Source organism: Amphiura filiformis, chromosome 1 (assembly GCF_039555335.1).
Source record: "Amphiura filiformis chromosome 1, Afil_fr2py, whole genome shotgun sequence".
NCBI classification, from domain to species: Eukaryota; Metazoa; Echinodermata; class Ophiuroidea; order Amphilepidida; family Amphiuridae; genus Amphiura; species Amphiura filiformis.
In genome coordinates, this window is record NC_092628.1 from 63,763,265 (window position 1) to 63,907,443 (window position 144,179).

A 144,179-nucleotide genomic window follows, 5' to 3' on the forward strand; every position below is an offset into this window, starting at 1 on the left:
AATAAGTACGTGATTAATATTATGTGATGAGACGCTTTTGTGATGCTTTATATGGTGAGCTCAAAACGCATTTTTCCGCTTTCTGCGCTCAACATCTATAATACCGCGTGTATGTTTGTAGGATTGAGTGGGTGTGTGGGGGTTGTGTAAGGCGGATGGGTGTGTATTTTGTATTGTAGTTTTGATATGATAAGCCTTGGAATTTGGTGGTAGGGCCTATATGCAATGTCAGAAAGAACCATTTATAGACATGAAAAAGATTTTGCAAAGGCCAAAGAACCATTTGGGGGTTCTTGCAATTTCTCATAAAACACACACTATTCTCTTTTAGCTGTGCTGTAATACCCTTTTCTGATATAGTTTAAAAGGGGAAATGATGTGCACGAAAAAAGATTGAAATACAGAAATAGAAATCAAAGCACCTATATCACTTAACACATTATTGCCATCACTTTTAAATGCTAAACATGTTAGTATGATAACCGGTAGTTTTTAGTCATATGCATGTATATTGTTATTATCATCATATACTGTACATGTACAATGCGTCTGCGTGAATAAAATATTTAACGAGAACAAGAGAAAGAAGTCATACATTTTCGAGTTCAAACATTCCGCCTTGAAGAGTCAGAGGATTTGAACTTTTCACCAAATGACCCTATACTATATACCGGTACCATCGAGCTGTAACCCATGCCTGGGGGAACCCATGCACAATTTATTATGATCAACTGCCAGATTGTGCTCAATTGAAAAAAAAAAGATTTTTTAAAGTCTAATATGAAAATATTTTTGTTTATTGTAGAGAGTTGTAACGCGCATATCAAGCTATATGAGGATGAATAATTATCTGAGACTAATATTTAAAAATTGTTATAAGATTAATATCTTTGATTATTTTAGAACATCAGTTTAGAATCCTGACAGTTGTTACTAAAATAATATTTGGCAAAGAATAACCAAATTAAAATTTTACCGAAATCGTACTGTAGGCCTATGGGTTTTAACCAGTTTTGCAAACAAAATCATTGCATTTTTCTTTTTCGCGGCACTGCCTCCCGATACACCTCCGTCGCAAACACAAACACGGCCCGTAATCCCCCGGGGTCATAAATCAAATTGAGAGCATACGGTACTAGGCCTACTTATCAAGCAATCGATCGTACATCAGTGTGTAAGGCACACGGCCGCGGGCCCGGGGACTTGTCTAGCAAGGTACGCCGTCCATGTGTTCTGGGACTTTTGCGTGCTTTGGTCCCGGTACCATTGATTGAACACATATCACACCCGGCGTTTTCGTGTAAGTGGCAGGAAGTATCCGCCGCTAACACGCGGTGCAAAAAGGGGGCGAAAGTCAGTGCACAGCACGGAACCCACAAGACATCTTTAAAAAAATGGCCAAATATTTTTTCAGTCCATTTAATAGTTTCATTATGTCAAAGAAGATCTTCTCTGATTTAATATGTTTATAGGACTGAAAGTTTTGAACATCTCAAACTTATTTTAACTGAGTTTGAGTTGGTAAAATAAAAATACACAAAACTCGCAGGAGTTTTTTGTTGTTTTTATTTTCTTTTATATAATTTACATGTTTAACACTACTAAGTAAATTGTAAAAAGTTAACATAATTTGTAAAATAAGAACACCTGAGACGAATATACCTATATTCGTCTCAGGTGAAAACATACGGTAGGCCTACCTGTTATTTAAAATAATGTATATTTAAAATAAAGTAAGGATTTAACATAAAAAATACATATATCAAGACCTACATTTCAGACATACACATGTATTAAATTAATTATTGTTAATGAAAATATAGACCTAAGCTAATAGTAGTGACATCAGAAATTTATTTTGTAACACGGGCGTATCATCATGTATTAATGTTTTGTTATGAGTACCAATCTTCAGTCCGTCAGCATACCATTTGCTTATACTAGTCCTACATTAAATTTAATAATACACGCCGGGCTTCAAGCAATCGATCAGGAAACACAGTCAATAACGGGAGTGTAGGCTGATTGCACGTATGTGTAATTGAATGGGCGGAAGTGAAGAGGTCGGGAAGAGGTGCAAGTAGCCTATTTCCGGCACAGCATTAGATTTCCGTGGGTAGAAAATTAGCGAGAAAAGCACTAAAAAACGAGTTTCACGACGAGGAATTGCGTATTCTAAGGCCTACAATGATCCCGGGCAATGATCTCTTGACGTAACTGTTATGATTGATCGTATTGATTGGCATTGGTCGCATGCACACTACGGCAACGTTACACAGTGAGTCAATTGGGGCGAACTGGTCGTGGTATGTACGTGTATTGGGGCGAACTGGTCGTGGTATGTATTGTGTATTGGGTGAACCTTTTTGGGGCGAATGTGTTTCGGGGTGAGACGTCTCGCATTCCTCAAGGCATACTGCATGGTGGGAGGGTGGGAAATTGTGCAAAAAAAAGGCCATTGCAGGTGTTCATGCACACCGAGTCAAATAGTTTAGTTCAGGTATAAACAAAATAATCTTTGTTTTATATTTGTGACACGATCTGGTCCACAGAACCAAAGGAGGCATTTTTGAAATTTTAGTTAATAATTAGCTGATACAAACATTAGGCTATCATATACTGAAAACACAAAAGGTCATGAAGTTATGAAGTTTTGTGATGTTTATTTTCTTATGTATTTTATTGTTTTTTTTACTCCATATTTTTGCCTTATCTCAATTTCAAATATGCCTTTTTTGGCCTCCATGGACCAGATCATGTCACATTTTGTTTCAATAGTATACACAACTTATTGAATCATGGAAACCACAATTTCAATTTTTATGCAAGTTTTTGAGGCAAGTAATGAGTAAGAAAGAAGAAAGTTATTTTTAGTTTAATCACAACTAACATTAGACCTGGGGTTGTTTCACAAAGTTTTGAAGACATCAAGTGGTAAGAACTTCATCTGTAATCATATCAGCTTTTTGTTCTAAGTCCTCTTTACTCATTATGCATAAAATGGTAAATTATGTTTTTGATGCATCATGATACATCATATTGCTATGCTGAATCAAAGTAGAAAAGATGTTGAGAATGTGATGGTTTACTTATTAGGTTATAATAAGGCCTTTTTACAACTCGCTGTCATCTGAAGCAACCCATAATGATTATCATACTTTGGCCGTACACAGAACGGGTTCTGGAAGCATGACCTAACATGTTCTTTTTGTTCTTGTTCTGAGATTAAACATTTTTATACAAATTTTGTCAGCTAACATAAATAATTTTTCCTTTCACTTTTCATATGTTTTGTTATTGTCTTGTCTTGTTCTTTTTTCTAATGTGCAATTATTTTTGAAACAATTGATAAGAGATTTAAGAGATGGGCACCCAAAGTATTACCACACTTTTGCACCTTTCTGTTAAACTGAAGAAAAGTATTATGTACTGTATTCAACTTCATAAGTACCCCTCTGCTAATAAGTGCCCCCTACTTACAAGTGACAACTGTCTAAGCACCCCTTTTCAGTGCACCTGAACAACTAAATTCCAAAAAATGTCGGAATAAAATTACCTTCTAAACCCATTTTTGCAATTTAGCATTTACCCATTATAATGATTTGGCTTCCAATTTTATTGTATTTTTAATTTAATGTGTGTAAATCCCAATTTTAACTTTTATTTCAAAATTTTGTTTGCTGCAACTCACTCTGAAAATGACCGACTTAAGTGCCAGGGATCTAATCAGGTCGAATATGTTACGTGTCAAAGATTCTTGACTAGGAGATATCAAGACTGTGTATAGTCTTGTGTGTATTAAGACTATGGGAAATCCATGATATTGGATTGTTATGCATGAGGTACAAAATAGTGTATTTTCAGTATTTCTCAAGTAAACACATTACTTATTAAAGTTCACAACAATATCACTTGGCATGTGTAATAAGCAAAATGTATGCATTTCATGCCGATTGCAAATTACACACACACTAGTTAGAAATCAAAGTTTGCTGTGTAAATGGAAAAATGGTTTTAAATACACACAATGGTAATTTTGGTAATGTCTGATCTCTCCTAGTCTTAACCTCTTTGATAAGTATATAAATGAGCTATTCTCATTTAAATCCATACACCCCCTATGGAAGACATCCTTAATTTGCCACAGATGGAGTTAAATTTTAAATGGGGTTACCTGAATGTGTGACATTTGAAATTTACACCCCCTGTGTAGGAGATTAAGGTCATGACTTCCATGGGGTGTATGGCTTTCAACTGGAATAGCCCATTAGGATAATGGAGAATGTTGTCAACCTCTAGAAAGATCAATTGACAATTGTGTCCTCTCCATTCAAAGTAATTTATCTGTAAGGGATGAAATCAAAACTTAACCTCCGGTTCCACCAAGTTCTGTCTAGTTTCCATTGTTAAGAACAATAGAAACCGGATGGAACCTGTGTTCAACCGCTGGTTGAGTTTTGATTTCCTTCCTAACAAATCTTGCATCACACACCTATTATCTATTCATCCGTGTGAAGATCAAAACAAAAACAACCAGAAAAAAGACGTTATGCTTGTCAAAAATTATACTCTTATGAGATGCTTCAAAAAACACTAATAAAGTTATATGAATACAATTGTATGTAGATATTATGAAAGCTTGAATTCCATAAAACATAAGTCGACATTTAAGTACATGTATATTTCTGTGTTCTTTTCTATTTTTGAGTGTCAATTTGTGTGGTGTTCCTAGCTGCAAAACTTTGGAAAGTGACCAAACAGGGAAAATGATACCCTATCGGAGACTTCCTGTCACTGAAAATATGTGACCTGCTCCCATGAAATGAGCATAAAGTCGCAATTTGGTAGTATCCGAGATGTTCCAACTGTTGAGTTATGTTCTTTGCTTGAAGACACTTATTGGCAGTGGTATGTCCTTTGTGAATGGGGACAAAATTTCATACAGAGTAAAGCATATGTCCCCATTCACAAAGGACATACTACTGATACAGGTGTCATCAAACAATTGGAAGGTCTCGAAACCACTAACTTGAGACTTTACCCTCATCTTGTGGGAACAGGTCACATACACCCTATTTGCAAGACTGCACATTCCTGTATTTTTGTCTCACCTGAACTTGTCCAGAGACTACGCAGTCACTATTCAGAGAAAATAATGCATTTTCTTTTTCAATTCAGGCAAGGATAGTGCACCATTGATGGTGCTCTTGTATAAAATATAAAACCAAACAAATTTAAATAAACAAACTGGCTAGAGTCCAATTTATTATAAGTTGGTATGGCATAACCTTTAACTAATATATATCCTAATCTAATACCGTTTGACTTAAGTCCTGCTAGGACACAGCAGATAGGCCGCCCCTCTTCATAATACCATTAAAACTTTACAGCCAAATTTTGTTGCTTGTGAACTTGCTTCATCCGATGCTTATATGTGACATGATCAAAGGGAGTGAGTCACATGTCAGCAATTTTCAATAAGAAGTTTTTTACATCATTTTCTGGCAGTTCACAAATGCTACATTTTGATGCAAACCCCATCAAAATTGGACATCTGGTTACAGAGTTATGAGCAATTTATCAATGGTTGAAAACAATATAAAAAAAAGAATTTGAACACTGTTTTTGCCAATATCTCAAACAATATTAGCGACGTCCGACTCATTCCCCTTGATCATGTCACATATTGTAATAATAATAAAGTTGGATTTATATATCGCCTTTTTCTAGAGCATTCAAAATGCTCTTAATTTCGCTGCCATGGTGAATCATCAGAATCAGATCACATCCATGCCGGTTGCAACCAAACCTGGTGCATACCTATCTGCACTTCTAACACCCACCAAGTATCTGTGCAGCTCCCCAAATTCCATTGGGTAAAGGAAGTTCCTGCATCTTAAGAATGGATGTGCAACTGTTCACAATACTATTGTGCTCTTAAGACAACACAAATAACTTGACAAAGGTAACAACCAAGTTGGTAGCACTTGGACACAATATTCAAATGACAACAATAGTGAGACAAGTTTGATTGTCTAAATGTTCATTTATTTTAGTACAAAGAGATCTACATAAAGATAACTATGATTCTGATATACATATACTTCTCTACCCCTGTCATCCCAGTGTTTTAAAAATAATTCCCACAAAAATGGCGACAATATAAAGGCAGTATCAAGTTATGTATCAGGAACATTGGGTTATTCCAGTTGAAATCCATACACCCCTATGAAAGACAATACCTTAATCTCCCACAAAGAGTGTGTAGATTTCAAATGGAGTCACCCATTCAGGTAACCCTATGTGAAATTCATATTTCATACAGATTAGGGTTATGTCTTCCATAGGGGTGTAAGGATTTCAACTGGAATAGCCCATTGCTGGATACCCTGACTAGGAGGATAACTTGTAAAATACATTTTATTTCATACTTTACTGACTAATCTTTCAGATAGTCAATTCAACTATTTCACCGAAGACAATATTTTGCTACATATCGGAGGGTTTCTATGTATTGGCTCTAAAAATGAAGTAGATTATTTCATTTGTAAACTAACAATGGGTTGGTTCAAGTGTTTTATTTCCATTTTGTTTACTTTTTGTAATTGCAAATCTTTCTGTAATTCCATTCAAAGTGCTAGAGTTACAATCAAATTCAAATAAAAGATTTCAACCAGGTTTTGTTCAACTTAGAATGAGAAAGATTATAATTATATGAAAAATGTATCATGCCCATAGACAAAACAATTAAAACTGATTTATTACATACTATATTTGTGGCATTATAGTCTGGGTTTCCCTTGTGATTTGGTTTGAGTTGATCTGGGTATAAATTCTACGATATCAAATAAACAAAAGTACAACTGATCTAATAATAAAGATTTATAATTCCCTTTTTCATGAGCTTAAAATGATTCTCTGTTACTAATAAACTTTTACATAAACAATATATCTGTATCACATTTCACTATTAACTACTTTTCACTTTAAAGTCACAACACATACACTCACACCTTCACCCCACATACACATAAAAATTAAATTTATAGTTGTAACAAATTACAACAAATAACACCTCGGTTTACAACTGAAAAGTGTCAGGGTGTATACTAATACTTTTCCCAAGAAACTAATAAAAATCACCATTTTTTTATTCTGCGTAATTTCCAGTTTTGTCTGTTACACAACTGCATTAGGGCTCATATTGAAATTCCCTTATACAGGAAGGTGTGCGCCATCCTGCAGCTTTCCTGTGCTAGCCTTCTTTTGTTAAAATCCTGGGCAGGGTGTATCACTGATGCATATAATCCATCCGTTTTATGACCGAGCTTTCCTGAGGTGCGCGCTTAGCGAGGGAATCCTGCCTTCTTTCTGTGTGAAAGCGTGGTAGGGTATTTCAATATGAGCCCTTACAATATATAAATAATATTGAACAGGATTGTTTGTTTTATTTCTTCTTTAACGTGGGACACTCAATCAGTTGAAAACACAATCATCTGTACTTCCTTGAGGCCCAGGGAAATGAACATGTAAGAACACCACAACATCATTTTAATACCACATCATTTTCATACGTAACTTCCTCAATCTTATACCTTCTAAAGACATGATACAACTTTGGCAATTGCAAGCCTGGATTTACTTGCTGTTTATAAATTGTAACCATGTATGAAATAAGTAGATAGGCTGTGTATGTTTTGTAAAAAATTTAGTATGTGCCATTATTCATTGCACACCTTAAGGGGGTACTACACCCCTGCTCAATTTTGTGCCTATTTTTGCACATTCCTCAAAAATTATAGCGCATTGGTGACAAGTAAGACATGTATATATTATAGGGGCAATGACTACAACTACTGCACTGGAAATTTTATTTCAACACAGACAACAGTTGTGAAGTTACAGTCAAAAATGAGGGAAAACCAATATTTGATCAATAAATCAATAACTGCTTGCCTTGAGTTGCTGAATTTTCAGTGCAGTAGTTGTAGTCCTTGCCCCTATAATATACATACCTTAATTGTCACCGATGCGTTATAATTTTTGAGAAAAATGAAAAATAGACACAAAATTGGCCAGGGGTGTAGTACCCCCTTAAGGTTTACATCATATGAGGTACAATTTGGACATTCAACTTCTGAATCAAGAATACTGAATTTTTTAAACATAAACATATTTAACGCCTTCACCGGACCATATGTAATTAGGTAAAATACCTTATTATCACAAAAAAAAATACTTCTCTTCCAAGTTCTGCAATTGCAATACTTATGTTGTGACCTCTGTACTCAGTTTACTTCTAGAATTCTGAACTGCAGACTTGTTTCACATTGAAAAGTGTCCAGTTTGATTTTCATTACAAAATGATAATCGTAATCGAGCCACTAATTTAGTTGAATACGACGAGTATGGCTAGCAGTAAGTTTGGGTTAAGCTTACTGTTTCTTTAATGTAAGCTGTTATGGCTATAAACGCTAAGCGGTTACATATAACTTAAGATATATGTGACTCCTCGCCACAACTGAGCCCGGATGTCGCCAATCATCATTTTTGAGATATTCAACCAAAATATTCTGCTTGAAATTAGCTTTAAAATGATGTATATCATGTCTATAGAACTTTACATTTAAGTAGTGAAAAATCAATAAAACAGTCAATAAATCCTTTCTTTCCTATTGTTTATTGTTAAGTTCGATGGAGCATATCTCAATAGTGGCACTGGCGACATCCGGGCTCAGTTGTGGCGAGGAGTCACATATTTGATGAAAATATGTCATATTACACTTTCTCACACTTGAATCAAATCAAACGTTTAAGTTTTAATTTAAATGTCATCAGGACAGAATATAAAAAGTGTGTCCAATACCCTGCTACTCACTATATGTCCACATAAAACCTACATATCAGGTGGTTCTATAAAGATTGAAGAGGTAGTTCTAAGGATAGCAATATTGTCATTATTACTAATAAGGTGGATGTATAAATCAGCCATATTTGTATCAGCCATAGCAAGGTTTCTTCCCAAAGTAAAAGAAACGGTAGAAAAGTCTTCTAATGGTCTATTATGGCTACCATAAGTGTAAGGAACTATTGTCAATTTTGTATATCAGAGATGCCACTTGCTTGTTGAGAAAAATCAGGAAGTTGCAAAGCGTAGCCACTCATTCATTGCCAAAAAGAAATCCTGAATTTGTGTCTAAAAATGGCAAAAATCAGGAATTCCTAATAAATCAGGAAAAGTGGCATCTCTGGTATTTCCTCAAGTCACCATGATCCGATTTCTCGAAGATGGGCTAGTGGTCAGGCTTTCTTAGCCAGCAGGCTAGCCCTAAAAATGTGGATTCATTTGATTGATTTAATACTGGTATATAGGACTAATTTTGACCATCACATGCATAGACAGTTAATATTTGTTTTCCATCACCCTTACATTTGATTCCATTACACAGTTCATTTGCATTTTTTCCACATTACCATACTAACAAAACTGATATATAATGAGTTATTCCCGTTGAAATCCATTCACACCCAATGGAAGACATGACCTTATTCTACCACACAGGGAGTGAGAAATTTAAAAAGGGGTTACCTGAAGGTGTAGCTCCATTTGAAATCTACACCCCCTTTGTGGGCAATTAAGGTCATGTCTTTTAACAGGGTTGTATGGATTTCAACTGGAATAGCCCAACAGGGAAGCATAGCAGTCCCAGTAGGTGTACTTTGAAATGTACCAATTAAAGCTTACTCATGGCCAATGCACCCATAGGGTCCCATGCTGGTAGTACAACAGGTGCTTGTTTCATGACATCCTGCACCTCCTGAGGCACATATTTCTTGTCGATAACTACTTCATAAACAAACTCTGAGAACCAATCATCTGTCATCATAAAATAACCTGTGAAAATGAGAGAATAAAATATCAACATTTAACTGTATCATTGTACTGAGTAAAATTTGCTTTGATTTGCTAGCATCCCAGCTTCTTTTATGCCTCTACTATATAGCGAGGCATAAAGGTAGCCATCTGGGAGCGTATTGAGCAACCATCACTAAAGAAGAGAGAGGGACTTAAACTTATCTCATGCATGGGACCAGGCATCAAGATGATACATAGCAGTCTATCACGTGACCAGTCTAGTGGGCCAGTCTAGTGGTTCCAGGCACAACATAGCAAAGTTACAAAGAGTTAGTTCCAGTATTAGATTTATTTCTAAAACTTGGCATTCTTATCTGAGCAGGCCTACCTTTCTCTCCTCTGTCTTCACCCCATGAATTCTCTACTCTCCATTTGGTGGTCTTCATATCGCTGCCTTCTGCTGCTTCTACTTGTTCTGCCTCATCCACAGATACACCTGTTAACACCATGGCATGTGTCATCAGTGATTCACCATAGATTAACCTATTGGCTTTGTCTAAACCCAGAGTAGAAAATCCAAATACTAAGTCGTAATTCACTCTGAAAATAAAATACAAATTGCATGTGAATATTGTGCTAGAGGTATGCTCCTGGACATGATAACATACGAGTTTTATCTCACTGGCTAAAGGCCACTATTCGCCCTTTGCACGGATCCACCATCATGCTACCAAAACAAGGTTTTTCCTGCAAACGTATGCACAATATGTGCATTTTTGTTTCTCACACTTTTCTAGCAACACATCGGAAGGGGGTCGGGGGACTGGGGACTAGACTTGCCTATGTGCTTGACATGGTGATGCCGTCAGGGTTTCAACCCTAAATCGCAATTCACCTTGTGTATGAATTCTGTATTGCTTTAAATGAACAGTGTATGAACCTACAATTATTTTAAGCCTGCAAACTTCCTTAAACCTATGATTGACATATGTGACCATCCACTACAAACTAGGTGTAAAGTCGCCAGGGCCTATTTAGAGATGTGGCTCAATAAATTCAACAAAATTGAATACAAAACAAAGACATTCCAAGGATTATTGATTATTTACCAAGCAATTATCAAATGTAAAACATCATTTAAAGCTTATTTTGTGTACATTGTAACCAATTCAAAATCTAAATATTTAAAAATTTCAACTTTACACCTGGTTCGTTATACAACTTGTTGCAAATTTACATTTTCTACCTATTACCAAAACCCATCTTTGGTATTTTTTTCAACTTACATAGTAAGGTCCATAATGCCAGTTTTACCACTGTTGTGCTTGCCTACATCACAGCCAAACCATACAGCTTCTCCACTTTTAATGCTTTCTGCTGCTAGTTTCTTGAGTACACTTATAGGTTGGTTATTGTACAGTGTCTGCCTGCCTCCTACCATGTTACCAAGGAATTCTACAGTGTAGACTTTGTTGTAAGTATTGCTAGGTCTGGGGTCATTCACAAGGCAAATCTGTGTGCAAACAAACAAACAAGATCAGCAAATGCTAACAATTACTTAATTGTCACAGTAAAAGAAATCAAACATTTTGTCAAAGCCAGGTTGAGTTTCAGCACCAATCACAGAGTTAAACCAAAAAAGAAACTGGACTTGACCGTCATCTTGATACACACATGGAGCAAAAATTGGGGTATTTGGTTTCACTCAGAATGTGTTCAAGGCAATCATTGTTTGAGAGCACAACATTGCATACTAGGTGTAATCGAGAGATGTACTTGGTGCGATCTACAGGAGATACATTAAGTTTCAGATGAGATGCAGAAATGCTTACACTCATTTCCGCACAGTCGGTAAGGACCTGAATACCTCCCAATTTTCCCATTTTAGTTGACGACGCCTTTGTACGTGGCGGTATAAGGAATCCTGGTTCTTATTATTATTTTATTTCTGTGGCACCGACTCAACTCATTTTTGTGAGTAAACTAGAAGTAAACCAAACACATTTGAGGCAGCTTTTTAATCAGTCCATTTCCACAGCACAAATATAATACAAACAAGTAAATAACATAGCAGATATTTTGTTTCTTTGGGAGACAGATATTCATAAATTGTGTTTTTTTAAGCAGTCTGTTCCCATTTAGTCAAACACAGTAGCTGATGGTTGTTAACCAATCAGTTTGGCATATCAGGTACTGCATTTTATACATACTCGATCAGCTCATAATAGGCGGGACTCATTACATTGCGGATTGCTATAGAATTGTACACACATTTGAGCGCAGCACCTACCCGAACAGCGCTTTGCGTATTGCGTGACTGACACCGCTTTTGTGAATTTACGCGAGCGTTAGTTGGGAATATATTGACTTGTGCAGTTACAAATAACCAAATAATTCTTGCCAATTATGAGCTGATCATAGTATAGGTGGGTAGAACTAAGTCAAAAAGTGGTTGATGGTTAATGGCAATGTTAATCAATATCAACATGTAACATTCTTGATCCCAAGTTTCTACTGAATAAGTCATCAATACCTCCATTCCCATCACAACCTGAAATCTGGTATCCAGATCATAAATAGAAACTTGCTCTTGTGACTGAACAACACAGATATCTTGTCAATGTTGTGAAGTGAATACAAACCTTATCATCTACATTGAAGACTGGTTTCACATGTTCATCATAGAATTGCTTTGGTGTGATGGGTCCTAGCTTGTGGAATTGTTTGGTTTTATCATGGTACTCCCAAGTAAAGGTGGTTGGTGGTACTCCTAAACAGATGGCACATATTCTATAAATCTGAAATGATATCGAAAAGAAGTAATACTGGTGTCATGGGTCATATCATGTGTTACATCTTAAGTTACATTTTGACCTTCCTGTCTCATTTCTCATCAAGTGCTCATATGAAGTTTCTACACACAAAAAATGCATATTGCTAGAGATTCCAAACAATTTACAAATGTTAACCAGTTGAATGTCACATGAATGTCTTTGTGCTATTCCAGTTGACATCCATACACCCCCTATGGAAGACATGACATTAATCTCTCACACAGGGGGTGTAGATTTCAAATGGAGTCACCCATATGAGGTCTATGAATTTCAAGTGGAATAGCAACCCCTACCTCTTCCATCATGTCTGCTAATGCTTTCTGAATGTCTTCATCGCTTGTTTTACTATCCACTAGTTTCTTCAGTTGAAATGCATATTCACGAATCTGAGGAAGAAAATCAGTATGATGATCTGGTCACATTTTGACATACTCTACTCAGGAGATTTTTAAATATATAATAGCAAACTTAGCACATCTCAAAATTTGGCATCACTTTCAACATCAAACTGCCTGAAATTCAATATATAGCCCTCCTACCCTAAAAAGGTTGATCACCCATGTATTATTGAATTTGTATCAACTATAAGTGACCACACCAGAGCAACTTCCAAAAAAGTTAGAGTTAAAATACATCTGGTAATCTTAATGTATGTAATTCAAAGTTGATAAATACAATGTGCCAATCAAAATGACACATATTACAGATCTGACACAAAGACAAGCTATGATTGAACTTAATGTTTAGTTGAATAATAATGCTAGTTTGCCTGGAGGGCAGCGAATACTTAATGGTATTTACATGATAAGTTTAGTCACATGAAATTATTACCTTAACCCTAACAGGACCAGGTACTACAAAATACTACTTGATATATGCGCTGTTCGTGTGTGCATCCCACATGGTGTGATAACACAATCGCCCTAAGTGATATATTGGCACGGTTTCGCTGGCCAGCAAAGTTCAAATCCCACCATGGGCCAACAACTTCTTTCTTTGTTTTCTCTCTTAATTCCTTTCTTCTTTCCCTTCCCGTCGCCAAAAATCCCTTAGACAGTTAGGGTTAAAAACATTGCTATTGCTTCTAATTATGCATTCAAATGGTTTCTGCACAAGTGTTTGTAAATAAAAAAAAAATAGCTTTATAGTATTTGCATACATGTGGCTGCATTTCTCTGTCTATTGACATCTAAAGTTGTTTTTTTAAAACTTCCGTGGTCGTGCCTGTGCGTAGCGCGTACACGAGCGTAAACACAAAAGCAATAAACAATCACGCTGATTGGCTGATCAATGCACTTGACAACAAGCCGGCTGACCCATTGGTCTTCGGCGCGGGCGCGTAGTAGGCTAACCTTGTCACTTCTACGATATCGCAATTCACCAGCGCGTACACGGACCACGGAAATTTAAAAAAAAAAAACTTTATAATACCTTGCACTTAAGGATGGTACACATGCGTCTAGTGGCCCCTGCTGAGTGAGAATCTGGGAAACATTTCTTGGGCATCACACCATATTTGTTGATAAGGTTAACCAACATATCCCACTGACCACCATCATTGATTGGATCCATAAGTAGGAAGCTAACCAGACGTCCATCAACTGCTTCTCCCTTACGGAATACATCCACCAGTGAATTCAAGAAGAAATTGACTCTTTCAACCTGTTACATGAAAGGAATGGAGAGTAAAAAAGGTATTATGTACATAATTGAAAAACTTTCTAAATGACATGACAACAATATCCATCCAGATAAATGTGCAAGGATGGTGACAAATCTATTCACTGATTAGTTAATTCAAAACATTTTCTTAAATATTGTAGTGTAGTTGTACAGCATGTTATTTTAGCAGTATTAATTGCAATTCACACCATTTATAAAAGCTACACATTAAAAGCCTATTTTTCAATTGCGGTTATGAAATTAAATGCCAAAAAGGCCGATAATAACACAGTATCCAAAATAGTTATATCTTGAAGTTCTTGCCTGAACTTCATCCCAATTATATTAATATGCCATCTTCATGGCAATGTTTAAATAATATTTACTCTCTACTTCAAAAGCACTACACCATGTATGATGGTAGTAACATAAAATGTTGGCAACAACAGTATAAGCAACACCACCAAAATAAACACAGCACTCTTATGTTTACCTTGTCCCAGAAGAAGAGATGAGTCTGGCTGAATTCAAAGTCTTCCAGGTTAATTGTCTTCATGTATGGAATACGCATTGTATTGAGGCAGGAGAAGATCCAGCAACGACCAGAGCTGCGCTGGTTGGTCATTGGTTTTACTTCAGGTACCTACACAAAACATGAGAAGGGTAAAATTACTAGGGTAAAATTAGGCTGCAAAGGTAACTGCCCTAGTGATCTACCAATGAAGACATTCTTTTTCACTGCAGAATTATATGAAATATCTAAGAACATATTTTCTGGAATCTGCCGTCAATGTTATGTGACCTGCTCCCACAAAATGAGCATTAAGTCAACAGGGCACTATAGAACATAACATTAACAGTCGATTAAACATGACAAATTCCATAGAAAACAAGATATTCTGGTGGAAATATTGATTTTTGAAGACCATGAGCCATTCTAACATATCATGTTTGGTATGATTCTAAATGGTATAAAATAAGGATTTCAAATCTGGAATATCTTAGAAAGTTATTTTGTCAAATTTATGCTCATTTTGTGTCTTTGTGACAGGTCACAGATCATGTTATTATTGTTGGTATATTTAATTCTTATTTGTGCCTGGCAATGCATCAATGCATGTGCGTACTTTGCAAAAGCTCCAACCTTAGCGACCGGTTACTATTAACAACGTTGTGTAACATGATTGGTTTGATTTGTTTAAATTGTGCATAGTTTGCAATATCATACCTTTGTGGGACGCACACATTGCTTTCAAATGTGCATGTCGTATACAAGAATTAAATATAGGAACTATAGGTATATTGCACGAAAGATCATTAGTTCAATCGTCTTCCAGAAGACATGCAAATGCACAGAGTACAAAAAAATCAATACCACTTTAACAGGTGATTGGTATAATTGTACTCCATGGATTTGCATGTCTTCTGGAGGACAATTTGAACTAATGACCTTCCGTGTAACTGCTCTATACATCCACTTACCCAGTGATGCCAACACCGCGCCTTAGGCGCACAATTGGGCTACTTGGCGATCACTTGCTGCTACTCAAAAAAGCATGCCGCTACTTGCCTAAAATTGGGCTACTTTTGCCAGCGTCAGGGCGCGGCAGTAATTTGATGTATTTTCCTTTCTATTTAGCCGATTTATAAAGGTTTTGAGTCTCCAAATTGCAATTACAATGGGTTTTGTGACCATTTATTGATCGGTCAGTAACTTCCCAGTAAGTACCGGAAGTTTTAAAGTCAAGTGCTTTTCCGCCCAATTGGGTGATTGCGTTCTAAATTGGGTAAATCCACCCAAATATCCGGTATTGGGCACTTTTTTTGGAAGCTTAAAAATTGGGCTACTTGAGAATCTTTTACCGCGGCCTGGCGAGTCAATGCTTTGTGCTGAAAAGTTTTGGCAACACTGCCACTTACCCTGTGTGTAAAGGCCTGGTGAGTATCATGGAGTACTGATCTGTCTACACATACTTCCAACAGATCATATTTGCATACCACATTCTGGGCAAGCTTATTCTTTGAATCAGCTTCAAACTTCTCCTTGTATCTTTGCAATTGTTGCTCAGAAATTCCTGTATAACAATGAAAAAAGAAATGCAATGCAAAAGTAATGAAGGATAGAAAAACATCATAACAGTTAAAATGCCCTAATGGGTTTCTTGTGATTTTTAAATTAAAATTCAGAGTTTTGATCTGTTGACACGACATGTGCAGTGAAAAGGGAGTCTGTACTTTTTTCAGGTTATCTCAAGTCAATTGGTGAATTTACCATACTGGAATAGCATTACGTATGGTGCAATAAAATAATTTGGTGGTCTTTGGGTATATATTGTATAATTAATACATGTTGTTTCTTTGGTCAAGATCCATTCAGTGAATATGACACTTGGTATCATACACTTTTGCTTACCTTTCCTATTTTTTCTTTCTGTGAGGATGTGCCTGGTACAAACAGTTAAAGGCAAAGTCTGCCTTTTCAGGGTTGCTACATTATTATACACCAATAAGGAGTTAAGTCGTCTCCACAAGGAGCCTGAAATTTAACGTTTTGGAAATTTAAGGTTTCACTCTGGTTCTGACCACTTGGAGTTACATCCCATGGTGAAAAAAAATTGTGTCAGCACTCAGCGGACAAAGACTCTCCTACAAAAATTGGTGAAACTCTACCTTTTACATGTGGACAAAGTTCTATTTCCACTTCAATTGGGCACAGTGACAGACAATATTCATGCTATAGGTATGCCAGGTGAATTCAAATTTGCCATCAAACTGCATCATTTTATATATCAAATTAAAGCCCTTGAGTAAAGAAAGCCAACACTGAAAACCTTTTTGTCATCGCACTTTTCGTTACATCTACTGTAGTCAAAGATTGACTTTCATCAAAAATATTCAGCTAGCAAAATTCCCCAAAAAAGCATTTCGGGGGTGTTTCTTAGATCTTAGTCTCATGACGATAGCAGCTTTTTTTAATGGAACTGCTATCAAAATGCCTCTGAAATTCCATGTGCGAGTCTCTCATCACCAAAAAAAATCATATATTTGGGTCAAGTGAAGTAATAAAAGTATAGACAACATATTTATGTACATGTAGGTTTCCTTGAGCAAGCGGTTCTTTTAAATTTCAATGTAAATTTGTATTGCCGGTTTAGGCCATTTTGGCTGACTAGCAAATGTGTTAACTGACGTTTCCCTCTCATACCTACATGCTATTGCAACACTTGAGCACTGGGAACCAATCGTAATGAGTTTCGGCGTGATTTTAAGCTATCTATTGACTTTTTTCAGCATTTTAAAATCTCATTACGAGTTTGGACAAGTGTCGATTGTTGTATTTTTTTCCCTGACAAAGTGTTGACTTCATAATTCATGATGTGTCGATCATAAAAGGCCTACCCTAGGCACCGGAGTTTCGCGCGATCGCGCAAAAAGCGCAAAAAATCACGATTTTGGGGGTCCATCGCGATTTTGGTGGTCCATCGTGAATTTTGAGAATTTTGCCAAACACACTACTTTTCAATGTAAATTCACCAATAATAACTTTTTTACAACAAAACATGCTTCCTGTTAGTGTGCGTCATTGCGTCCAGATAATAAAAGCCCCAAAATTTTGACCCACCTGCTGAGAATTGAAGTAAATTCTGCAATATTTGTAAATGCAACGTCAGGAAATCGTGCACTTTTTGCATGCTTTCCGAACGATCGCTGGCCTGATGGTGGCTTGGTGGGGAAGTCCCGATTGATTTGTTTACAACCAAGCATGTGCCGCTAACGTGCTGTTAATGTTTATTTAATTATTTATCACAACCTGACAATATTCAATTTTTAATATTTTAAGTTTATTTTCTCATAAATAATCTAGGTTTCCTTTATTACCGGTAGTATTATTGTTACGATGAATAAAAGCAATTTTAAAGACAAAATCCAAATGATAACCCCTTTTTTGTATTATTTGTGGTAGCGTGTGTTTTAGTTTTTATAGCATCAACAACACGTTAATTTAAAAAAAGAAATGCGGAAGTGAAGTACGAACGAAAATTGCTCAAGATTGACAGACTTTGCTCATGTTTTTGCACCTGTTTTTGACCACGTTGCGGACCAAAGCTGACACAGAAATGAGAAAAATTATCATGGAGATGGAATATCACGGCGAAAATGCACTTTTATTTTTTTTTAACAATCAACATTTGACATGTTTGATGAGGTGTAGACCCGGGGTACGTGTGTATCGTCATAATCGTGAATTTAAATACTGGAAGTGGAAAACGCATTTTCGCGCTTTTTGACTTGAATTTTCGCGCTTTATTAAAAACCGGCCGCGCGTTTTGCCGTTTTAAATCGCGCGAAACTCCGGTGCCTAGCCTACCCGCGTACCCGTACATCGCGCAGGATGCAAAGTTGATCATGCGCGCCGGCACTACCCGGCAGGGTATTTGCGTTTGGGTGTGGATGACTCGAACGCTGGACCCAATATCGATTGATTGGTGACGTCTTGGAAAAAGGTCTATATTTCTTTATTTTTTAATTTATTTTAATTTCATAATTTAAGCTTACCTGCGCCTGCCATTTTGTATTGATTATCTCAGCTCAATCACACTAGAATCACGACACAGTTAACAATGAAATAAAGTACACCTCAAGGGTCAGATCTCTAAGATTTTCACTTCCTGTAAGTCTCAAAATTTCAAGGATTTTATTTTATAGAATCAGAATCAGAATCAGAATCAGAATCAATTTCGATCCGGAAGCAGCAGCAGCAGGTTCAATCTTGACCTTTTAATCTGAATTTATACTGTATCGCTGAGCGATAGTGATTGGCTTTTAGCCAATGATGTAGAGCAAATTTCGTTGTATTGGGAAACGCGCGCACATAATTGGTCGAATACCTATCGCTTCTCGCTCAGCGATGGAATAATATAAGCTTAGCTTTAGCGAGGTCATACAATCTTGTTCATGCTATCTTTTTTTTGTGGTTAAATTGTTTTATATAAATATTGATACTTACATGATTTTCATAGGTAATATTCATCGAATATATCTTAATATATTGAAAATATTTTTTAAATTGAAAATAAACCTTAATTTATTTACAATATTAAAAGTATCATAACCAATCAAAAAAGAGTGGTGACCAAAAGTGGGTGAATTGACCTTTTCGGTGTTTTGTTGACCTCACGGAGGACTTCCAGGATTGACATTCATGACATTTTGTTCTATCATTTGCATGACTTTGTAATCGTTTTTACAGATTATTTGTAAGATCTGGCAAGGGAGGTACGTATTGTAATGTAGCGAAAAGATTCATCAAACCTATGACTTAGTAATTATATTTAAAGTATAAAAATAAAGCTTGATCAAGCTTGTCACGTAAGTAAGGTAAGCTTAGAATTAGATTTAATAAAAAATTCTGCATGGGGTGCTGTGCAATAATTTTTAATGACTGTTTGTAAAATAATGTGAAACATCCCACCGTCACGTCCTTTATCATACATGCATATTGGGTGTCTATCGTGCTACGGTGAGAATTTATTGTGTACATTTCACAATTGGCCAGTACAGTCCACTCATCAAATTCAATGCAATGGACCCCGAACAAAAAATTTTGCATGCACAGGCAACATTCTACATGCACAGAGCCAAAGTTACATGCATCTGTGCATGTAAAACCCCTCTAAATCGAACCCTGGCTCCAGTCCATAGTCATAGCATGCTGTGCGGATAAACTTACTGGGACCATTACGATCTTATGCTATGTGTTTCAGGACTACTTATTGTCTAAATTAGTGAAGAGCGGTATTCCGAAAAAAATGTCGGTATGATAACAGTCAATAAAGAATTATTTGTCTAAAATAGAAAAGTTCGGTCGGTCTGTCGATTATCTTTTTTTTTTCTTTTTTAACCTCTTTAGTTTTTTTTAATTCCCACTAAATATTAAATAATGCTTCTTCCATTAGAGGCATTTGTCAATTTTGACTACTGGATAATAGATAATCATTTTAACACTAGTCTTTCAAATCAATAAAATATTACAGTATTGGTCCAGTATAGTCCCACCCGCTTTTTAGGTGAACATTTTTTCACAATTGGGGGTGGGATTATACTCAATTTCAAAAAAAAAAAAAAAAATTTAAAAAAAATTTCAAGATATTTTGTATTTTAAATATGAAAATTGATAATTTGTATTCATGTCATATTCTATTAATGATTTCAAAATGCATTGAATTTGAAGGCATTTTGATATCATTAATAGAGTATGACATGAAAACAAAGTATCAATTTTCATATTAAAAATACAAAATATCTTGACATTTTTTTTTTTTACAATTTCTGGAATTTTTCGAAAATTGGGGGTGGGACTATACTCGAACGTGGGACTATACTCGGACGAATACGGTAATATGAAGTGAAAAACATTGATTTTTTGAACATCTGTAAAAAAAAATTGACCCTGATTTTTCAGGATTTATGGTCGGTCGCTTGAGGGCAACACAACAATTATTTTTGGGCCTAATCACAAGCCTACATGTATGTAGGATTGCCCTCACAGTATACCAAGGATTCTCGAGTACTAATATACTATAAGATAAGCCACTCGTTTGCGCAAATGAAGTCAGTCATTCAGCCTATGCGCCTTCATGCATGTGATGGCACCTGGCTGTGTAGGAGTGTATTACCTGTGGAAGAGATGATGGAATGTTTACGTCATCGTTTCCAAAAAAATTAAATGGCTAAAAAGCGGCGAACATTTGGTGAATCTTTCTATTACTATCATATCGTGAAAAACCAAATAGCTGAGGAGTTAGCTCAATATGCTAGGAAAATATTATAACCGAGGACCCCATGACGAGACTGGCTAAATAAGCTGTATTTTTGCGGAAAGGGTCCGAATAATTGGCAGTCGATGGGCGCCATCTTGGAAAAATTTGGTGTACTGAAAATGCCCAGCAACTGTCAATCAAATACGAACTTGTCAATTGAATATGGGATAAGTCTGCTCCACTATGGCATAAATACGCTAGCGTTGTTGTGCTTAACGTCTTGTAAATTTTAGGCTAATGTGCCTGAGCGTTACCAGGGCGTTACTAGGTGTACTGAAAAAGCCTAGCAACTGTCACTCAAACTGCCGATATGTCAATTAAACTGCCGTAAAGTGACTTCACTTTTTATACAGGGTTTGAATACAAGTGTCACGGCCCTGAGTATACATGCAGAAATGATGTTAACTGTTACCTAGTACAGCACATGTGTGGCAATCCCGATTTTGTATTCAGTGCTTTTTTAAGCCACACATCCCATGACCTCTTTCATTGAGAATCAATCATGCATGATGCCATAATTTGTTTAAAGGGCTAAACTATTGCAAAAACAAGTTTAACTCCATTTGAAGAGAATTGTATTAGGCCTACATTAGAAGTTGACACTCATTTCAAGCTCTGGCACACTTCATTTCATGACATTGCAGTTTTTCTAGGTCAAATCTGTCTTGTTCGAACGAACTCACTGCTTGCAGTTGGTTTTTGCGGATTATCAATTTTAAATAACTTATTTTCTCAAAAAAGGAGTCATTTTCCTCATAATATAATAGCTTGCCAATGATATGATATTTATGTCCTTTCCAATGAACATAATGTAGGCCACAGTTACACAGTGCACACACTGCATTGTTGAGCTTTATTATCGTGAATCGTGATAGGTCAAATTAGTATAAATGTTGTAAAATATTTTGATCATGATTTATAGTGATTTGTTTTTATGTTATATCTATGTTTTTATTTTTTGCTTTTGGTTTTTTGACAGGCTTGATGAATTGGTATCGTCCAGCCAGCTAGCCTACCAGTTTACATTGCAGTTTGATAAACACTGACAAAAAAAAGTGACTGAAAAACACTGAACTACAGAAAACAGTGAACCACCAGGAAAATCACTCTAATAAAGAGTGAAGAATGAATGAGCCTCCATAAAGCTGTGATGAAGAACCTCATGTATATTATTTTGCAATTTTCTCACCACCATGCCCATTAAGTTGGGCATTGGGTGATAAAGAAGAAAAGTTGTTTTTGAACAATTAAGATATTAATGTTCATTTGACTGTACATTATAAAGTGACTGTTATCAAGATGACGATTGGAAGTGATGAGCCTGATATTGATTTGGTTGCCCAGTATGGAGATGTATTCTCAACTAAGTATCTATCCCAGGAGATGCTTGGACGGTAAGTACTCAATTGTTTACAGTTAACTCGCTCTATGTCAACTGCAAATGACAGGTTTCAATTTTTTTTATTAATTCCAAAATTTCAGAATTGAAAATTTTAATGATCTTATTCGGAATCAACATGAAAAATGCCTTATAATGAGTACAAACAAGCCTAGTATTGGTTCAGTGGTGCTTAAGATAGCTGTTGATATTTTGAGAAAATCTCTCAAAATTGGGGCTTTTTACGTTGAAGTCTATGGCTAGCACGCAGGGCATTATTTGTTACTGTCTCATAGCAAGTATTTTTGGGACTGGAAATTTTGTTCAGTAAAATTAGTTAAGAAAAAGGCATGCATTGAATTTAGATTTGTATGTATAATGTAGTAATAAATCATAAAACCAAGAACTACCGGTACCCAATAAATTTACATACAGTCCGACCTTGGTTATCCGGACACGTCGGGACCAGCTACAGCCCGGATATGCGAAATATCCGGATATGCGAGGGAAGCTTAAAAGTCCGAAAACAGTCAATATTGTATGAGGTACTATGCGAATTACAACATGTTTATGAGTTTAATTGCTTTGTTGAACTTACTAGAAGAAAAATATATATGGTCGCATGTCATAAGTTGGGTATGCAAAAAGGGTGGAGGGATTACACTTTTCTGAAAATTGTGATACAAATTTGATTGGCTTTTCGTAACCCCATATCCTACAGCAGTGGTTGATACCTCATTTTAAGCCAATTTTATACTCTTTCAATCTACTGAAGCATATAATTATACATTATTCAGTAAAAAAATCACATCAGTTGAAATGAAAAATGCCAGGGGTGGAGGAGCAGGCGGATGTGGAGCAGGCGGATGCGGGAGTGTGCAATAGGGCCTATGTGAAATTTCACATGTCAGCATGTCATAACTACTGGTTATTTTTTCAAATCTAGTGAGGGTTTGATGTATTGACAGCTTTGAATGTTGAATTTGTACAACTAAAACAATTACTGACTACTTAAGGTGGTACTACACCCCTGATAAATTTTGTGACTAATTTTGCATTTTTCTCAAAAAGTAACTACAAAATTACTTCATTTTGTGTACACACTGGTAACAAAAGTTATGTATATTATTGGGGTAAGGAATCCAATATACTTCACTGAAATTTCAGTGATTCAAGACAAAGGGTTCATTATATAAGTTAAAAAATGAGGTACATTCTAGTGGTACCTCTTTTATCATAAATAAAGTATACCGCTTGTCTCGAGTCACTGAAATTCCAGTGTAGTAACTTGATTCCTAATATTCCTATAATTTACATAACTTTTGTTACCAATGTGTTATTATTTTTTGAGAGAATGAGAGAAATAGTCACAAATTCATCAAGGGTGTAGTACCACCTTAAATGGTTATAATGTTCCATTTTTTAAATTTTTTAATGAAATCCTAGTTGAATTTCAGTATTTTTAGCAACATGCTAATGTACATTTCTCTTCTTGATATTCATTTCCTTAATAATAGAATAACCGTCTCGCTAATTACTCGTAAAAAGGTCATTGACCTTCACAATGTAATTAACATACGTACAATTATTTTAAATAGTTCATTTGAAGCATTAATGTATTGAGACCATATCCTCCAAATCTGATGACATTCTTGCATAAAATAAAAATTTTACAGTCATTTTTGTAATTGAGGTCCGATTTGAGAAAAAGCATTTGAAAATTGAGATTTACATAGACACCTGTGTATTAATTAATTGGTAATTAAGCATTATCTCAAAAATTAAGCATGTGATAAGGTTAAAAATTGTGTTAATTATTAGATGTTGTCAATATATACAACATATCCAAAAATACATTTTTTGTCATTTTTGACCATGTAATGGAAATTGTACCCAACTTATGACATGCGACCATATTTCTTTAAACAATAATTTGTGTGTAGATTGTCATTCTTTGGTACCGGTACTTAAAAAAGCACTGAAAATATCACGGCCCCACGTAGCATGCCGAGCCATTCCATAGGATGGATATGAATCGATTGCTTGAGTCATATTAAATTTGATCTTTTACATTCTGTAAACTCCAATATTTTAGATTTCAACTACTGAATTTATTTTTAAGACCAGCTTTCTCATCACCGCATTTGACAAATAAATTGACCCTAATCCTACACAGGTTCCCCTCATCAATCGGCTGAAAGATCTTTTATTTGCCCAGGCCATCATCATCAGTACTGCAAAATAAATGCAGCAAGGTAGAGGTCGTAACATCATGCACATTTCTTCCTTTACCTTGCTGCGAATAATGATCAGATCACGTGTCACGCTGCAAAATAAACATGATAAATGCAGCAAGGTAGCAGCTGTAATATTGTGCACATAGCGACCTATACCATGCTGTGAATAATGTGTATTTACCCACTGGCTTTGGCTCTCGATTGTAAACAAATTGAAGATGTCAATATTAATGGGAGGTAATCTGTAATGAATGGATCATTTCCAAAATTTGTTTATGTTGTGGTGAATTTTGGAGGTCAACATGGGTGACGATGGAGAGTATAATAGGCCTACAGGGGTTTTAACAACATGGTTTATCGCTAAAACTTGGTCAATTGCATATGGTCATTTTCACGGTAAAGGGTGTAACTTTTGATTTTTAGGGTCAAAATTTCAAACCACTTAAATATGTTTCTGTTGACTGTAATCATGCATAGAAGCAACTTAAATTCCAGTAAAATAGTGTTTCAAGGCTTAAACCTTTTGATTTCTGATAAAAATTTGACATTTCCATAACATTTTGGTTAAAATCTAAGAAAAAATGTATTTTACATAAGCTCAGAAAATTATGACATGAAAGCTGGAATACATGTGAAATCCCATTCCAAAGTAAGTCAACAGATATAAGTTAAATTTTATACCATGTTTTGCTATGTTTGTAATTGCAATTTTGAAAATTTTTAACATCAAGGGTCATTTGCAATGGAAATTTCCCAACCTTAAACATATTTTTTAAGTTTTAATTGGGTTCCTAAAATAATTTAAATGTCTAACTTCATGTACAAATACTACTTGATGAAAGGAACCTCCCAGCCAAGTTTCACAGAAATTGGAGTTATTTTTTAGAATTGGCAATTCAAGCGATTTGTGTTTCGGAGGCTTCAGTTAACAACACAGGTGATCATAAAAGTAAAATATTTGGCTAACTACTACAAGTTGACATGAAAAAATAGGTAAAAAATATCACAATTACCAATTTTCATGCTTTGCTTCTAAGTATTGAATTTCAGTTGTGACAAAAATTAAATTATCACAGCAAGTCATTTTTTTTGTTTCGGAGGCTTCATGTTTACAATGGTTAAACATGGCAGAAGTAGTTTTTTGATATCAACACTGTTGGGATCATCTAAGCTGTTATTTTCTTGTGTGTATTGAATCAATGATTCTATGCGGCAGATATTGCAGATTTATAACATGATAATTTTTTCACCCATTTGTTAAGTATGGTGTTATTTGCATGTGAAGCCTCCGAAACGGGCTTTCTTGGATATCAGTATATTTTTCAAGCATTAACCATAATATCAATTTTTTTTAAATTTATGACATTCTGCACATATCATGCAACAATTACAATGCAGATATCAATATGGAACATACCAATTTAGATATGCATAGATGATAATTAAGTTTACTGTTGTTTCGGAGGCTTCATTTGTTTCGGAGGCTTCAATTGTTAACGGAAAGTTTGTATTGGGTCCCATTTTCAAACGGTGATATATATCTCCATGATTTAAAAACAAGTGACTTGAGGATCTACTTTGCTACATTTTGATAAATAGATTGGATGAGCTCTTTTATTTATATTTGCCCAAGCTTGCTGAACATTTTGTTTAAAAAAAAAAAAAAAAGTTAACGGAAAATCGGCTCTTTGAAGTCAAGATTTTATAAAAATTTTAAAAGCTTGCAAATCAACTAATTTTTGTTACCCATTTCAAGTTAAGATATCAACTGTTATGAATCAAGAAGAAGTGAAGAAATAACCAAGAATTATGAACCAAAGCTATACCCACAAAGTTTGTTAACAATTGTTAACGGAAAATGAAGCCTCGAAACGACAAATATCGAAGTCCGGTTCTCAAAAATACAGGGCTGTTCACAATTAAATCTAATGTGGCAGTGTTTACTGAACATATGACCGTACTTTCAGGATAAGAAAAATTATCCATGAACTAACTGAAGAAAACACAGGGTTTTACAAAAATGTTACTGTTTTTACAGTTTTTCAAAATGGCAATATTAGGTACATTTAAGCCTGCTAAAACTGAACGCAGTAACTCCCGAAGATGATTATGCTACCCAAGGTAGCTGCTAACTAGATGACTTATGTGGCCAAAAATCATGGAATTCTGTGGCTTTATTAGAAAACTACGGATCAAAATGTTAAAAATCCAAAGTTACACCCTTTACCGTGAAAATGACCATATTGCAGTTGACGTCCTTACAAAGTAACCTTACTCGGTTTTGACAATGAAGATGGAATTTATTAAACACCTATCAACACTATATTATTCAGCTTGCAAAATGCGTCCGGATAACAGAGGTATCCGGATAATTGAGGGCCGGATAATCGAGGTCGGACTGTACATGTATTAGGAGCAATTCCATCATCGACCTTATTAATGCCCAAGATAAGGCCAAAGGGTGTGCAATATCTCACTGCTTCATCGATGACCCTGTGTACCTCCATAAAGTATACTGGATACTCAATTAAAACAAGGAAGTTGTTATTCTGAATTTGGGGAGCTGCATAGATAATTGTTGGATGTTACAATCTAAGTGCGGATAGGTTTGCGCCAAGTTCGGCTGCAACCAGCCTAGTTGATGCGATCTGATTGTGATGATCCACCATGGCAGCAAAATTACAGCGCTTTGATCCCTCTAAGATCCAGAAAAGGCGCTATATAAAACACCGAAATTTGTTATTCTGGATCAGGAGGAACAGTGGCATAATAAAATTTAGCCATCTGGGAGCTATTGAGGAACCATCACTAGACAAGAGAGGGGGACTCTGCTTTAAAACTATAAATCTCATGCATGAGACCAGGCCATATAGATGACCTAGACATCTTTCACATGACCAGTCCAGCTGGTTAGTTACATTGTACCTGATGAATTCTGGTGGTTCCAGACCAACATTTTTCATAAAAAAATAATTGCCTTTCTCAGGTCAACGTACTTTTCATGTCAGGGCAGCCTATGCATGGAATTCTTTGCCACCGACAGTAAGAGCTCAGATGGAAAATATGACTTTAGGCCAATTTCAGTCAAAAATTAAAGAAATTTAGGCCTGTCTTTATCTATATTTTATTCATTTACTTGCTTGATTTTTGTATATAAATATAATTATTGTATTTCTGTATTTTGAATCATGGTATTTATAATTATCTTGTAGTTGATGATACCATTATACTTATTTGTAATATATTGTAAATACATTGTAAATACTGTATGATACTTTGTAAATATTGTGTATCGTAATATATTTTGTTGCTATGTATCAATGAGGGCCTGCTTGAAAAGCAGTGCTTGTCACTGAAGCAGTATAACCCTCAATAAAGAAAGAATAAATAATAATAATAATAATATTGTATAATTGTGACACAATCTGGTCCATGGGGGCCAAAGGAAGCATTTTTGAAAATTAGGTTACTGTAATTATTACATTATACCTAAGATAGGCTATCATTTACTGAAAACACCAAAGGTCTAGCATACTTGGAGCTAAAGTTATGAAGTTTTTTGATATCTATTTTCTTATGTATTTTATTGTTTTTTACTCCATATTTTTGCCTTTATCTCAGTTTCAAATTTGCCGCCTTTTGCCCCCCATGGACCAGATCATGTCACGTATAAAATAATTTTTATCATTACTTTTTTCATTGTAATTCATTGTATATTATTGCATGATGAATGGATAAAATAAATTTGATTTGGGGGGAATAAGGTTGCAAAAGTGGGTGAGTCTGTATCTTTTCTGTAATGGAATTGCAACAATTTACTAACTTTCTTTCATATTATAGCCTTTATTGAAATATGACCTTTTATTGGAATAAACATTGCACTCACAATCAACAATGATACAAACAGTTTTTTGGTTTTCAAATTCAAATGTCCACAGAGGCATCAGCAGTACTGTTAGGAAGTGCACTAACCGTAAGACCGGCATCAAGTTTGCTGTGAAGATTATTGATCTTGAAACAGGACTAAGTACTGATGATGAAGCAGCAACCAGAGAAGAGTATCTTAATGAGGTTGCCATCATTAAGAAATTGTCTACTCCACCGGGCCATCCTAATATTAGTAAGTAAATGCGCATTATGGTGATGAACGGTTTCATTAAATAAGTATGTTGATGGTATCATTTTAACTCTGTAATTTACCAAATCTAAAAAGAAAAGAAAAATGTTTTGTTTTGTTTTTCAAATCTGAAATTATTATCTAAAACTTAATATATCTGCAGTCCATTCAACAGACTCAAATATGATATACTGAAATGTCTATTGAAATATTGGACAAATACTAGTATTAATTACCAGGGGCAGGTGCAGGTTCAAATCAGGCCCTTGCAACTTCTATACCAGCGCAATACAAGAATGTGGGGACAGCGATGATACCATATAAAAATATGGCAGACCTCATGATAATTAATAGCAGAACAATGACGCTGTCACCAGCAATAACAGCGTATTGATCAAGACATATGTTCAAAAATATGTGATCCTCTCACAAACAGTAATTCTACAAAGAAATCAAAAGTACTATTTTTTTTAATAACACAGGTGACAATTAATATTTTCTTTTTGCAGTTCAACTCCATGACTTTATAGAAACACCAACCTATTTCTTTTTAGTATTTGAATTGTAAGTATAGCAGCAGTAATTATTCATTCTCATTTTAAATTCTAATTTATTAGTGTAGGTTATGAAAGTCTGAACTCTGAATGATTAATAATAATTAAAAATATCCATCAAATAATTTTGAGAAGGTTAATATCTCATTTCTAAATGTGTGCTAAATCAACTTTACCAGAATTTGGAATTGTAACAGTGTAGTGTACGATACCTGTTTATAACCATTACTCTTACAGATGAACTTATTAGATTTTGAAAACAAAAGTGTTAATAACAAGACATTTATTTCTTACATGTGAAATTGAATTCATACAAGTCAAATCAAGTTGTTTGACATAATTGTTCAACAGGTGTACTGGAGGTGAACTCTTTGATCATCTAACAGAAGTTGTAACCCTCTCAGAAAGAAAAACTAGGTAAGTGTATTATTGGTACCTATGGTTATTCATTAAAATTAACTAAAATAAGAGTTAAATAAGGCTAAAAAAGGATTGTCTCTAAAACGTTTTGCAAAAAGGCTATGTGCTATGTTTTTTTTGTAAGTAAAAAAGTGAAGTGCTGCACAGGATTTTTTCCTTTTTTTTCAATTGTGTTTTTAGCCCATTGTTTTGTTGTTGTTGTGTGTGTGTGTTGTGCTAAATTGTAATAACTAAAAAATAGAAAAGCCTGTCAAAAAGGCCAAAACTTGAGCACATAAGGATATGTTCGGGGATGGCTTTCACATACATTGTCCCTGTATGTGCAGGTTTGAGAGACAAACCTTTTTGGAGGACCTTACAATGCTTGCATTGAATTGTACTGTGATTTAAGTCCAAAATTGTACATTTGTGGCTTGAAAACATATTTTTGGGGTGGATTCTGCTGGTGCAATGTAAATTGAAACTTAATCTTGTGAAAATATTTTTACGGTAACACATATATATACACTATTATTTTCAGCCCAGACATGTACACCGATACTACACATACATCATGAGTAACATCAACCATAATGAATTTGCAAGAAAACATATTAGATGGCAGCAAACTTTTCAACTTTATAACAAAATGTTATTTTTATTCCTCAGGCATATAATGAAGAGTATCCTTGAAGCTGTGGAATATATCCATAGTAATAACATAGCACATAGAGATCTCAAGGTCAGTCACTTCCCAGTGTTGTCACTTACCATTCAAAGGTGTAACACATATAAACCATTCCTAAAGTAAAAAATAACCCCCTATTTTGCTGAGACGAATTTCACCTATTTTGCACACTTTCAAGGACATTTACAGCAGTTGCACAAATTAGCTGTAAAAATATCCCTTGTTTTGATTTCCAGGACACTTTTACTGAAGCACCCCTTTTTTCAACATTTCAAGGACACACTTCATTTGGATTAATTTTTTTGTTTTTGTTTAAGGAGAACTCTGTTGTCTCATGGTTGTCCTATTAATAGGCCTAGATGAGTTAAACAAATAAGCGAACAGTACATGTATAGCCTATGTACACTGACACTCAAATGAATAATATACCCTATTTTCAAATTTTGAGGACACCATCATCAAAAACCCACTATTTTTGAAATATCGGGAACATTTATGTGTGCGGACATACTTTTGAGATGTTTGAGACATTTTCTCCCTGAATGCCCCATAAATTAGGTCCAGAAGTCCATATCTCATTCAAAGCTCTGGCACCCCCTATTAAAAATATATTATATTTTTCTCACACCAAAAGAATCTCACTCAGCCTTGCATATTGAATTCCCTCCCCTGGCTTTTGTGTTATTGATAACTGATCAATAATAAATGTATGCAACCAAAGTGTGTAATTGTTTACTTTAAATACTCCTATGGCCTCCTTTAGAGTGACCTTGTGTATGGTTGATTGAGATAATAATGTTACGTAATGCATCAATACATTCAGCTATTCCAAAGAATGTCAACCCTCCACCCTTGTAAAGAAAACAATGTCTAGGCCTTTTTATTTACAGTAGAATGTAGCAAATAGGCTATGTGAGTCACTAAAAGATAACATTTCTACCATGTCTTCATATTTGGACATGATTCTCCAGAAATATATTATTTTCCTACTTCATACAAAATTGTATCATTGTAGGGGTTGTAAGTGATTTCTGGAATAGCCTGCTTACTAAAGGAGCATAATAATAACATCTATCAGTCTAGAGAATGAGTTCCGTTACACAACTACTGTCAAACTGCCTCACGTGCCATACAGCGTGTTAACTCAAGGTTGCCAAATGTGTGATTTTGTAGCCCAATCGGGCAATTAAAAATATTCCACCACAATTATTTGTACTTATTTTCCATCAAATAGACAGGAAATTGCTAAGAGAAAATTAGGGAACAATTTTAGTGTTTCTTACTTTCTTATTTGATGACTACTTGTTACATAAAGCAATGGTCAAGATAAATTGGGTGACTTTTTGCTGATTTTCCCATAAATATTTGGCAATCCTGTATGAACATTCAATCAGGTGGTATACCATGTGCATGATGTAGCAAGCCTGGTAGCAGGAGGAAAAGTCAAATAAACCAGAGAAGATGTATTAATAATGTCTCAGTTTTCTGAATGAAAATAGTGAGCCATCCTAATTTGGAACGAAATGCATAGAATTTGAGGAAGTTACAGAAACTTTTTAGTTGTCAACCATCTTCATGTGAGAACATTGGATTGTTTATTTTCTCTGATTTTATTAATAATGCTGAAAACCTTGAAAATTGGAGCTACACCAATGGTTGACTTCTCCTGATTTTGTTTGCTGATGGTTCAGAACCAGAACTATACAAGTTACGCTTTTCAAGACAGGAATTAGTTTTGAATGTTGTGTCTAATATGAGCTGCGATAAAAATATTGAGATGCTAATTTTGAGCGTTGGCTATAGTATTGCTCAGTTTGAACTCAGTAATGAAATGTTCCACAACATCATTGGAGTTCTCAAAAAAGCAAGTACATCAACCAAAAAGAAGAAGGTATGTTTTACACATGTCCAGTCAGACAAATGTCTCATCTTACAGCATATAGAAGAGTGTCATTTGTGATACTCATTTTTTGCCTGCAAATTATAACTTGTTCAGAGTTCTATATTGTATTGAGCTGTATTGATGCTTTTATTAATTGACCTGCCCATTCTTCACCTTTATTGTGCCTAATGATTTGAAGGATTTAGCATAGTTGGCAGTGGTGATACAAACTCACACTTTTTATTTCAAACCCACCCTTTTTATTTTATACCCTTTATACCAAAACTCAGAAACCCACCCATTAAGCGTGGTTACTAATCATAGATAAGTGGTTATGGTGGTCCAGGAGGTGCAGATTTGCATCCAAAGAGAATAACATATTGAAGTTTTAGATGACCAAACACTACAGAATGGGATTTCAATGTTTTTTTTGTTTCATTTATTGTCATTCAGTCGGAAATTAATGTAAGCTTTGAGATTGCAATTGTTGACTTCTAAACCCACCCTTTTTATCAGTGACCACCCTTTATATTTAGACACACATTTTAACCAGAAATTTTTCAAACCCACCCTTTTAAGCATTTTGTGGATCTCTCAAACCCACCCTTTCTAAAGTGTGGGTTACCAACAATGTTTAGGTTTAGGGTATAAATGACCATAAGGCTGCGATCACATAGAAGTATACGGTATTCGCTATACGAAATACGCTCATATACTTAACATTAGGGTCACAATATTCATTCCCTCAAATTGACCAAGAAATTACAAACTAATTTCCCAGGGGTAATTCATTTATTGAGATTGGAACCCATGATCTCATGTCTAGACAACATATATAGCTAAAACGTACACAAAATGTATCAAAGCATATAAATAGATTCAAAAGGTTCAAAATAAACTGCCTTTGCTCCGCATGGGACCAGTATTGGGAAGAAAGAATATTAAATGTCCTAATTCCAGAGAATTAATGAATTTTAAATGTTTTGTTTGCAGCCTGAAAATATTCTACTAGATGAGAACTTAAATGTGAAGATATCAGATTTTGGTATGGCTAGGGTATTGCAAGATGGAGAGCTTCTAACAGGTAAGAATAGCAAGTACAAACATGCAAATTGGGATAGCCTGCAATGGGGGAGTACTGCCGTACCGGCTACGCTTTCTGTGCCCATATATGTGTGTTCGCATGATGACATAATCAGGGGTCCATTTCACTAAACTTTATGAAGCTTCGTAAGCCTCAAAACTTACGTTGAGTCGTTAAATTCCATTTCACTTACTTACGAACGGTATCCTTCGTAAGTAATAGGGATTTGATACATTAACCCTTTGTAAAGTTACGTCTAGTATTCGGTATTCATAACTTTACAAACTGTTACTTGAGTTACGAAGGGTTCAAGTTTAGTGCAATGGACCCCAGGTCACGTAGGATACTTTAGCTTGCAGTTGTCCTACTGTAGATTATTGTAGCTGTAGCCTGCCTTTGTTGTTGAGCGATGCACTTCTCTGGTGATGTTATTTATCTAATTGAGCTGATTGGATGTTCACCATATAGACCTGTGTGTGACAGTGTGAATGAGACAGATGTTTTTGTGATAACACTCTCAGTATACTTGTACTTTGTAGCATTGCAGAAAAGTATGTGTAGTTATACCATGGTTTGGCATTTGTAGAACAAACAGTTCGTCTACAATTTATCTATGCTATCTATCCCTCTTTCTTTCCACCTCCTTTCTTTCTCTTAAAATTCAAAAAGTTTGGGAGTTATTTGTATTACACTTCCTTTTGCTGTTAGACCAAATTCTTGAAACCAATGAACATAATGTTTTGTTTCTTTCTCAGAGTTGTGTGGTACACCAGGGTATCTCTCCCCTGAAGCATTGAAGTGTAACATGGAGATTGACAATGTGGCAGGCTATTCCAAGGAAGTAGATCTATGGGCACTTGGAGTTATCATGTTCACACTGTGAGTAGTAATAGGAACATACAGTCCAACCTCTTTTATCCAGCCTTGATAGGTCCAAGCATTGGCCGGATATGTGATCAATCTGTATAAATGAATTACTGATAATTCTCTATTGAATGACCCAAGTGCCAAAATTGGAACAACAAGAGATTCTCAACATGGGGTAATAACACTAAACACTAAAAGATGGTATAGTTGAGGCCCTTAAATGCGAATTAAGGGTACTTTTCAGAGAATGGGCGTGAATCCTGTTTAGGAGGTCAAAAATGCCTGTTTTCAAAAAAGGGTTGTTTTTAAACTTCTAGTTGGTGCGTTTAGGGGGTCATTTTAATGATCCCGCTATTTTGCAAAGTGTGTTTCCCTGGCCGTGTTTCCTCGAATTGACTGTTTTAGAGGATTCCCTGACAATTATAAACAAAAACATGTACTACTAGGGTTTATTTTATTAAAAACCTGTAAAGGTGGTACCTTTCAGAAAAAATCCTGCTTTCAGGTACAATCCTGTTTGGTGGGTAAAAGTTGTTGGAAAACTGCATTAAATTCCTGTTTAAGGGGTGTCTTTTGCTCACAAGGGCAAATCCTGTTTAGGGTATGTTTTGAAAATCTCTGGTCACGCATGTGTACACTGTGAACCTTGGGTGACCCCCCCCCCTCCCGGATTTGGGAATAGAGGCCGTCAGCCTTTCGCCATCTTGTGGGTACAAATGATCTGTGTGTTCATGCGTCGGACACTACGCGCAAGGCGCAGCGTGCCACGCATCTGTTATCGCGCCTCAACGCGGTGATTTTGCTGCTCACGCATGGAGATCGAACGACCATCACAGCGTGTACCCACAAGATGGCGGCATATGACGTCACGCTGACGGCCTCTATTGAGGGACATTTTATGCAACATATTCTGGAAGCTTCAAGACATGAAATTAAGGTGTCAAAGCATTAAAAACATGTTAATTCACACATCAATATAACAGAGAGATCCGTATAAAAGAGGTCCGGATATTTGAGGTTGGATTTTTTAATATTTTTTTTATGTTGGGCATATCTAGGCATTAACAGCTGAAATCTAGGAGATAACACTGACGAAACTTCGGCCAGATACAAGTGACCTGGTGAACGAAGGGGGTCGCCGTAAATAGCTGGTCGGGGTATTTTTACAGGACAGGCAAGTGTAACCGACAATTGGGCGTTACCCTGATCGGAACCGCCTGTAAACAAGGTCTTTTTATCATGGATCATCTGCCCCGCCATTACCAGATGAACCACAGGGAGAGCGGAGATTATTTTTTTTAGGTCCTGCGGGGAATCGAACCCGGGACCTCTCGCACTAAATGCAAAGACCTTAACCAGAGTGCCCCGCTGCTCCGTGATTGTAGATAAGAACCACTGAAATGAAGTTTGTATGTTAGTGGCAGGATGCTGTATTGAGCCACCAACGTTGAACGTTTATTTAGCTGTTGGATCAGACCAGGATAGGTGATGTTTCCATGGTCAGAGGGGGAAGGCCAGATTGCAGGGATGTTTAAGTAAAAGGGTCTACTAAATTAGACTATGAACAACCTTATGGAGATGATTGTGGAGACACTAAACCAATCCACAGGGTTTTAGAAATTGCTGTTGGAAAAAGACTCCAGTTATGTGCGTGTGTAATGCTGCATGCATGGTTGGGTGGGTTTTTGTGAAAAAAACATGTTATACCCTGGCTTTAGCCATAAAGCGGGGGGTAAAGTGGTGTATATCCAGATGTATGTGTGTTCCATTTTGGGTAGGTTTTGCTTTTTCCCAAAATCTGGAGATCCATATGGGGTATAGCGATGTAACTTGTTATTGAATAGCAGGGCCAGAGGTTCTCAACCAGAATAGATTTTCAGGACGAAATATGATAATTAAGTAGCTGAATTACATTTTGACAAAGGACTCAATAGGCTTGATTGCATCAATAAGGCCCATGTTTGTTGGGATGTCTATGTATGTGTGTGTCATAATCCAGTGTACAGTAGGTGATAATTAGAATTGGTTTAGATTATGCCTTATCTCTGATACTCGGTAAGGCCATGACCTGAAACCCATTTAAATGAATACATTCTGTGATTAATATAATTAGTTGTGAATTTGGTCAATAATGACATCACTGATTATCATATGTCTGGCATGACTAGGTCAGGAAATTTATTCAGAATATAGGATGCGTTATGCGAAGTAAGATACCATCATAACAAGGCAACAGGATTAATATATAGCATAATATGGAGGGAACTATGTGCAGGTAAATTAGTAGATTAAGATGACATTTATTAGACAATGTTGTACATATGTATAGTCTGTTCATCCCACAAAGGAATGTTCTTAGTTTATTATCATACATCATCCATATTTGGCCCCACAACAACATATGTTGTGTGGAGGAAACTATAGAACTAGAATTTTGTGGTTCTCGATTCGCACGGTTCTTGACGCAAAGCTTTGGCCGCAATGCCTCCACCTTGCCATACATCATTTTAACCAGAGTGATTTCACCAGCAGCTGTAGAATTTGTGGCCCCACACATGTGTGGGGCTTATGTTATCATCCAGATGGTTGTTTCTTTCTTTGTTTCCTTGTTTGTTTGTTTGGCTGTCCGGGCGGAAACAAATTCCTTAATCCACTGTGCAGCTTAAAGCAATAACCGATCAACTTCATATTTGGTTTGGTGATTGGATATGTTAGCCTGATGTGTTGTATAGTTTTGTGTCATGTTATTTGCATATTAATGTATATTAATGAGCTTATTTGCATAATTATTTTGCCTATATTAATCCACTCTGCAGCTTAAACCCAATAACCGATCAACTTCATATTTGGTTTGGTGATTGGATATGTTAGCCTGATATAGCCTGTATAGTTTTTTGTCATGTTATTTGCATATTTATGAATGTTAATAAGCTAATTTGCCTATTTTGGCATACATTTTCATTAATCCACTCTGCAGTTTAATCGCAAAGGCTGATCAACTTCATTATTATGTTTTCAGAGTTATTAGGAGTTAAGAAAACCTAATAATGATAATATTGGATGGCTTATTTCGCATGATACCATAACATATCGGATTAGTCATACAAATATATTTTGTGACTCATCCGATATGTTATGGTATCATCTTGTAGCCATCAATATTATATCAAACTTGGTATGTGGATTGGAAATGGTGGCCTGATGTGCTGTATAGTTTTGTGTCATGTTATTTACAAATTTATGAATATTAATGAGCTTATTTGCATATTGCATATTATTTGTATTAATTTACAAACACCTATGTGTGGGAGCCACCTTAATTACGAACCACATAATTCTAGTTATAAATAGGTGAAGAGGTCCGTATGCTTTGTTATAGCAGGTTTCGCTTCCATTGTCATTTTACCAGGGTCGGGACAAAAATACTAACAAAATTAAATGAGAATCACCATATAGAGGGAAAATAAGAGAGAGGACCCCAGGGGAGAGATTGCTGGGGTAGTCAAACCTTGTAAAATGTCATCTGGTGAGGAGAGTTCTATATGCCTCATTCCACCAGGTTTCGCTACCATATGCCTTACAGTTCTAAGAAATCAGGCTCACAAGTTTTGATTTATGCAATTGAGATACCAAATTTGCATATTTTGTGATAAAAATCTAATGGAATTTGAAGACAACCAATTGCTACCCCTCCACTAAGTCACATCACTATTATACTGTACTGGTTCCAAATGGATGGTTGGATGAATGAATAACAAACAGAGATTTGATTTAAATTCAAATGAGCTACCAAATCAGCATATTTTGTGAAAAAACCTAGTAAAATTTGAAGACCACCAATTGCCACTCCTCCACCAAATCACATCACTATATGCCATACCAGTTCCAAGAAATTGCTCTCGCAACCATGGATGGAATGACAGACAGGCAACTAGGAAACATATTATCTTCGGTGGATGCAAGTACAAAAGTGGAAATAAAACATGACAATTTTTATTGTTATTATTTATTTATTTTATTTATTTTTAGAGAGGGTAGACAATCTCCTTCAATGACAAGTACTGATTTCCTAATAGTACCTCATACAAAGTTACTTAAGGGCAGAGTAATGGGAGAGAGCATGGACCTTTTCGAGCTTCATTATTTCTGAATTGTATGTCCAAAGTATATAAAACTATACATTTTTGGAAAGGAAATGAGTCAAGGAATCCAATGGTGACGTCAGATTTGTTCAAAAATCTCAAGTTTTTGAAAAAATCACAAAAATTCACTTTTTTACCCCAATTTTTTTGTGACAACTTAGAAAAAAATCCGTTCGCAGTAAAAATAATTCAGTTAGCTTTTCATGAAGAAGAGACATGAGCTTGGGGAAGGTTTTTTTTTTTTTGAAATTCGTCTCTTTTTTGAAATATTGAAAAAACATGTGAAAAAAGCCATTTTGTCACTCTATTAAGCTAAAAATTGCACATAATGGTGTATATTTTTGTTTAAAACAAATATTTTGAAAAAATGAAAAAACCTTCCCTAGACTTTGATGAACTCTAAAGGATAGTGCAAAAAGTTTACCCTTTGCTTGCATATTTTTCGAGTTATCTTGTCACAAAAATCGCGCAATATTGTCAAAAGTGAACTCTGAGAAATCGACGTTTTAGTAAAAAATTGTCAAAATTATGCACAAAACGTCCTTAAATTTTAAAAGCGGTAAGACTTTCACACTTGTTAAAGCTGTATATGGTGCATGGTCTAAATATGCATCTTTTTACACCAATGAATCTATAATATCTGCTTTCAGTGCGCCAAAATTCAAAATAATTAAAAAATCTAAGTGGCATTTTGACTGCAAATATTTGTTTTGTTTACACCACATTTGCTGGCGTTAACAACATACCGAATGCGCCTTGAATGCGTTTGACATACTGCGCAGACTTGCGCCGCTTCACCTGTGACGCGAATCGCTGCTTAGCGTAATCACAATATTTCGCATTCGCGCATTTCTGACTCATTATTTCCGCCAATTTACTAAGCTGTCTTGAGCCATGTGACTTTTTAGAGTTGAAAAGAGTGAAATAAATCAAGCAAAAATACGAATAAATATAAGCAAGTTGTATTTTATCAGTTTCAAGTGAAAGAATACATCTTAGTGTTGATAAATATCAAGAAATCTCAAATTCGGTCGTGGATGAATGTGTCTTCCATTACTCTGGCCTTAACAATAACAATGTTCAAAATTATATTGTATACATCAAATGTACAAAGTAAAATCATACATAAACGGATACAAAATTATGTCAGTAAAATAAATTCAAAATACAACATATTATGATGTTATTGAAGTTATTGTAATGGAAAAGAAAAAACTTAAATACAATTTTGTGTGCATCATGTTTTTCTGAAAACAAATTTTTATTACATTGTACATTTTGACCCATTGTTGCATACAGACAATTGACTTGTTTATGCTATATTCTTTGCCGGCTCACCTCAAGCTCGGTAGTGATGCAATTCGCGTTTGTGCTGCAAGCATGCCGACAAACCTCCTGTGTACACATGCATGTAGGCTCTGCGCAATTACCATATGCACAAGATTCGATACTGGCATTGGCAGTAAAATACGCACCCACGTCACTACTTAACTTGAGGTGACCCAATGCATAGAAACTGAGCTGAAGAGAAGAGTCATTGAGTTTTGTAAGATTTCATCTTACCTTGTGTTTTTGATACCATTTATTTTATCTTTATATTACATTTATTGCTGTTTTACAAATTGCACTTTCCATTTTTCTTTTGCAAAGTACTTTTTAAACCATTTAGAAATAGCAGGGAACTTCTAAGATACATTTAATGCAGCTACATTGATTTTGAAAAGTCATTAGGATGAAAGAAATATATGACATACTGTACAAGTGGTCATTTTTGTGGGTGTAACTATAGAAAAATTATTTAATTTGTATACATCATGGACATACTCTTTGCGTGGCTGTGTGTAGTAAGCTGTTGTACGCAGATAACCTCGCTTTATGGACGCATAGAGTAGCGTTGTATGCTTGTGTATTAGCATGATTAGTCACAGAGTAACAAGCGTAGTTGAATGTTCCATGATGTACACAAATTAATTAAATAATTTTTCTATAGTTGCGCTTTGCTGATTTTGAAATACTATGACTTATTTTTAAATTCTTGATTTTCAGAACTCTCATCTTGACCTGAACATAAAATAACATGGGCATGTTTTTATTTTTGCAGGATCGTTTGGAATGGAAAAATAAATGTAGCACAAAATATTCCACTTATACAGTAAATGAAATGGACTACAGCATTGTCTCCATTTCATTGTAACAATTTGGTATTAATCGATCTACAAAATGATTTGATACACGATCTACAGTAGCATACAGAAATGGATTTAGTACAGAATTAATTGGTAAAATAAATGCTGTTATCCATGGAAACCATTCAGGTGGGAGTTCTTTTACCCCGGTCTGTGCTAGTATACCCAAAAAGACAATGGGAAGCCAACACATTAGGTCAGTCAATGCGACTGCCCCCATTTTAATGGCCATTTTCAAATCAGTTTTAAGCAAGGAGAATCCTGATTTACAAATGTACATAAATAAGAGTATGTAACATATTGCAATCAACAAACACAACAGAAAGTTAAGGCCAAGGAAAAGTCCAATTGAGAAATAGTTTTCTAGTTTTGAGCCAATTTCTGTAAATATTGGTAACTGAAGATGGTCATCTTGCCTGTCAAAGTTAAAAGATGTTGAAATGTTTTTATAGGTTTTCTCATATATTTTAGTTTTAGCCAACGGTAACCCAATACACACATCTGAAAATTGATACAATTTATCATCTTGTAAAAAAATTGTTACAATGCTTAAAGCAAGTGCAGTAACCCATGCAAATGTTGTCATCAATACCTGTGTCATTTTCCCAAATAGCTTTTGTGTTATAAATATTTTTCGAAATGCCCAAAGTCTATCTACAGCTATAAGGCTTAAAAAGAGAAGGGATGCTTCACTTGATAAGACTGATAAAAATCCTGTAAATTTACAAAATGCACTGTTTCTCCAATGTTTAGCGAATGAAGGAAAATACTCACTATAGTATTGATCGACAGATGCAATAACTAACAAATACACACCCATAAGTAAGTCTGCCAGAGCTAAATTGGTGATAAAAACAACTTGTTTCACTTGCTTTTCATGTGCTGATTTAGACTTAATTTTCTCACATCCCCAAATGAACACAACAATGTTTGCAAACAAAGCACAAAAGCCAAAAATCCATGTACAACATTTAACTGCTGTAGATGGGAGGAGCTGCTTACATGTTAAGTAAGGAGATTTCTTGTTTCGTGGAATACATTGAGACTGACTTGTTTTTTCAAGAAAACAACACATGGCTGGGCTGTCAACTCTGATATAACTATTGTTTTGAAGGCTCAATCCCATAAAAGATTTTTTTGTTATTTTATTTAGATTATTATATCCAAGGTTTAGATATTTCATGTTGTTTAAACCAGACAGTGCTTTAATGTGAATTTGTTCCAATTCATTATTGGATAGGCCCAGAACTTTTAAATCTGTCAAATTTGCAAATTGATATGGATAAAGTCTGACCAGTTTGTTTGAATAGATGTTTAAAATCTCTAGAGGCATTCCATTAAATTGGTGGAAAATATCTTTTGGTATTTCAGTCAACCTGTTGTCATAGAGATCGAGTTCCTTTAAGGTTTTGAGGTCTTTAAAAAGATCTGAAGGTAATGATTCAATTTTATTGGAATCCAGTACTAATCTCTCTAACTTTGTCAACCCACTAAAGAGGTCACTTTGTATCACATTGAGTTTGTTGTCAAACAGGTCAAGCTGACGCAATTGATGAAGATCTCTGAATACACCTGATGGTAATGATTCAATGCTATTATTATGCAAATATAATATCTCTAGCTTTGTCAAACTATTTAAATGGTCACTTTGTATCACACTGAGTTTGTTGCCATACAGCAAAAGCCCTTGCAATTGATTAAGATTTTTGAATACACCTGATGATAATGATTCAATGCTATTATTACTCAATTGTAATATTTCTAACTTGGTCAAATTGTTGAAAAGGTCACTTTGTATCACACTGAGTTTGTTGTCACACACCCAAAGCTCTCGCAATTGATTAAGATCTCGGAATACACCTGATGGTAATGATTCAATGCTATTATTACACATATTTAATATCTCTAGCTTTGTCAAACTATTGAAAAGCTCTTTATGTATCACATTGAGTTCATTGACATGCAGGTAAAGCTCTTGCAATTGATGAAGATCTCTGAATACACCTGATGGTAATGAGTCAATGCAATTTGCATGCAGATTTAATATCTCTAGCTTTATCAAATTATTGAAAAGGTCACTTTGTATCACATTGAGTTTATTGTCAAGCAGATAAAGCTCTTGCAATTGACGAAGATCTTTGAATACACCTGATGGTAATGAGTCAATGTAATTTTCACGCATATTTAACATCTCTAGCTTTGTCAAACTATTGAAAAGATCTTGTTGTATCACATTGAGTTTGTTGACATGCAGGTAAAGCCTTTGCAATTGATAAAGATCTCTGAATACACCTGATGGTAATGATTCAATGCTATTTCTTGCCAGATTTAATATCTCCAGTTTTATTAAGCTATTGAAAAGGTCACTATGTATCACATTGAGTTTGTTGCGATACAGGTAAAGCCCTTGCAGTTGATGAAGATCTCTGAATACACCTGATGGTAATGATTCAATGCTATTGTTACTCAATTGTAATATCTCTATCTTTGTCAAACTGTTGAAAAGGTCACTTTGTATCACCTTGAGTTTGTTTTCGTATAGCCAAAGCTTTTGCAATTGATGAAGATCTCTGAATACACCTGATGGTAATGATTCAATGTTATTTCTTGCCAGATTTAATATCTCAAGCTTTATTAAACTATTGAAGAGGTCACTTTGTATCACCTTGAGTTTGTTTTCGTATAGCCAAAGCTGTCGCAATTGATGAAGATCTTGGAATACATTTGATGGTAATGATTCAATGCTATTGTTAGTCAATTGTAATATTTCTAACTTGGTCAAATTGTTGAAAAGGTCACTTTGTATCACGCTGAGTTTGTTGTTGGGCAGCCAAAGCTCTTGCAATTGATGAAGATCTCTGAATACACCTGATGGTAATGATTCAATGCTATTATTACTCAATTGTAATATTTCTAACTTGGTCAAATTGTTGAAAAGGTCACTTTGTATCACTCGGAGTTTGTTGTTGTGCAGCCCAAGCTGTTGCAATTTATGAAGATCTTGGAATACACCGGATGGTAATGATTCAATGTTATTTTGTTTCAGATTTAATATCTCTAGCTTTATTAAACTGTTGAAAAGGTCACTTTGTATCACATTGAGTTTGTTCTCATACAGGTAAAGCCCTTGCAATTGATGAAGATCTTTGAATACACCTGATGGTAATGATTCAATGCTATTATTACTCAATTGTAATATTTCTAACTTGGTCAAACTCTTGAAAAGGTCACTTTGTATTACATTGAGTTTGTTCTCAAACATGTCAAGCTCTTGCAATTGATGGAGATCTGTGAATACACCTGATTGTAGTGATTTGATACTGTTATTAGATATATTCAATATCTCTAACTTCATTAACATATAAAAAAGGTCTATTTGTAATTCCTCCAAAGTATTAGAATTCAAGTAAAGGCGTTTTAAAGAATGACTGAATAAGTCGCTTGGAATAAAAGATAAGTTGTTGTGTGATAGGACTAGTGATATCAAGGTAGATTTATCGTACACTATTGTTTGGTTCAGAAAGGAGAGATGGCTGTTATCTATGGATAAATGGGTTAAAGTCTTTGGCAGATTTGTGGGGAAGTTTGGGAAAATATTTGATGCAATATCCAACAACAAGAGTTCATTTGGAAGGTTTCCCAATTGAGATAAATGGCAATCAGTTAGGGACAAGACCTTTAACGTTTGCATCTGTGAAAATATATCTGGTTCTACTTCCTTAATAGTATTTCCACCTAAATATAGTACCTGTACATTGACTAAACCATCTAACCAACTATGCGAAATATACTCTAGCTTATTTACATTTAACAGTAATCGTTTTAATTTGTACAAATGTGAAAACGAACCAGCTTCTACACTGGAGATTTGGTTGAAAGACAAGTCCAGTGTATGAATGTTTTCTAAACCTTCAAAAGTACCAGGTCCGATTGTTTTCATCTTATTCTGGCTCAACAATAAAATGATAACATCTGATCGATTGAGGAAGCATTGAGGTTCAATTTGAGTAAGTTGTCTTGCAGAGATATCTATTGCAGATGAGTTCGCAAGAATAAAAGTAGATCTGCCTACTAAAAGAATGTTCTTGCTGACATACACATCTGGACAGTCAATAAAGAACACCTGTAAGCGTACGGTACAGAAGCAGCCATTAGGACATTCCGGGAATTCAGCTAGAAGTATATCATCTGGAAGGTCAAGGTCACATCCAGGTAGCTCATCTGATTTGAAGTATGGATCACCTTCTAATGTTATCGTGAGGGATGGGCTTAGCATTTGTACTATGAAATATGGAATTTCAGAATATGACATTTGATAAATCTCATCAACAATATGAACATTTTTACACTGGTGAAACTTGAAGTTCTCAGATGCACCAAGGTTGTCTACACCAAACCATTTGGTATAGTCAAAGTTGCTTGTTGATACGATGTTACTGCTCTCCCGTATTTCCAAAATAGATGACAATCTCATATTGACATGAACTGTACTGCAATTAAGAATTATCGCGCATGGTTCTGGTGACGTAAATCCAATCCAACCAAAAGATTGATTTAAGCATTCTGCTCCCGATTCTTCCAGGGTAAAGTAGTCAAGGGTGGACTGAGAGGACAACCAAAGAACATTAACAGTAATTCCGTAGTTACTAGAAGACGCCATAAAGTCACATGTTTCGTTCTTATACGTCTGAATTGTAAGTGTATCATTCCACGAAAGAATGAAATGTTGATTTCTGCATCTTATAGCATCATTGGCATCACTCACTTTAGATGACGCTGAATTGAAACAGATCATTGCAAGTGAAAACAGGAGAAGGTACAAATACAATCTGTGTGCCATCATGAAAACTGTCAGAATCACAAACAAAATAAATTGGGGAAACAATTGGTTGAGTTCAATATAGTGTCAATTACAGTTTATTTTCTTACCATTGCAAACCAATTATTCCTTTGATGCTTACATTTCTATCTTTAACATCCCATGCAGTGACTTTTCTTAGCTATATCCGGATCTTAAGGTGGTGTACTCACTCCAATATGATTATATATGTTGAAAAAATTCGAAGTAAATTTCCACACTTCCGGCAAAACCAAGTAATAAACAATGAACAGATATTGTTTTTAGGTAATTTCTGCAAACTGCAAAGTCTTGATACTACACCGCATGCATTGAGACTAATAACTATGCAATCCACTTAAACCGGCTGCTATTACTATCACCTGTCGAATTGTGACGTCAATGAAAAAACAAAATCTTATACATTTGATCTTTTTTCTTAAAACATTAAACTGAATCACAGTTCCAACGTATCTAGTGTGTAAAAAAAGTGTGCTTCCGCCTTGATTTAGTATAGAAGCATACAATAGCAGTGTCCTCTAACAGTTTTGCCAGCCTTTCAACTCCAATTCTTGTTTATGTAGGAACTTTGACTGTCAAAATGTGTGTTCTTCCTGGTACCCATCCGATGCAGTTGCCACTACTCTACATGTATGGTTTATGCACTTCTTGTAATACAGTTTAGAAAATTAAAACCAAAAATGGCTTTATGCGTGCAGTTCCTTCTACAGTAGAATTTCACAACTGTACATGAGTTGCTTGCAGTTCAATATATAATCTTTGGCAGCGGTGGAAAGTCCCAACGGCTGATGCAATTTGAAAGGTTCAAGTTAATCACAGATAATAGCGGGGGGCAAACAGGAATTTCAAGGGGAATTCCAATTCAAGTTTTCACAATGACTTAAGGTGATGACGTCCGAGTCTATATTGTCTGCATTCAACTTGAAAACGCCCTAAGAAATTATCACAATGACAATCAATAATAAAGTTCCAGGGTCAACGATATGCACTTTATACTCCAGTAGGCAGGTAGCTTTGTTCAACACCCAGAAGCAGAAGTTTTATCATGCCTGGTTTGGATTCAATAAGAGTGATTAATGGTGGACAGTCCCAATACTAATATTCTGTATTGTCTCATGCATAGCAGGGCAGGTACAAGTTGCAAGGTCCAATACCCACACACAATTTTAAACAGCAAAGGGGTATTTCCCCAGGTATTTCATGGGGAAGTTGAACTTAATAAAGCAAAAATATGTATATTGTTTGCTTGTCCTTCCCTGACTGACCCTAATCTTAAACATTTTGTAAAAGGTTTTAACAATTACTGATCCTAATTTGGAAATTCCAGAATTTTTTTCTTTCATTTGTCATCCTGAAAAGGGTTTTTTAACAGTTTCTCAGTTTCTTAAGGGGTGGGGTATGAACCTTTGGACAGTATTTATTGTGGGACATTAGAGTACATCAGACATAGCGAATTGCATTCTGAATACGAAGAATGTCCTTCTGATACCAAATAATTTTGAATTTTTGAAATTTGCAATGTAATACACATTTTATGGCAAATGATTAAAAATTGATATTTTTGATATTTAACAGTACTAGAAGTAAATTTTATAAATCTGATGATTTATACTTCAAGTGTATGTAGGTGGGACGAAAAGCTGACGATCAATTGAAAATTTTGACATTTCGTATTGAAGATATGGATTTTTTCCCCAAAACACCAAAAAGAATTAGGGTTTTTTGGGAAACAAATCCATATCTTCAATATGAAAGGTCAACATTTTCAATTGATCGTCGGCTTTTCCTCCCAGCTACATACACTTTAAGAATATATCAGTAGATTTATAAAATTTACTTCGAGGACTGTTATATATCAAAATGTGAAAAATATCAAATTTTAATAATTTGTCATAAAATTTGTATTATATCGTGAATTTCAAGAAATGAAAATTATTTGATATCAGAAAGAGATTCTTCGTATTCAGAATGCAATTCGATATCTCTGATGTGCTCTCATGTCCCACAAAAAATACTGTCGAAACGCTCAAAATGCTCATTCCAGATCCCTTAATATAAACAAGGGATTTATAAATCCCCATTATTGCCAATGGATGTAGTAGGGCACTAAACAGAGGATCTCAGATGAAGGGTACTAACAAAAGCATGCAGGTAGCAAAATTTCAGACCCCTCCCATCAATCCAGTACACCCACACACAGTACATGTGTATGTAACTGCAGACAGGGTATTTCCACTACAGTATTCCCAGTTAACCTACTCTCTATTCCAGAAAAATACAGCTCTAATTTTTTGAAAAAATATTATCCTGTTTTGCCAAATGAAACGTATATATTGTTAACCAGAAATTGATATTCTGGTTAATTCATTGGTCTTACAATAATTTCTGTTTAGATTCAGGCTAAATTAACCAGAATGTTTGGTAAGGGACAGCTAAATCTTAATCCTTATTTATAGGTAGTTCTAACTGGCAATGAAAGACACATTTTAATATTTGGCTAATTTTGGGAAGTACGGGCCAAAAAACATGTGTTTTTATTGTGTTTCTTGTATACTGTGACAATCACTTCGAGAGACTTGTACTAGGAGTAGACATTGTAAATTTTGGAAAACAAATATTTTATTATCAAAATTAACATAATTGAATACCTGAGTGGAAGAAGGGCCCAACTCCAATTTTTTACAAAAATGAGTTAGACCCAGCATTTTGTTGCCAGCAGACTGATCTTCCTTGTGTGTGAAAGATGAGCCAAAATCCACTCTCTAAATAGTCTTTCACGTACACTTAATCATGGTTTTCATGGAAGAAAGGCCCAACTCCATGGAGTTGGGCCCTTCTTCCACAAATATAGGGTTAAAGAGGAATTTTGTTCATCCATGAAATCTGCTTTTCACTACAATAAATTTTCTTGCTAACATATTACATGAGTTCTACTTGTGCAATTAATGGTGATTACGTAATTTATGTAGCTATTTATAACACAGAACTGGCACTTGCAGTATATTAGTGGAAGAAGGGCCCAACTCCAACTCGTAATAAGACCTGTACCGCTGCCATGGAAACATCAAATATAATTTCGCATGTATGTACTATTGTATGTTCATGTATTAAAGGTCCCCTGAAGATGAAAACGTTCTGTCTATAAAACTTTTCCAAATATTAAGTTTTTTCTTAATATCTCAAAAACAGTTTTGATGGAGTTGGGCCCTTCTTCCACTCAGGTATTCAATTGTTAAATTTATAAACAAACTCAATGATAGCTTAAAACTGAAGGATAAGTCATTAAAATTGTCATTAGGTAGTTTTGAAATGAAAAAATTGGCAAAAAACAAGGAAACAGCAGTATTGACATTGAAGTTGAAGCCCCATTCAAATAGAGGAATTACAGATTCATGTTAAATGTCTTATTTTATCTTTATAACATGGCTTTGGCTTAACCACTAGCAGGCTATGTTTGCACATCTGTGACACTAACAAAGGTGCCAAAATCTAAATTCTGATGATTTTTACAATCATCTGGATGAGCAAATCACTGAATTGGCCTTCAGTTACGAAATGTGGGATTCTAGTATATATTATTTAAACATTAAATAATGATAATTTCATTACAAGCTTTTTCTTTAATTTCCAGAGCTCAATATGCCCAAAAATATATCTCTTATATAATATAAATGGCAGGGTTGATGATTTTTTTTATTTTTTTTAAAAAATCCAAAAAAATCGATTTATTTGATTTAAATCGGATTTTTTTAATTTAAATCGATTTGTTTGATTTTTTTAATCCCAAGAACTACTATACCCCATGATAAAGTCTAAAGAGACCAGTGGAATGCTAGACATATGCACAATCCTATCAGGTATTTACAAAAAATCAAAACATGTTTTCAGATGTGAAAATTTCAAAAACAAAATTTGGTAAAATCATGGGGAAAAACCTGTTGAATTCTGCACCTTGAAAATGATTTTTTAGCAATAGATAAAATGGCATCATAGAGGTATTTTATTGTATCCAAAAGGTGTAGAAGCATTACAAATGAAGTAAAGCAGTCAATTCAAGAAAAGAAATTAACTTAAATTTATCAAAAACGGTAAAAACTGAAAAAGTTGATTTAAATCAGTGATTAAAAAAAAAAATCATTTGATTTAAATCGTGATTTAAATCGCGCCAACCCTGATAAATGGAGACTGTTACATATCATTCAACCTTATTTATCTCTATATTTGTACAGATTGGTTGGTTGTCCACCATTTTGGCATCGTCGTCAGGTCATCATGTTACGGCATATTATGGAGGGAGCCTACACATTTGGTCCAGAATGGGATGATATATCAGACTCACCCAAGGATTTAGTAAGTAACAGAGGAAGGATTGAAGACTGCAGTGGAACAAGTACACAGGGATGCAAATTGTGCGGGAGCGGGGCGCACCGCTCCTAGGAAATGAAAGTCAAAATTGAGGAAATGATGCCTTGAGAAGAAAGAAAGAAAGAAAGAGGAAAAAAGAGCAAGGGAGAAGAAAAAGAAAAGGAGAGAGGAAGGAGGAAAGAAGAAGTAGCAGAGGAGTGAGGTAGAAGATGACGACGAGGGAAACATCTCTCAGCAAAAGATAACAAGGTAATAGGCGAGGGCTGTGAGGCAGCTACTGAATGGAAGAGAGCAAATCTCAAGACACCGGTTGTGCAGACTTTTGAGGAATTCACATGATTGTTCAATAAATAAGAGGAATGTGTTGATGTTAGATTATGGAAATGGGTAACAAAGGAAATTAACCATTCATATCCAGAGGAGGTATTCAATGTATTTGGGTGAATGCAGATGGAAATAGGGCACATTTCTGAGGAAATTTATACAGAGGGGGCAGCGAGGATGTTATGGAAATTCAGTGTATCAATATTAAGAAATCAGAAGTGCCAGTGAGGAGAGTACGACCTAGACCATGTGCATTGAAAAGTTAAACATAGGCTTCACGCTTGGACAACTTTCACAAACTTGTTTGAGAGACAAACTTTTTTTACATTAGTAATTGTATTTTATTTGATTCTACAGATCTCCAAATTGTTGGTAGTGGATCCAGCAGTGCGACTAACAGCAACACAAGCCTTAGATCATCGTTTCTTTGAAACTTCTGAGCAAGAAGAAGAACAAAAGAAATCCAGCCCTACGAGAAGATTTAAGGTAAAGATCACCCACACCACTATGAATTGTGAATATCATTGAAATGGCGACCATTGGTAGTTGTCATGACATCAGTACATATATAGACATTCCACTAACAAGTATATCCAGGTGGTGAATGATGTGCATTCTCTAAATTCAGTAAATTTCAGTAAATACAAACAAATAGGCCTATGTTAATAAATAATATAAATACAAGCTACAACCGTTGGGGTTCGATAATGAACCCCACAAAACTATAACCGAGTATATGGAAAATGCCATACGGCCGGGCGGTTTCACAAGTTGCCGGCTCTATCATGCCACTCACCGCCTGAGTATATCTTCTCATCTTATAGTCAGAGGCAGTATTCATGAACACATAAATATACATGTCATTTTTCGTAAAAAAGATCCAATTTTCTAATGTGAAAACATACAGTATGTTGCTGCTAAATACAGTATGATACTGTATTTAGCAGCAACTTCCTATCATTTGTGACCATCCACAACGAACCCAGTGTAAAGATGCAATTTTGAGTTTCTTTAATTATAAACAGTTGAAATATCTTTAAAACAGACTTTAAAATAATATATCACTTGTCATAATTGCGTAAGAAAGAAGTGCTCAAAAGCCAACTTAGCTCTTTAAATTCCTGTTTTTGTAAGCCTCATATTGGTCAATATCTCTGAATAAGCACTGGGTTTGTGGTTGATTGTCACATGTCATAAGAAAAAGGAACGAAGGATACCTCATGATGTTTAGAAGTTAATTTCACAAGCGCTTGTAATTGGCAAAAAATTTGGCAAAAAAATTATTTTAATTTTATATGACTTACAAATATGATTACCTAGGGCTGCTACAAATACGCAATTGCATTATTTGTGGCACAAATCACATATTTTGGCTCAGTATAAATGAATTTTGGCTCAGTCTAATCTAAATAAAATTGAGGTGCATATCTTTGCCTCAAAAATCATGTATTCCTAGTAGACCTATGATTACCTATTTTTTTTTTTTTTTGGGGGGGTATAATTACTTGGTATCTCACAACCTTACCAATCCAGTACTTTAGTTTTTATTTTGATACATCTTTACTTGTAAAATTCAAATTTGATCAACAACATTTTTGCTTGGGGTATATTTGACAAGAAAATTATTGTTACAATAATTAAAACAGAACTTGAACAGAGGAATACTTTTCATCTCTCGCATGACCACATTATAGTTTGTTTTCCTATGTTTGTGAGTCATGAATATTGCCTTTGTATTTTTGTTAATATGAACTATGTTGGTCTTCCTTTCTTTTGCCCACGCAAACATTTAACATCTATGCACTAATTTTATTTTGTTCTAATTTTGTTATGCATTTTTTGCTTCATTTCTTGATAGCTGATTAATTTATGCGGATGAAACTAAGCTATTCAATATTAGTTGTCTCTGGTGTAATAACAAGACTTGAGTTTTAGGCCATGCTTTGAACAGCATGTCATTTACAAAACATAGAATGATGAAATTATGCATGAGTAATTTTAATGGAAGGCATCTTAGTGTGCTCAAATGAAATATATGCTGCACTCATATGACCACAAAATTGTGCATAAATCTATCAATTTCTTACCACCATATTGGCAGTTTATTTTTTATTATTTGCTTTTTCTGTTGCATAATGTACATAGCAGCCACTAGCAGGTTATGAAATGCTTTGAACACAAAACCCTGTTTTCTGAAAATGCCTGGTTGCTGAAGTGAACAAATTGCACCAAAATGATTGAATATTAGCCTTTGAATTAACATGAACGATACTTGTTTTTATTTTTGCGAAAAATAAGATATATCATTCGATGCAGTGGTCTATGTTTGTTTAATGCTTAACACCAACTTTTGAAAACTTTATTTATTTATATTTATTCGTATTTTATTTCATTAGCTAACACAATACTTCTGCAAAGGGGTTAAATAGTTGTTCATTTGTCTTTCATTTTTTCATCTTCAAATATAGTATGGCAGCATACAGTGCATGATAACTTTCCTTTTCTCCTCATATGTACAGACACCGCCAGAACCTGAAACCCCCAAAGAACCTGAGCTAGTCGTCGAAAGCATAAAGGTCCCAGGAAGATTCCCGGTTGGTACACAATTGGTATCTTGTCTTGTTTAGTAGACACACATACATAATGTACAAGTATGCCCTCATTGCTGAATATACAATTACCCTGCTACAGCTCCAACACATGCAGCATGCGGTGTGCAAAATGCATTGAAAAAATCCCTCATGTAATTGTAGTATATGTACCATCAACATTGTATTCAGCAGGCAAAGTATAATACAAAGATGATAATTATGATATCGTTACTAATCATGTCTTGATTACATTTCAATTTGTAGGAAGATTAATTTAGGCTAAATTGAACTCCTGATTGCTGTAATTTTCATGTCATGAAAATCGTTCATTATATTGTTCATTTGTCAAACCTGCTGATTTTATAATTAAAAGTTAGATCGTGTCTTACAATTCAAGAAATTGTAATTACTTATGTAATAAACATTTCATCGTCTGTGCAGAGGATTTCATCAGTAATGTGCTGATCTAGCTACTGCATCTCTTCTGGCATTCCTCCTGCTCTCATGTAAACAAACCCAGTGGATCAGAGAAGCAATATGGATCAAAAAGAGACGGGGGGCAACATTATCAAGCAAGAACTTACTGAGTCACTTATATGATCAGCTAGTGCAAGGAACAGCCCACTCTGGGGATGAGTAGGAGGATCACTAGAGGAGGTGTACTCTAGATTATCGCTATTACTGATGACATTTTCCACATGGCAGATGAAACATGAGTAAATTTCTAGACTTGTATGAAATAATTTGACATGTAATTATAATTATGTCAGTCCTGATGAACTTATTCAGAGACTTCTTGTTCGTCCATTTTCATCGCTTTGTGAAAGTCTGATTTCATATGATAAAAGTACACTACTCAAAAAATATCTGGATCCGACACTGCATTCTTTTTTCTGGTTTCATGGTGCTGACCATGGTACTTTACTGTGTCATAACATATGACTTCAATACTCAGTATAGTACAAGAGTTCCGTTACATGAAGGCTACTGAATGAATGACAATGTTAATGTTGTTTTGAAAAATTCTACTAAAATAGTCTGAATTGAGCGGCATATCGGCTGAAAGAGCTAGGTTTGACAAATAAATGACAATGAAAGTGGTTGAACATGAGATCTGATGACTCCCCTCCCTACACTTTGGCATCCATACATGTATATGCAAAGCACATTCACAACATCAATGTCCATATGCTAACACAGACACCATATCAACTGCTCTATGCTAGAAGTGGGTAAGTGCAATAGCTGTCATGTGAACATTTGGCAATTTACACACAGTATATTCTACACATGGCAGTTACCCACTTCTGGCACTGAGCAGTGGATATTTACATTTCAATGTCTCCATTCGCATAGTGGTGTAATATCAAAATGAGGTACAGACCTACATACTGGTTACAATTGAAAGTCACAATCCAAGAACATGGAAAAATACTTGATTGACCTTTATCCCATAATGTGAGGGTTATAACACATATTTTGTGAAGATGGCTGCTTGAATTTGTCAACATCATTGTGTTTATGTGTGAGAATGTTGCTCACCACTGTGTCTACAACTAGCCAAAACATGTAAAAAGCTGATGAAATTTAATTTGTGGACAATGAAAAATTATTGGTTGACCACTATATTCTTTTCACACATCCATGGTGGTATATAGTGCTTACAGTGTGGTCACATTGTTTTTAATCAAAAGTCTCCTTGTACAGAGTTTGAATTAAAAAAAAAAGTAAATTGAATATAGTGGGCTAGTCTGAACACCAGGAAAGCTCATAATATCTACAAATTCCTTTCCCCCACTGTTGAATCACTTGCTTTACACCATTATACATGTACGGTTATCCATACTATTTTACATGTTAAACTTACAAGTATCATGAATTTGGACCACCCTGTAGAAATCAAAAATAAGTAACAAACTGGAGTTGAGAATTATGCAATATTTTCTTACAGTCAAGTTCAAGTTGTTGGTTTTGGTACATTGCATAAGATCCTGTTTGCAAAAGGTGGTGGTTATAGCTGAATAGTGTATGCTTTACTAAACCACTCCTAGCATGGATTACAGTCAGTTACTACTGTTTCAATATCCAACTGATGATTTCTGGCGTGTTCTACTAGGAGTTTTTTCAGATAACAAACTGATCTGGATTCTCTGCTGTAGCCAAATTGTCTCTTTCAATATACAGACATGTTATTGATAACACTGAGAAGTTTGATAACTCTTCAGTGTATTGGGCTATTCCATTTAAAACTGATTCACACTACCCCTGTGGAAGATTTTGGAAATATTTGCCACAGGGGGAGTATGAATTTCAAATGGAATGAACACATTAGGCAGCTCCAGTTGATTTTTATATACCCTCTGAGAAAGAGTTTCAAATGGAGCTGCTAACATGTTAATTCCATCAAAATGCAAAAATATATTAAAATTTGACTTTTATTGCTAGTTAAAACTAAAGGATTAAGATTTAGCTATGTTTCATTTGGCAAAACAAGATATATTTTTTTAATTAAAAAAAATTAGTGCTGTATTTTTCTGGAATCAGTAGTACAGGGTTAGCAGCAGATCCACGTTGTCCAGATCAATTTCAGTCTGGTCTCTTTGTAGAACAATCTAACTTGTATCACTTAGCACATCTCTTTGTCTGCATCACACTGCCGTGTCTCAAAAGGCTGCCTTGTGTGATTTTTTTTGATATTATTGTCATCTAAGTGTGATGAGATACACTGTAAAATTAACTTTACTTATCAATTTTGAGGTATTATCACAACATTATAATTTCATGTCCATTCATTAAAGAAAGAAGCATGCTGAAATATAAAATAACAATATGAAATACAACAATGATAATAAAAATCACACAAGGCAGCCTTTTGAGATATGACATGATGCAGACTCTTTCGTTTACTCTTAGCCAGAGATAGTGAAGGTAGTTCTGTATAACTAGACTTACCATAGTATTTACATGAGGGGTGAAGAATTCTGTATTCTCCATAACATAACCACTTGATGGATGAATTCAACCCTTAAAACATGTGTTCCTTTTCCGATTTGAGATACTTGACTTTTGTGAATACCATTAGTGATAATGATTACCATTCCTTTAACAAATTTTGCTGAAAACCACAAATGATTATATACCAATGTCTACTTATGTTCAGGCCTCAAACGAAAGGAACTATAGTATAGCAAAGCAAATGTTAATACATAGCAAATGTTAACACAATTTCTAAAGTGGTGCAAAATAGCAAATGTTAACACAATTTCTAAAGTGGTGCAAAATTGTGATGTTACTTCCTGAGTTTGGTGCAAAATAGTTATACATTATGTTGCACCTCATATTCAGTGTCCCAAACAGCTGTGCACCCTTACATCTCAACAGCTTATAATTGGCGAAAATTTGGTTTTCTTTACTGCGCATCCATAACTTTTCACCTTGCGCTAACGTGAACACATATTACATAATGCAAAACTAAGTGCTACGCCTAACTGTGCGTACTCCATTCTATATCAATTCGAATGTTACAAGTCTCTTTTTTATTTTGCCAATTATGAAGAGAACAAAAACTGAAACAAGTTGTGAAATCTATTTTGAGGCCTGTTTTGGAGTATAAAATTATTTAAATGGAACTAAGACCTATGATCAAAATCTGGGCATACTTTTCTATTGATACTCTGATCATTCTGTTATCTTTTCAGTCGTTCTTTCTCTCTTACTCCACATGACCCAGATTTGACTTGCATGACACACCCAATAAACCTATGCAACCATGAACCATGCATATTACTAATGGATATTTTACCTTCACAGCCACTCATCAAGTCATAGCACAGCAGCAGTGCCATCAGTCACCATCCACATTAATTATTCTCTTTCATTTGGGGATAATGTATAACTTACTACATACGGTGTGCTGTTTGATTGCTGTGATCTGTCATAAAGACTATTAAACATTGTTTTAGATGGGCCTGTGTGAGAGATTACTCACTTTATGTGCATGCATGTGTATTTAATCAACGTCTGCTAAACAGAACCTGTGTCCAATGTTACTCTGTCCGCTGTGGTGTTCTGAAGTCCTGTAAACTGATCGTAAACCATATGCAAACAAACGAAAAAAGCTGTCAGTCATAACTTGAATATAAACAGAAAGGAATTATAACATGAGAGGTTTTTATTGTATGTATTGCTAGCATGAACCAGGGTTCAGGATAATCAGTTTCATCAAGGCATGTGTTATGCACAGCAGTTGAGACCTATATTGCCATTAATTATAATTTAAGTCTTTAACTTTTGTGAGATTCCATCCAATAGCATTATTTTGTTCAAGCAACAAATTACTGATTAGTGTATCAAATTATACAGACCTGAAATCAGAGGATGAAACTCTAAATGAAATACTAAGTAACTTGCACATTTTTCATCCAGCTTCATTGAACTTATCTGTCAACTGCAGAGATGCACATCTGCTTTTGATACTCATAGATAGACATGATATTGACATAGGGACAGATTGATACAAAGGGGATTTAAACAAGGTGCACAGTAAGTCAGTTAGGGAGCAAGTTGATCAGCTATCTTCAACAAATGCATGCATATGACATTTAAATAACCCCATACATGGGACTCATGAACAGACCAGTAGAAAGGGGTGCGGGGTGATGTACATGCATGCCTAAAGTGACAAAAAGGTTCTCTTTTGGGGCTGAGACAAATATAGGTATATTGGGGGGAATATAAAAGTCCAAATTAAAATGAAAAATTAACCAAGAGGCCATTTTTAAAAACTTAAACCATTCAATTAGCCCCAAAATGTCACATTTAGTGGCGTTAAGTCCACTTTGTTTGCACGTAAGCGAATTTATTTATGAATAGTGTCCAGTTCAGAACTTTATATTATATAATTTTCTGTCTTTTGTTTCTTTATGGGCAGTAAAAATCTAGTACTTGATCCAGAGCTAACTGTATCTATAACTATGTATGCATCATCTTTCTGCATGTCCCAGAATGAGTTGCATGAGCAACCAAGGTGTGTGATCAGGATACTATTACTGCCCATTAGGAGCAAAGTGCATTTTCTTTGGTCAAATATATAAACTATTAGCTAAGCATGTATAACCTACTAAGTCAAACTGATCATATCAGTTCCCTCTGTGATTGGCTACGTCTGCAATGACAGCAACTTAATTATAGGCTAACAAACCAATCAAAGTGATGTCAGTATGATCAGTTTAGCTCAACAAATGCATCTTAAATCTTGTTTTTTGATCTCAAATGAAGGAATATATTGTGGGTCAGTTGCATGGTTATTACTTCAGAGGATCAAAATCCCTTTACTCAAGTACTGAATCAAAATAGGTAGTGATTGGTATTTGACCAATGAGGTAGCGTGCTTTTCACAACGCAACAAAAAACATGCTACCTCATTGGCTAGAAACCAATCGCTCGTCACTTAGCGATGAAGTATTAATTCAACTTCACAAGATTGCTTCTTCTGTATGGACTGACTTACTAGTATGATAAATTCATGAGCAGGCTTCATTGATATGGTCTAAGAATTACATGTGCACCCATTGTCAAGATTTTCGATCATCAAGCAAGGACACTGAAGTATTGAAGAGTTTCCTGTACCATATCCTCACCTAGCTTGGTAACTTACTAATTCGGCCTTTATCTTCAAGTTTATATATAAGTTAAGATTGCTGCCTCAAATGAATACAAAAAAATCAAGTCAAGGTCCAAGAAGATGGTGCTATAAATTCAACCATTAGGCCAATAAATTAATTCTGGGTCCAATGTAGTCCTTTAACACTGCAACAAATGCAGAGTCAGTAAAGATTGTTTTCCTGGATTTTGAAAGTTGTTTCCAGACATTTCCGACTTGGAAATTTTGCATTATCAAAGGACTACATCTGACACTCTGCAAACTCAACTTGGATCTTGACAACTAATATATTACCTAAATGTAACAAAACCATATCAAAGGCATAATTATATAGGTGATACCTTGCATATATGTATGATTATTTGTGTTTATATTGACTTGTATTGTTGTAATTTGTCAATACCTGTTAATGGTATATGTTCTTGGACTACTTGTTTATCATTGACTACCTGTGTGTAATGTGACCATGTTTATGTCAATTGTTCATCCTATTAACATGTTTTATTGTTGCCTATGTCAAGGAAGTTGAAGGAAACATTAACTGGTGTTCTAGAATATAATAAAATAATGGCTTTGCATTTCATATTTGTCTCAATTCCTGTTTATATTTCAGGCGGCTGTTTGTGCAATACAAGGCATCAGAAGGCTACAAGGCTTAAATCAACGACCCATCAATATAGAAGCAAGCATAAAAAGTCCATACCAGCATAAAGCAATCAGGAAGGTCATCGACAGTCTTGCGTTTGGCATCTCACGGTCACTGGGTCAAGAAAGGAGAAGGGCAGAACCGAGCCGCTCTCTTTGAGAACTCTCAGAAAGTTGAAATGAAGCAGGCCCATTTGAGTCTGATCAATACTGAATCTAACACTGGGCTGGAGGGTCTGGATTCTTCGTTTACTCTAGGTGATTTACCGTTTTCACGGTTCAAAGATGAAGGTCAAAATCTAGATAGTCCAACAATAAAAGTGGATTGCCATTGGTACTAGCTATATGCTTCGAACTTTGACCCACTGTGTGTGTGTGTTACCCAACTGAAATGAATACTCAATACGCTGCTATAGGATGTGGATGAAACCAGCGTCATCTGTGTGATGATCATTTTCCTGCTTGTGAGCCATCATATCAACCAAGCCCTTTTGTTTACAACAAAGCAGCTCCAGTGTAGTCAACTCACTCTTCAGTATCCTTAATTACGTGCAATGGAATTCAAAATTACAAATTCTGTGTTGTAAATACCTTATACCTATAAAGGAATGTTGCTTTCTCGGATATACTAGGGATAAGAAAGAACAGTACTCTAAATTCAAGAGGGGTATGAACGATAAATTTCTTATGATCCTTAATATAATAATTGTTTTCAAACCCAGACCTTTTAAGTTGCAGGCATATTTCATACCACTGACCTGTTCATGGCATAAACTTCATGTTTGTAGAAGAATAGTTTTACTTGCCTGATGCAGTTGAGGTACTGTCAGTGATTCCCTAAATTATAAAACCTTAGAACCTTGCTTTTTGTTTGATTTTTTTGTGTTCTAACATGCTGTGCAAGTGATAAGACCAAAAGCTGCCTTAATAAGGATACGGGAGGCATCTATACGAACCCAAATGCAGTAACACACAATTGAAGTGAGCGTCACATTTTCACTTGTAAGCTATTCTATTAACGGATCTGGAATGAGCATTTTGACAGTATTTTTTGTGGGACATGAGAGCACATCAGACATATCGAATTGCATTCTGAATACGAAGAATGTCTTTCTGATATCAAAAAATTTTCATTTTTTGAAATTCACGATATAATACTAATTTTATGACAAATTATTAAAAAGGAACACATTTTTGATATATAACAGTCCTCGAAGTAAATTTTATAAATCTAATGATATATTCTTAAAGTGTATGTAGCTGGGAGAAAAAGCCGATGATCAATTAACATTTTTGACATTTTATATTGAAAATATGGATTTTTTCCCAAAAAGACCTATTTTTTTTGGTGTTTTGTATCTTCAATACAAAAGGTCAAAATTTGCAATTGATCATCGGCTTTTCATCCCACCTACATACACTTTAAGTATAAATCATCAGATTCATAAAGTTTACTTGAGTACTGTTAAATATCAAAATATCAATTTTAATCATTTGCCATAAAATGTATTACATTTGCTAATTTCAAAAATCAAAATTATTTGATATCAGAAGGACATTCTTCGTATTCAGAATGCAATTCGATATGTCTGATGTGCTCTAATGTCCCAAAATAAATACTGTCCAAACGCTCATACCCCATCCCTTAAACATATTGCAAAATATTGAATAGGCTTTCTCAGAGATGACTGATAGTGCCTCTTATGAAATGAAGATCCAGTGGTCTATTTGGGATTCATTATAGTATACTATTGTGTGCAATAATGTATGTCACTCATATGATACAATCACAATATGTGTGAAATTACGATGGCAAAGTCTTCGAATACCCTGCCACTCATCCCTAACAAAGCCTTGTGTAAAAGCATCTTTAATTAAGTCCCATTTGTTGAACTGATTTGAAAGGCATATTGTATAGGAAGTCCCAGGTCAGTTTCACCCCTGATTTATTATGTCAAAACAAAGAATGTGGTTTGGTGTATGTGAGCAACAAATGAGGCAAATGGAATTTTTGAAGTATGATGTAAATCCAATGCCCATTATAATGAGCTCATGCCAAATTCCTATTTCTGCCAACCCCAGAGGTACACTTGCTGCCCAGCTACCTTGTGAGTACCAGCGCAGTAACAATCCAGCTCCAGTGTGTGCACTGTATGTGTGATGTACTCTAGAGTACCCACAGGTACTCAGAAGTAGCTGGGTACCAGTGTACCTCTGGAGTCTGCAGATATAGGAATCTGGTAGTGTAATACATGATTGATCATTGTTCCAACATGAATCAGTGCAGTGAAATTAGCTCATATTTTAAAACCAACAGAATGTTTATTTATTTATCATGATATCAATATGCTTAGAAACAGTAAGCCAGTTTATTTTAAGTGAAAACACATTTCACTGGGATTTGTGTTCAATTGGTTTGTTTAAAATGTCATGATTTCATTATTTTATGAGTATTTAAATTCTCAAGAATACCCATAGATTTGATTAATGCAGCTGATATGTAATGCCTACTTGAATAATATTTTGGTATTTACACTGGCATGTTGAATATTATTATGCTTTTGAAAATTCTTGTAGTGTATTATTCTTTTAGTGTTATAATATGAACAATTGTTAAAATTTGTTGTAGTGTATTATTATTTTTAAGTGTTAATAAGCAATCCATTGAATTTTATTGGAGAACTCAACCTTTAGTGTGTTCCTCAAGGAGGAGACAAAATACTGTATCTCCTAATTACTTACACCTTGCTTGCATTTGGGATGTAATGCCCTTGTACCAATAACACGCTAAGCATCATATAAGCAAATCTCTGTAACATTTAGACAGTGTTGGCCTTTATAAAAAACATATTGCTGGAAGTACACTTTATGGTCCCATGCATGACAACCCAACGTGGTATTATGCTTGCTGCTCCAATTCATGTAGAGTAGTTGTTATCATGTTTAATTTCTTTGGAACAATCATAATACACTAACATTGACATGTTAATGCAAGGAAGTGGTATCTGTGATGCCTTATGTTGTATTTGGACATTTCTTGTGACTGAGAATCAATCTTATCAGAAGTCGAAGACTCTGGGTAATGACCGAGTTGCTTGAGGGAGCATATCAAGAACCATGACACACAGACTTCACAGTAAACACCAAGTTGAAACAAAAGGAAGCGTTGAAATACTACTTTGCACTCATACTAGAATCACATTTGATTTTGTCAAGCAAAATGGAATGAGATACGGATGTGAGTGACATCTGTAAACAATGTTGTCATCATCTACAAAAAGAAAATATTCATATCGACCATGATTCCAATTTGCATCCTGATGGGGAAGAATGGTAGATGGAAAAAAAACTTCAATTGATATTGCAAAACAGAAGATTCATTTGCTTTGATCACATTACATGAGCCATTTTTGTTATATTTTATACCAGATGAATTAAAGTTTTAAGAATGTTTTGATTACTGTGCTTGAATGATCCTTTCCCACCTCCCTTTTGAGTGAAGTGAATTTTGTTTATTTATACATATAACAAATCATTCCTCTGTATCAAACTTAGGTAGAGTATTATTATATTTTTCTTATAATCAAGCATGTGAGGATGAAACCATGTGTGATATAAATATATATCAAGCTAACATTGGTTTAGAGATATTATTGTAGAGGAATCTTGATGAGTTTTGATTTCTTGAAGTGATGCAGGATAGATTGACATCTTCAGATGTAAAGGTTATTTAAGATTAGTTTATTTATCATTTTAACTTCTTAGTTCTCATGCCATCTGGATCAGCCTGTTTCTACAGATTAAAGCCAAGTCCCGGGTTCTTGGGAACAACATGAGAATACTCATTACAAGTATTGTTATCATTTAGTGATTTACGAACAGATTGCAATATCATTAATGGGCTATTCCAGTTGAAATCTATACACCCCCTGTGGAAGACATGACCTTAAACTTTCATTCAGGGAGTATAAATTTCAAATTGGGTACCTGAATGGGTGACTCCATTTGAAATCTACACTCCCTGTGTGGGAGATTAAGGTCATATCTTCCATATGGGTTATATGGATTTCAACTGGGATAGCCTAATTTGTCCAGTTTGAAAGCATGGCACTTTAGGCACCATGTGTAGATCTTCTTTTACTTCAGCTTCAAAACTTATAAAATTCTAATTAGCTCAGATATGACTCCAAGGAAAGTGTGTTGATGATGTATTGAGCATGTATTTGTAGAGTGTTATAGTACTAATCAATATTCAAGTAGCAACTGTTTACTGAATTTCAATACTTATTTTTCTTTATAAAGGTAGCATAGATAATTTCTTGACTGATACAAAGCAAGAAAGTTACCGGGGAAAGTTAGTAACAATTTTACAGAAAATTCACATCAATGCTCAATTCTGATATGGGAGAAAGAAAGAAGATTAGACCCAAAGAGTACCGACTCAGAATTGCACCATGCGTTTGTCATGAATGGAGACCAAATTAGCGTACCTCGGATATTTATCAGCAAAAACTCGCTATTGAATGATTGCAAGCTTGAGTGTTACAAAGGTTTGCTCACGGAGCACTTAGCACATATTATTGTACAACGCATTAGACACAGAATACAAACAAACATACACTTTCAATTAAAATTGGAAGTTTACTGGACGCATGAGTGACACCCAAACGCGGCGGAGTTTGTACTCTTTGGGTCTAATGTCTTTGAGAATAAGTAACAATTACCTCTAGCTACATGGTTTCAAGTAATGACATATCATTCCTTTAATGTTAAATTTGATATAAAATCTATAGTCTATATATCTACCTCGAGTCACCAGCACTACAGTCAGTCTAAGTACAAAGTACCGACGCAGACGCACACATTGTGACGACTTTGAAGGCACACATACTTGCAGCAGAGACACAGCACTGTGCACTGTTTACGCGCTGTATACGTGCGAGTTGTCACTTTATACTTCAGAGTGAACAAACTGTAGCTTTGAAGTACAGCGTGTGCTGCATTGGCTTGGCATGGTTTCTTGCGTGTACACATGCGGCCCGTCAAAGCTAGCGCCGGTGACTCGAGGTAGATATGTAGACTATACAGTTCATTGCCATGAGGAGCAACTGTTGGATTCTCTTTAAAAAATCCAACATTCTGTATGAAGATATTTAAATATATCTCTTACCAAATATGTTTAAAGTTTTCTTGGGTTGATAGTGACTTCAGTTGGGTTGATGGTAGATAACTGTGTGTTTTGTGACAAAGGCACGTTTCATTTTGACTCAGAATTGATATTCTGCTTCTGATATATAGAATGTCACTATCAACGAAAGAGATAAAGTAGTTGTCAAATACAAGCAATGAATCATGGCAAATCAAATGAGCTGTTGTTAACATTAAGTTAATATCGTAGAAATCAATTATTTATCCTTGTATTATATACTACAGAAACAGAGAAAAGGACTGTTTATGAACTCACATATTAAGTTGTAATGATTAAGACTTACTATTCAGTTTGATAACATGTTGTATGACTTAGAGGAGAGAAAAAAACAACATTATAATTGCAAGATGGTCCACAAGGACACATTGGCAAATGGTCAAACATTTCACAATTACTGGGTACAAATCATTGGCTTCCCATTTTCTTGTGGTGTTTTTTTCTTTCCAACAAGCAGTGATACTGTGTATAATTGCCCCGGCCTATGAGCATGCCAAACTGAAGCTCAACAAGAATCAATCCAATCTTGGTGTGTTCAACACCATTGACATCATGGTGCATCTCTCAGTCCACCTACACATTGAGTTGCAAACCACTCATCGAAAAATATCATTTGGATAATATAGTATTTTAAGGTGAGACTGACCCCTCGTTATACAGTAAGCTAGAGAGAACACTGTAGAATATTTTATAATAAAAGCCTTTGTGTACATATAAAATATTAAGTTTAAAAGCATAAGCAGCTGATGATATTAGAAAGAAGCAGCTTTTAAACAAATAAATAATGGGCTTTGTCATGCAACAAATGGATCCACAGGAGTTGTATGGAGACAAGAGGTCTGATATTACATTGTATGGTGATTGATTGCAAGAAAGTCAATGGCTGCCGTATGTCGTTTTGAAATTACCATTGTACATCTATAGCAGAGTATCCAACATTTGCCAGGTGCTGAACTTGTGCATCATAGTGGCATTTGAGATGATCTGCAAGTTGACAGACAGCAGCTCAAGAAGTTGCACATATTGGTACCTCTAGGCTTGATGTCTGCAGTACTGATTGGCAAAGGGAGATGTATGTACAGTGATAAAAAGCTAGGCATTTATTGGAGGGTTGGCTTTCTTGCACCTATTAAAAAGATCTTTTCACAAGACTATGTGGTCATTGTGTTTGAATATATGACAGTGGCGTGTCCAGGGGGGGTGCTTTGAGGGCTGAATCCCCCGCACTTTGTTAAAAATTATGTAAAATCAGGCGTTTTTTGGCGATTTTAGCCATTAAGCCCCTGCATAACTCTGAAAGCCCTCTGAGCCCCCCGCAGGAACAGATCCTGGACACGACTTGTCATTTTGAAAAGTTTAAGTACTAGAGATTAAGGTAGAGAGGAATTATTATCACATTATGTACTTGTTTTATAATACATGCTAAGGGGGAAAGCCCTTTTTGTCCTTGTAAGGCCAAACAAAATGATAGACCTTTTCCATCTATTAAGAATAAACAACCTGGGTCTGTGAACAAATTTTAATCTTTATCCAGAGCAGCCAGTGCACACAAACATTGAAAGAGAAAAGAGTGCATGTGGCTAGATTTGAACCAGGGACCTTCGTAATACTAGCACAACACTCTAATCCAACTGAGCCACAAAGGCATGCTGCAGAATGAATTTCATCGCATTCCTAGCGGAAGGTATTGGAACTGCATATTTATAACAAATCGCATTTATGTGCGCTAGCTGCTCTGAGCAGAGATTAAAATTATTTCATCCTATCAACCCAGACAACTAAGTAAGATAATTTCAACCTGGGTCTGTGGTAATTAAGATATTCATTTTACTTCTTTTTTCATGCAGTGTTTGTGTATTTTTACAAGTTTCTGATCTATCTATCTTACCAAGTTAAGTTCTCAATGGAAATATCGGGGGAAATATATAGGCTTTTGTGTTTCTCGAATTGCTGCAGCTTCGAGAGCAATAGAACAACTTCTTTTCATGGCAGAACTTTAAATATACTATTACTATGTTGGAGGCATTAAATCATTTAATACGTATATGCTGCATGTATATTTTTAGAATAATTTTTGCTGTTTTTATGTGATACTTAATATGTATTTTAGGGTCTCATCCCTATAATTAAAAAATGCATTTTATTTCAGATACTGTTAAAGTCAATATTTTTGCGAGAAGATATTTTCGAGATTTTGTCAATTGCGCGAGTATTAAATGTCGCGGTTTTGATATTGATGCAATAGAAACCTAATGCAAAAGGTTATTTTCGCGAGTTTTTGTCCACTCGCGAAAATTTCTACTTTTACAGTAGTCTTGTGTTGCCCACCTTTACTCCTAGGCATTTGTAAAATTATGGGTGATCACCCTGAGATATCTTCAACATATAGTGCTCCAAGAGCTAGTGTGCTAACCTCTAAGTGGTATTTATTCCATAAAGCTCCTGGAGTATAACATGTTGAAGGAATCCCAATTTTGCTGATAACTCCAAAAATGGGTTGAATTCCTTAGATTAAGTTTCTTTGAAATTCATGGCAATTGCCAAATGGAATTAAAAAAAACTAACTACGTTAAAATGAAAGCAGGATAGAAAACAGCGATTAACAGATTTGATACAGAATTTATTAAGTAAGTAAATTATATGAAGGATCCAAGTGTGTTATATGCCATCAAATATAACCTGATCCACACAAACATACTTGTTAATAACTGAAGAAAATTGAATATTCAAACAGCCTTATTGTGGTGTATAAGAGGGGTAGCCAGATTGTACTTTGGAGGGATTCTGTTGAACCCCACATTTCAAAATTGTGTGTTGAATTTGCACCCAAAGATGCATATTGGTCACTCCTGAGTTGATTTTGATGATTAGTACTCACCTAATCACCTGGAGTACAACGTAATATCTGATATTTTCCAATGTGCCTGTTTTTTTTACACCTTGAAAGATCTTTAAGTGGAGTATGATTCATAGCATCAAATCTATTGGCTAACCTATCCATATCAAAAATAAGCTAACCTAGTGAAATGTTATCATGAAGCGCTTTTATCTATGCATTGGATATGCCCAACACTTGAGTGAGAGATGTATCAAACCACATGATGCAATGTCAAGTGAATATATAATGATGACAGATAAAATGTAAGTAATGTTACTGTTTTCAGTAACATAGATACCTTAAAAGATAATTTCTGATGTTTTAGAGGATATTTGGTTCATCAGCTCCCATGTAAAAAAAATACAATCCTTAAAAATTCATGGTTTACAGTCATTATATGGTACAACTTTGGTCAGTGATAAATTGACAGGCTAGTAATATGAAGTAGGGTAAAGATCCTGGTGGGCTTTTAGACTATTTGCAGTCGTAGTCAAATTGATTGTTGCCAGGTCCACTGGTTCACGCTATCTGTGTTCAGAACCATGATCAAAATGATCACAACACCAAGTTGATGGGTTGCTAGTAGGTGTGCAAACCAAGCATGAACCAGTAACTAAGGTGTGACATATTCTCTATGATGGTGAATTACAAAATCCTGCACAGCTTGCTTGTAAAACTCAATTTCTTGATATCCTAGTTCTGTTGTTATTTAAAACTAAGTGCACTATTTTCAGTAAACATTTCGAGGCTCTTGTATGACATGAATGGTAACTTTGCTTTCAACCCAGGAGATGTTTAGCTGAACGTAGCCTACAGCATGTACAATATATTATCTCAAAATCACATGTGAAAATGCACTATTCCAAGGAGTTGTATAGTCTCACATACGAGGAAGTTGGAATATGTTGCATAAAAATCTGACATTCAAATTCACTAGTATATATGTTTTGTGATTAAGCACAATCAGTCTGAAGTCAGACATATTCAATTTTCAGTTTCTTTAGGATTGTAAACAGCATTTGCAAAGCTACATTTTGCAGAAAACCCCATTGAATTTGGACAACCAGTTCAAAAGATGTGAGCAGTTAAAGAGTTTCCAAAACAAAAGGAAATACTTCCTTTGTTTGGCTATATCTCGAAATCAATATTTCCGACTGATTTTGCTTGATCACATGACATTATCAGTTCATGTGCCCAATGTCTGGAAAAAGAAAACTCATAGTTTGGCCCATTGTGGAATTAGATTTCTTTGAAAGTGATTGAATCAAATTGCTGTTCATCAACACTCAATTCCAGGGTTCAATTATAATCATCAGATTATTGTGACATAATAACATGTCCCTATCTACATATAGAAGAATTGTATCCTATTTTAATATGGTATGTTGCAGTTGACTTGTATATATATTATTTGGTTCACTGCAAGTTCGGTAGTGACGTCAATGCTTTTTTGCGGTTGCGCTGCAAGCGTGCCGACAAAGCACTCTTTTACACATGGGTGTATACTCTGTGTGATAACTTTATGCACGCGATTCACTACTGCGGCCAGAGAAATACGCACAATCGCACATACATCACTACCGAACTTGAGGTGAACCAAATTATAGGTGTTTCTCCAAGTTTTCTATTTGCATACAGATATGTATTATACTGCACTGTTTTTAAATAAAACTTCAAACAAAATGCACAAAATGAATTACTTCTTTTATTATTTGATATGCTTGTTTTACAAGTTGTGACAACAGATCACATCCCACTTGTTTGCAGGCTGTTCCAGTTAAAATCCATACACCCTTAAGGCTGCGATCACATAGAAGTATATGGTATACGGTATTTGCTATACGAAAAACGCTCATTCGATCAGGCTGAGTTCACATAGTATACTCCTATGTGAACTCAGCCTGATCGAATGAGCGTATTTCGTATAGCGAATATACCGTATACTTCTATGTGATCGCAGCCTAATGTAATAAAAAGACATGACCTTAATCATCCACATAGAAAGTGCGAATTTTAGATGGGGTTAGTTAGCTGAGTAGGTGACTCCATTTGAAATCAACACCCCCTGTGTGGGAGATTAAGGCCATGTCTTTCATTGGGGGGTGTATGGGTTTCAACTGGAATAGCCCATTTGTAGCACTGAGTAGAAAAACAAAATCATGCCAAGTCTCTCCCTGCAGTTTTTAATAATTTCTACAATTAAAGGGGTATGGTCCAATTTTTTCATGTTCTGTTTTGATATGAGAAGCCAAAATGTGCATAAAAATGCCCCATAGGATAGTACATACTTCTCAGGGGCGGATTCAGGAATTTTCAATAGAGAGGGCGCCGAGCCACTGCCCACACAAAGTCAGACGCCGCTCTGCAAAAATACATAAAGTCGGGTGACACTCTGCAAAAATTAGAGGGGGTGCGCGCCCCCCTCTAAATCAGCCCCTGCTTCTTTTTGTGGTTACCATTCAATTCACCATAATTTTTTTCACACCATCTCACCCAAATCTCAGTTTTGATGAAGCTGTGATCGGGTCACGCCCCTTTAATATCATGAATTTTTTATGTTGTCATTTTTATTGCTTTTTAATCAATCCAGTATGACTGCATGGAGGCAGACCATTTGCAAATACAAAATAGAAATATTCACTGAACTTATTTAAAAATGGAAATATTCACTGAACTTATTTCATAACTAATGCCCCTGTTAGACTTTGTGCAGCAAGCAGCATGACGTATCGGCCAATGACAAGCCTTGATTGTGTCCATTTGTCTGCAATGTCCGTGCGTCATGCCGCTCAGCGGCAAGGCAGTATGAAACCAGCATAAGTTAAGTTTAGAAGTTTCACAAAATCTTCAAATTATTGCAGGTCAAAAAGTGGACATGCCTTAAAAGATACAAGCTGTTTCCAAATTGTTAAGTTATTTTGTTCCAGTGGGTTTGATATATGTGATGTGATCAAGCCAAATCAGTCGGAACTCGGAAATACTGATTTTGAGATATAGCCAAACAAAGGAAATATTTCCTGTTGTTTTGGAAACTCTTTAATTGCTCATATCTTTGGAACTGGTTGTTCAATTTCAATGGGGTTTTCTGCAAAATGCAGCATTCTAAATGTTTTTACTATCCTATAAGAAACTGAAAATTTAATATTTCCGAGTTCCGACTGATTTTGCATTGCTGATGTGATCGCATCACATATGAAAAGCAAAAAATGTGTATAACAAATAATTCCCCATTTATAGAACCACATTTTTGTTCCCACTGTCTAAGCATAACATATTTCTCAGGCGTTTAATTTTACTGGTGTGATGAGAAAAGTAGGAGCTTTCTTCTAATCTTAGTTTTCATGAAGAAAAATTGAGGAAAGAATTGTATCCTATTTTAATATGGTATGTTGCAGTTGACTTGTATATAATTTGGGTATCAGTATACCAATTTTCAAGAAAAAGCACCCAAATTTGCCATAATTGGGCGCTTTAATGGCATTTTTGCTTGGGCGCATTGGTATCCACTGAAAACTCACCCATCGATATACCAAAATCGCTGAAAAGGTACCCCAAAACCGTGGCACATCCCCGTATACCTTCAACCAGGAAGAACCCCCGGGGATGAGGCTACCGATATACAGTAAGCCAAATAATTAAGGTACCAGTTATGTTCACCCCCTGTATATCCTAAATAAAGGCAGATATGTCATAATTGGAACAAACCGCCAATAGCTGCATCTTTTAATCTTAACTTGAATTTAAGACCACATTCGTTGAAATTGTTCAAGAAATAAAGACACAACGATCAAAAAACCCAAGGAAGATTCAAATTTAAAAGTTGCAGTTTACCACATTGCATGCCCTATTGATTTGTACACAAAGCGTTCGTAAACAAGAAAACTAGCGCCGTGCATTCATTGATAAGCACAAAAAACTAGCGTAGTGCTTTCATTGATTAGAACACAAAGGTGCAACTTTTTATTTGATATCTTCATTAGGTTTTGGATCACCGGTTCTGTAATTCTCAACCAATTTCAACAAATAAGGTCTTAAATCAGAGCTAAAGAGTACAGGCATTGGCTGCTTGTTTTAATTTTGACACGTTTGTCTCTATTTAAGATATTCTTTTGCTTACTGTATGGTCTCACACACCTAAGTTTGAATCACCTGGTTCAAAAACGTCATGATTCAAAATCATTTCATTTCATTCACTAAAATCAGCAGCTTCTCTTGTTACAGGTGTCTGAAGTAACATAGGCTTAATGAATCTTGGTGATGATCATTTTCCCATCAATCATTAACTGTTAATGATGTTACTGATTGATGAGAAAATGATAATTAACTGAATTCATCAGCTTCTCTAATGACATGCAATTAGTGACGTGGGATCCCAATGCCACATTTTAAAAAGGCTTCTATAATCACATTTGCATGAAAACTCTCATCATAATCAAGGCAAAAAACAAGTTGGAACAATCAAGTAATTATTGTACATGTTGATGGCACAGGACTTAATTAAATCTGATGATGATTTTGAAGATGCATACTGTTGTAAATACAGCCTGTCTCAAAAAAAATTGTGCAAGTGAAAAGCGCCCTCTGTGGCAATTAGAAAATACCGTTGTGACATAATGCTTACATCGACGTCAAAGGCATAGTCTTAGCTCTCAAATGTCGTTTAGTCTGTTCAATTTGCTTGTTTTAATCTCGAGATATGCTTACTTAACAACGAAAGGGTAAAATCACAATTGTGCCACTTTTACTAGGCAAGAGGGCTGTACATGTAAATCAATGATAGCATCAAGTTTTTCAAGAATTCCTTCGTGAAATCAAAAGAATGTATCAATTACACAACAGTGCAAAATTGTTTTTAATGTTTTATCATGATAAAGGTATAATGATTCTCCTTTTCCTCTTCCGACAAATTAAACAATAAATAAATATTTCACATTCTGCTGTAAAATTAAATACATGTGCATGTCAATGATTTTACCATGGTAAATACTGTTCTTTTTGTCATTCAAGACATGTTAAAAGGCAAACAAATATTACACACTTAAGGGTTAATGAACTTTGACAAGTTCATGAAATGTGACAAATTAATGAAATTAGACAAAATAATGCACGCGACCTGGTATTGATGCGTCTAATGCACAAGCCACGAAGGGGGGAGTGCATTAGACGCATCAACATCAGCTATCATTGATTTACATGTACAGCCCTATTCCCTAGTAAAAGTGGCACAATTGTGATTTTGCCCTTTCGTTCTTAACTAAACATATCTCGAGATTAAAAAGAGCAAATTGAACAGAACAAACGGTATTTGAGAGCTATGACTGTGCCCTTGACGTTGATGTAAGCATAATGTCACAACGGTATTTTCTAATCGCCAAAGAGGGCGCTTTTCACTTGCACAATTTGTTTTGAGACAGGCTGTAGAGGGTGCTTTAGAGTTGCTGGTGTATGCCCATGGGGTATTCAAGTTTGGTTTGGGTAGGGGAGGGGTGTGTCACTGAGAATTTGAAAGTAGACTCATCAATATACCAATTTTAAAGAAATTTGGATCCATCTACAACATACACATAGTGCTTCCACTCTTCACCGTAACTAAAACTCATTGTTTTTTCACCCATGGGGCAATATTGAAGACTCAAAAATGTCATTTGAGATGCTATACCTATTAGTACATCTTGTTACCCTGATATGATTGCAGCATAACTCATTTTAGCCAAATTGATATTTTTTCCCTCAACTCCCCATCAAATCATTACCAAACATGTTTCATTATCAGAGCTTTATATCCTAAGAATAGACAAGTGTTCTAACCATACATTTTAGGAGATACCCTTAAACATGATTATTGTTTTTTTGTATTTTAACTCTTCATATATTTTGTCCCTTAGCATCTTTCATCTCCTTTGCATCTTCTCGACTTTCTCCAGTTGCATCTATCTATCTTTCTTCTGCTGCATCTTTCTCCTCTTACCATCTTTCTTTCTCTTTTTTTTTTTGTCTCTGTGTCTTTCTTCCACTGCATCTTCTTTCTATCTTTATATAGCACATTTGTCAGTGGTGGGACCATACACAGGACTAATTGACAAAACATGCCTTTCCCTTATCAGTCAGGCGAAGTCCATCATCTGTCAGGATCTTGCAGCCACTCATATTTGTAAACTTGATAAATCTGACATTTGGCCTAAAACCGACAGTTTGCAGAAGCCAAGGATAGCTCAAAAAGCTCAGAAAAATAACTTATTTCCATTAAGGATTTTTACTGACATTTCACAATTGAAAGCATGGCCTTTTGTGGTATGATATGATATTTAACTGCCAAACCGTGGACTTATGCACTATTATGGAGTGTAGCACCTTCTGCTCCTCTCTTACGACCATGACTGTCCACGATTGCTGTGGGTCCGCATTTTATGAGGGAAATGTCATAAGTGGGTCCACATTTGTCAGTGAAAAACACCCCCCCCCACATCAACTAAGTATAATTTCCACATTATCTAAATGATGATATGTTGGTTCTTTATGTTCCTTCCACAGTTCAGTAGAAGCTTTTTGTAGCATTTGAATGGGAAAAGCGTGAATTCCCAGGTCATTGAAAATATCTTGAAAACGGAAGTTGTTCTGTAGTTTCCATTCTTTGGTTAACGGTTGCATCTGCATTCAAATGAAACAAAACAAAATATTACATTATTACATAGGACAACCCACACAACTAAACTGGAAGTTTATAACTACAATGTAATCAACAAGTTATCATTGACCGTCTGAACGTGACTATTATCTTCATTATATAGGGCATATATGAAGAGCTCTGTTGCAAAAGCCCTTACATCCACTTTTGGCTGAAATTGAGTTATTGGTATGATATTATAGTGTGGGTAACAATACACATTTTGGTGGTTGTTTGACCTTCATATCACCTTCCCTTCCGGATATATTGTATATTTCCTGTTTGGAAAATCTAAGGGAATTTCCAGAAATCTGAACTTAAAATGAATATAAAATTTTAACTATTAAACCCAAAGGAACTGTTTTGGTGTCACTATGTTTGAAAGAAATCATTGTAATTAACAAAGGTTGTAGCTTCTGAAATGCTCAAAAATGGCATTTTGCCGGATTTAATTAAAAATTCATACCCCCGGTAATTAAAAAAGTAAAATAATGCAATATTTCAATTATTCTTTTTGATTTTGAAAGCATTAGTCAAGTTACATAAAGTAGTGCAAAAAATGGGCTCAAATTTGATTGCAAAGGTCGTTTCTAGAAAAGGGGTAAATTTATTTTGTTGCAAAAGCCCTTACATCCACAAAAGGCGCGACATAAAATAAATACTAAAATAAATAGGAAGGCTTGAAAATTGTACCAAAACTATTCTTTTAGTTTCTATTCATCAACACTTTATCTGAACCCAAATTGAATCAAATCGATCAAGTAATACTTGCACAATTAAAAAAGCTGTTTTTCTCAAAGAGTCAAAAAGTGGATGTAAGGGGTTTTGCAACATTATTATGAACAGAGCTCTTCATTTAATGACACAGCTAATTGCAGAACCAATAGACATTTAAGGGCGGTCTTAACCCTAGAATTATGGAATCTTTTGGGCCTCATAACTGCTAAATTGTTGGTCTAAAGAATATAAAAGTATACATTTTTAGAATGGTGATTGGTGAAGACTTGATAAATTCATATGTGAGGTCAAATTTGGGCCAAAATGCTCATTATTGGAGAAAATCCCCCAATTTTTTTTTAAAACTAGATAAAATATCTAGGAAGTGTTTTTGTATTTTTTTAAATTTTGAGAAATATTGTTGGTCAAAATAAAAAATAAATAAAAAAACAGTTCCTAAATATTTTTATCTAGTACGTTGAACGGAAACATTTGGGCCAAAAAAACATTTTGGGGGATTTTCTCCAAAAATGAGCATTTTGGCCCAAATTTGACCTCACAGATGAATTTATCAAGACTTTGCCATGCTAAATATGTGTACTTTTATATACTTTAGACCGACAATTTAGCAGTTATCAGGCCTAAAAGTTTCCATAATTCCAAGGTTAAGACCACCCTTAAGAGATAAACACATGATTTGTTTGACATACCTTGACTATGTACGGGACTATCTCGGTTAGCTGTCTTGATGGCAACCTGTAACATAAAATTGGATCAAATTTAAGATTGCATTCTTTTTATTAGCGCTGGCATGGTAGGAATATATCTGGTCTTACAATTGAATTGATGACAGCATGCTCAATGGTTGACTTAAGGAACCAATTCAACAAGCCCTGTAAAGTGAACTATATGCAAGAAATAGTTTACCCAAGCTCGACACTTTAAAAGCAATAATATGCGATTTGGATAAAGAATAGATATGATAGTTTTCACTGATCACATTGTCCTGTTTTAATTTCAAGTCAAACAAATTGGGGCATTTCATTTTTCATTCCACCTACAATGCATGTATGAGTTCACAGGTCGTATTATTATTGAGCGGAGCTTCATGCAGCTGAGACGTATAAATAAGATGTAAAACAAATAGCGATATGCACACAGTTTATGGCACTGATTGAATGATACAAATGAGCTCACATGTACCAGACGTGTTAGCCATCACTCAATTGTTAAACCTGGAATAAAACCGGAGATTTCTGGATTTAACTTAAAATTTTACTGTAATTAAGGGATCTGGAATGAGTGTTTTGAGCGTAAATTTTATAAATCTAATGATATATTCTTAAAGTGTATGTAGCTGGGAGGAAAAGCCGACGATCAATTGAAATATCTGACCTTTCATATTGAAGATATTCCCAAAAAGACCAATTTTTTTGGTGTTTTGGGAAAAAAATCCATATCTTCAATACAAAAGGTCAAAATTTTCAATTGATCATCTGCTTTTCATCCCACCTACATACACTTTAAGTACATATTATCAGATTTATAAAGTTTACTTCGAGTACTGTTAAATATCAAAAATATAAATTTTTAATCATTTGCCATAAAATGTGTATTACATTGCGAATTTCAAAAAATCACAATTATTTGATATCAGAAGGACATTCTTCATATTCAGAATGCAATTCGATGTCTGATGTGCTCTAATGTCCCACAATAAATACTGTCCAAATGTTCATACCCCACCCCTTAAAGCACTTCAGGCTTAATCTTTCACATGGTATTTGAGTACACCACTGGGCATTTCAATCATGCAAAAAGTAGAATTCTAGAAAAATTCAGGGTGTCACTGTGGAGCAAATCATATATTATGGCTTTAAGTGGAATTGGGCTATTCCATTTAAATTTCACACTACCCCTGTGGAAGATTTAGCTTAAGTCTTTCACAGAGGGAGTATTAGTTTTGAATAGAATAGACAATTACGTAACTTCCATTTGAAATACCCACTCCAGCTATGGAAGATGTAGGTTAAGCCATAATACAGGGGGAGTATGAGTTTCAAAATGATTAACCCTGGCCAATTACATTTGAAAAATATACTCCCTCTGTGGTAGATATTTCCAAAATCTTCCACATTTACACTTGGTCACTTTGTGATGTATCACATTTGAAGTGATGTTAAACTGCATCTGATTGAATGTCCTAGGTTAAAGGTCCGTAACCCGATCAACAGCATCATCCCCCCGATTTTTCTCATTGTTGATTAGTTTTTGATATCATAAAATGAATCGTATTTTTCTCATTACCATCCTGCAATTTGACGCTTCAAATCGATGTATTTCGAAGAAATCTTGAAAAACCACCTTGTTACAGGCTACCAGTTGGTCGCATTTTACACGACACGGGAGTTTTGGGTAGTCATATAGAATGAAATCGGAATAGATTCGGAAGACTTCACCCCAGTACCAATTCGTCCGCAAAAATACATCAAATAGGTCAAACTATAGCTGGCGCTATAATGATATAAAACAAAAAACAAAAATAAACAAATACATAAGAGGCAAAATAAATAAGGAAACATGACCTATATTGTCAAGCATGATACGAGGAATGTGAAAAAAAATATGAGAGCACCTCCCCCCCATTAAAAATTTAGTTCAAAAATAAAACAAAGAAAAATCATAAATATGTGAAAATGTGAAAATGTGCATGATATAGCTAAAAATAAAGAAATAATTAAACAAAGTAAATACAGCATGGGCTATCTTGTCAAGAATGATAATGAGCGCAATGATATGTAATGTTTTTTAAGATTAATCAGTATGAATAGAGGGTATAAAAGTGTACAGGGGCGAGCCGGTTTTCAGTGCCAAGGTGAACACTTCCTGTTTCCACCAGGACATGCACTCGGCCGTTGTTTCGGGATGCCTGACCAGAATGCAATTCACGCGTACCAGTGTATTGGCTTGCTAATATGCTAGTTATTCACATTTATGCTGAAATTGTTCCCGTTTTCTCACATAGATGGATAAAGGGGACAATATTTGACATTGTATGTAAGTTTGAAGAGAATCCATATCCTAAACCGATAGGGTTACTCCCCTTTAAGGAAGAAATAAAACAAAACAAAAACAGCTATGAGACGTCTTTGAAAAAGGTGCAGCATGTACCAATCAAAGACAAGTGGGGCATACAAGGTCTAGTGATTTGGATGCCTGAAGTTGTCACTACGTTCATTCAAAGGCGTAACACATAATAGTTCCCAAAGTTAAAAATGACCCCTTTATTTTGCACACTTTCAAATTTTGTACCCTATTTCGCACAAAAACAGGAATGAGGAATCTATTCTTTATGCAACTCACTCATTATTGCTTTAATAGGCCTATTTATAATAGATGAGTTACACAAACAAAACAGCAGTACATGTAAACTCCTCAACAAAAGTTTGGAAAGTTTTTTCAAGCATCTGTATTTCAAATTATTTGTGACATATTCATATCGTATTGCATATCACTGGATAGCTACAATACTCCCCTTTACAATGACACCCCATTTGAAACAATAACATTTTTCACGGCTGAGTACACGCCTTGTGAATGTAGTGGGGTCTCAAAAAGAATTTGCCAAATTGACCATTATTCTGTGCAGCAAGCTGCAATCACATAACTTTACAATCTGGGACCTAATGCAATCCTCTAAGATGACACCGCTCGCCCCACATAGCCATGGTAACGACTACCTACAGAATATGGGAGCAGAGTCAAAATGGCCTGCCATCAGGCCAGACCCGGGGGCCAGACCTCAACCCGATTAAACACTTGTGGGACCAGCTTGATCGTGCTGTGCATGCCAGAGAAGCCCATATGCAACCACATTAAATGACCTGCCTCGAATCTGTGTTGAAGAATGGAATTCCATCCCACAGTAACATGTAACCAGGTCGGTGAGCAGCATGAGGAGAAGGTGCCTGACTATTGTGGCTGCCTGTGGTTTTTCCACCCGCTATTGAGGTTAGTGGCTAGCGTTGTTTGTGCACAGATACATGGTCAATTTGGCAAATTCTGTTTGAGACCCCACAACATTCACAAGGCGTGTACTCAGCCGTGAAAAATGTTGTTTCAAATGGGGTGTCATTGTAAAGGGGAGTATTGTAGCTATCCAGTGATATGCAACACGATATGAATATGTCACAAATATTAAATTGGAGATACGGATGCTTGAAAAAACTTTCCAAACTTTTGTTGAGGAGTTTATATACACTCAAATGCATATAATTTTATACCTAATTTTTAAATTTCAAGGACACAGTCATCAAAAACACCACTACTTTTTAAATATCACAAACATTTATGTCCGCGGATATACCACTTTTTCCGAGAAATTAGGAACAATCATGCATACACATAGTCAATGGCAAGTGACAACAACAGATTTGGACGTTTTCCTCAATTGTTCACAATAGAATCAAATTAAGTTTGTTCTCATCACTTAAGTGATTCCATGACATCAATACAATTGATTTAATGAGAGCTAATACCTGATCATTATCATGGCATGTGTCTGATAAAAATACCTTTTGTCATCAACTACCAGTTAATTACTACAGCTTAATTTTTAATATAGCTTATGTGTATATATGATCACCACAGCAACTGTATAATTATGTGATGTTCAAAATTACAAGGCTCTTTTGATTGGATTAGGTGTTGATGGGGTGCGGAATGCGCTCCTACTGTTCTCAAACGCTATAAAAGAACAGTCGACTTATGAAGACCAGCAAGAATAATCACTTCTCTTAAAACACACTGTGTGTAATTCACTGTCTCTACCTGCCAACATCATGTTGACAACAAACAGTTCAATATTAGGGCTTCAAAATACTTCACATTCTAACGATGCTTTGCAGGCAGCTACACTAGCCTGGTATATATTTGTTGGTATTACCGGCCTAATTGGAAACGTCATTGTACTCATCGTTCTCATCACTGCACCTCACATAAAATCCACTCAGATTGTCATCATCTGGCTTGCTCTTGTTGATATTCTAGGATGTCTTCATTTACCATTCAAGTACCAACTACTCTACAAAGCTTCTACTTTATCATCAGGGACATGTGCAGTGTTTTTTTCAATTATTGTTTTTACTAATTGTTTGAGTCTCTTCTCTCTTGATATAACTGCCATAGAACGGTACAAGACATTACAAAATATTAACAATGTGCATATGACCAACAAAGCAATTTGCAGGCTGTTGGGACTTTGTGTTTTGATTTCCATTTTCTTGGCTGGCATTCCTCATTTGGAACTTCATTTAGTCTCATACAACAATGAAGAGACATCATTCTGCAAACTGAACACCTCTTTGCATTCTATGTATCTTGGAGCCCTTTCTATTCTTGGTTCAGTTATTTTATTAGTGGTACTCTATGTAAGAATTGCTTTACTAGTACGCCGCCGTATTGGACCCAATACTGAGGCACCTTGTCAACAACATCAATTTGAACTTCAGAATGTATCAGTCACTCCAACTGATGAATGCCAACCGCACCAGCCAACTCACCAATTACAAAATGAACAATTTGTCAATATACAACTTCAGCAGCAGCATCAACATCCTATGTCCAATCAACATTCCCCTAATGTACCATCACAACAATCTGTGGACAACCATGTTACAGATCCGGACAGATGGTGGCAGAATGTTCTACATGAAATCCATCAACTACAAGATGGTGAACATTATGAAACATGTGACATTGGGGAATGTCAGAATTCCATAGTTTATATAGGCGATAGTAATCTTTATTTCCCATCAAACTGCATTGTATCAGCTGAATCATCAGCAGTAGTCAACTCAGTAGAGACAGAAACAACAAAATCAACAACAGCAATTATAGTGGAGTCATCAGAGAATGCAGCAGAAGCAGTAACAACACTAGCGGGTGATCAACCACTGGCAATGGAAACCCCTTGTAATGAACCCTCAGCAAGCTGGCAACAACTCCCTGGTGTAGTCATTAATGATCAACAACTTGACTTGACCAAAAAGACCAACCTGTCCCACAACTTGAGACTGTACTTGGATGTGATGGGAATGGCACTCCAGATATTCCAGACTTACAACCACAACATACTTCATGGCTCTACAAAAAGGTAACCATAATGATGTCACTTGCTAGTACAGTGTATGTTGCTACATATGGGATACATGGTGTGGCACTACTAGTGTCCGATCAATTTCGTTCTTTCTCTACAAACTTTCTTATTATCAATCACACAATTAACCCGTTTATATACAGTATTGTGAATGAAGGGTTCAGAGAAGACTTCAGGGTCATCTTCAATAGAGTACAAAACTTTCTGAGACTATTGATAAGATGATTAACATTCAAAACCTGTACATGTTAGTGCGATTTAATCTGATGGATTTCTACATAATTCAAACAGACACAATATTGACTTATATATGATAAACAAAACCATCCCATTAGCCACTTGCGGTTCGCCATTATGCACTATATGCGGGAGAGCCTCGAACTGGCAGCATACATGAAAGGAAGAATTACGTAACCTTACACAGAATGTTATATGACTGGTTCAATTCCCATTCATGTATGCTGCCAGTTCGAGGCTCTCCCCACATAGTGCATAATGGCGGAACTGCAAGTGGCTAATAGCCTTCAATCATCTCTGCAACTTCAGACTGTCTCATTATCTGGTACAAGTCACTCATATGGATACTGATCTTTTTTCAAAGCTTCTGCTGAACTTTTAAATGTTATTTAATTCACATGTCAAAATTTCACTGATTGGAATCCAATTCAAATTGGCTCAGAAAATTCAAAAAGTCACATGAATTATATACTGCAGCTTATTTATTCATTGAATGTATGCTTTCTGTCATGTTTTGGTTAGTATGTACATGTTGCTGTAACCGAATTTGTATATCTTGCACTTCAATGCTGCTCATTTATCTGTTTACTCTTGGATAATTTTCTTAGTGTGTTTTTAAAAGTACTTTGACCAATTTCTGGATTACCGGGGCAAAATTTACAAAAATGTCAGATGTGCATCATTCTTTTAACTTGTTTTAGATCAATTTTAGCTTCTTTGGCCCATGTTAGAATAAAAAATTATATATTCCTGCATGCTTTGCACACAAGTCCCAGTGTTAGCTGGTCAGCGGGACAACTCTGCCAATTGAAAATTTTGCCATGTTTACCACTGCTCACATACAAATTGTTAATGCCAAATAGTTGTTATTGAAAGGGCAAAACCAGTCCGGTTAGTCCAAGGGAGCAAAAAGCCAATTATAAAAATTGTCCTGGTTCATGACTATTTGGCCAAAAACAAAACCTCCTGTACCATAATATATACCTTTATATCTGATTTCACCCCAAATAAGAAAATGTAGTAAGTAGGATTCTGGCTCTTACTCACCACTCTGGTTATGCTCCAGGTCAAAAACTTGGTAACATGCAACCTGACATACCTTTCACACATGTTGCTGAAGCTATTTCCTATGATGATAACTTGTCTCAATTGCAATCCCCAGTTGGCCCATAGTAAATTGTTGTATAGTGGCTTGCCACAATGGGGCATGTAGAAGAGAGTGGTTTCATTGACACACCTTTTCCCTTCCTGCGGGTAAAACAAGACATTTAATCATTTTACTAATCATCATTTCCCAATCATCATTGAGGAAAAAAAACATATATTCATATAACAGAGGTAACATGTTTAATTGTTTATGTATATATCATAGTTATCAGGTAAATACAAGTTTAAGGAGCAGTGGATGTTTGCCTCACTGTAGCCAAATATTTTGAAATTTCCCAAAATTTGGCATGAATTTATGTTAAATTTCATTTACTCTGTCACTCACCTTTTGGTCTTAAATGGACATATCTTGAAAAAAAGGAGTGTAAATAAACATAAATAAATGATAATTAATATCATTTTGATATGTTGGTGTCCTATGTAGAATCAATAGCCATCTTCTCTAAAATATATGCTTGTAAAAATTATTTAAGGGCTTGGATAGCGACCTTTGCACAGTATTTTTGTAGGACCTGAGAGCACATCAGCCACACCAAATTGCATTGTCGACCTAAAAGTTTTATGTGTTTTGGGGAAAAACATTTCAATACGAAAGGTCAAAATGTTCATATGATGGACGGCTTTTCCTCCCAGCTACATAAACTTATCATTAGATTTATAAAGTTTACTTTGAGGAGGAGGGCGCTGTTTGGTTTGCTCGGAGTGAGACATGCGATAGTTTTGCTCCGATTTTGGCTTCAAAATCCCGATGCTGGCAGAGTTATTCGTGTTTTGTTGTGATTTAACAGATTGCTGATTAACTATGGGTCCTAAGGGTCAACAAAGGAAACCTGATAGAACACCAACAAAGCAGGTGCCTCCAAAGAAACAAAAACTGGCGTCATCACCAGAACCAAATTGTGTTATCATGGACGACATCAACGAGGTCAAGGGTCAAGCTAACAATATGGCGACCTCCATGGCCACGAAGAAGTTGCACTTTGTCAACGAGTACAATGGACCCTCAGGTGAGAATGATTCTCCAAACATGCCAAAATGGTTCAGACAATTTGAAATTCGTTTGGATCAGCGGCTAAACAAACTTGATCAGGTGGCTGAGAAGATTGAGAATCTGGCGTAGATGGTGGAGGAACATGATCAGAAATTTGCTAGTGTACAGTATGATATGGCTTCTCTCAATGAGCGGTTCAAGAACCTGAAAACAGAGAACGAGGAACTATATTTAAAACTAGATGACCTTGAAAATAGAGGTAGGCATATTAATCTGATATTCCATAATGTTCCGGAGAAGGCTGAAGCTCGTGAGAATTGTATGGAGACCGTTAGTGACATCATCAATAACTATGTTGGTTTTCAGCAACCCTGTGAGGCTATTGTTGAAAGGTGTCACCGTACAGGACAGAAAGGTGATAAACCACGCATCATCTATGTTGCTTTTACATCGTATGCCGTCAGAGAAAAAGTTCGTAAAACTTGCATCTCTAAGTTTAAGCAGAGTACATACAACGGTACCAAGATCGCGGTTGGGGAAGACTTGTCGAGGAGGGACGTCCAAGTACGCAAAGCAAAAATGGCTCACTTTAAAGTCCTAAAAGAGGAAGGGAAGCGTCCTTTCTTTCTGTACCCAGCATCACTCAGATACAGAGTTAATGGAAAGCTCATTTCAGCTGACTGAGCCGTTTTCATGCATTTCTTTGCATCCTTGTTATAACTTTAAATGTTGAACTTTGTGACTTTACAATGAAGACGCGGCCTCTCGCTATTTTTTTTAGTGATGGTATTAAAAAAGAACTGTAAAGCTGGTTACCATTTTCACACTTCGCGATCTCTGTTGCGTTTGTATTTGAATCGGCCTTTTCGTAAGTGTGATGAGATAGAACTTTGAGATAAAGTTATCTCATTTTGTTGCACATACTTTGTACATGTAATTTCTTAAATTTTATAGCATGGTTCTTGAACAATTTAAAAGTTGTCATTTTCTCGTCTTCCATACTATGTACAAGATTCAGGGGTGTGATTTGTTCAGGTTTTTCCAGAATTCTGGCCAAAATTTTTGCCTTTTGGGTGATTTTTAACCCGTCTTTGGGTATTTTTGCCCGATTCCGCATTGTTTTTCTGGGGGTTTTTTTTCTTCTTTTTTTTCTATTTTCTGGATATTTTCAAGCTTTGAATCGCACCCTGAATATTGTTGTTTTTCATAGATCAGACCTCATTGAATTTTGTTTGAATTTTCAACAACATTTGTTATTATATGTTTCTACAAAATGTAGCCCATCTTGACTGGAAAGCAAGGTTCTGGTAATGCTTCTTCACTGCTTGGGTTTGAATGCGCTCACCGGGGTCACCCAGCGTCTTCAGCTGTTTATTTCTAGCTTGTGGTAAGATTGAAGAACTGCGTAATTTCAATTTGTATTGCGCTCTTTATAAGTTCCTAACATGTTTCACATGGAGCTTGAGCAATGTGAGATTGGTCATGTTTTCTCCTCATCCATGTTTAAGATGATTGTCCATCGATCAGGCTTCACTGAATCTTTGTTTCAATTTTCAAAACAAAATGTTGCATTGTTTAAATTCTACATGTTTTTCTTGTCTAGAGAGCAGGATGACACTTCTGCGCTGCCTGGATTAGGTGCGCTCCCCGGGGCCCTTTCGCCGGGTCGACGGGCGTCTTCCGCTGAAGGTGCCGGTTGGTCCGGTGGGGGTGCTCTGGCGGGTGTCCCGGGTTTGGGTCGGTGGGGTGTTGTTTTGCTTTCTATTTACATTTTTTCCTAATGTAAGCATGAATTTGCATAATTTTTTCGTATTTTGACCATTTTAATACGGTCTTGTTGGTCGTGTTTTACTAAAACTTTTAGTGCATAAATTTTGGGTGGGTTTTTTTGTTTGTTTTTTTCTAAAATAATCAATCATTCAAATTTGTCTTTTGCCAGCACTGTTGGATTTTGAACTACCTATTGACTTGCTGCCTTTGTCCCAGTGTTCAGGGCTGTTGCGTGATTTGAGGCCCTGACTTCGTGCGGCGTGCGCTTTTCAATTGCGTGTTCTTAATCAACTTTTTATGTTTTTTTCCTCCTTTTATGTTTCCTTCTCCCTTGTATTTTTTTTTGTAATGTTTGCAGCTGTACATGTAATTCAAGATCCAACTACATTAGGTTTTGTGTATTCTACAGGTATGTTAGGGATATTGAAATTATATGCAGTGTTTAGAATGACATACAATGTACATGTGTGTTTTTATTGTAACCTTATGAACATTCAAGTATTTACATCAGAAGAGGATATCTTTGGGATTTTACTACCAATAGTTAAATGGTTCTAACTTTAAGTACTTTTAACTATAGAGGTATTCAGGACACTTTCAAGCGTAAAAAGTTTTTCATTACCTTAGGTCAATAGGAAGTGATATTATTTTTCTGCAGGAGACCCATTCTTCTACTACAGAGGAAACATTTTGGAAAACACAATGGGGTGCTCATGCCTGGTTTATGCTTCTAACAGCAGAGGGGTGGCCATTTTGATTAGTAATTCTATTTCTGTTGATGTTAAATCCATTTATAAAGATCCTAATGGAAGGTTTTTAATTTTGTCTGCTGTTTTGAATGGGTTCCCAGTTGTTTTGACAAATATTTATGCCCCTAATGCTGATGATCCCCAGTTTTATTTGGATGTGTTTGCCCACTTAGATAAATTTGATGGTTCATCCCTTGTTATTGCTGGTGATCTAAATTTAGCTTTAAGTGATCTTGATTACCGTGGTTCTCGTGCTCGCCATTCAAATATTAATGCAAGTGAAATGGTCAATATTTTGATCGAAGATTTGAATTTAATTGATGTATGGCGGCATTATCACCCTAACCTTAGGCATTATACCCGTCATCAACACAATCCTAATGTTTTATCAAGATTGGATTATATTTTGATTTCAGAGAATATGATTGGTTCCTGTTATGGTTCTAAAATTCTTCCTGGGGTTAACTCAGATCACTCAATTGTTAATTTGAAATTTGATTTGGATCCCAACCCCCGTGGCAGAGGCTACTGGAAATTGAATTGTAATTATCTTTGTAAAGATGCTGACTTTATTAAATTTATTAAAAATAAAATTGAGGAGTTTAAAATGACCAATCTATGTAACACTGATTGTAATTCCAATTCTATTTGGGATGCTTTCAAATGTACCATCACTGGTTATTGTATTGAGTACACATCTAGAAAGAAGAAAGAGAGAACATCCTCTAAGAATAACCTTATTAATAAGATTAAGGAGCTTCAACTCAAATTGGTCGATGGTCTTGATGACGATGCTTATGCTACTATCAATGATGAGCTTAAAGAGTTAGATTCCCAGTTGAATAAGATTGTTGATTTTGAGACTGATGGGCTTATCACTAGATCCCGCTGCCGTTGGGCAGAAGAGGGTGAGAGAAGTTCCAAATACTTCTGCAATTTGGAGAAAAGATCTAATGAAAAGAAAAGCATTAATCGCATCAGGACTGCCGATCAAGATATGATAACAAACAAAAAGAATATTCTGGAGCAAATTCACAAATTTTATAGCAAGTTGTACCAATACTCTGGTATTGAAAAGAATTGTACTGAGTATGATGTAACAGTTAATGATTTTTTAAATCCTCTTGATATTCCCAAGCTCTCCAATGAAGATAAAGATAATCTTGATCAGCCCCTTTCAAAAAATGAGGTTTTTCAGACTATATCTTCTATGAATCACAACAAATCCCCAGGGTATGATGGCTTACCCGTCGAATTTTACATCATTTTTTGGAACGACATTAGTGATATGCTTCTTGACTCTTTTAATTTTTCTTTTGAAAGTGGCCTTCTTAGTTTGTCCCAAAGAAATGGAATTATCACTTTATTGCCAAAGAAAGATAAGGATCTATTGGAAATTCAAAATTATAGACCAATCTCACTTCTTACTACTGATTACAAAATTATTGCCAAGACTATGGCTAACCGCTTAAAGGAATGTATAGGGATTTGATCCATTCAGACCAGTCTGGCTTTTTAAAAGGCAGAAGCATTGGTAATAACATTAGGCTACTTTTAGATGTAATTGATTTTACTGAGGCGAATGATATCCCTGCTGCTGTTATTTTATTAGATATCCAAAAAGCATTTGATTCGGTCAGTCATGAGTTCCTCTTTAAAGTGTTGGATCATCTTAATTTTGGTGAAAATTTTATCAAATGGGTTAAAACTTTTTACTCAGCCAGGAAATCTTTTGTTATTAACAACGGTTTCCTTACAAAATCAGTCAATATGGAACGGGGCATATTTCAAGGTTGCCCAATCTCCCCATACCTTTTCCTGTGTGTCATGGAGACGCTTGGGAGTGCAATTAGGATTAATTCCAATATTAAAGGTATTTCGGTTAACATGAAAGAATTGAAAGTGTCCATGCTTGCTGATGACACTACATGTTACATTAATGGTTCAAAGGAATCATTTCAAAGTCTGTTTGATATCCTCAACACTTTTGGTAAATGCTCTGGTTGTAAGGTAAACATGTCTAAATCCAAATCAATTTGGATAGGCTCTAAAAAAGGCAACCAAGAGTTTCCATTTCAAGATAAGGGGCTTTGCTGGGTTCAAGACAAATTCAGTTACCTTGGTATTAATTTTTCCCTCAATCTGAGTTTGTTGTTTGACTTAAATTATAAGGTGAAACTAAAAGGCTATATATTTGTACACAAATACGGCTATACCCGCATGTTATCGGTTTACACAAACTTACAGTCCTTATTTGCTGAGGACTTATTGTCAGTCTCTCTAATTCACAGTGAAGCTATGCAATTTGATAGATTGAAATTCACAATATGCAATTTGATTAGGAGAAAGCTATTCCAGAGGGAGTATGTAAATTAAATGGAACAGCCAAAGGTATGTAAATTGAATGGAACAGCCTTAACGCTTCACACATGGTATTTCCAATTATCATCATCTATAATTATTATAGGCCTAATACGCTATTGAAATTCACAATATGCAATTTGATTAGGGAAAGCTATTCCAGAGGGAGTATGTAAATTAAATGGAACAGTCATTTCAGAGGGAGTATGTAAATTAAATAGAACAGCCTATTTTGTGGCCATTTCAGAGGAGTATGTAAATTAAATAGAACAGCCAATGGGTATGTAATTTAACTGGTACAGCCTTAACGTTTCTGTCATCTATATTATTATAATTACGCTATTGTCTGTGAATGGGGTGGGGTGGGTGTTATTTTAAACAATATAATTCACAGGTGCAATCTGTGTACAAACTCCGAGCACTGAAGCTGCTTTATTTGATGATAAACGGACGGCCCTTTTTAACATTTGGGGCCCTGGCCCATAATATTTGACTTATGAGGCTGTACACATGTTGAAGTATAATTCTCAAGTGCTATCAGTAGACTCAAGCTGGGCACTGTAGCTGCTTTATTTACTGAGTAACGGCTGGCCCTATGTTTTAGCGTTTGGGGCCCTGGGCCCATACTATGTGACATATGGGGCTCATATGTACATAAAACAATATAATTCTCAGGTGCAGTCTGTGTACAAACTATGAGCTCTGAAGCAGCTTTATTTGATGAAAAACGGCCGGGCCTTTGCTTTAACATTTGGGGCCCCGGCCCATAATATTTGACTTATGGGGCTCATGTGCATATGTTGAAATATAATTCTCAAGTGCTATCAGCAGACTCAAGCTGGACATTGTAGCTGCTTTCTTTACGGAGTAACGGCCGGCCCTATGTTTTAGAGTTTGGGGCCCTGGGGCCCATATTATGTGACACATGGGGTTTATATATACGTATAACAATATAATGCTGAAGACCTATTAGTGTACCAAATCTAAACCCTGTAGCTACTTTATTTGCTGAGAAACGACCTGCCCTTTGTTTTAACATTTGGGCCTCTGGGGCCCCTAGTCTTAAACATCTGGGGCCAAAATGGGCAGAAGACACATTACAACTTAGGGCCCATACATGTGCCACATATGAGCCCTAGTGCCCTTGTAGTTTTATAGCTGGCCTTGTTAATCTGTTGCCCCTTATTTTAACATTTGGGGCCCTGGGGCCCATAATATATGACATATGGGACTCATGTATACTTGTATATATAGAGTACCCTGGAGCTATCAGTGTACCAACTCAGGGCCCTGAGGCTGCTTCATTTGATGAGAAACAGCATGCTTGTATTTTTACATTTGGGCCCCTGGGGCCCGTGACCTTTGACCTCTGGACCAAGATGTGCAAAGGATAAATCTACGGGGTAGGGCCCATAAGTGTATCACATATGGGCCCTGGGGCCCTTATAGTTTTAGCACTAGCCTTGTCAATCTGTTGCCCTTTTTTAACATTTGGGGCCCTGGGGCCCATAATATATGACATATGGGGCTCATGTATACTTGTATATATAGAGTACCCCTGGGGCTATCAGTGTACCAACTCAGGGCCATGAGGTTGCCTCATTTGATGAGAAACGGCATGCTTTGTATTTTTACATTTGGGCCCCTGGGGCCCGTGACCTTTGACCTCTGGGGCCAAGATGGGCAAAGGATAAATCTCTGGGTAGGGCCCATAAGTGTACCACATATGGGCCCTGTGGCCCTTGTAGTTTTAGCGCTAGCCTTGACAGAATGTTGTGTTTGATGGAGGAGAAGAAGGAGAAGAAACCATAGAATGGCAATATACCCGTTCATGCTTCGCATGCGGGTATAACTGAAGCAAATTGAACAAACCTTAAATTGTTGGAAAGCTAGAAGTTTGTCACTCATTGGTAAAATTTGTGTCATAAAATCTCTTTTACTTCCACAGTTGTTGTATCTTTTTTCTGTGCTCTGTATAAAAATTCCAGAAACTTTTTTCAAAAATTTAAATAAATTATTTTTAATTTCATCTGGAATGGGGAAATGACAGAGTGAAGAGGATTTTTATGTCTTGATTATTCTTTGGGTGGTTTACGTATGGTTAATGTAAAGTTTTTTGTGGAGGCTCAAAAATTGATTTGGGTAAAATATTTACTTGATGACAACTATGAGTGCATGTGGAAATCTCTTGAGATTTCTTTTCTTCAAAAATTTCATTCTGATGTTAAAATTCTGTGGAAATCTCATGCACCTGAAAGTATTCTTTCGCGTCTGAAGAATGTGCAGCTGGCTGATTCAATAAGATCGTGGTATTCTTTTAGAGATAAAGCCACTGAAGACCTTGGTTATGAGATCCGAGAAATGAGGAGTCAGAATAGCACTTGTATTTGGTTCAATAGAAGTATTAGATCCAAATCAAAACAGTATTTTTATTACGATTCTTGGTATACTAAAGGGATTTGTACTCTATCTGATGTTCTTTATGATAATCTTCCCACACCAGTCTTAAAATCTTTTGACGACTTAATAATTGAATTTGATATCTCTTACAGAGATAGGAGAAAATATAATGTGTTGATGGATAGCATTGTTCATTATTGTGGGATGCTGGATGATTTTGAGGACCAGGATTTTGACACTTTCGACATTTTCTCTAATAATCTTATCCTGGTCCCCAGGGTCCCTCGCTACACTTACAGTATAATGTTAAACAAGCTTCCCCCTGAAAGAATTCAAAAATTCTGGGAAGATATCTTTGAAGATTTTTGTGATAAGGGGAATGTAGGGTGGGAAGAAATTCATATCCGAATTTCAAATGTACCATTGAGACTCAATTAAGATCATTTTATTTTAAACTATTCCATAAGGCAATTGCTTTCAACAGCTTTCTTCTTTTGTGACAAATTTCCCGAAACTGTGGTTCATGTTTTTTGTGAATGTGATAAAGTTAAATGTATCTGGAATGAGAGGTTACGGTATCGCACCTTATCCTAGGACACCACCTTGTGACAGGTTGATGACCTATTCAGATGGCCTGAAGATGCACTTAGCCTCTCAAGATAAAAGTGAGTCCAGTTGATTAGTTTTATGATTCCAATTTAATATTAAGATCATGTTATAATTATGTAAATATCAACAACACTGTTTTGTATATCTATAATCTTACCTCGTTGCATGTGATCAACTGGAAACCAAGTTTGGCTAGTACGTCTTGTTCTTGGCATGTAAATTTTGGATCATAAACATAACATCTTCTTAATGAGACCTGTAAAAATTCAATAAGAAAAATTGCTTTCATAAGAGGCCGTCAGCCTTTTCCATGGGATCCGCCATCTTGTGGGTACTGCTGTTCTGCATGTCATGTGTTAGACATTACGCCACCGATTACGCGGAAGTCGCAGCACGTGACGCACATCTTTAGTTGACGTCACAATGACTACCTCTATAAGTAATTCTATTACCCCACGACCAGGCTTCCCGTTAGTGTGCGTCATTGCGTCCAGACGCGTATTTTACAAATTTGGACGCAAGTTCACATGGCTAATCAAGTATTTTGCGTCCATGTCACATGCATGTGGGACGAGACAAAACTTCCAAATTTTATCATTAATTGATGATAAAAATAAGAAATTTTTATGCTTTTATATTTTTAAGATAATAAAAGCCCCAAAAATTTGACCCACCTGCTGAGAATTGAAGTAAATTCTGCAATATTTGTAAATGCAACGTCAGGAAATCGTGCACTTTCTGCATGCTTTCCGAACGATCGCTGGAGTGTTTGATGGCCTGGGGAAGTCCCGATTGATTTGTTTACAAGCAAGCACCACGTGCCGCTAACGTGCGGTTAATGTTTATTTAATTATCACAACCTGACAACAGTGTTCGAAATAAGCACTTATCCTCTTGTCCTCTTGTCCAAAAATCACTGGGGACAACCATATTGAGCTATGTACTTATCCCCTGGACAACCACTATATTTTACCTCCAAAAGTATGACACATTTTGGGGACAACCAAAATGCTTTGAGGACAAGCAGAATTCATGCTTTAGTTATCCTCGGGATAACCTCCATATTTTCCTTATTTCGGACACTGCCTGACAATATTCAATTTTTAATATTTTAAGTTTATTTTCTCATAAATAATCTAGGTTTCCGTTATAAGTAATTATTGTTACGATGAATAAAAGCAATTTTAAAGACAAAATCCAAAAGATAACCCTTTTTCGTATTATTTGTGGCAGCGCGTGTTTTAATTTTTGTAGCATCAACAACACGTTAATTTTAAAAAAGAAATGCGGAAGTGAATGTACGAACGAAAATTGCTCAAGATTGGACTTTGCTCATGTTTTTGGCACCTGTTTTTGACCACGTTTCAGACCAAAACTGACACAGAAATGAGAAAAATTATCATAGCGAATGGAGATGGAATATCATGGCGAAAATGCACTTTTTTTAACAATCAACATTTGATGAGGTGTAGACCTGGGGTACGTGTGTATCGCCATAATCGTGAATTTCAGATGGACGCACAAAAATCTGTCTGGACTGAAGTTTTTGCAACCTCATTACGGGCGCACATTTTTAAAACCTTAACAGGAACCCTGCCCACGACCCATTATTCAAAATCGTGCACTGTGATTTGTTGAAACGCGTCACGTGAAAGACCATTAATTAGAAATAAAGTGGCCAGGGCACCGAACTTTATGTTCTTCTCGCACCACAGCGCACAGTAAAGCGCGATGCAGTATATTAGCGTCGTTACGCATTCTACGCAAAGCATTACGCTTGTTTAAGCGTTCTGCAATACTCGCTATCACTTTCGCTTTGGCTACGCGTAGGCGCTCCACTAAGCTTGAAGTAAACAACTTGAAAAGATTGGGCAAAAAATGTGACATTTTCTCTTTAAATCGCACTATTTCATGGTAATAGAATAGAAATAAAGGGTGCAGCATTATCCTTTACACGCAAATAATGTGTCCTGGCAGTAAAAACATTTAAATAATGGGTTCGGCTGCGCCTCACCCATTATTTACGTTTTTATTTTTTTTGTCACATTATTTTTGTGTAAAGGATAATGCATTACCCTTTATTTCTTAAATATATGGATGATCATTCACAATATTCACAAATGTAATGATATATTATAATGAAAAGGATCTTTTTGGCAATTTGATTTTGAATGCAAGTATCAGTTGTGAAGATATGAAGAAAAACTCGGAAAACTGTTTTTCTTAAATTCTTTTCAATTATATTCTGCAAACTAAAATCATTCATCATCTCATAAAATAATCTTTTCTTGTTGACATACCGTAAAACCCCGTGTACAAGCATATAGTGTGCTTCTGATGAAAGCTACATTAATCTAGTCGCCATTATGGAGTTTGAGCAAATAAATTACGGATCCAAGCATATACAAACAAGTATTATTTTATGATCGATCTATTGTATTGGTATATTAACGCTTGCTTCGAATTAATTAAGCTTTTATAAAAAACACTATATATGCTTGTAGATGGGGTTTTACGGTATTACTTGTATGTATGGAGCCATAATGCATCACATATCAGAAGCTTGTTGCAATTAGTGGTTGTACTTCTTTGCAATTAGAGAATAAAATATACGGACATTTTGTTGTTAATGAGGATTCAATGTAACATCATTGATCACTTTTTAGGGCACAAACCAAAAGATTAATGAAGTCCCATAAATGTAACTAATGTAGTTTCATACATGTAGCTACCCCCATTCTTCCCCATCTGTAGCGAAACATCAATGGAGTTTTCTGATAAACATAATTTGGTTTAGTTTCATAGCCAGTGACGGTGGCACCTGGGGGTGGGGGCAAATGCCCCCCAGTCATAACTCTTGCCTCCTGTTGCCCCCAGTAAAAACCCAAAATTACGAAAATTTTGCGGTAATTTTGCACAAACTTTGTTGATTCCCCTCCCCTGAAATTCACTTTTCCGCCTCAATGCCCCCCTGGAAAAAAATTCCTGGCATCGCCACTGTTCATAGCCAATCCCCTTCCTCCCTGTCGACAAACTGGAAGTGCATAAAAATATCATCAATATTTTGTATAAGCATCTATGATATTGACATTTTTGACCCTCTCCATCCCTAATTAACTAACAAAATCATAAGACTTAAGGGGGTACTACACCCCTGTGGTAAATTTGTGACTATTTTTGTATTTTTCTCAAAATATAATAACACACTGGTAACAAAAGTTATGTATATTATTGGGGCAAGGAATCCAATTACTACACTGAAATTTCAGTGACTCAAGACAAATGGTTCAGTATGATAGAAAATGAGGTACATCCTAGCGGTACCTATTTTCTTATCATAAATAACAAACCGCATGTCTTAGGTCACTGAAATTCCAGTGTAGTAATTGGATTCCTTGCCCCTATAATATACATAACTTTTGTTACCACTGTAATATTAGTTTTTGAGAAAAATGCAAAAATAGTCACAAATTTATCGAGGGGTGTAGTACCCCCTTAATCAATCTTCTGGTCTGTTTACCTCTGTTATGTCCACCAGCAGCAAGAGAAATGCAAGTTGATATCGGGCAATAACACAGCTAGTAAAATTGCCCAGTCCATAACATACAATGGATTGCATCACCATTCCATGCCTATAACTAGCTGATTGGTCTGCTAACTCAAACTCCCTGTCATGGCAACAGTCACTATGACAACAGTCTACATGTATATCATCTTGATGTTGACTTTTATTCCTTGAATGTGTAGAGTCTTCTTTATGGCAGGTTGAAGTGGTATTTGTTACAGTATCCTTGTCAACCTTTTTTGGGGAAGATGCTACCTCACAGAGAACATTTTTCCATGTACCTGAAAAATCATTGTAATTAAAAGTTGATCAGTTAGTTTCTTACAAATGAACTAAACTACACATTTGATATCAAATGGATGATATGTGATATTCACCATCCATTCCAAAAGCTATGACAGGTTCCATTGTTGCAGCAAGGGGTAGAGAACGTCATCGCAGACCACAGATTAGCAACACCCTCTATTCGGCCATGATCCTGCAAAGAATCGGCTGAAGTCTGGGAAAAGTTTCCTCAAAAGAAGTTGAACCAAGTGCACAAGCTGATGAAGGTACCAGAGCTGCCTTATGGAAAGAGTGGCTTGCTAATCTTCCACAAACAACATCCATGTTCATATAGCACCAAAGAAAAACTTCCCACCAGTGCCAACTCAAACTGGGTCGAATGGAAATGCTTCAACAGACTGAGAGCTGGTACGGGCTGGAAGTGACTCTCAAAAGTGGGATTATCTAAACACCAAAGATGTGACCTGCGTATGTGGAATTGAACCACAACTATGGAACACCTGTAGCAATGTCTTCTATTGGAGCAAGAGTGCAAAGCTGAGGACCTTGCAGAGAACAATGATATTGCTAATTAAGAGTTGCATCTAACTTTGGCTGAAACACAATTTATCTACCATGTGTGGACACGAGAAGAAGACCCATTTTGTCAATCTCAATCAAATCAAAAGTTAAATGTTTTAAAATTACAAGTTTGTCTCTTACCTTGAAAGACTTCATAGAATTCTGATAAAAGTATCTCTTCCCTGAAAAAAAAAAGCAAAATACAAACAAATTAACAAATGAAAGATGACCCAATCTCCGCTACCATCAAAACCAACATCAGTCTGCAATGAAGACCAGTGGATGCTGGTCGCAGTCCACCAACCTCCACAATGTAAGTTGTGAGAACTCTGTTTAAATTTGTACTTTCTCAAAATGAAAGAAAATTCCACTGAAAAACAATTTAAATCACATTGATTTAAATCATGATTTAAATCGCAATTGAAATCACATGGATTTTTTCAAAAAATCATTAATTTAAATCAACTTTTTCCTTTTTTATCATTTTTGATTAAATTCTTTCTTAAATTGACTGCTTTACTTCATTCCTAATGCTTCTTAACATCTACCAAAAGTAATTACCCCCCTTTAAATAATGGCCATTATTCCTAAACAGTTGATCGTATGCCAAATTTGGAATATGCAGTCGACACCAATTTTATTTGCAATGGTCCCAATATTCAGGAGAGGTCGCAGCATACTTTTAAATGAATGTAACTCACGATTTGAAAGTTGAACCACAAGACCTACAATTTAGGGAACAACCCAAAAGTTCGATGAAGCCCTATAAACGAAAGTCCTTTCATTAGGGAGGGAGGGGGTCAAAAAGTCCGAATTACGTTTTTCTGAAGTACGATATTGACATTTTACAGTGGTTGCTTCAAAATGATTTCAAATAAATATAGAGTGCAGTACTCGCAAACTGCAACTTGTAAGTTCATTTTTAAAGCAGCTGTACCGCACTTTGATTCTTTTTTATTTGAAAATCCAGCAAGTCCAAATTTTTTATGAAGAAAAGTATTTCAAAATAAAATAGAATTATTGTTTCTTAAACGTGATCAATATCCTAGCAATGTCGCACTCTTCCACAACCCCATCGACCGTAGCGACGGCCCTGTGCCCAATGAATACGGGTTGGAATTTTCGATATTTGACACTTACATTAGAGGGGAGGGGGAGGGATTAGCCTTCTTAATGAAGCTTATAGGGGCTTCATCAAACTTTTGGGTAGGTCAAGGAAACCTGCATAAATATATGTTGTCTATACTTCACTTTAATAATATTTAATTTATTTTTGTGATGAGAGAATTGCACATGGAAGTTTAGAGGAATTTTAATAGCAGTTCCATATAGAAAAGCTGCTCTATCATCAGACTATGCTGTTTTGTTCAGGCCTTGCTGTCTAGATTTTAAGGGCGAGTGGTCTAATCACTCGCAGAGCTGAATCACTCTCTAGTATGTAGTGGTCGTATCACTATCTAGGTCTAAAAGATAATTCATACCAATATGAAACACTTGCACACTGTGGCACCCTCTCTTTCATTTTCAGGGATTAAGGCCAAGTTATTACAATAAATCAAGATTATCAAGTACGGTACGGGTACATTGAAAGTGCCGAAACTTGAATGTAGTAATTAGTCCAATTTTGGGTGATTCGCTGTGAGTGATATCTAGTACAAGGCGAGCGGTGGCGAGTGACAGCGAGCACTCGCCTCAAACGGCAAGGCCTGTGATGCATTAAATATTGGCTGAATGTTTTTTGATGAATATTTGACAAGATCTATGTAACTTGGCTACAGAAAAATGTTCAGTTTTAGCTTTCTTTACTCAAGGGCTTTAATTTGATATATAAAATGATGTGGTTTGATGACAAATTTGATTTTGCCTTTTAATATAGGTCTACTTTAGTCTATAAAAGTACTAGATACAATCTCAAAGACGGATGCATGTAAGCTTAAAGCTGTCAGTTTTCTTCAAAGGCATAAAAAACATATTCCCCTATGAAGATCATAATGCCAGATAACAGAGAGATTCGTATAAAAGAGGTCCGGATATGGGTGGTTGGACGGTGTCATTCAACATGCTAATATGTGACCCCTCGGCACAACTGAGCCCGGATGTCGCGACGCCAGTGCCACTATTGAGATATGCTCCATCAAACTTAACAACAAACAATAGGAAACAAAGGATTTATTGACTGTTTTATTGATTTTTCACTACTTAAATGTCAAGTACTATATAGGTATGCTAGGTGAATTCAAATTTGCCATCAAACTGCATCATTTTATATATCAAATCAAAGCCCTTGAGTAAACAAAGCCAAAACTGAAAACCATTTTTCATAGCACTTTCCGTAGCAAAGTTACATCTTGTCAAAGATTGACTTTCATCAAAAAGTTTCAGCTAGCAAAATTCCCCAAAACGGCATTTCGGGGTGTTTCTAGATCTTAGTCTCATTATGATAGCAGCTTTTTTAATGGAACTGCTATCCAAATCCTCTAAAATTCCATGTGCGAGTGACTTATCACCATAAAAAATCATATATTTGGGTCAAGTGAAGTATAGAAAACATATTTATGTAACGTTTCCTTCTTCGCCAGTTGTTTTAAATTTCTATGTAAATATGCATTGACATTGTCGGCGAATTTGGCTGACTAGCAAATGTGTTAACTAAGCTAAGGTTTGCCTGGGTTACCTATACTATAGACATGATATACATCATTTTAAAGCTAATTTCAAGCAAAATATTTTGGTTGAATATCTCAAAAATGATGATTGGCGACTTCAGGGCTCAGTTGTGCCGAGGGGTCACATATTGTGGTTGTATTGGTGCAAAATTCAGCAACCCATAATTTAATTTTAAGCTTACTCACTTCGCATTTGTTATGTGTCTTTTAAGTGTTTGTTCATCCACAGAATGAGTAGCTGATTCATCTGTTTGGTAGCGTTTCTCATTTCCTACCCGACTGGATAGATTTGTACGCGGCTGCTTGCTGCATTTTCTAGATTTTCGTACTACCTTTTGAAAACCCTCGTCGTCGACATCTGCACTTCCCATGGGCGCCGCCATCTTGAATATCTGTAGTTTTGATTGCAACAATAAAATAGTATCTGTTTTCATTCAAATAACTCTAATCAATGTGTCTTTTGGATACAATATTAATCGATTATATAAACCATACACAGAAATGCATTTGTTATTAAATATGACGTGAATATACATATTTCATATTATATTTCGGAAAAAAGGTTCTAGAAACGATGACTATTATTTCTCACGCGTTTGATTGGTCAAAAGTTTAGAAAGACAGGTTGTAGATTTAGATTCTGGGAATTTCCCTTTGACGTAGCAGTTTATCCCGGGAGTTTTATCCAGGAGTTTTATTATAGTATTATTCAAAACCAGAATGTCTTAAAACTTCTGTAATTTCATTTAGGTAAGTAGGCCCCTATCCAGGTAAATGACAGCAAACAACCAAATGCTGATGATTCGGGGATAAAAGCAGGCGGCAAAAAAGAAGGCGGTGGCAGATAAAAAGGCAAAAGGAATAACTAAAGAAAAAAGGGCGGGACCTAAGGGGCCGTAATAATAATTATCAAGGAAAGAGGGCGAAAAGTTATGGAAAATTAATGAAACTATACCTTTTCGACTGTCAACATGGCAAGAGCTCTAGGCGGTGGTGTTAAATAAGGGGGAGGGGGTGTAACACCTGTAAAATTGTATCTACTTAAAAAATGTTCGTTAAAAAATTAAAATCCTACACCCCCACACACACACCCCCACACACACTTTTTAGATTTTCGAGAGCCGTTCTGGGGCAACCTTTTCGGGCTGTTGCTGCAAGGGCGGCAAAATGTACATTTTCTTTAGCCCCAGGGTAGGAGCGGCCACGGTACGTACAAAATTACGTTTTGACAGGGGTGTGCCACTCCCGGAGTGCCACTGGAACTCTGAAACCCTACCATACTCATATTTAGAGATTTTTTATCTAACTTGATGGCTGATTTGACAGTTTTTGACCAAATTTTCTCAAGTCGGGACCCATGTTTTGGGATTTTTTTTTCAAATCGGGACCCATGTTTGATTTTATACCTAAAAATGGCAGATTTGGCCAATTTTTCTCAAATCTGGATTCTGGACCCATGTTTAGGGATTTTTCTTGCAAAAAAGTGACCCATTAGGTATATATGGTACCTTGTATTAAGAGTACCCTCCCAGGGGTTTTGGATTTTGCAGCTCCGAAAGACCCCTTAAATTTGACCAAATAGACTTCCGAAAGAGCCTTGATTTTGATCATTTCAGCTGTAAAAGACCCCGAAATTACTAATTCCTCACATTTCTGTTTTTTAGGTGATTTTCAACCAGAAAGCAAATAACGACCCATGATTTTTACTGTTCACAGCTCCAAGAGACTCCCTTTTTACTTGTTCGCAGCCCCTTTTTCACTGGTACACCAACAGCTCGCAAAGACCCACCACCTCAAAATAACATACCCACCAAAAATGTATGATGCCCCTCCAGGGGCAGCTGTGCAAAATTTACCAATTCTACCCATTTGAGCAAATTTTTACCTCCCATACAGTGTGAGGACTTGGTCTTCCCACCCCAAGTTGTACTCCAATTGGACAAACCCCTGAAAATTCCATTATTTGAGTCATTGTGAGCTACAGAAGGGGTCCAGGTTTTCTGAAAAAAATCATTTTGGGGATATTTCAGACATTCAAACTGGTTTTTGAAAGGAAGGCCGTTCATGTAAAAATGGTTCTGCTTTACTTTGCTCACCCAAATTTGATGGCAAATGCGGTTCTATTGCCATTCTGGGGGGTGTGGTGGTAGCCCTTAGGGTTTCTCCTGTAGTAAAAAAATAGGGCAAAAATGAGAGTCAAAATCACCAAAAAGAAGTGTCAAAATAATTATATGTTTTCCTTCTTTCTTACTTTTTTACCCCCTAGATCCACCCCTGTTTAAGAGTCATCCTGGACCAGCACTTGAAACTAAAAAGACATCAAATCATTACCGGTAACATCAGTAACAACTATTACGGTATGTACACCAGTGGCGTAGGGGGGATGGTGCCCCCCCCCCTCGTTATGGCCGTCTGTTCATGCACGGAAGGCATTGGTGAAACAAAAAATGGGTTAACAATAGACTATTTTTTGCCCAGAGTGACAGAAAAAGGGAGAATTTTACAAAATGATGAAAAATTGTAAATTATTTTGTGCTTTTATGTTGGTACCGCCTATTATCCTTCTTTTTTTTTTTTGCTCTTCACTTTTTGAAACCATGCAAAAAAAATTTTGGTCAACAAATCACAACTTCCGTTTGCAAAAATATTTCCATCGGTACATTTACAAGTTGTGCCCCCCTCGGTTCCAAAATTCTGGCTACGCCACTGATGTACACAAACTTGAAAATACCTGAACATGTACCACATAGTAACTCATTATTCATGGCTTTATTACTTCAGTGCTTTTATTAGACTGTTTTTGTAAGGGTTGTCTCCTAAGGCTGTCAGATTGTGACTTGCAAAAACTCCACAATGCTGCAGTCCTGTCTTATCACCAGTTCCAAAGTGAATTTAGGGTGGGGGGGGGAAGGGAACAATCCAGAAATTAGCCTACAATTGGGTATTTTCCTCCTACAAAACAACATTTCTTCAGGCCCGTAACCACTTGGGACTGGGGGTCAAAAAAGGTCAAAATTTTGGGGGAAAAGTCCACTTTTTCAAAATCCGCCCTTCCCCCAGTCCAAAAAGGTCCACTTTTTCAAAATCAGCTCCCCCAAAAAAAAATAAATCCTGGTTATGTGCCTGCATTACTGAGGAAAGCCCAAGATTGTGGCATCCCCTTCTCCTGGATCCACCACTGCCAGAGAACTTTTCTATTCTAGCACTTTGTAATACTCTATCACCATATCAGATTTCCTCAAGAGGAGGCCCTCAATTACTAATAGTATCTCTAAAAACACTATCCTGGGGGGCCTTTTCCCTGCTAATGGCATTATCTGCACTGCAGGTGTTGATTTGTGAGTCTGGAGTCATAGAAATAGTCACAAAAATATGATGTGGACAAGTGTAGCAATTAAATCTTCAAACTTCAGATCTAAGGGCCCAGATAACCCTTAAAAATGTTGGCTAATTTCCTACACACTTTGGGAACAAACCAAAAGATCGATGACATCCCATATATAAACGTAACTAGTTTAATTTCTCAGCCGACCCCCTCCCTCCCTGCCAGAAACGTAATAATAAAATGTTGAAAAATTTGACATAATAATAATAATGGCACATTCTTCACTCAGACCGATGTTTTTTTACAAACGTAATCGAGTATTTTATCCCCTCCCTCCTAAACGTTTATAGGACATCATCGATCTTTTGGTTTGTACCCTTAGCTACAGTTGGCAAATTTCCCCTCATTTTAATTTCTTGCATTTATCATTCACTGTAATGAGTCAGTAATATACTAATTAATGAACAGTCTGTCAGATATAATTAAATAATAAACAGCCAAGGCTGTCACATACATCTATTATAGCTAATATCTGTGAAATTTTCCATATTTTGTTATTGTTGTTGTTGTTGTTGTTGTTGTTGTTGTTACTGGTTGTTGCTGTTTTTGTTTGATTTATGTGATTTGTGTTCTGTTAGTACTCTACAAATTTGAAGCAAATATTTAGGCTAAACCACCAAAACATATAATTATTCACATGATTTGTTCCTAGTTTGGAACAACCAGTAAAATACAGTAAATACACACATTTAGAAGAGAAAATTTGTAGCAAGTCCAAGAAGAATTCAACAACTGTAGGATAGGAAGCAATTTTAAACTGTAGGATAGTTTTCCATTTGCAAAATTAATACGGTAGCACCGTAGCAGAAATGGGGGTGAAATAGGGAATCCATAAATTGGATAGATACATGTAAAAGTAATCAAAGTATTATTGATTATCTATAATGTGCAGGATTCAAAATTGAGTCTGTTTATTGTAACTACCATGCCGATCCGAAAAGTCCACTTTTTTCTATAAAAACTGTTGAAAATCAGCCCTTTTTTGTAGGAAAAATTCACAGAGGTTAGCTCTGCCAATCCAAAAGTCCACTTTTTTCTATAGAAGCTGTTGAAAATCAGCCATTTGTTAAGGAAAAATTCACAGAAGATCAGTTCTTTGGGGGGGGGGGGAAGTTGAAATATTCCACTATTTAGCTCCCGCACCCTCTGAAAGAGTGAATGAAAACCTAGCTACAGGCCTGCAAGTATAGGAGCTCATTGCCATGGTGGTGTCACTGAGAAGGAAGCTTAATAATCCTGTAATGCCGCTCAAATCCAACTTCAGGATCCTTTTTTTTTCTGACCATGCTGTGACCAGGCATCATTTTTGCAATAACTTTATAAATAACTTTTTAGCTGAGCATGTGTAGTTGAATCATGATACTATATTTGGGTGACAGACCATTTGGGATCTAAATGAAATGGGGTCACAACAGTACTACAGACAGACTGCTATATTTATAGAAATACAAATCAAGAATACTGTGTGTTTGTGTCCATCATTCTACAAGAACTGTAATATTGAACTTTGAACAAAGGCCGAGTGGCTGTAACTGGGGGTAAATATCAAAATAAGTGAATTATATGATTTTACAGATTTTATGGGAGGCAATTTGCCACTGACACTCCTGGTGCACATCCATCTCTGCTAGTGAGTTTAATCTGTTATAAGTGTGCATACCCAGCAAACACAAAAATGTTTTCAGAATGTTATAAACATGATCAAGAATCGGGTCAAAATATTTTAATAACATTTGAATGCCAGGTTATGTTATATAACTTGGTGAAAACATTTTTTAAACGTTTATACGAGGGGCAGTCAGTATGTTTTAAGAGTTGACTCGTGACATCATATGTGGATTGTTTTCATGGCATTTCTCAATGATTACATAAACACTGTACCTTTGTCTTTCAAACAACACATGCAAAAATTATATCATACACATGATTACGTAACAGCATTAGCATAAAATCAATATACTAGGGACACTGCCAAATTACGCAAAAAGGTGGGCCTTTTAAATTACAGAAAAAACACATGTTTACAATGTCCGAAAACAGCAAAAGTACAAGGTGCATATGGCTAGTTTTAGGCAGGAATAAACACTAGGTCCTCCGTTTGCATTTGGTAAAATATGAGACTTGCCATTAAACTTTGGTGGAAATGGGACGTCTAGAAACTTCAACAACTTTAGGGCTTGGATGGAAGCAAAATTATTCTGCAAAAATGGCGAAAATGGAAAAGCAGTTATTACAAATGACATTAATTATCTCCAAAATGAAACAGACTAAAATATAATGACTGGTCACGTGTGAGAGCTGGTACTCAGTGCGATGATAACTGGTGCAAATGAAACAACAACATGCGCAGGTGGGATGACCGATACAACATGGTGGAAATGCACGAAAATGGCTAAATTCCATGTAAATAGGGCCTAAAATATTACAAAATGCTATGAAAATTGTAATTTAAATATTCAGATGAATTTTTATGGATGATCTCAACCTGAAATGAACAGAAAAGTATTAAAGATAAATTTCTCATGCAAACGATGGCCTGTCTCTTTGTACCACTACTTTTTGTATAAATGTAACAATGGTATAATAACAGTTATATTTTAATCACAGATTCAAATATTTTCTAGGGAGACTCCCGTTTAAATGTTTGGAGATTAGTCAACAGAACTGGCAAAAAAAATTAAATTTCCACATTTGCTATTTTTGACAATATCAAGATTTTTAAAGAAAGAAAAGCCTTGTTTTTGTCAAAAATAAGACATATTTGACCACGCATTTTAAATAAACTAAAACCTTTACAGCCCAACAAACATGGTTTAATGAACTGGTAGTTTGTGTTCTATTACTGTTCCAAAAGGCAGCATTCTCCATTCTTTAATTCCCGAGAAAATATAGAAAATACAACAATACCTCATTTCAGCCTCTTATTTCCCTTAACAAAAACGCCTCAATTTCACCAGGTGACACTAGACCATTGATTTTATGCTAATGCTGTTACGTAATCATATGTGTGATAGAATTTTTACATGTGTTGTTTGAAAGACAAAGGTACAGTGTTTATGTAATCATTGAGAAATGCCATGAAAACGATCCACAAATGACGTCACGAGTCAACTCTTAAACATACTGACTGCCCCTCGTATGAAAAACCACTGCAACAACAATTTAAAAATGTTGTCAAAATGTAATTGCAGAATATTTGTTGACAAAAATGTTGGCAAAATATTTTGTCAACACTTAATAACATTATGTCAGAATGTTTTGCATCAAGTTTTCAAAAATGTTTCCTGAATGTTATTAAAACGTTTTATACCATTTATATAACCCAACATTTAAAAACATTTTGTGGTTGCTGGGTATAGATTATGGACTCTTCTTTGGTACCCTATAACTCTCCTGAAAGCTGCAACATGCTAACACTTGATGAGTGCCCAGTGACGTAGGCTTCTTTTTGACATTGGGGGGATGGGGTTGGAAAAATTTCTTGAAATATAGTGAATCCAGTATCTTTTGGCAACAGAATAAGTTTATGGTAAAAATGCGGGTGAAAATGTTAAACCTGAAATGGCAAAATGTTGTGCAAAACTTGAACAAACGTATGTGAAGAGCACAAAAATGGACACTTTTTAGGCTAAAATGGCCAAATATGAGGTCAATTTGGTCAGAAACCCACATACAGGCATTCTATATCATGGGGATAATGAATGTGTGACTCTATTTGAAATCTACATACACTTCCTATGTGAGAGATTAAGGTTATCTCTTCCATAGGGGGTGTATGGATTTCAACTGGAATAGCCCATAATGACTCATCAATCCAGGGTTAGAAAGGTTTTGTGGATCTTAATTAATTTTCAATGATTGTACAAGGGGTGTCAAAAGTGACTCTCTTGAGGACTAGAACAATGTACACTGTAAGTGCAAGTGGTGATTTTGATACTTTCCAGCACTCCAGTGATCTTCACTCTTCGTAAGTTTTGTGTCCCACTTTTTACCCTCTGACCTCTTATAGGGTCAGGCAAACACATGTGCAATCCAACCAGGGTCCAATCCCGGGGGTCCAATCATCATGATCATTAGTAAGTGATAGGCTTTCTTAGTGCTATTAATAGTTATAGCAGAATCCTGGATACAATTAACCACATTATTGCTGCTTTCTTCAAATCCTAAACACTTTTTTAACCCCTAAAACGTGATAATTGACATACCAAAATTCAGATATAGTCGGTCCTGTACTCAGGCTTGTACTCATAAAGGTGTTAACAAGTTATTTTTAGTTTGGTTGAAATCTGGTGGCCTTACAAGGGAGGAAGTGTGACTAGTTTGACGTAGTCTCATGGTATGGCAATCTGTAATGAAGATGACGTTGATAAGTTTGACCACTTTGTTATCTACCTGTTTCATGTGCAGAGAAACGTGTTTCCCTCCTTCCAGGCATGGGAATTCTCCAGAGACCTTCTTCCTGGGTTAGCTCCTGAGGTGCAGCCAAATGGCATGGCATAACCAAGGGGTGACAGTGGTGACACCAGGAACTTTACCTGAGGGGTAGTGAATTTTAGGGCGATATTTTAATTTTGTTACTCTTTGCCAAAAATCATTACATTAATATTAGTAACAACTGTCAAGGAGGTTTTCTGATCATTTTAAGCCAAAATAATGAGGTAAAATGAAAGAAGACAACTTGGGCGCTTAACTGTGGAGCTCTATGGGGGAATTGGTGAATAAAATGAGGGATCCTGTTAATCAAAACTCTTAAAGTTGACCGTAATTAAGCACTTGGTATTTTCACCATTGGGTATTATAGTTGTGCAAAATGTCTTTGTGAGCAAATCACCCTGGCAAATCACACGTTATTGGTTTAAATACAAATAAATGGCGGCATTTATATAGCACCTTTAGCTACAGTTTTACAATTGCATATTTACATTATTCCGCTGCCACTAGGATTTTTCACACCATTTGGAGGCCAACAATATACAGCATCAACATGGCTACCCCTAATGGGGTAGGCAGTGGGGATGGGGTGGGGGTTGCAGAGCATAAGGCAGAGTGCCCTCTGATAAAAATATCAAAAGAGAAAATCAGAAAAGCAAAGATAAAGAAAAGGAGAAAAAAATGAAAAGGGCCCAAAATTACTCTGCCCAGTCCAAAATGATGCACACCAGGAAAAGAAAATGTACTCCCCCAACCTACCAAACTAGTCCAGGCAGAGTTACAGGTACATGAAAGGTGACAATTCTTGTTCTTAGAAATGTTAATTCTTGGTGGTTAATGAATGACTGCTGATACATAATTTCACTTGAAATCTAACACAATGAAGCACAGACGCCAGGCTCATAACCAGCAGCCGGAACTCCGAGACCAAAAGCCTCCATTTAAATGTTGCAACCACTAGTAAATTTGCTTGACAAAGAAAGAAAAACCTAATATGATGAAAGAGAGAAAGGGAGACAAGAAAGCAAAAAAGAAAGGAAAAGAGAGGACAAAGAAGAAAAGGAATATAAAGGCACAAAGGAAATAAAGGTGTAACCTTCATGTAAGCATCACAAAATTTGTATATCCCTAATCCTAACTTAACACTAACCCTAACATTTACCATAACCTTAAACCCAAATGCTAATTCAAACCCTAAACCCTAACTTTAAACCAAACTTTGTGATAATCGTTACATGAAGGTAGAACCGAAATAAGTAAATAGAAAGGAAGAAACAAGAAAATTAAAAGGAAGGGAGAGAGTACTAAAAGTCAAAGAAAGAAAAGAAAAGAAAAGAAGGTAAAAAAAAAGAAGGTCCAAGTGATAATTTTCTTCAGAAAAGCACCCACACACAAAACTACCATGATATTTCCATGTTGCATATTATACTATACTTCACTTACTGTAAAACAAAGTTGCAACACAAAAGACTCTTGCTTCAAATTACTTATTCATAAGAAGCTGACGTTCATAAGCTAGGGTATATCCTGTGTCTATATTTGGAAATCTAATTTGCATATTCAGTTGATAACTCACTTTTCCTGTACACCACAGTAAGGGAAATTTGACATGCACAATTTACCCAAAATTTCATTCTTCATTCCAATCATTATTTTCTTACAATTATTACTAGCTTTGTGTTATATTTTGAAAAGGTTTGATGTTATATAGAACAAAAATAGCCAGGTATTTTTTTTACCTGAGCGATTACTAATAATTGTGATCATTTTTTAAATATAATTGCCTTTTCATGGCCTCTTGAAATACTGATGATGTCAGAACATGTGTATGTTACTAGTTTGATCACATAATTATTTGAGGGAATTTAATTCTTAATTTTTACATAAATGAACTTGATAAATTCATAAATAGTTGCAATTCATAAAATGATTATTTTGTAACTATAAATAATAAGAAACTGGTCAACATTAGGTGACTTATTTAAGTTCAAAAGTCCTGTGAAATATTTTCAACTGTGAAAATAAAAAGTTGTAATAGTCAAAGGAATTATGAACATGAAGCGGTACTTTGTATCAGTCTTGCAATCGTCTGCCAGTCTTGAAACACAGGTTATAACGTCTTGTTGTTAATTATGATCAATCTGGAACTGTCTGTTTTGTTGTAGTCTGCGATATTACTTGTGCAAGAAGAAATTATCTTGGAATTCTTATACTGATATTGCTTAGTAAGTTGATAAGTTGGATATCGCATTTTGTCATGGACATAACTGCAATCATGTGAAAGTATTCACTCATGTGTCCAAGGTTTTTACCGAAGTTCTTGAACTGTTTTTATGTGACTAAACATTTCTAGGAATGATAGCGGGTTTCCTGTAGGATGGTGGCCTAAATTAGTTCATTTGGCAGAAAAATTGGGTTATATTACAGAGCTGTGGTAAACCATTGACAAGGAATTACTTGCGTCATCAAGATTTTCACTGACACAGATAAAGGAATAATATTCTCTAGATATAACAGGTAGGTAACATTTTCTGTGATAAATCCTTTCAATGTAGTATTTGACCACTGCTTGAGTTTCGCTGATATGCTATCCTGTGGGCCAGTGGCATGCACAGCACATTGAAAGGGGGCCAGGTTGTTCAGTTCCCCCGAATGGAGTCTGATTGGGAGTGTAAGGTGCGGACGTAGCCCAAGACCAAGCGAGCGGAATGACTGATTTCCCAGAATGACCAACAAAAGTGGGGGACTGTGTCCCCTGCCCCCTTTGCGCACACCACTGTTTTGGGCCTAGCGTGCAGATGAGTCTGTGAAACTTTGTCACCAAAGTCTGTAAGATGGACTCAATACTGACTTCAACATGAATCCATGGCATTACCTGAGTCTGAAGTCTTACAAAGTGTCACAAATGTTGACCAGTTTAACAATAAAACTTGCAATTTGAGTTTGGGCCTATAAAAATGTGCCTGTTTAAAACCCAAGAACCAAAATAGCCCGAGAAGATGTTGCCTTATTTTGAGCACTGTATTTGATCATATTGAGAACTGTAATTAATCTTTGGTATCACTTATAATTTCATTTCTTTTGTTCTGTCTTTTGTTTGTTCTTTAATTTTGATTTAATTTTTGTTTTTCTTGCTTTGTTTATTTCTTACTTTATTGTGTTCCTTCATGTTCACTTTTTTGGCCAAGATATTGTTTATTATCAATTGCGCAAATTGGGTTCCCACAAGTTTGGTATATATTACTATTATTATTAATTATATACTCGGGAAAAAGGCAGTGGCATATCATCATCCAATAATTGATTGCAAAATTTAGAAAATCCCATAGGAAAATTGCCAAAAAATGGTTTGTGCACCCCCAATCAGACCCAGTGCCCCCCATCATGGTTGGTGCCCCCAATAAGATGACCCAAGCTATGCCACTGGGAAAAGGATCGGGGGCTAGCAGGCGTGCTGTTTGGAATTTCTAATTATTGCACATCCCTAATGAGTCTACATAGTGTTTCTATGGCCTTCATTTATGAATTTCATCTACTATGAGTAATGACATCAATAAAACTTTTGCATTATTTTTGCCCATCCTAGTAGGAGTATAAAGAGACAGCAGTCCAAAATTACAGGTGAATAGGTACCGGTATAGCTAAGACTAAACACAAAACACATATCAATTTGTAAGCGCTCTTTAGCAATGTCATAGTTCATTGAATTTTCAACCGTATGACAAAACAGGCGAAAATAGTAACTTTTTGCACAGGATTTGCAATTAAAAGGGAATTGGCCATTGCTCATTCTAGTGACGCTAGTATATGGACAATACAACTTATATAAATGTGCTTTTTCATTTAATGACAACAGACATAAAATATTGTAAGGAACACTTGAGGTTTTAACTTTTAAAACCCAACATTTTGGTCAAAAAATGTGCTTGGATACCGGATAGGTAGTTTTCAACAGATTTTCCACATTCACCTTGCTATAACATTGAACTGTGTTATCTGTTGACCTGTGTGACGAATTGTGTTTTTAGGGGGAAGTGTTACCATAGCTTTCGTTTGATATAAAAAAAATTCTGATTGGATGAAGGGAACACTTGAGGTTTTGACAAAAACTACTCAAAGAGGCCCATTTTTCAACTAGAAGCTCCACAGCTCTTACATTGCTATGCACTCAACCGTGTAGTGTAATCAAAGAGTGTGTGGAGTCAATTCACTGCTTGCTTGAGAGCTCTTGGATGAAAATGTGTGCTCAGGTGTAACGAGGTGGAAACTGTGCACATGATGGTTTATAAGAGAATCATTTTTGTATAGAAACCATTCCATATGAGATTCAGGTTGCTTGTAGTTGAGTACAGGATAGGAGTGGCATAGCTGGGACTTTTTCAGGGGTGGTAAGGGGGGGCAAGGCAACTTTCAAGGGGGGGCAAACTTTGACAAAAATGGTACAAAAAAGGCCTACATTTTTAGCGATCAGTATGGCCAACATCCCACAGGGTAAGACAGGGTGATAGTTTCCCCTCGACCCCGTCCCCCTCGGCTACGCCACTGCATGATAGGGCCTGAGGATATGAGGATAATACTTCTTGTTTTATATTTTATTTCCCATTCGGTTTCCAAGGATAACAGGTTGCAATTTAAACATAGCTTTAAACAGGATTAGAAATTAAGGAAGTTGACTTTTTTTGCCAAAAGCGTAGATTAACTTTGACCTTGTTGAAATTCCTATCAAATTCTATTAATATTGTGTAAAGGATATGAATTTTGAAAGATAAGCATGTGTATAAACAATGGTTGCTATGGTAACATGATACTTGTTCTTTTTCCAACAAAGAAAGCAATCAATATAATTTTATTTTCAATGTGCCAATTCAAGTTGCATTGTAAAATGTCTTATTTCACAGTTACTCATGAAAGAACAAAACTTGTGCAAAGTTATAAAACAATTGAAAAAACTTTTACATGTAATAAGTTCAATTTTACACAATTTAATATGGCATTAGTGATAAGGTTAGCAACCTTAGCACAAATTCAATGCCAATCTGATGATCCTCCCTGGCATTAAGCCTTGTCAATATCCAGTTGGCATGATCCAACATCAACAGAATATTTAACATGCATTGCAAAAATGACAAAACTGATCTACCAAAAAACGATAGCTTCGGACTCTAGCCTCGAATGCGTAAAGTTCTATTCAGACTACACATCGCAGTGCGTTTTAATGCTATGATTCTTTTAAAACACCGCAGTATCGCGCGATGAAATTGTATATATTTCCACCGGTGTGTCCAGGATCTGTTCCTGCAGGGGGCTACTAGGGGCTTTCAGAGTTATGCTGGGGCTTAATGGCTAAAATCGCCAAAAAATGGCTGATTTTACATGATTTTTAACAAAGTGCGGTGGACTTCAACCACCAAAGCCCCCCGGACACGCCACTGATTTCAATTCCATCGCATGATGATGCGATTTTTTAAAAGCATTTTGGGTCTGCATCTCCTTTAATGGCCCATGGTCATTCTGCCGACCTTGATTTTCCAGCAACCAATCCTAAACGTGCACGGCTGTGATATCACAGCATGATGCAATAAAGTTGAACAAAATCCAACTCCATTGCGGACCGAAATTTCCACCGCGCAGGCGCACAATGAGAATTTTCACCACCGAGCTCGTAAAAACCTGGTTCAGAGTTCAGTTTTTATAGCATCGCATCCCACTGAGATGTGGCGTCTGAATTTGACTTATGTATCTATAATTAGCCATTAATCCTTAGATCCTAAAATTTAATACAAACTAAGCCAAGCACACACCACTGGATTAATTAAAATGATCAAACCGATTTCTCATAAATAATATCATAAATGCAATGTAGGCCCTAACGTGTTAAGAACAGTGTGAACAGAAACTGGGAGTCAAAATTGAAGACATAGAATTGGTGAGGAAAGCCCATATTGATTATTATTTTCAGATTTTAAAATATTTTTTCAAAGATGGCCACCATGCTTACAGCTGCCAGGGCATATTTCAAGATGGTATCATGGTACAGTTAATGGTAATTATGCAATAAAACTTGTGCAAAGTTATAAAACAATTGAAAAAACTTTTACATGTAATATTTCCTGAAGTTCGATTTTACACCATTTAATATGGCAAAGTGATAAGATTTCTTGGATATATCACTTTTGTCTCTGCTTCTCCTGCTTCTGTTTCGTTGTTAAAAAAAATGTCGGTGATTTAATGTGCGCTACACCTAAGTACCAGCACACTTCAACAATTATTCCGCTGCCATTAGGATATATCAGAATCATTTCCACTTCCACAAGTTCGCAACTGATGCGCAGGTACTCTCAGCGACTTAGATAGTGATTACCCCCAACAGCTCCCCATTTTACACCTGGACTGGGTGGAGTGAAGCAATTGGGAATTAAGCCATCTTGCTTAAGGACGCAACACACTGGCCGTGGTGGGGCTCAAACCCGCAACCTTTCGATTATGTTTACTTGTTCCTACTTTGTACTAAAAAAAATGAAGGGTATACTTCAAAAAAAGGTATGAAACTTCTTTTTTTTCAAACTTTCTTTTTATTGTTTTAATCTTTTTTTTCTTCATAACAAATAACAATAAACTGAAACTACAGAAACCAAATCCACTCCAAAACTTTAGTTTTGATTTCAAGTGTTAAAATTTTTTTATATACAGGTCAATTCATAGTTCCAGTAGCAAGTGCAAAAAGTGAAGTACGGAAGATTTGAATTGTCACTGTGGAGCCTTTTGTGGTGCTTATTAAAATTATAAATGAAAGTTACATATGGAAATTGACATGCATAAACATTCAAATGTCAGTGTATCTGTATCAAAATGATCACAATCCTAAATTGGAGGGTGTAGAAGGAAGAAGCATAGGTGTAGATCCCGAATTTATTCCACTTTTGTACCATATTTCACCAGGTGGGCTTCAATATGGCAAATATTTTTGCACGAAGGTGCTGGATTAGACTTTTTTTCCAACCCATCCCCCATGTCAAAAAGAAATCTACGCTGCTGGGAAGAAGGCATTATTGTATTCAGACATTTGATGATAGTTATACAGGTGCATTAAAAAGGGGTGCTTGGATAGTTATCTCTTGAAAAATATATAGGGGGTGATTATAAGGAGAGGACACAAATTAAAGCCATATTATAACATTTGCTGAGGAAGACGCCCTCACTGAATTTTTAAAATTCCTTTTTTTACACGATTAAATTATACTTTATTAAACCAATATACCCTGCAAAAATCAAGACTTAAGTGCTGTAGTTTTGTCAAAATCCGTGATTTTGAATTAAAGGCTGATTCAGCGCTTTATTATTACGATGGAATTATTAGTCGAACACATACACGATGTTCATAACACACAGTGCGTCACGGCGTGCAGGACGGTGATATATACACAACAAAGGGTCGTACCACAACATGACCGAAGGAGTGGTACGTATTGGTGACATGTGCGCTGGTAGTAAATTCCAATTTTCTTTGCTTTGCCGTAGTTGTTCGCTCAAAAATAAAAGGGATCTATCTGACAGTAAAACTAACATTTTATGGCAAAGAAATGCTAATCTATTTTGTTTGAAAATGTTATAATATTGCATTAAGTTGAGCGGGTACTTTAAGTGATAGGATATGCTGGTTACATCACAAGGACAGACACTAAAGGAGTCCACCCAATGATTCTACTGAACATACACTGGTCTGAGTTCCAAAGGACTGTAATTCCTGGGTCCCTGGATACTAAATAGCCAGTCAGGAGACAGGTAATTTCCTGTGGGGAAATTTATTAAAATCATTATCCTATTGTTTCATTTATAGTCAAGTGTCAAATATATGCAATGATGCTCATATTTTATGGTGATCAAGTTCTCAAGACATTTATGCTGATCTTGATATTATACAGAACTAGGTTGCCAATGCAATTTGGAAGAGAGCAAAAATCCTTTCTCTTACTGAGATCCATTTCATAATACTCTTAGTCTGAAATCTTTTAAACGGAGTCTATTAATTGTGTGATGCTTCAGAAATAGGTTACATGGTCATTCAGATTATACAAACCTATTTGTTTTCTTGCCCTTTATAGGCAAAAAAATAATAATAATGCTGACATTGCAACCTGGGTTAAATGCAAAAATGTTCTTGATTTTCTGGGGGAAATTTATGTCTATTTTCTGGCTGTATCCAGGACTTTTTGTATGGGGTGTGGATTTGTTCATGATTTGCGACATATTTATTTTTGGCCTAATTTTGCTATTTTTTTAGAGACAAAGCAGACCATTTGTCAATTTATTAGGGGTGCATTGCCCGGGTGCATTGCACCCCCTGGCTGGCTTTGGGTCAGCTATTCTTTATTAGAATGTGCTAATAGTGCCTCTCATTAATATTTACAAGAAATTAATCCCAGGCCCATAGCCAGGATTTATATGGGAGTACCTGCATGGTATACAAATTTGAATTTTATCAGCTTTCAGTAGAGGCATAACCAAATGGCAGGGGTATCCTTTTCCGATTATATCCAAAGATAAAGTAGCAGTAGATAGTCCAGATGTATCCCCCAAACACACACACCCCCACCCCATCCACACACACACTCTACACATCAATGGCATACTAGCTAAAATTGGAAATTGCAAAGTCATTCTACAGCTGTTGCTTCCCCCTGACATACTCCGTAATGACTTATATCATGGAACAATGCATATACTGGTACTATATTCCTTGTGAAAATACTGTTCATATTTTTATTTTAGGGTCAGGTTTGGTTTGGTTTTCACTACTAGTATTTGATTGATACAGACTTGCAGCTAAAGGGTATTTGTGACAAGATCTGATCCAATCAGGCTAAAGTCTGCTATAATGAAACTGAGATATAGGCAAAAAGATAACAGAAAAAACTGACAATCAAAAACATAAGAAAATGGACATATAAAAGGTTCATAACTTTGTATTCTAGAGATTTTGGTTGGGAATCAACATCAGTAAAGTGTAGGTACTGAGCAGGTTAGTAGGCGAGTACCCGCTAGTCCGAAGGACCGCTAGTCCGAAGGTTCGCTAGTCCGAAGGTTCGCTAGTCCGAACACGTATTTCAATGGAGGAGGTGACGGTCGCTAGTCCGAATTTGCAAAAAGGTTCGCTAGTCCGAAAGTTCGCTAGTCCGAAGGTTCGCTAGTCCGAAGGTTCGCTAGTCCGAATTTATTTAATGGTTCGCTAGTCCGAATTGTTAATCAGGTTCGCTAATCCGAATCAAAAATAGGTGCTCTAGTCCGAATTTTAAATAAGGTCCGCTAGTCCGAATTTTATATAAGGTTCGCTAGTCCGAATGATAAATAAGGCCCGCTAGTCCTAATTCTAAATAAGGTCCGCTAGTCCGAATTTTCTTTAAAGAACCTGATCAGCGTAACCATACACCGGTCTCAAAATTTATTGGAGGTCTTTGATCAATTATAGCGTGTTACCTGATAGGTGCACACAGGTTCACAACATTGTTCATGTTTTGCATAATTGTTTCTTTAAAAGTAATGATGGCAAGTACATAAAAGTATACATTTTCAGAAAGGAAACAATGCAAGTAACCCAATAAGTTTCCAAATCGATGAAAACTGTATATTTATGTTCTAAAGACACAAAAAGTATACATGGTATAAATGCTGCCATTTTTCTAAAGTATTTGAATATTTATTCCTTTTAAAAATTACTGATGTAGGTTTTGCAGAATGAATCAAATATACACCATCGCCTCAATGGTAATGGAAATAATTCAAAACAACAACGAGAGCTAGGCCTATTATGAATGTCTAAAATACAAACTTTTCTATTCATTTTTATTTCTTCATTGATTACTTTCTCTATAAATCCTTCTTCCTTTAATTCTTTCTTTCTTTCTTTCTTTCTTTCTTAAATTCGGACAAGCGGACCTTATTTAAAATTCGGACTAGCGAACCTTATTTATAATTCGGACTAGCGAACCCTAAATCAAATTCGAATTAGCGGACATGATTTTAAATTCGGACTAGCGAACCTGATATATAATTCGGACTAGCGAGCCTTATTTAAAATTCGGACTAGCGAACCTTGTTAAAAATTCGGACTAGCGGACCTTATTTAGACTTCGGACTAGAGAACCTTCGGACTAGAGAACCTTCGGACTAGCGAACCTTCGGACTAGCGAACCTTCGGACTAGCGAACCTTCGGACTAGCGAACCTTCGGACTGGCGGGCCTTCGGACTAGCGGGCTGTAACCGGTTAGTAATGGTAGTAACTCAATTTTCAACATTTTTACTTTGGCCTGAGTGGATCAGTTCAGGTCACATTTACACTAAGTACAGTACTTTACACTCAATATTCCTTGGTGGCAGTTTTAGATATCTTTAGTCAAATCACAATATATGAGTCACAGCATTCACATATTTACTCACTCAGCCCATTGCATTATAATACTTAACAAGTAGTGATTTGATTTGGATGTGCAAAGATCCCTGCTCTAATAGTCTTTGCAAAATTTGATCAAAACTATGACATCAAACAGAATGTTAAAGAACATTTCAAATTATGGTATAATGACAAGGCAAAACTGTCAAATTTGTATGATTTTTATAATCTGGCAATATCCATATGAAATAGAATACAAAGACCACAGTTTTTGTGTAACATGAAGACTAGCTTATGTAACTGAAATTTGCAATCAGACAATCAATAAAATACAAATATTATGATTTAAGCAATTAAAAATGTAAATTATCAATCTTTAATAATTAAGGAAGTTGTAAAGTCCTATTGAACCCACAGCTAACACAGTGCAGTAGACATATCGTTAAGGGGGAAACTGTTGTTGAAGGGGAAGCATTCATTAGCATGCCAGTTCACAAGTTCCTTGAAGGTCTAACTACTGTCACATTGTTCTATCTCTACACAGGTTTGGCTTGCTGTAATTCTACCTAATGGCTGGTGATTAGGATTATTAACCAGTGTTTACAGCAGCATTACAGCAACAGCGGATTGGGTATACTTTCGATGGTGTGTTGCCAACTAAAGAGAGCTGAAGAGACATGTTGTCAACAATGACTTCACGACAAGGTGGGTGACAATATATGGAAGGTTACTGCAACTTATATAAGTTAACCAACATAAAGTCAGGCTGAAATGATAGCATTAGTCATGCACTAATTCTGGCCTCACATGTTTGACACAACTTTTTAAAACAGACATTTGTGCTCATTTTTAATGAAATTCCCTTGGCTAATTTGATATATTTAGTACAAATTACTATTATTGTCATGTCTTAAAATAGCTCATATAAATAGACTTAATTTTGTGTGGTTTAATCACCAATTTAATATGCTGGGCTTCTTGAGAATGTTAAAGTGATAAAAAGTGGTGGCAAAATCATTAAAATTTAGGGTGAGACATATATTTTGTGCTGGTTTTACTGGAACTATTTTAGCCCAAAATGAAGATGAATTTTGGTATTGATAGACCAGTACGCACACACAAAGCATGCAAAATTTGGATATTTTACCCCATTTTGGTTCAAAACATGTTGCTTTTCAGGCTAAAATGTAAGATGCACAGGGCAATTATTGCTTTATTTTTTTTCTATTGGGATTGTAGTGGAGTGTGTCCCCTTGCTTCCACCACTTATGGTGATATCTGTTAATACGTTAATAATTTGAAAGATATTTTCATGTGATAACATTGAAGTAAGGTACAAACAGGGCAAATGAAAGTGTACACAAAAGCACACTAACAAGTGTATGAACATAAACCAAGTGATGTTTTGAAAAGAAAGATCTTTTCTTTTTCCAGCTCTCGATCAGTGGTGGCACGGGGGGCAAAGTATGACCAGTGAGGGTATATACTCATGCTCAAGACTTTTTTGTTGTTGCGAACTTGAGATAAAACCATTGAAAAGAACCGCAACACATTTTGAGTTTATTTCTCCTCCAATGTCCATTGAATTTATTTTTTGTGAGGGAAGAGGCAAAAATTACATTTTTTACTATCAGATGCGATTTCCTTAGGCAAACAGAAGACTGTTTGCTTGTCCTCATCCCACTGACCATCACAACATTCCGACTGAAAAACTTTTTTTCCTCATTATTTTCATCCAAAAATCTTGAATTATTCTATCATAAAAAATCATCAAACACAAGGAAAGAAACATTTTTAAATTGTCTATGTATCAAAATCATGAAATTCATGTTCGCCATGTCACCATAAATACCAATATAATGAGAACAATATGTAGCATCACATCTCTTTAATTTGTAATAGACCTCAATGTATTGAACTGTGCATTTGAGGAAGGTCTTGCTGGCAAGAACTGGAGCATCAAATCGTTGCCTTCGGTCCTCAGCGAGTTGTAGACCTGAGAGAAAATGGATGAATGTTGGCATGCTGCATGGTTACTTTTGAAAAAAAAAAGGAAAAACCATTTTATATCGACCGACTGATCCATCAATCAAAAGTGATCAATGGACAAGCAAATTATTGTATTGTGCAATGACTTTGGTGTCTTGCTTGCCTTTGGCATGGATAGTGGTCCTACTTTGTGACTTTCTGTAAGCGATACTTGGAGTGGTATTTGTTAGTATTTTTGTAGAATGGCCTAACCAGAGATTGGCCTTACTAGACATTTTCTTTATTGGACACTTGCCCGGGACACTTGCTTGGGTTTATTTTACTCAAGGGTCACTTTACATTCTATGGTATTGCGAGGGCTCTGAACAAGATCTGCATCTGAACAAGATCTGCATTACATATCCTGTGAATACTTGGAAGAGACCCAGAAATCACATTCCCTCACTTAAATTAGGGCTAGGGATATTCAAAACTAAACCTTGGCACAGATTGGTTTTCTCTTTAAATTATCACGACAGAATTATTCTTATGATAAAGTCTTGTGATTACAAAGTGCCAAGTATAACATGTTAACCACTGACCGCAGTTAATATGGTGATGGTTGATTGCAGGGGATTGCCGGGATTGATTAATTGGTTGGTCATGTTGATTGAGCAACCAACTGACAGCCACATATTTATAATTATTCATAATTTATAAATTCACCATGGGAGGACATGGGCACAGCCATTGCACAACACATCCTCTGAACACAAGTACCTAGATTATCATTCACTACAAGAATAGGAAACTAAAATATCAGTATACATGGATTTTCACAAAAAATACTACTGCAAACATTCTGATGATCAGAGGGTCCTGTAAGTTATGTATGTTATGGCAAACTTATTTGTGAGAAAAGTTATCCAATGCATTCAAAAAGTTAGCAAGAGCCATTAATATTTTATTTTGGTTTTCATTTGACAAAACACATCAAATTTTGAGTGACAAGTTGCCGAAGTCAATTGCAAAACTTAAAAATGTTTATAAATTGTTGGTCAAAATATTTTAATAACATTTTAATGTCAGGTTATATAAAAGTCATGAAAACATTTTTAAAACATTTTATATGAAAACACACCACAACAGCATTTCAGAAAGTTTTCAAAATGTTATTGTAAATATTTTTGGCAACATTTAGGCAAAATATTTTGTCATACTGTAGTTACATAATAGTATGTTTTCAAATATGTCTTTGAATGTTATTAAAATGTTTTAAACTTCTATCAGCGCACCTAAGACAGAATATATGACTGCAAACTGTAACGCCCAACCAGCACTTGATGTTTATGGTAGTACCATCAACCATGTCACAGACTTTAAGTACTTGGGTTCCAAGATGGGCTCTAGTGCTGGAGACCTAAAAAGAAGAAAAGCACTAGCCTGGGCAGCTTTCTGGAAACTGGAACGCCTTTGGAGAAGCCCTTCCCTGCCAATCGAAACAAAAATCAAGCTGTTTGAGACAACTTGTGTTACTGTCTTTCTGTACGGGTGTGAGTCATGGGTAATCACCAAGGACATGGAAAACAAAATCAATGCCTTTGCAACATCTTGCTACAGAGTCATGTTAAACATCAAGCGTGTGGATCGGATTCCAAATGAAACCATCTACAATCTGACCAACACCACTCCACTGGTTGCCAGAGTCAAGATTCATCAACTCAAATTTCTCGGCCATATACTGCGTCTTGAAGACGACGAGCCTGTGAAAGAATATGCCCTTTATATACCACCACATGGGAAGAGGAAACCGGGACGGCCGCGCACACTGTACTTACAGTATGTCCAGCACCTCCTGGGAGATACTGAAGGGATGTTGCAGCCAAACAAAATTGTTTCGCTTGCCCAAGATCGCAATAGTTTGAGAACGCTTGTAGTCGCCTGCTCCGCAGCCGACTGATGATGGGCAGATGATGATGATGATGACCCTTTATATAACCCAACATTAAAGACATTTTTTGCAAAACATTTGGTGTTCGCTGTGTGTACAGTAAAACCACACACTGTGCTAGGTGTCAACTTTCCAGACATATTGGCATCTAGTCATAATGGCAGCCTCAAGTGGACTCACTCTCTTAAATTTATAAATTCGAATTTTTAAATATAGTGTGCATGACTGACTGACTGACTGACTGACTGATCAACTGATGACTGATTGATCAATAACCAATGAGCATTAATTTGGGTACAACTTTGATCCATTTTGGCTATTGATTTACTTTCCTTATTAAATCTGAAATTTTTCAATAATTTAATTTGTCATTGTCATCCTCCCTCCTGCTTGTGAGGGGCATAGCCAGGGGAAGCCAGGAAGGGGGAAAACTTCCCCCCACTGAAAATTTTCAGGGATAATATGGGGACAGCAAAGAGTAAAGTGTCCTTAAAATGACTAAAAATGTGACAAAAAATTGACAAATGGAGATGAAAATGTGGCTTTTCCCCCTCACACTAAAATATTGGCTACGCTATTGCTGTCTGTAGATGTTACTCCTGTTGGCTCATCAATTTGTTAGATTGATTATTACTTTTGACAGGGTGACTTGTTACTTTTTGTATTTATTTTTTACTATTATAGATGGTAATTACTAATTATGGAAAATCCCCAGGGTTATTATGATATACATCAAAAATCTTTTAGAGCAAAGTGTGTAGGAAGATTGACAAGGGGCCAAGTTAACAAGGGTTTTTAATACTTCCCCCAATTCAATCTACACAAGTCACAGTTCACATTATTGTATAGTCTGCAATGCTATTTTGGAACTTTGTGGGTATCAAATCTCATATGTCTCCACAGCCTAAGCTAAAAGTAACATTTATCATTACAACCATATGAAATTATTACAATCTGGCAGTAAATATGGGATGTATTTAGGTTCACATTGATATCAGCAGCTGGTAGGCATTGATTGGGTGAATCACAGCAAAGGTCAACATATTTTAAACCACAATTTTCTATATTTGGTGGCAATTTTTCATTGAAACAATGATTTTGAGAGAGCGTATCATAAGCTAGCAGGATGTTCATGTTACCCTGCACGTTTTCCACCACAGCAATGTCCTGGGCTTGGAGTGGGGATTCAGATATACAACCAAGATGGCTACAAGAGTTACAATCGCAGGAAAGCTTGCGACAAATTGACCGCGCAACAAAATATGTTCACATCAGACGAGGGAGTAAAACATGGTCAACGGTGCTCCAGCAAATACAGGGTAAGCCACGGTAAAAGAACTTGCCTGCATGCACTAGCAACCTGCCATTTGGACCAGTCTCATAGTCAACAGTTATGTATAATGAACTTTGACATTAAGTCAAAGGTTACATTAAAGATTGACTCTATGATTCGTCATTGAATGTCATGCGAACAGGTGAACTGAGACTTAATTTATATTGGCAGTTGGTAGTGATTATTATCATCCCAAAATGCTTCTCTGTTCCATTTCGGAAAATTTCCACTTCTGTGCCATTCTTGTTTGGCTATTACACTTGCCGCTTTCATTATTCATCTAGTATTTTGTTTTATTTATTATTTTTCATCCCTTTATTGTTTCTTGAAGAAACTAAATCATGCAAGCATTACTTCCTTGGCATTGTCCTGCTTTAACTCCCAGAATGCAAAGCATTTTAGCTCATGTCATTGTGATCATTGTCACCCATTTCATTCATGCACTTTGACCTGACAGGAAAAGGATACGAATGAAATGAGTGACTCTAATTAATAAAGGCCAAGTAAAACAAAACAACCTGTGAATTTTTTTCTTCCAAACATAAACGACAAGATGTGAATTTAAATAATTAACTTTATTAGATCCTATGTGTAGGCATAGTTATCAGGAATAATGTTTAAGTATTACATGTATTATGAGGAGTGTTAAAATTAATTTATGAACTGTGGCAAATAAATTGAGAATGTATCCAGCATTTTGTGTGAGATAAAACAACGAATTAGATTAAATAACTATAGCAGGGTCAAATGAGAATGTTAGGATGCACAGTAAAGTTGTCTCTTCTGTCACGATCAAATTCCTCTAATTAATATACAGTGATGAAAAACCCTTAGTACTCAGAGTCTAGTGTATCCTAATGTGGCACAGAAGCTATCAATGTTACCCTTTGTCATATGTTTGTAAAACTAACTTTGTGAGAAGTGGATGATAATAATGGTTCTTTTCTTTTACCTGGCCTTATCGTGTCTTTGCTTCTTGTTGTCATTATAAACTTTCAATCATTTATAAGAAGTGTTTATGATATTAAATGTCATGTCTTTTTCCACAGCTCAATAATGACTCTACTTTTAGTACTACACTACGCAAAAAAAGTTTCTTTATTGTTAGGAAATTTACCCACTATTAAAATCTAGCGACTAATTTTGTACGTGTGCTAAATAATCACATGCGGGTGATTGTCCTGCGCATTTTGACACCTTAATCACTACTCTACGACACTCCTGAGAAAAGATATGAATGTTTAAGTAACACGAGGTCGAAAAATGAAAATTGCAAAAAGGCCCATTCAAGTTTTCAGGATAAAAGAACACAAAAACAACAAACATGCAGATAACATTTTTTGTTTAATTGCTGAGCAAATTTCAGGCATCATACTGCCGCTTCCAACTACACTTGAGATTAATCTCTTTCTTTACCAGTCTTTCAATACTTTGTGTGTCCACCGTTGGCTTCCCATAAAGCAGCCACGCGGCGTCTCATGCTCCTAATGAGGCGTCGAATGTTACCTTGCTCAACCCCGTTCCACTCGTTGATAACGATGCGACGCAATCCCACCATAGTAGCTCATAGTTGTATCTGCCTTTATCTTCTTGTTGACTCGTCTCTTGTGCTGATCCCAAAGATTCTCCAAGGGGTTAAGATCAAGGCTTCTGGAGGGCCACTCAAGTGTCTCAATTCCTTCTGCTTCCAGGAATGTAGCTGTAATCATGACCTGTTTTGAATCCCTTTTCCAAATCCATCTCTCAAAACGTAAATGTCTTAGTACCCACTCACCTTTGTCTTTGATCATTCATCTGCACAATAAGCAAAGGATTATCCAACATGCATCAATTAAAATGCTTTAAATTGAAATTGAAAAAGCGGGAATAATGAAACCGTCTTGGATCAGTGAATCAGCTCTAAAACCATTGAATAGGGTTCTTTGCAATTTTCATTTTTCGACCTCGGGTTACTTAAACATTCATATCTTTTCTCAGGAGCCTCGTAGGGTAGTGATTGAGGTGTCAAAATGCGCAGGACAATCTCCCGCATGCGATTATTTAGCAAACGTACAACATTTGTCGCTAGATTTTAATAGTGGGTAAATTTCCTAACCATAAAGAAACTTTTTTTGCGTAGTTTATATGTTTACTCAGAGGCATCTGATATAGGGTCACCTGGTCTGATTAACAGGCACTGACCATTTTAGTTAGGCAGTTTAGGTCATTTTGCAATAGAAAGTGTCAAATTTTGACTTCAATATGTACCCCATGCCTATATGCTTACTTACTTACTTACTTAAGATGAGTGGTGTCCTAGAACTACAACAGCACGCCAAGTTCTTCTGTCCTGCATGGTTGTTCCCAAATCCATAACATCCAGTCCAGTGTCCTGTTTCAATAAATCCACGTATGTTAGAGGGGGGTCTACCATGTTTTCTGTCTCCATGTTTTGGTGTCCAATGGATCAGCTTGGCTACAGGCTCATTTTTGCTTCTGCCCAGAGAAACGTGTCTTTCTCTCTTCTGTGAACGTTTCGGTAGATCACCATACAGCTCTTTGTTCGTGATGTGCTGCTTCCACTTGATGTTGTATACAGCTCTAAGCATTCTTGTGTAGCAACCATCAAGTTCTTTACATAGTCTGGGAGGCATGGTCCATGCTTCGCATCCATAGGTAGTACGGATAAACGTGTCTTGAATTTCCTTGGGAGAGTTGACCTCCAGATTTTGTTAAGGCGGTTACATGCTCTCCATGCAGCTGCTTTATGTGTTTCGCCAGCCCATTCGGGCTGGTACCTGTTTCAGGTTTGGGGTCAGTTTACTCAAGAGATTATATTTTAGTGGTATTGGAATTATTTTTTTTTTTTACTTTTTGTGGTTAAATTTTTTTTAAATATTTTAATTGATTTGTTAGGAAAAGTAAGTATGTTTTGCCGTTTCAACGAAGAAAACAGTGAGTATTACCAAAGTTATGTTTGAACTAATTAATTATGACTTTAAAAGTTTAAAGGCCTAAATGTAACAATAATAGTTAATATATATAGCATCATATGGTCAGCAGAAGAAAATCTGACATCACCTATGATGTCATATCAGTGTCCTTGACCGGGGTCCTTACTCCTTGACCACTGAACAGCGTGATATCATGGACTGTAGAAATCAGTCCATGGTGATATCATGTTGATAACAGATCTATAGAATCAAAATCTTCATCATATCCTCGGATCATATCACAGATTCTCAACAATCTGTGATCATATGGGCCATATTGATGTGAAAGTAGTTATCTATCATATCCTGTGTCGTTTTATGGATAAAAATGACTCAAAATGTTATTGATGAAATGGTTGCTATCATAAACATCAGTTTTGTCTTTTCAACGGGAAAATCCGATGCAAAATAAAGTTTTAGGGCCTAGCTATAATATGGGCATAATTTATGCATATAGTATTGAACAATGTACCCCATTTGACATGCACTTATAGATAAATAAATTGTCTTACTTTATTAATTTAATAACTTCTTTATTATAAATAAAATGACACATAACTATTTGATTCATAAAATTACATTCAACAAAATGATTGAAGAGAAAACACACAAGGCACTAGGCAGACTGTTATAGAATGGAGTATGTAAGATGCCATGTCCATAGCTTCGCAGAGGAGTTTCCGACTAGCAATCAACATGATCAGCACATTCAGAAAAACACAGTTTAAGAGTGAAGATTGTAGTGAGTAACCAGTCCTTTATAAATGTGCTGGCCACTATCTATTATAATATAGTAGGCTTAAACTATACATTGCGAATTAATTAAGTTATTTTAAAATAAAATGTACATGTAAGTTAACTCAAACCGCAGTGTATATATCGAAAGCAGTGAAATCGGACATTCCTAAGCGAAGATATTGAGTTCGTAAGTTCTGGTATTACAAAATTGGAAATTGAGATATCGTGGGTAAAAAGCTGAAAAGACAAAAAAAACAACGACAACAACAACAACAACAACAACAACAAAACAAACAGACCAGAACAATTTGGAGTACATGTAATGAATTAAAAGAGTTGACATGAGATTAGGAATTAATGTTTTCTGCTGTTTCAGTGTGCATGTTCTCATCGTTGATGGTTTGGTGGACTGTCATGTAGATGTAAGCGTGATCCTAAAAATGCCTTTCACATTGACCAAAACTAATTACAAGACCTCTTCTACATTGAGGCTGGCTTTCCCTTTTAAAGGGAATTTTTATTACATCTTTTTCAGTGCAAGCCATCCATGCACCCAGATACTTGAAGTTGCTCACCTCTTATAGTTTGGTGCCATTTTTTGTCTGGATAGATATCTTTTGACTATGGTTGAAAGACATGAACTTCCAAGCATTCATTTTGAGGCCAACCTTTCCAACAGATGATTCAACCCTTTGCAGTAGCTCTCATTGGTGAATTTCCTCTGGCAGTAGGGCTATGTCGTCTGCAAAGTCTAAATCTGTGTTAGCACTTCAGGTCCGATTCGTCTGCTTCTTCTTTTCTCCAGCTGGAATCCAAGCTACTCTTCTCTGCCTTCAACTACCTCCCTCAATGCTTAGTCCAATACCACCACAAGGGTGTCTTCTTGCAGTACACCAGCAAGAATATCAAACAGTTCAGCTTCTTTCAAAACTGATGGGTACCTATCATTTTGATGCCGCCTGTACCATATAAATTTCATAAATTTCTTCACTTTGTCTTATTCAGAGCTTGTCTCCTGTCTCTTGTGCACAATTTTGAAACAAACCATTTGGTTTCAAAATATTTGTATCAAAACAAAAATACAACCAAAATGTTTGCAATATAAGAACAACTTATGGACAAATTAAACAGAATTACATGAACAATTTACCAATTCAGTAAAAATATTCTATGTATCCAATTATTTATTTATTTATCCTGTGAATTTGATCAAATTTAAAAGAGAAACGTTTGAAAAGAAACCAATTTTTCATGCAATATATAATGTTATGGCAATTTGATTTAACCTGAATGAAGGATAAAGTAATATAGTCATAGGAAACCATATGACATAAACTGTCGCATTAACATCAATGGTTATTACCTTTCAGGGAAACACCTATCAAATGATTGCAAGCCAATAGACCTGAAAACAGTTAGGAAATGTGGCTAATTTGCAAAATGTTGTATTCCTGTCTAAAAAGTCGAAATCAGAGGAGTTCTGCCAATAACTTTGACATGTTTGAAGTCACTTCAGATCAGACTATAGAGGTCATTCGTCGGCATTATTTCCGTTTACTTATGTGGTTCGGATCAAACTGTATTTATGAAGCCTCTAAAATGAACAATTCATCAATTAAATATTATTAGATTTTCATGAGGCAATGAACCAATAACAGCCAGTGACAACGCTACTGGGGGAGGGGGGCAAGGGGGGCATTTTTTCTTGCCTCCCCAGTTTGCCCCTCCCCCACTTATGAGGCAAAACCCCCTAAATTATGTAAATTTCCACTTTTTGCGGCAGTTTTTGCGCAAAATTTGTTGATTTTGTCCCCCCCTTGAAATTTACTTTCCCCTCCAATCCTGGTGCCGCCACTGATAACAGCGCTGCCTTTGATAAGTCAACTGCTTAGTGCCAGAAGTGGGTAAGTGCACTAGCTGCCCTGTGAACATTTGGCAATTTACACACAGTATATTGTACTCACAGCTACACATGGCAGCCATTGCAATATCCACTTCTGGCACAGAGCAGTCAAAGTGCTTTTCCTGCATGAACTTTTTGTCAATGCACAGGCTGAATAATTAAGAATATGCATGTATGCACTATGCACACATATTTCAAATATAGAAGCTGAGGCCCATTCTATTCTGAAAAATCAACTGACACCAATTCATTGGGGTTAGAAAGTTAGCTACATCGTTATTTTCTTGCAGTCATGTTTAGCCAGGGTCGGTAACCCTTCCTGTTTCAAGAACAATCTACATGCCATGGTTGACGAGTAACTGATAAGCGTCAAACGTTATGCGCCTCTGAGTCATTATCCCGCATGACATAAGCTGACTACTAAGGCTCACATTAATAGAGTCTATATGCTTTATAATAGTTTGTAACACTAAATATGGACAACCATATGAAGGCTGACTGCAGTATCTATTCCTTTATTGGCACCAAAGTTGTGCAGGCTCATCTATAGCCAAGAACATGGGAGTCCATTTAAAATAAATGTTACATGTAACAGTGATGCATACTTGTATGTGACATAATATATATCACACAAAACAACAGGAAACTTGAAAAGGGTCTTTTATCATAGTCAGGCAAGAAAAATAAGTATCTTATTTAGGTATCCATACAGATAACCCAAAACAGCACAAACTCAAAAATAGGGTATCTAATTTAAATCATTACCCTACAATTCCATCTACAAGCATATACATGAGGGTGTTTTTGACACCCTCCATTATTTGGAGTTTTAGCAACTATATTACTGATACTATGATACAGGTAGCTGTACAAACATGTATTTTTGTAAGACCAATCTATTGTTTTTGTGGAGCGTGTCTGCATTTCATCTCTTTCGTCAAAAAAACCTTCATTTAGAGGCATATATGCTTGTAGATGGATTTCTATGGTATTATGTAAATACTTGTTTAGGGTATGACAACAAAATGCTAGAGGGTTATTTTTAATAAAGTATTGTAATAATATTATTGCTTTTACTCTGGCCATGAAGCGGTCATCACATTGACAGCTTTTGGTCTGAGGACCCACCTTCAAGCACTGCCTCAAATAATCACAGGCCTACTTAGGCTCACTATTGACCTGGATGTACTCAATTACAAACAATTTAACATTTTTTCTTTTCTTTTTCTCCCCTTTCTCTTCTACTTTTCTTCCTTTCTCTTCTCTAATTTTATCTCCTTTCCCCCTTTCTCCTTTTCTTTCTTGTCAGTCACTAAAACTGGGAAGTTTGATATTGTGTCCCCCACCCTTCAGAAAGTAGGGGTGTGTTCCCCCCCCCCCCATGATCGACACCGCTGTTATGCATCCATTGCCAGCACCAGCAAAACCTCCCAAAGACCTGCAGCATATGAACAAAAGAATAACAAACAAACTCAGGAAATATATACAGGACACACATCAGGCAACTAACTACCAAAAATGTGTATTCAGCACACACCCTTTAAAGTTTTATGCATGCACAACTCTTGCCGAAGGACTTAAAAAACCTCACCTAACATGAAACGCATTGATGGCATTTGGCGGATGATAGCAGGACATAAAAAGAACATAAAATGAACATTAAAGAACAACGAGGGATTTACTATAATACCACCCATTTCTTCTACATATATTGGGCCAATCCGGCGATGTGCGACAGGCGCAAAACTTGCTGACGGACTTAACGAACATCACCTACTACAAAATGAATTCATGGTATTTGGCAGATGATAGCAAGACATAAAATGAACATATAATAAACATTGATGAACAACCATGGATTTTCAAAAATACCATCCATTTCTTGTGTGTAGGGCCGATCCAGCGAAGTATAACAGGCGCAATAGGATATATGATAGTAAGAGGCTGTTGTTGTGTTTTATGGGTTTTTTGTGTGTGTTATTTTGCTGTTGTTTGTTTTGTTCTAATAGCACTAAAATATTGCCGAATGTTTTTTTTTTCCTTTTTTTAATTTCTTGAAACACAATATACAACAAAATTTTGACATTTATTGATCATGACTGCTAAATTATATCAGCATTTATATTGACTTTAAATCCATGACACAATTCAGCAAGCTTCAGCACTGAGGACAATGTTGTATTTATACATCATTCATATTAATGTCAAGGTATATTTATATGTGTTTTTCCCTACAGATAGCTACAAGCTCAACTATGTTGAAGTTGAAATAGGTCCACCCAAGCCTGGCAGGTAAGCACTATTTGGGTTTTCTGAACTGAAACAATTTTGAATGCCTCATTAACCCTAACCGCCCTGAATGTTATAAGATACAACAGGCTGGGTGCCTTCCCTTCACCGCGCGGGGGCGGAACACAAAGAACACCTCCGACCAAACCCTATTCAGGGCGTTAGGGTTAATGTTGCTCCAATATCAGTCTTTTTATCTATCTTATGTATCGGAAGTTATCTGTTATCAGCATATCACCACCTGCAGCACATGCTATTATACATGCTGAATGTGGTTTTATGAGATAATTGTGATTTCAAATAATGGAAAATTATGTACTGCCTTAGCACTACTTTCGGGCTCGTATACTATCAATAGAGGGTGTGTCAACAACCGATATACGCGCTCAGTTGAACGCCTCTCTGTTGCTTGTGCTACACGCTCGTTATTAGTCTGTGATGTACTTTCTAACAGTAAATTAAATAGTTTATAATGCGAACAAAAATCACAAGTACAACATTAAACAGGTAGTACGATAGATTGAGTAAGTGTGAGACCAAATTGATAACTCTGGTATGCCAAAGAGAAATAGTAATAGTTTTCATATTTTGTACTTTTATTTTCTTCTTTGTGTTCATCTAGGGATGGAGCAGAGAGAGGTCCATTTATCAAGTTATCCGATGGTGGAAGTGGGGTTAATTACAGCACAATTATTTTTCCTGATAGAGATCAAAAGTGAGTATGAAATTGAAAGAAACAAACAACAAACTAACAAATTGTTATTGTGTCTTTTTTGGTCAAGGCTAATATAGACTATAACAGCAGATATCTATTTATAGTTTGATCAGTTCGTAATCAGCGGGAATTGTTAGGCTTTTACCACCAGCCACCACCCCATAAAGTAGACCCATGTGAAAAGTGATATAATTGACCTGCATGTCGCAAGACGATTTTCAAAATAATATGTATTGATATTAATCCGCGATATTATAAGGCCCGCCAATTACGAAGCTTATCAAGGTGATGCTGACGGGTTATTCACAGCCCAATTTAAGCTCTGCAAACCCTGGTTTGTAGCTATATATGCTGGTAGGGCATTCCAAATGTATAAAGCAGAGTGTGGGACAAATGATCTTTTGTTGAAATAATAAAAATTATGGCTTCAATGTTGTGGATTGCAAGTGGTCCAATCTTACTCATTTCACCACTTGGCATGATATAATAAGCATTAGCCATATTCTCCCTGAGACAGGGTAAATAATTTAAGTAAGATTAAAACATACCTGTACAATTTCTTTCCTACAGGTCTGATGGTACAGAGAATCGTAATAGTGTTGGAAATGGCACCTCAAAAAGTAACCCAAAACTGGAAAGAAAAAATAGCAAGAAATTGGCTAAACAGGTAAGACAGTGCATGCATGATCAGTGATGATTGCTACTAAAATACTTTCTGAGTGCAAGTGTAGCTCCAAAAGATGAGTGGGTTTCTGAAATAAGACTCAGATCAATGTAAGGTCCTTGTAAATAAATGAATTAAAAGAGAGAACTTTTCTATACCATCAGTCATCCACTGCAAACACCAAGCATAATTTAGGGGTACCGGTTTTTAAAATCCATGTTTGAATTTTTAATTTGACTGTACGCACACTCAGTGGCAGCACTGGGGGGGGGGGCATTTAAAAACTCTTTACCCCCAGTAAAAACCCAAAATTCACTTTGCCACCCCCTCAAAAAATCCTGGGGTCACCACTGTGTATACTCCATCTACAATGGCTTAAGACCTATGTTATGTCGAGGACCAGATAATTCAATGTGTTCATCTCCATCTGATCCACCAAATCATTTGATGAGATATCAGACAGGTACAATTAACCAGTATAAGGTCTGAGGTTCAAATCCTGGGATTTCACTAGTTCCATCAGTTTTCATTTATGCATTGAGGAAGAGAAATTAACCTAAATTTATCTTAATGTCGCTTGTTCTTTATTAATCTTTGCAGCTACAAAAACAGAAAATACTGCAGCAACAAAAGCAGCAAGAGCAAGAATTGCTGCAGCAGTTTTACACAGAACCTCCTGTATTGGATCCGCAAAACAGGCCAGATGAACCCATTGGAGGCTCTGCTCCAACTTCCCCTGTGTCAAGGAGGCGAGCTCTATCCACGCCTTCCATTAATCGTAAAGTTCCTACAGAAGCCGAGCTTGCAGATGCCATCAAAGCTCGCAAAGAGCGAAAGGACCATGAACCATCAACAGTAGTACCACCAAAGACTCGTACTTTACCTCCTCGAGAAAAACCATGGCTGGAGGATGAAATGCAAGGTCAAGAACCTATTATTATGACTAAGAAGGATCTCAGTGCTCCTCAAGGTACAAAACCTATTGAATTGTCGCATGCAATGAGAGCTATGCAGATGAAAGTACGAAGAAAGTCTAGTGTTGAAGGGTATCCAATGGAATTTAGCCATTCTTCTGAGCATCCTACAACCATTACTAAATCAAGTAGTTTTGGACCTCAGGATTTGAATTTGACAAATCCAGAGCCATGTGCTGAAATACTTGTTGATGATATGAAGCAATCCAAACCACCTGTGCTTAAGAAAAGTAAGTCTGAACTTGAAAAGGCTTAAAAAAAAAAAAAAAAGAGTAAAGACAATATTTCAGTGGATATTAGCCCAAGTGGTAGTGAGGCATCGTCACCAAGAGACTTAGAACCAAAATCAGCAAAGGACAAATTACGATTCAATTTTCCATTTTTCCAAAAAAAGTAGAGGCTCTCCAGATGGACAAAGTATAAAATCTTCATCTTCTCCCATTGTAACATCTCCTGTAGATTTCAAATCAACACTAGTTGATTTTGATCCCAAGAAGCAAGCTCATGGTAGGAAACCTGTACCTCTACCTAGAAATCAAGTTACTGGTAGAGAGTCTTCAATAGAAAGCATTGATGTACCTTGTAGTCCAAAGTATAATGAGAGACCAATGCCTTCCCACCAAATCAGTCACCACTACAACAAACCCAACAACAGATGCATACCACACCATCTCTGGCATGGATTGATAGTCCATCTTTTCATCAGTCAGAAGATGAAATGTACATGAATGTGGCCTTCTCCAAGCCCAACAAGCTTCCATTGCCTCCTCAACAGTCACCAGGAGCATCATCCCAAGTACAAAATGTTGGTCCACCGTTACCGGGTCACCCATCACCGGGGCAATCACCGGGGCAATCTGGAGGAGCTTCTTCTCCTGGATTGGAACAACCACCTCTACATCGCTATGAAAATGTGTTTCTAGAAGAAAGAGTAGACAGGTTATCTGGGACACAAGTAAGTCATAATTATTTGTATTTTTTTCTTCTGAATTGTCAGAGGATTAATACAAATCTGAATCATAAATAATAAAATAGACAAGTTCTCCACACCACGTGTGAAGTTTGAAAAAATAGCTAGATAAAATGTGATCGTCAAAAAATTAGAAAAATCATTAAGTAACATGACTGTTGCCATGGAAACAGAATAAAAAGCTCAGGTTACAAAATAGCCAGCATAGAAGAAAAGATTACCTCTTCTGAACATTTTGATTATAATTTGTCCATTTTAAAAACTCTTCAAAATCATTAAATGGAACACTTTTGGCTGCATGGCCTCTGTACTGTAATGGTATCCTGAGAGAGATAAAGTGCAGCTAGTTTAGCTCAAATAAAATATTCACTTTTCTTTAAGTCTTGAGCACAGCAGCTAAAGGGAGTATCCCATCATGCATTGCAGTCTATCTGGTTGCTCCATAGCAAATGTATACAAAATAGGATACAAGAGCCGCTTAAATATTGAGGGCTATGGATAGTTTCACAATACTTTAGAGATCATATTTTTTCAAACAAAAGTCTAAGCACCCCTGATATAAGCAAGTAATTGAAAGTTGAAGTGAGGGATTTTGTGTACACTTTCTATGGCATGTGCAGTTCTACTATGGTACTGCAGAGCATGATGGGATACACCTATCAGCTGCTGTGAGTCTTGAGGGTTTTGATACCTTACAGCAAACACAAAACATTTTAAACAGATAATCTGTTTTGGGTTTTGGTTTTGGCAAAAACATTTTAATAACATTAAATGTCGGGTTATATAATGGTAATGAAACGTTTTTAAACTATTTGTATAAAAACACACTTCAACAACATTCTTAAAATGTTGTCAAAATGTTATTGAAAAATATTTTTGCAAACATTTTTATGCCAAATATTTCGTGAACACTTAAATAACATTTATTTAAAATATATTGCAGGAAGGTTTCAAAAAATGTTGAATGTTATGAAAACCTTTTTATACTCATAACCTGACATTTAAACAGGTTTTTTTTTGGGAACCTTTTCTAACATTTTGCGAATAATGTCTGAAAAATGATAGTGTCATTTTGGTCCATATTATGTGACAATGGGCTATTCCATTTAAAATCCACACTACCCCTGTGGAAGATTTAGCTAAAGTCTTCCACAGAGGGAGTATGAGTTTTAAATAGAATAGACATTTGGGTAACTTCCATTTGAAATACTCACTCCAGTTGTGGAAGATATAGGTAAAGCCATATTAACATTGGAAAAACATACTCCCTTTGTGGAAGATATTTCCAAAATCTTCCACATGAGTAGTGTGGATTTTAAATGGAATAACCCAATTTACTGTAAAAATTTGTCAGAATTAATCTTTAATTTGATATGAAAATGTTTACTACTTGATAGTAAACATGTCAAACAATTTCATGTTCAAACAATTTCACTCTCAAGACGTGATATGCAGTTATCAACCTATAAATAGTTCCACATCATAGCCTATTCACCGCAGAAGAGATGATATAACAGGATTAACTACCATGGCAATCGCTTAGACAATTTTTGAGTATATCGTGCTGCACTACAAGCAGGTTGCACTCATCACCTGTGTTTGTTCGATAATACCGCTCTTTTCAAAGATACTAATCTTACAGACAGGTGCGAGTGATCCAGGTCTTTATCCCTGTTCTTTGACATCTATGGTTCAATGCAGAGGTACCACATGAACGTACTAGTGCAGTGCAATATATTAAAAAATTGTTTTAACCTAGTAGTACTATGGTAGTTAATCCTGGTACATCATCACTTCTACGGCAAATAACTATGATTATTTTATGAAACAATAATCACAAGTCATCTCTGGTGTTGCACCCCTCAGGACAGACCATCCAGTACAGACTCAAGAGGTAGCTTGGAGATGAATAAACCTGTTCCTGCACCACGTTACTATGGAAGTAATGTAGACATCTCCACGGCAACATCACCTGGCCATGTCGGTAGCCATCCTGGACACTGTAGGAAGGAAAGCTGGGGTAATGCTGCAACATTTGCAAGCCATGGCATATCACCAACCAGTCACCATAGAATGTCACCAAAACATGACAGTCCTTCAGGAAGTCCACGCACGAATGAACTCAGTTCTCATCTGAAAAATAACACTGCGACTAATACAGTTCATAATAGCCATATAGGACAAACTGGCCGTGCCCTGAGCTCAGAGGGTGTGAACTTAAAACCCAAGAATAGCCCTCCGGTTCTCGGAATTCGTAGCTCAGGATCTCTAGATAATCATAGCAATGCAAGTAATCGTGGTAGTGGTTCCGCAGAGAGTAGTAACCGTGGTAACAGAGGACATCGCGGGAGCAATGCTAGCCTTGGGCCTGATGGAAGTAGTGTGAAAATGTTAAGGAAAATGTCCCAGGATAGGATGCCACCCAGCTTTGGTGAGTATAAAAATAGAAAACACAGTTATTTTGGGATTCTTAATAACTGACAACTCACGCAAGTGCCATCATGTTACATATTTTTAAATAAGTTTTTGGATGTCTGTATAGACGAATAAATCATGAAATAACCTCAAAATAACCTGTTATTTACCTAAATTTGACATACATACATACATATCTGTATGAAAACTATAATTACACTGCCACATAATGGGTGCTTATACATGTCTGCAATTTCCCCCTGATTCTAAAGAGTCCGGTCAAAATTTATTTTTAAGCGATCATTTTTAAGTGGAATGGCAATGTAGAATAGCATCATAGCCTTAGTTCAGAACAGTAACATTAAGGGTCATATATACTCCAAAATCAAGGTAGAATATTCATTCAACAAGTGTTCATTATTAAATTTATTTAAATTCATTTTTGCTTTCTAACAAATGCTTGTTGAACAATAGGGTAAAATCCATAGTGACGGATTGTGAGATTTCACAAAAATGGTCATCACATAGTGACGGATAACTTTGGCATTCTATCACATAATTTGAGATGTACATTTATAAAAATTTTTACATTTTGGAAATAACTTTCAAAAGGCTACTTTTAATAGATACAAGAATTGCAGAACATTAATGGCAAGTTTATTATCTATATACAATTCTTCTACTCAACATTTCTCAATGTCCATTTCTTGATAAATTTGCTAACAATATCCGTCACTATGTAAAACACCCCCAGTTTTGTCATCTGTCACTATGTAATGACTGGAAAACATGGTTAAATATGACCAGGGACAGGCGATTTGCGCGGAAAAAAATTGCAAATTGCGCGGAGATTGCGCGGAACTTTTTATCAGTGTAAATCATGTATCCCTGCCCATAGGGAAAAAATAGCCAATTGCGCGGAAAAAAAGTTCCGCGCAAATCGCTTGTCCCTGAAGATGACTGGAAATAGATTGGGAATAGATTGAATAACAAAACCTGTTGCATCAGCATCATTTATTCTATGTCTTAAAAAGTATGCAGCAGCCTTTATAATATAAATCAGGACTGTGAACCTATAACGAATTTTAAATCATCTCTTAATCATCTGTAACTTTAGAATGGCAAGCAAATGCTAGGGGACAACACACATATACATAAAGTCAGTCGTAAGGTCACCAATAAAGGCTGATTGACCCCAGAATATGTGAAAAAATCAATCTAATTTTATATCAGCACTCTCTTATAGAATTTACTCCTGGCGAGTCAGTAACGGCAGTGGATGTCATTGAGTGCAGCTTTGAATCGTGAGCATTGGCTCAAAGCACAGACACACACCCCCACACACATTTTTAGACTCTGCACAGGTGCATGTACAAAATAGCTATCTCAATGCATTGATGTCACTGATTCACAAAAAGTAAAAATACTGTCTAGTAGATTTCTAGTCAAATAAAAAAAAAAAAAAATTCTGGTTTACCCTGCGCACCCTGTGTTTTCAATACAATTCTGGTTTGTCCGGCGCACCCTATTTTTTTAGGGTTGGGGTTTAGGGGTATACTTGTGCGCAGGGTATACCAGAATTATTCCCAGAATTCATGTCAAATCTGACCCTAATAGTGTCAACTTCGACACAGATTGAGTCAGATTTAACATGATTTTACTATACTTTGATCAGCTCTTAATAGGCGGGAATTGTTTGGTTTTTGTTACTGCGCGATAAATAAAGTTCCAACCTACGCATGCGTAAATTCACAAAAGCATGCGTCATTCAGGTAAAACGCAAGGTGCAGTTCGCGTAGGTGCTGTGCCTAGCTGTGTGTACGCCATTCTGTATCAATCCACGATGTTATGAGTCCCGCCTATTACGAGCTGATCAGAGTATAAGAATCTAGTCCAATAGACCAGTGTATACTTACTTAACCTGTTTACTGAGTATCCAAATGCTTTTCACCTTGTGTTTCAGCCGCACAGCCATGGTACTACGGAAAGATGCTACGTCAAGAATGTGAATACCTCATGCTGTCGCAGGGCAAGTCTTGTCAATACCTGGTTAGAGATAGCTCACATAGGGTAAGCAAACAAATAAATGAAGTAAAGTAATTAATTGGATTCTGGGAAATCTTAGCACCCTTCATAAGAATTAGCAACAAACAACTTGTTTGTGAGCTGATAACGTTGTGTTATTCATTTGCATATTCCTGCATAAGTGTAACACAAGTTACCAATCAGGATGTTTTATGTGACCTACTCCCACAAAATGAGCGCAAAGTTGCACGCTGATAGTTTTGAGACCCCGCTCTGGCTGCTGAGTTGAGTTCTTTATTTAATGCAAGACAGTATAGTAAGCATAATTTATGTCTTTGTGAATGTGACATTCTGCAAGCCAGTAGTATGTCCATGGGCGCACAAGAACAATGGCGGCATTCACAAAGGGCATACTGTTGGCTTGTACAGTTGCGCATCAAACAAGGAACAATCCACTCAGCAACCACAGTCTCAAAACTACAACTTGCGCCTTCATACTCATTTTATGGGGGCAGGTCACATTGTATAGTGCCAGGAGCAAGCATAATGGTTGTTGTCAATCCATTTTGTCCAAGTTTTCATATTTCATGGCCTGCATCTGCAAATCTAAAATGTTGTAATTTCCACAATTTCTATCCTTTCATTGATTTATATTTTGTATTGCAGTTGTGTTCACAGCAATCAGAAAGGGATTTCAGCACGTTCAGTGCCATCCCAAATAAATCAACTTCAATTTTCCATATCTTCAACCACAATATACCTGTAACAGTCAATATTCTCTGTGTCCTCCACAGGTTGGCGATTTGATGTTGTCAGTGTTATACGGCACTAAAGTTCACCATTACGTCATCCAGACCACTCCAGAAGGCAAATTCCAAATAGCCCATCATGATTTCAATTCTGTGGAAGATATTCTAGATTTTTATCATCAACATGTCATCATGTATTCTCCCAACCAAGAACCTGTGTACCTACGAGATGCATTTGTACTTGATCATTGACATATGATTGCAACTGATGTTTTACATAGTGATGGATGTCAAAACCAGGGTGTTTTACATAGTGACAGATGTCAAAACCAGAGGGTCAGTTTTACATAGTGACGGATGACAAAACCAGAGGGTCAGTTTTACATAGTGACAGATGTCAAAACCAGGGCGTACATGGTGATGATATCTATCGCCCATTTTTAACAAGAAATGGACATCTGGAAAATGTTGAGTAGGTGAATTGTATTGGGCATAGATTATAAACTTGCCATCAATGTTCAGCAATTCATGTGTCCATGTTATTTTCAACATTTTAAAATCATTCATATCACATCTGTAATAGATTGCCAAATCTATCCGTCACTATGTGATATCCATTTTTGTCACTATGGATTTTACTATATTGTTCAAATCCATCAATAAGTATATACACCCAGAAATGTCACATTAGTTTTCTTATGTACGGGACAACAGAGTAGGTATAATGTGACCATCCAGTACAACTGAGCCCGGATGTGGCCAGTTCCACTATTGCGATATGCTCCATTGAACTTAACAATAAACAATAGGAAACAAAGGATTTATTGACTGTTTTATTGAATTTTCACTACTTAAATGTCAAGTATTATAGACATGATATACATCATTTTAAAGCTAATTTCAAGCAGAATATTTTGGTTGAATATCTCAAAAATGATGATTGTCGACTTCAGGGCTCAGTTGTGCTGGATGGTCACATATATTATGTGCCGCTGATATGGGTCATGTTTTAAGCCTCTTACTATATCGATATGTCTTCTATACTTTGATCAGCTCATAATCGGCGGGCCTTATAAATATTTTATTTTGAGAATTGTCTTGTGACATCTCGCCAGAAGCATCACAAATTATTAATTGAATTCCTGTACTTTGTCTACTTTCTTTAACACACAAAATATAGGCCAGACAGGTCAACTAATAGCACTCTTAACGTGGGTTTACTTTTTGGCGTAGTGGTAAAAGCCTAACATTTCCCGCGTATTAAGAGCTGATCAAACTATATGATGCAGCGATTATATGGATGAGTGTTTTATATGTAAAATTTGATGATACAAATGGGTAATTTTGCGAGGTGTTTGCATTACCACCACTATGACAATTAAGTCTAAGAATGGGAAAAGGTTACTTTTTGGAGGCTACTATATGAATGGGTCATATATTTGTATAATTTGCTACTATAGATTTTTTACCCACTGGTGGCACACTTGTCCCAACTCACTCTTTCATAAATTTACATAAGTGTGCACCAGTCATGCATTATGCAAGCTAGCGTCAACTGCTGCATACACGCCATTCTATATCAATACATGGTGTTATTGAGCCTTATTTTTTTGCCTATTATAAGCCAAACAAACTTTAAGTAAAGATTACATTTAGGGCGCAGTCTCGCATTCTGGGGCTGTAGATATTATGTGCAATCTGTTCTAGTGTATTTGAGGTATACCTTGCAAACATCATACCCTGGGCATTCTCCTGATAGAATTCAACCTTGGAATGCCTCATGGCAAGACTCAAGATTGTAACTATAATTATCTTAATTAAGTCACCAGTTATTGCAGACCTGACAGTCCCGAATCTGCATAATTAAAACTAACGTTCAAGCGATACTAGAAATTTTTACCATGTTTTTATATTTTATGCTGAACTAACAAGGCCTAAAACATATCAAACATACCTAAACAGTAACAAACCACTTTGTTTCAACAAATGCTCCGTGCACAGAGACACTTGGGTCCTGATAGGACCAGGCTCAAACAAATTGCTCAAGTCATGCTGGTTTATATCAAAATAAAAGAGAAATATGTTTGAAGATTAAAAAATATGAGGTCACTCCCAAGAAATAAAGTGAACAATTTTACCGTCAAAACAAAAGAAATTTTAACTTTTTTAAAAATAATTTGACAGTAGCAAACTCAGAATATTTGTGTAATATATTTTAGCTATGCATGCTGGTATGTATAAGAGTAATTAATGTTTTTTGTAAAAGGTAATTGTACAAACTTAATATGTGAAACAGGTTCTGGTAACACTGTCATGATTTGTTAAAAGTATATTTTGTCACACACAGAGGCTAAGGCCCCGGTTTGCATGTTTTTTTGATAAAAATCAGTGATTTGCTTAATTTTTTTATGATAAAAATCAGTGATTTGCTTAATTTTTTTATGATGAAAATCTGTGATTTGCTTAAATTTTATTTGATGACAGATTGTAAGTATTGAAAGGAGGTCCAAGACCCCTTGTGAAAAAAGGTACAATGATCGTACGTAATGGCGCTATAATAGGTTCCTAGCTGAAGTTACTGGTATCACAAACCTTATCAAATTCATTTTCTTTTGTTGAAAAGTGTGCATGATTCGGTCCGAAACTTTGTTCATGTCTTTGGAAAGCTAAAGGAAGATTCTTAGTAATTTGATTGGTTCAGTGGTACATACAACCTTGCATTAACATGGTGAATTTTGAGGTAGAGTAACATAATCTCATTATACCAAATGACAGATAAGCATAAGATAGTTTTACTATACCTTAAACACAAAAAACTGTGAAAATGTACTTCACTAAACCTGAGATTTCAGGCTTTAACAGTTGAGTTTGTCATTTGTGATCTATTAAGCTGCATAGGATTGGCATAGGGTCAATTACTGTAGCATTCAGGATGAGTCATGCAAAAGAAAGCTGGACATAATCCAGTTAGAAGAGGCCTTTCTTGTTGTTACAGGGAATTCACATCCCGCCACATGATATGATCAGACATGACAAAATACAGGATCAACTGTTGGAATGCAAAGTCTAAAAGAATAGGGGCAAATAAAGGAGTAGAAATTTGTTTATCGCTTTGATACTTTGTAAGTTTGTCATGTTAAACTAGTGTTAACATTTAGTAGTGACCTAAGACATAAAATGCATTTCATAATGACCGTGTAAACACACCTAGTAAGAATTTGGTAGGAAGCAACTTGAAATTCACAAATAGCTCACTAGTATACTACTAGAATATTTTTGTAAAAAGTGCAAAGTAAGCCTTGACGAGCACTTTGTGACTTTGATATTGCACATAATACTGAAGTCTATATTGATACTGTCCAAACTTGACCAGAATATCATTGCAATAAATAGCACAACTGACAAGCACAGGTTAGTGTCAAAGGGTGGACTTTGTGATCCATAGCTTCAATTCACTCCAAAAAGTTAACATTTTTATGCTGTTGTATTTGTCTGTTAACAGATGGAAATTGCAACTCACCAATTCAACAGTCCAAATCAACTGAAATTTTGGAAATGTATTTTTTTTTCAAGCCCTAAATCGCATCACATTCTGGTCATTTTTTCTTCAAGTTTTGATGACAATTCTGGACCTGTTGCCACACAGAAAATGTTACCTGTAACTCCTAAATTCAAATGAACATTTGGATGGTATTGATGCTTCAACTTATTCTTCATGTATGTACTGTGATATACTTTTGCATCATTCTGGAGTCCATCACTTGTTTCCAACATGACCTGGATAATGTAATGTAGTGATTAGATATATTAAGAATATGTACTGTATGGAGAGCAAGTTGCAGACATTAAATGCTTTCCTGCTTGCATTAAAAAGTGCATTGACAACTTTCCCCTACAGCAAGGATCTGCAATAAGGCCATCTTTGCAACACTTCAGGATAGAGATTAGATCTTTGTAGGTCAGTAGTCAGATATTTGACAGATTTGGTAAAAATGGACTTCGGAGCAGGGGGTTGTCACTTGTCTGAGGGGATATGAGCTCCTCAGAAGTTTGATTATTTTCAAATGAAGCCAAAATTGAAGTCATATAGTGCATAATATAGTTTAAATAAGACTATTTATAGCCAAATACACATGGAAAGGTGGGTTGTTTTAGGAGAGTTGGTATTTGGGGAGCATCAGCCCTTATCCCCAGGCAAAAGGCCTGGTTCTGTGAGATCAGCTCCAGCAACTAGAAAACAGTAGCCGACTCTTGCCAAAATCATACTAATGGTAGATTTATTTTTGCTTGAGACCAGAGTAGCTCTGAAGGTGCATCAAGACCAATACCAAAAAGAAATGTGCTCTAATTGAAGTTGGAACTTGAAAAATTCTAGACAAAATGCTGCCCCTTATTAATCATTGTCCTTGGATCAAAGACCCAGTCTTTTAGTTTCACCCCTTTGATCTTACGCAATTTACTGCTATTTTACTTCAGACATGAAAACTATAATTTGGTTCACCTCAAGTTTGGTAGTGACGTATGTGCGTATTTCGTTGGCCTAAGCAGTGAATCGTGTGCGTCAAGTTAATCATGCAAAGTGTACACTCACGCGCACAAGAGCGATTTGTCGGCACGCTTACGGCGCAATCGCGAAAAAGCATTGACGTCACTACCAAACTTGAAGTGAACCAAATTATAGAGAGTATCTCATGCCATATGCAGCTGTGCCTTTCTAACCACCTTCGACTTTAACCATATTGATTGCTTCCATTTCCTTGCGTGTTTCCAAATATTTCTTCTATGACATTTAAGGACGTAATAATTAGATTGATTAAGCAATTTTTTAATGTATATAATGGTGTGCAATTAATTTGAAGAAGGAAAGAAACATTTGTGGTTGCAATAACTCATCCTGAGTGACTTGTCCCACATGTTAAGATTGGATTGAGTCATGTGTGTATGTGATGCCATCAAGTAAAAGGAGTTCAATCTGGACAATTTTAACCACTGACTTTTTTTACATTTTCCATGTTTTAATCACTGTTTTCTGAAACCGGCCTGTTTCCCTCTTTTTCCACTGTCCTGCTGACAACAGAAAACAAAACAAAAAGCAGCTGTATAAGGCTATTCCAGTTGAAATCCATACACCCTCTTATGGAAGGTAAGGTAAAGGTGCATCCCTGTATTTTACAGACCACCATCTTGTTGGATCATTTTGTTGTTGGGGGTCCGCCACTCCTACCGAACAATGTCATGACTCTGTTTACCTTCCCAGCATAAGCCGGTACTCATTTATACACCTGGATGAAATAGAATAAGAGCCTTGTCTACGGCACAACACGGTGGAACAGCCGGGGCTCAAACCTGCATCCCTCCAATAATGAGTCATGGCCTTTATATTCCACACAGGGAGTGTGGATTTCAAATGGAGTTACCTGAATGGGCAACTCCATTTGAAATCTACACAAACCTGTTTGGGAGATTAAGGTCTTGTCTTCCATAGGGGTGTATGGATTGTAACTGGAATAGCCCATAGAGGCCGGTATATAGTTTGCCATTTCATTTGTGTGTGTTTTACCATTGTGACTAAATTTGATCACAGAATTGCAACAGGAGACCAGAATTGAAGACCTCAGAACTAAAAGGGGGGGGGGGGTAATAAGTCACATTTAGTGCATTTCCAGATAAATGGCAACAAAGATGTTACCGTGGGTTGACTCATTTTTCATGAGATTGTGACTTATAATCCCCTTTTTAGTTCAGAGGTCTTCAATTGGACACTGCCAAAGTTTGTCCCATTGGATGAATGTACAGTAGCAACCATAATGGCCTTATTTGGCTGAACAGTCCAACCTTTCTTATCTGGACCTCTTTCATAAGGATCACTCTATTCAGATCTGCTAAAACTATCAAGGAAAACATGTTTTTCAATGACATGACATCTTTCATGCTCTGAAGCAGTGGAAGGAATTCTCTCTGTTGAGTACGGCAATGTATTATACTGAAATACCATCTTTTCACCCCATTGGATGTAATTTTTTGTCCCAATTTCAACATTTTGAACATTAAATCCAGAATTAAACATAATTCACTTATCTGAATTTTTGAATACTCAGCCAATGCTTGGTCCATTATGTCCATTAGGATAAGAGGTTGGACTGCATCTTAAAATTGATTTTCATATAAAAACAA

General features: G+C 36.0%; 4 protein-coding genes across 5 annotated transcripts; 2 read left to right on the plus strand and 2 right to left on the minus strand.

Moving 5' to 3' along the window:
- Nucleotides 1–8,882: 8,882 nt before the first annotated feature.
- Nucleotides 8,883–19,115, minus strand: LOC140150749 (bleomycin hydrolase-like). The gene is made up of 9 exons (XM_072172852.1): nt 18,910–19,115; nt 16,273–16,427; nt 14,846–14,995; nt 14,122–14,352; nt 12,984–13,076; nt 12,499–12,654; nt 11,143–11,369; nt 10,245–10,456; nt 8,883–9,895 (listed from the first exon to the last, which is right to left on the minus strand). Exons 1-9 carry the CDS (start codon nt 18,920–18,922, stop codon nt 9,735–9,737), a joined length of 1,398 nt encoding a protein of 465 aa, XP_072028953.1. The 5' UTR covers nt 18,923–19,115; the 3' UTR covers nt 8,883–9,734.
- A 417-nt stretch (nt 19,116–19,532) lies between these two features.
- LOC140150758 (phosphorylase b kinase gamma catalytic chain, skeletal muscle/heart isoform-like) lies at nt 19,533–60,279 on the plus strand. Its single transcript, XM_072172863.1, is given in 13 exon segments — nt 19,533–19,629; nt 22,153–22,567; nt 28,727–28,908; nt 29,415–29,469; nt 29,811–29,876; nt 30,528–30,600; nt 33,422–33,512; nt 34,268–34,391; nt 49,795–49,915; nt 50,612–50,740; nt 52,774–52,848; nt 59,121–59,258; nt 59,260–60,279. Coding segments are annotated over 12 exon segments (1,383 nt in total). The 5' UTR covers nt 19,533–19,629; nt 22,153–22,472; the 3' UTR covers nt 59,494–60,279.
- An 8,716-nt stretch (nt 60,280–68,995) lies between these two features.
- Nucleotides 68,996–98,526, minus strand: LOC140150768 (SRR1-like protein). 2 transcript variants are annotated; one of them, XM_072172883.1, is made up of 7 exons: nt 98,468–98,526; nt 95,611–95,651; nt 94,579–94,904; nt 91,216–91,314; nt 82,111–82,259; nt 75,328–75,373; nt 68,996–73,884 (listed from the first exon to the last, which is right to left on the minus strand). In XM_072172883.1, exons 1-7 carry the CDS (start codon nt 98,491–98,493, stop codon nt 73,702–73,704), a joined length of 870 nt encoding a protein of 289 aa, XP_072028984.1. In that variant the 5' UTR covers nt 98,494–98,526; the 3' UTR covers nt 68,996–73,701. The 2 variants fall into 2 exon arrangements, with proteins under 2 accessions (XP_072028984.1, XP_072028975.1); XM_072172874.1 differs by having other exon boundaries at nt 98,322–98,519.
- Nucleotides 98,527–121,111: 22,585 nt separating this feature from the next.
- Nucleotides 121,112–140,142, plus strand: LOC140162275 (uncharacterized). The gene is made up of 9 exons (XM_072185520.1): nt 121,112–121,577; nt 129,442–129,496; nt 130,116–130,208; nt 130,779–130,875; nt 131,473–132,096; nt 132,448–132,801; nt 134,683–135,247; nt 137,195–137,301; nt 138,051–140,142. The coding sequence occupies exons 1-9, from the start codon at nt 121,385–121,387 to the stop codon at nt 138,255–138,257; spliced, it is 2,295 nt and encodes a 764-aa protein (XP_072041621.1). The 5' UTR covers nt 121,112–121,384; the 3' UTR covers nt 138,258–140,142.
- The last annotated feature ends 4,037 nt before the right edge of the window (nt 140,143–144,179 follow it).

Excerpts from the sequence above, each read along its gene's own strand:
- LOC140150749 (XM_072172852.1), bottom strand. Across the intron at positions 11,370-12,498 it reads TCTTCAATGTAGATGATAAG|ATTTGCCTTGTGAATGACCC; the intron begins GTTTGTATTCAC and ends GTTTGCACACAG. Across the intron at positions 9,896-10,244 it reads TGAAGACAGAGGAGAGAAAG|GTTATTTTATGATGACAGAT; the intron begins GTAGGCCTGCTC and ends TCATTTTCACAG.
- LOC140150768 (XM_072172874.1), bottom strand. The coding sequence starts at position 98,518 with ATGGCGGCGCCCATGGGAAGTGCAGATGTCGACGACGAGGGTTTTCAA. Across the intron at positions 75,374-82,110 it reads TTCAGCAACATGTGTGAAAG|GTTGCCATCAAGACAGCTAA; the intron begins GTATGTCAGGTT and ends TTTATGTTACAG. Across the intron at positions 73,885-75,327 it reads TAGTCCCGTACATAGTCAAG|ATGCAACCGTTAACCAAAGA; the intron begins GTATGTCAAACA and ends ATTTGAATGCAG.
- LOC140162275 (XM_072185520.1), top strand. The coding sequence starts at position 121,385 with ATGTTCATGTTACCCTGCACGTTTTCCACCACAGCAATGTCCTGGGCT. Across the intron at positions 129,497-130,115 it reads GGTCCACCCAAGCCTGGCAG|GGATGGAGCAGAGAGAGGTC; the intron begins GTAAGCACTATT and ends GTGTTCATCTAG. Across the intron at positions 135,248-137,194 it reads TAGGATGCCACCCAGCTTTG|CCGCACAGCCATGGTACTAC; the intron begins GTGAGTATAAAA and ends CTTGTGTTTCAG.